The following is a 113,608-nucleotide window of genomic DNA, read 5'->3' as shown; positions in this document are numbered from 1 at the left end:
ATTTTGACTAGAAACTGAATTCTAGAAACTAGAATTCTGGGATTTGCCTCCAGAGTTCTCAGCAGTCTTAAAGGCAAATCCTTGGTTTCTTGTGATCACACACAGGTTTAAATTACTATACACACTGTATAGTATGTGTGTGACAGTACTTGTGCACTCACCAACCAGACAGGACGTGTGTCTCCACTGGGATGTGTGATGGCCTTTTGTGCCTTTATGAACTCTTCAAAACAGCAGCCAGATGCTGGGATTGCTCAACTAAGGCTGAAATCCACCGATCAGACACTCATCGCTCTCTCCCAGATCCCTCCGGTTCCTGACAGCACTACACTTACAAAATCCTCAGCCATGGTCTGCAATATTTCAAACAATCTGTGGTCTGCCTGTCTGACTTCACTTGACTTAGATCCATTTCTAAAGTGTGAACTTTCTGTGGTAGAACCTGTATTGATATGATCCAATTACACAGTGACTGGGTTGAGTATTTTCTACATGAGGGGGCCTTCTCCACGAGGGGCATCTGCAGTCACCTGATCAGGAATTATTCTGAGTTTATGGGGCCCACATGTCTCAGTCCAGATCAAGATGGAGCTGTTAATCAGAGTGATTCAGAGTAAGCGATCACAGAACATCTTCTAATTAAATAACGATTATGACTTTAGCATGTGATGGAATTAGATGTTCTTTAATATTTAGGGACTGAAATTGAGCATATTGATGGTACAAGTTAATAATTTGAATAATACATAATTAGAGTATATGTATTGCTAATTTTAGCTACTAATCTATCAAAATCTTGTCTATAGATTCTCCATGGTTCTGCAGGAAGCTCCCTGGAAGCCAGACCTGTTGCCTGTCCACAAACCCTGGTGTATTTCTGGTCTGTCTGTGAACTCTGGTCTGGACCCGCTGAGTTCCAGTGATGAAGTGGAATCAGTGTTCTCCCAGTGGTTTTCCCAGTCTGGTGTGGGGAGAACTTGACTGACCTCAGGCCCATGAACTGATGAACTGAACATGAACATGAACAGGAGTCAGACCTTATCACCAGAATCAGACCTGGACCTCAGATTCCTGCAGCTGGTTCAACATCTGGAGGAAAGACTCAAAGCAGAAGAGTGGAGGCTGTTAGAGCTGAACGTTGATGAACACAGAGTCAAAAATCATATTACACTGTCACATGTGGATCCAATGTAAGTGGAAATTTAAAGGGCATGTTTTGATCATAAAACCAAGGTTCTGTGTTTTAGAATGACATTATCTGTTTTTTGAAACACTAGAATCTTTAGAGATAATCAAGAGGGTTTAAATATTTATATGAACATATTTTCATAACCTCATTCCATTTTGTTCATCACTGTAATTCAGATGAACAGTTTCTGATGAAAACGACTACATTAAACTCAAACTGTGATGCTGCTCAGCTTCACATGGCTGAGAGGAAACAGAAAATATGTAGAGCGTTAATGTTAAACAATTCCTGGCTGCGGGCGGCAACGCGGACCTGCTCTAAAATATTTAAATTGAATCTGGAACAGAGCCACGGGTGCTTGTTTTAAAATCGGTGGCTGCCCTGCAGGTTTATGTGAGCTACCATCTTCCCCCAGCTTCAGGTCAAATGTTTCCCAAAATGTAAAACTGGATGTAAATTGGACATATTTGAGCACTTAAAGGCGGCGAGGCTCAGCGAAATCCTGCCTGCAGGGCTGAATGTGCATGTGAGAGTCATCAGTCATCGCCTGTGACTAGCACCACCTGCTCGCTGGGGACCACAGTGTGGAGGCGGTCTGTGATTAGCGCCCCATGCTAACTGCTGTGACAGAGGGGCCCGTTCAGAGGATGGGGATGGGGATGGGGGGGTTTGTCCTGCCAGGCGACAGGACTGATTAGAGTAGATTAATAGTAGTTAATATCATCAGGGACTTTCCAGTGTGTCACCAGAGAACAGACACTCATTAATAAGTGCTTTTAATTACCGTCATTAGCCTGGGTTTGTCCTCTTCTAAACAGCTCAGTTTGTTTCCCAGGACCTTCGTCTCTGTGACAGAACCGTCCCCGAGCAGCATGAGGACAGACGTGTGGTTAGAAATAGAGTTCAGTGAGATTCCAACTAACACAATCAGACACTGTCAGCTGACGCTTCTGAAACCATTCAGTAATGTTTCTGTCCTCGCCCAGAAACTCAAACACAGACCTTCACATCACAGACTTCTCAACTGCCTGCCTCTGAAAAACTTTTAAAAAGCTCCAGCTTTGCACTACAGGTGTGAGTAGCACCAGACAAAGGAGGCAGACAGTCCACCAGGGACCTGCTGGGTGAACTGGCTGGTTTCACATGATGTCTCATATTTGTGTTTCTGTTTCAACACAAAGTTTCAGCTTTCAGTCAAATTTTCCAGCTGCTTATTTCCACAGAATCACCTCGGCTCAGACTGAATCTGCGTCCCTGTCAGTCTGCAGACGCCCGGCTCTGGCCTCACAGCCTCTGGGGGTGCAGGGATCCTGTGTGGCTCACAGAAACCCGGAGCAGCAGTCTTTGTTCTTTCAGCCCCCTGTTGCTCATATAAGTTGACAGCTGCTGGGTAATAAGTGTTTAAATGAGATAATTAACGAGCGCTGTCAAAGCAGCACAGTCAGCTCTATTAGGGCGGAGAGTCGTCCCTCCTCCTCCTGTTAACACTGATCCTCATCACACACACTCTGCCTCACTGATGGGACTTGAAAGTCTAAAAGGAATCAACAGTTGAATGTTCATCATGGGCCGTCACAGAGTCGGAGGGCGTTGCGGGGGTGGGGTGCTGAAGAAGTGAAGTACACCTCATGAAAGAAGAAAGAAGTTCCATTTTCACATGGCACAAAAGTTCATTTGTCTCAGGTGTAGAAACGACCGATTGATCATCAGCCCAACTGTGCAAAGTCTTTTTTTAAGTATTGATGTTAGATACGAGCTTCAACACATCTCTTACCATGAAACTGGATCCATCACATTTTGAATAACATCCTGGCCACATGAAGCCTCTGCTTAGAGCTGTGAGCAGCGATTGCTTCTTCAGTTCAGAGATTTCACATGATGAAGGTGTTTAAATGTACATGTGATTCAGTTATTGACAGAGATCAGTAAAAACAAATGCCTGATGATAATAAGACATGTTCAGAGGTCACCTGTTAATGTGACATTCACCTCATAAATCAGGACACATCTGTCTCTCTTAACAATAAAAGCTTTTATTCATGGTGCTGATGCTGGTGATCCCTGGTGTTAGTTGGTACTGGGTAAAAACAGCTGCTCACATTTGGCATCATTTGGAGTTTATGTGTCCACCTGATGAATCTCAGGACAACATTCAGTTTTTTTTGTTTTTTTAGTTCTGATTTCATCTCCACCAAATAAGTTAGTGGACAGAAACTCAGAGCTGCTGTTGGCCAAAAATACACAAAAAGTTTATTTTTAATAATATATTTCAGCATCTTTTAACTGAAACAGTTTAAACTTAAAAAAGTAACATGACCACCATGGCACATGATGAGGGGTGAGTCCTCTTAGAGACACACTGCTCTATACTTTTTATTTACTTGCCGTATGTGTTCTTCTTTTTCTTTAATCACCATCATCTTGTGTGGTTTGTGTTCTCACTGTAGCAGCGGGGCAGCAGAGATACTACAGAGGCTCCTGAGGGGCCCCCGTGGCCCCCTGCTGGGAACCACTTGGACCAGGACAACGCCTTTGGTCATGCTTCCAAATGTTTCCATTGATGGGCAAGAAACGTGCTGGACGGCGTTCCCAAAAGAGGATCCTCCTCCCCACCACAGACGGAGCCAAAACTCAGTCAGGCTTGGACTCGTGGTGGGGTGGGGGTGGGGGTGGGGGACGAGCTGTTGGCAGGATAGTGTCTCATGTTGTGAGAGTGATCCGGCCATGGCGGTATGAGTGTGAATTATTGAAGGATTAGTAACGATGATGATGGTGGTGGCCGAGCGTTAGTGCCTTCCCCTCCTGCTGTGGAGAGACAGAAAGAAGCTTCTGTCCAGCTTGGACTGTGAAGACGATGCAGTCATATCATAGTTGGTGCTGACTGTTTTTACTCAACATCTTCAGACTTAAATAAACCTCCAGGCTTTTCACCAGATAACAGCATTATCTAATTCATTATACCACAGAATGATTCGGTGAGTGGACAGGATCATTGGCTGCCTCCTGAGACACAAGCCTCATTTTGGCACCAGATTTTAATTTAGCTTCTGTCTCTTAATGAAAACATTTACTGGTTTTAGTTTCAAAGGTTCATTTGTTTTCAAAAGGTTCTTCTTCTTATTTAGTTTCATCTTGAAAAAAAAAGGTAAAAATTTTGTTTGTTGTTTATTAATCAGCAGCCCTGTCATGCACTGAATTGCACTTCCCCACTGTACTGATTTACCTGCTGCCTCACTCAGTCACGTCACTCTTTTCGATCAGTGCCGTGACTCCCTGCTGACCACACACACACACAGCAGAGGAGACAAATGGACAGATGCACTGGGAGCACTGGGAGCTCCACCAAGGTTCCTGTAGAAGAGCCCAGTGAAGCAGCTGTTCACTGTATCAGCAGTGAGGAAGCTGAGTCTTACACAGGTGAGTATAAACCTCCTCCATGCTATGCTAGGCTAACCACATCCTGACTCCAGATAAACACAAAGACATGAGATTCTCACTCTCACAACGTGTCCCAAAAACAAAAATTTATATCATAATTCACAGCCACTGCTTCAAACCAAACCAAGACAAGAAGCTTCACATGATTTTTCACATCACTGAATCATCAACAGTCCACAGCCACATTAAAATCACTTCATCAGAAGAGAAGTGTCAGCTCTGTCCCCTGTTGTGTGTTTGTCTTCAGAGCCTGGTTTGGGTCCAGACAGCAGGTCACAGTCTCATCTCAGCTGCAGGGTCAGACCCTCAGTCTGTCTCAGTCTGGACCTGAACAATGTGATGGTGAGATAAAAGCAGAGAACAGAGTCTTTCTCCTGCAGACAGTTCCCAGTCACTGCTGATGTTCTCCAGCAGGTCTGAGTGAATGGGAGGTGCTGGGAAGATGGCTGACCCTCAGCCCCGTGTCCAGGGGGGAGGGTTTTGTGTGTGGTTGGCACTCATCCCTTCACAGTGGCTTCATTCAGATCCTTTCACTTCACACAAGTGTTGTGTAGATTTAATTTTGCTCGTATGTTTGCGGCTTCATCACCTCACAAAAATAAATTCATGTGTAACTGAGGGAAACACACAAACATTCAACACACAAATCAGTAGGTTCAATATACTGAACGTATCTGCACAACGTTTCCATCCATCATCTTATAACTGATTTTCACTTCAGCAATGTCTCTGTACTCAGATGCATGTGTTCATTTGTCCATACATGTCCATATGTTCCAGATTTGTGTGTGTGTGTGTGAGTGTGTGTGTGTGTTTACATGCGATCCACCTCACCAGCAGATCAATAAAAAATGGTGAATGAATAAATGAAAGGTGTTTTGGGCCGTTTAAGCTGAGTTGCCTATTCAAGTGACAACAGCAACCAGCCTCTCTGGCAACATCTGGACCCCCGTCCCTCGCCCATCCCTCCCCCCTCATGTATGTATAATAGATGTGTTGGCTCTCTGAAGGGCCGGTGTGTCAAGAGGCCTCAGGTGAGAGCAGTCAGCTCTGCAGGTTTGGATCCTCACAGTGTTTCTGTGGCTGAGTGAAACCTCACAGCTCTGGTTTTAAATGTTTCAGGCTCTTTACCTGACATGGTTCCTCCTTCCTTTGGTGTGTTACAAATCCTTTTCTAGCTCCACTGAAGCGAAATCTTAGTGCTCCAACATTATGTACTGTGATGTTTCAGCCAATTAGTGTTCTTCCAGCTTTGTGTCAACAGTCTGTGTTTGTGTCGTTCCTGTCCAGATACATAATTTCATTTCATAATTTCATGTCCAGTGTGAACAGGAGAACACACAGAAACTAATAACATAACATCATTAACAGCATTTCAACCAGAGAAGACTTTAATTCAAGTTTAGTTTTTCTTCTTATCTGTTTTATAGATCAGATCCAGGGACCCATAAAAAGGACGTCAGTGTTCATGATAAAATGACAGACTTTATAAACAATCTTCATAAACAATAAAAACTTCAGCAGAACATGGAGGTTGTGGCTCCTCCCACAGGTTCTTATGATGCTCTCAGCCTCCGATGGTCATCATCATCTGAGTCCTGTCAGATGTTTATGGCCCACGTCCATAAGGAAATGGTTTTCCTAGTTTGGTGAGGAAGAACTTTTCTGCCCATGGCCATGTCCTCAAACTTTTGTCCATTTAGTGTGTGATTATTAAAATGATTTGTGAATGAAAATAAAAATCCCAGAGGGTTCTTTGATAAGGCTCAGCTGTAGAGTGTTTTTACGGTCTCCTCCTGTGGTCTGTTTAGGGCTTACGCCACCTTATTACCGACCAATCAAGAGCTATAAACAGAAGTCACATGGACTGACAGAAATCCCATTCATTCATTCACAGTTTTAGTGACCTGTCACCTGCATCATGACCGAGCCTCTGGAGTCAAACACATCACTTTCATTACTTCACTTCCTGCCTCTGACTAATTACCTTTATATACAAGTTGATTCTTGATCGGTTCAGTGTCTGTACTCTGACATTTGTGTTCTGCAGAGGTCGTGCTGAGGTGGAACAAAAGTTCAGGACTTTGATCAGGATTCAGGTTCTGCTTCCACCTGTTGGAAGATGTAGAAACACTTTGAGGTTTGGAAAAAATGGAGGTTTAGGTCAGAACACTTAGAATCAAGCTGTCTGAAACTCCAGAAGATTAATTAATTCATAAAGAGTCAGGTGAAGATTTTGCAGAGACATTTATTATAAACATTAACTTGCTATGACAAAGATGTGAAGCCATTATGTTTGAATATTATTCTTAGGAGACATAGAATCTCAGTGGATCTGGTCTTTGTCTTTTTTGTGTTTGTTTCCAGCATTATTTTTTTGTGTGCCTGAGCTGGTGAAATATGTTTGTTCTTATTATTTTTAGATCTTATATCTTTGTTGTGTTTCTGCTTTTTAGACTTTAAATCAAATGTTCAGGTTCAGTCGTTTGCAGTTCAGGATTATTTGAACTTCTCCGAGCCACAAACCTGTCCATTGCAGTCCTTTGCATTGTAATATAGTTATGATTGTAATAACATGTATTCATGTATGATTGTGGATCTGTGTGTGTTTACCAGCCTGCAGCAGCATGAGCTGATCTCAGACCTGCCTCTGTCTGTTTCACATGTTTCTGCAGAGCTGAGCTGCTGTGTCTCATGACAGTTTATTCAGCGTACCTCCAAAATGATTTCACATTCGTCCAGCAGTTGTTTGTGGGTTTTTTTTTAGGGTCCAGATTAAAGCGCCTCGGGCTGATCTGTGACCTAAATCCACCAGAGACCATGAAACCAGGATCAACTGATGGTTAATAATCGCTGAGTGTAAACAATGAACGTGGCTGGATTTGTATAAAATTTAACTAACAAATGAAAGCGAGGCTCCGACATCAGTCATGCATGTTAAACAGTGTATGTGTGTGTGTGTGTGTTTCATGTTGGAGCAGTGGCCGTGGTCCCTGGCTATTCAGAGGATTTTCATTGTTATCTAAGGCTCCACCAGCAGGGGGAGCTCTGCCTATAATGGTGCAGGACACACACACACACTCACATGCACACGCACACACACACATACACACTTATACAAGTTTTTCCCTTTGTGGTTTGATGCAGCAGCTAAAACATTCAGAAAATTGCAATTTTTCTTTTTATTCCATAAATCTGATCATCTCAGAAACATCAGTTGTCACAGTGCAAACATTTATTCATAATTTAGTTGCATGACCTTAATGTGGAAGAAAAAACCTCACTCACCTTGTCCAGACTGTCCTGGCCAAGAAGCAATAGCACACAATTAACACAAGACAGCAAAACACAAAAAGGTGCCACAAAATCAGAAATTAGTTAAAATAATAAAATAATAAAAAATTAAAATAAAAAATAAAATCATGAATAAAATTTCTGATACAATCATATAAAAGATTTCACCCTAGAAGCAAATCTATCAGCACCTTTTAAAACACTACATGATCTGAGTGCAGCATATTAAAATACCTACACATGGGTAGATGGAAGACAAATCATGAATCAGTAAAAAAGAATTTTAACTGAAACCAAATCCACAAAATCAACAACAACATTAATGAGGAGCAGCACTGCTCAGCAACGAGCCATTTACGGTCATTTATTCAGGAGCAGCCACATGACGCTGACACTCACTTCTACAAAACTCTCAAAAATATTCTCTTTTCACATCAGAGTAAAACCAAAAGTCAAAAAGACCTTAAACCACCATCAGGAGCAGGAGTTCAACAGCTTCTCTACAGAGACACAAAGAACTTGATAAGATGCAGAATTTTCAGTGATGGAGCTTGAACACAAAAATCTTATGTGCTGACAAGGCAAACAACAATAAATCAAAATATACATCATTACAAATAAAATAAAACAGCAGATAGAAGAGAAATAGGGAAAAACTAAATAGCAGCTGCTCAATAGGTTAATTCCATAAAATGCATTGAAATTAAATTGTGTGCAGTTTCTGTGCTTCCATATTTTTAAAGGTCATAACTGGATGTGATGCAGAATAAAATCTCTCCATTAACTCTGTGTCTTCTTCCACTGAATCAGTCTCAGAACGAGTTGCCTTCTTTCATTTAAACAAACTTTAAGAGAGGTTTTAATTCCAAATGATAAATGAAATTTAAAATGACAAAGTTTCATGTGAGTTTAAAGGTTAAATGATGAACTTCTCCTCAGAATAAACAACAAAGAACCTCCCTGCTCGGCTCGGGGTCATGAAGCTGCTGTGTTTCTGATGAACAGTCCACCAGTAATTGATTAAATTAACAACCACATTAACATAATCAAGTGTTTTTATACTCTCCTCTGTAGGCAAGCGAGGCCCAGAGCTAATCCCCTCCCTCTCTCTTTCTTTCTCTTTCTCTGTGCCTGGTATCCATCCATCCGTCCGTCCATCAGTCAGGCCGTCCGCCCTGTCAGTCTCCATCAGTCTCCGTGGCGACGGGATGCTGGTGGTAACCCGCGGTGATGGGAGGCTACTCTAATATGTAAAGCAGGCCGTCTGGACGCAGGCCGAGCTGTCAGCCGTCCCGGCTGCCTGTAGCTGCGAGGGAGGCCGCCGCTCGGGTCGACCCAAATCTATGCTAATTTGACATTTCCAAACTCATTTGCATATGTACACATCAAAGTTTTTTTTCCTTCCTGTAATCGCTCCTGTTCTAACCTCCTTCCTCCTGCTGCTGGTCACTTTAAAGACATGCACACATGTAAACAAAGGAACAACACAACAGGATGTAAACTCTGATTTATTAGCAGATGAAAGAAACTGAGCCTAATCATTAACATCAAATCACTGCTGGTTTTAATATGAAACATCATCATCACGTCTGGTGCAAAGTGACACAGGAAAACTTTTCTGTCATTTTAAACCAAAGGAAACTGGGAGCTCAGCTGTGATGTCTTTTATCCAACAGAGTAAATAATATACAACAGTCATTTTACAGAATTTGACCAATTAACTGTTTCATTGCTGGATGTTTGTAAATCAGTCAGATCTGTAGAAAAGCAGATTAAAATGCTCTGAAATGATAATGCTGATGCTTCTGAACACTTTTGTTTGGTGGGTGCCACAGTTTTACATCATTTCTTTAAAAGGACCTAATATTTACGTACAATTTCTCAAGCAGCTTCCTCGGAAGAACGATATGGTTTGATGTAAAGAAAATGGAAAAAAAGAAAGAGAAAATCCTCTACAGATCAACAGCTGCGTCTAGATTAGAAAAAAAATTAATAAATGAATAAATGTTCTAAATTAAGGTCCTCATGAGACCAGAGAGGGAGAGACCCTGCTGGTAAATTTCCATGTTAAACCTCATCCTCATTGCTGTGGGTCTGAGCTCAGTAACTGGTCGATGCTTCAGGGCTTTCTCTGTTGGAATAATAATAATAATAATAATAATAATAATGATGGAATAATCTGCAATATCACCTAAAAATCTAAACTCATGTGTGTGTAAATTCAGACCAGTAATCTGCCTGTGATTTCTTACACTCAGCTTATTCACTCTTTATTCATTGATTCTGTTTCTTATATTTTTGATCTTTGTTTGCTGCTGTAAAAGACCACATGTGCTCAGCTAAATTACCAAGTATAAATAAAAAAATATACACTTACTAAATTATTAGAAATGACACATTCACATTCATTTTTTGTGTAATTTTCAATTTTTCAATTCAAAAACATAAACGTCAGTTTACTATAATCTATAAAATACAATATATAGTTTACAGTATGTGTTATATATTAGACTAAAGAATTCTACGTAACAACATGACAGAGAGAAAGAATTTAAACCTATGGCATAAAGGAATTCAAATGTGACAGAAACCAATTAGAAGAAGCTTCCACACATCATCAAATTTAAAATCACTGGAAAATTAATTCATGAATAAATTCTATTTATTTAACATCAAATTCTGCCTGTGAAACTGAACATTACACTTAAACACAGCTGAGATTTACAGTGTGACAACAGGAAAAGGTAAAATCTGTTTCTTGAAAACATAAGAGCTGTTTGACACACATACACACACATACACACACACACACACACACACACACACACACACACACACACACACACACATCTGTTCGTCTCTCCTGTTTTGCAGCAGCTCTGACACGAAGCCGTCTGTGGTCACATCCGTCTGGTGGTGGCTGATGACAGGGCAGTAACATCTCCGGGCGAGGACACCTCCTCCTACCCAGAAGGCCTTGCTGCCGGGAGCGAGGAGGCTCCCCCACCTGCGTGAGGCAGAGGGAGAGCCCGGCACAGCTGTAGATGGAGGAGGTAGTGTCTCCGTCAGATCGGCCTCACGACATTCACCGAAAACACAGTGGCTCTGTTCACCTCACTGCTCTGAGCACACAGTCTCCTGTGCAGACTGAAGGAAGAAAGTCTTCTCTGTGTAACAGTGTCTTTATTGAAGCAGAGAGCGATTTGAACGTGAGCTGAAAACGTCCTGATATTTCCTTTAACCTCTGCTGTGATGTGCTGGAACATAGTGGACAGCTCTGCATAATGAACGCGCAGTAAACAGTCGGGGCTTTGGTTTTAATCCTGTGTGCTCGTGTTTGACCTCAGCACGCAGCAGCTCCCATTACAAACACCACCACAGCTCTGTCGTCCCTCCTGTTTGACATTCAGAGGTTTATTCAGCTGCAAGACGCCTCGAGGTGACCACCCCACACACACACACACACACTCTGTACGCTAACACTCATGATCAGGGCACAGAGTGGACAGAGGCTCATGCAGGGGAACAGTGAATGAGGAAACCCTGAACTGCCTGATGAACAAAACGCTCACGCTGTGTTTCTGTGGATCTTTGGGTTTAATTAACTACAGGTGTGAATGTAGAGTCACTGTGATGACCCACTGCACTTGTTTTCTTTTGTTTTGTTTTTGTTTTTTGTATGTAGGTTAAACTTGGCGAACCCCCCCTGTCTAAATTTAGAAAGGGGGGATGAATTTCCATCAGATAATTTGGCATCAGTCTGAGGTCACGACACCTGATTAACCTGCTGATCAACACTCTGGCTGTTGGACGGTCAGATTTTCAGTCAGTCCAAAATCTGAGCAGTTTCCAAACATTGAAACACTGAAACCAACAATCGAAGATAAATGAGTCTCTTACTCTGCTGGACAGTAACGTCTCTCTGGGGTGTCCAGGTGTATTCAGGCTGAGCACAGACGCACATTCACTCCTGGTGCCACAAAATAAGGCAAATACACATCTGTGGAAGGTGAAAAGACGTGAAATTGACTGAAAATGTTTTGCAGATAATGTTTCGTCACCTTTTTCAAGGTGTCTAAATGATTGTACTTTGAAGTGTTTTTTCCAGTCGTGTAAACGTCCCGTGTTTGAGTTTTCTTTTCTGTCATGAGCCTGAATGTGCTCAACATGGAGCCACACTGATGATTTCACAGTAACAGCACAGAATCACTGGGGATGTAAATGTGACGCTGTGCAGCCGCTGTGTTTTACCAGCCAAACTGTCATCATGTGACGTTTTCACACCCTAAAGATCCTGCACGCACACACACACACACGCGCGCGCACGCGCGCACGCACACACACACACACACACACACGCTGGCGCTGTGCTGCTGTTCGCGGCTGCAGAGCGTCTGGGGAGAAGTGGTGGACGGACGGGTCACCCAGCACGGTTGGCAGCTCGGCTACGGCCTTGGCTCGGCTTGCCACCGTCGTCTGCATGCACTCATGGTGTTGGCAGGTCACACTCAACCCCCCCACCCTCCAACACACACACACACACACACACACACACACACATAAATAAACACACATCTACATAGGCCTTGTATAATCCTCCACCCCACCGCCTCCTCCTGGCTGCAGATTACACACCTACATGCTAGATGGGAGGTGAGGGGTGGATGATGGGCGGGGGGGTTGATGGGGATGGGGAATGCCCCAACTCCCCCAACACCACACACACACACACACACACACACACACACACACACACACACACACACACACACACACACACAGTCCTGATGTCAGCTGGCTGTGAAAGGCGGAGGCTGACCGCTCGCTGTGATTAAGCACCAACTGGGCTCCGGCCAGCGGACTGGAGCCTCGCCATGCTGCCCGTCCTGCTCCTGCACCAGCCAACAGCCTCCTCCTCCACCTCCTTCATCTCTTCCTCCTCCTCCTCTCTGAGGACATGTGCACTCTCAGCTGGATGAATGTGAAAGCTCATCTCTTCTTCTCTGTTTCAGTCGAACATGTTAAACTAAGCATATTTAACACCCAGCAAACAGAGGTTTTGGAAACATTGTTGGTTGATTCTGAAAATGTTGGAGCTGCTTCAACATAAAGTCAGTTTCTGCACAGTGGAAGATAATTCTCTGCTTTCCTAACACAAAGGAATCTGAAATGCATCTTCTCTGTTTTGGAGGTCCTGGAAGTTTTGTTTTGTCTGTTACCTTCTTGAAAAACTCTCACTTGTCTGTAACCAGAGCCTTGAACGTGGCCACCAAATGTGCACATGTGACATGGAAACACTGATCCAAGCACTGATTTGTCAAACAGCTGCAGTATGAAAACACAGGCTTAGTGCTGGACAGCAGGAGAATGAATTCATTTCTCTGTTCCCTCCATCATCCTTCCTTTTCTTTGTAAAGTCTGCAAACATCATTTAGTAAGAACATTCACTTCACTGACTGATAAGGTACTAACATCAGGTAAAGGTCATAACATTAGGCTTCTGTCATGACTGAGCTGGGACTTGAACCCAAATGCATGACTCAGCGACAAAGTACAAAGAAAACAGTTTTTATTCAGAAAGTAACAACTGAAAATCACTCTAAGAGGCAAGGGGTCAATGTAAGAACAGGAAATGAAAAATCACTCCTTTGAGGACAAAAGGCAAACGTGCTAAACAAAGTAACAAAGAAAATCTAACAACGAGAACAGTAGTTAAGACTTTGATAAAATAACAACAAAAATACACAGCCTGACTTGACGAGGGCAAGGTAAACATGGACAAGGGCTGGTTCACTGACAACACGACAAGACTAACTGGCACAGGACAAGGGGAAATGCAGACTATATATACACACAACAGGTAAGGGGAAACAGGTGGAAACAATTAGGGCAGGGAAGGCAATTACAACGGCGGGAAACAAGACAAAGACAGGAAGTATAACAAGACAAGATACACTAGGGCAATGATTTCAAACTAAAACAAGAACCCACAAGACAATATAGACACCAGACACTTGACATAAATTTACAGACTATGACAGCTTCTTGTGATTGAACCAATTGGGAGTGTGTGTGTCTTGGTGGAGGTATTTTCTTAATGACCATCTGTCAACCACCATCTTTCCCAAACCTTAAAAGCAAACTCACAAAACACACTACATTACCCACAAAGCAACAAAACCTCTGACAGCTGGGTGGGAGACTGGGGTGTACTATGTCCACACCTGGAGACAGTGGAAGTTTATTACCTAAACCCAACAACAGGTGAACCTCAGTCTCTGGTGTCAAACTCTTTAACATCCAAACATCCACCCAAACCAAATGCCTCCAAGGTCTGTGCACAACCATAACATCAACAACCTCTTGGTGGGAAAAACCACTGACAGTGAACACAACTCACCAAAATCCTGTGTTTCCTGTTGAGTGGTGTTTAGACAACACTTTTTAGACGACATGACAAGACTCGTTGATTTTGTTGTTTAGGTTTGAAGACAACCTGATCCAAATATCTCTTTCAGCATCAGCTGAGGCCCAGGGCTTCCCTCTGTCAACCAGTGGCTCAGGTCGACCTGAGCCACTGGTCTAATATTCAATCAATATGTGATCAATCAGACTGCATCATCAGATCAGAGGTGGATGACACCGACTGGTCTAATAAAAGTCAGAAATCAGGCGTGTGGATAGAGAAAGATGGCTTCCTGTTCAAAGCAGAAACACTGTGGACGAGGGCTGGGTTCCAAAGATAGAAAACACACACACACACACACTCCCAGCAGGACAGGACAGGATTCTGGCTGATGATGCATGAACTCCGGACTGCAGCCAACTCCTCTCCAGCCTCAGCGGGCTAATCTGAAGCTACTGCTCGCCTGCTGCTTCACTGAGCGCGCTCCATGGGGTACACGCCATCCAGCCCACCGCCGCTCCACCTCGCCTGGCCTGTGGCCTCCGGCCCATCCCTCCATCCATCCATCCATCCATCCACCCATTCATCCATCCATCTATCCCTCCATCGGGCCGGGCTGGGTCAGCCTGCCACCTCCAACACACATGATGGCGTGGTTTCAGCAGGACCCCCGGGGGAGTACGGAGATGTCACGTCAGAAGAGTTTAGAGGAGTTTGTGGTGAGGCGGCACTGACGCTCACAAAAGATGGATAAATAAATGATTCTGAGGAGGTGACACACGTTGAAGAGAGAGGACAGCTGCTGTTTGACAGCACAAAATTCAAATTCAGTCAGAGGATAAACGCTGCATCTTCTCCTTTTTAAGTTGGTCCTCAAATACGCAGGTGCTGCAAGAGAGCAATTTAGTCACAGTATCTTTTTTTTTTAGGATGATTATATTTTCTTCTACAAAATAAATCATATACAGGGCCCTGTTCTTCAAAGGTGGCTTAACTAATTCAGGTTAACATGCTGTTATCAGGCTAACAGAAGCCTAAAATAATCCTGCTTGACTCTTTGTGAGCAGTTTGATTCATTTCTTGGACCTCAGTGAATCTATCCTGAGAAACAGTGCACAGCTGAACCAAAGTGAGAAAAAACAAAATGTAGCACAAAGCACTGCTTCTCAGATGCTTACTTGAAATTTTCAAGTGTCTTCATGTCTTCATAAGAGTGTTCAAAAGCACACCTGGCTAAAAGCTTCGACCACATGGCAAAAAGTTTGACTGAGTGAAGCAGGCTGTGATGATTCGGTCTTTACAGGTTGATTTTCATAGATGAGGCTGAAACCAATGACAAAGGAAATGAATCTCAAACTGATGGAGGAGTTGGAAAATGATGTAAGTAATGTTTTAAAAAATCGTATATGAGACATTTTACATAGCAATAACATCAGTTCACAGCTGACACAGAGTCTGAAGACGTAAAGATGGCAGCAGGCCGTAAATTCAAAGTCCAGAATTTAAAACATCTGTGCAGCTGTGTGACAGACAGCTCTGACCTCTGTCTGTCAGCAGGTTTTCCTGAAACGTTTGTGAAACATTTCCATGAAGTTCACTGAACAGATTAACTTTGGTCTGAGGATCTGCTGATCAGATTTTTTCATGCTGATTATCTGAGAATTCACTGTTAAATGATCAGATCAGATCCTGAGCGTTTTTTTCAGCCTTGGTGACAGAAACGATGCATTCGGGTGTCACAGCAGGTTGAGGCATGTTTTCTCTCTGATTACTTCACTTCGTAGTTTTGTCCAGTGGAAATGTAATGACTCTGAAGCAGGAGCCCTTCAGTCAGATCAGATTCAGAGCTTTGGCCTCTCAGATGGTATCAGCAGGTATCACAGGCCTGCAGCTACAACCCAAAACCAATTTAATATCGTGTGCGTTTGGTTGTGTGCCCAGGTTATGTTGCCATGTGGCCTCTGTACATGTTGGTGATATTGAAAGCCGACTGCCAAGGGCCCCCCAGAGGCTCCTGTTCATTCACTGTCTCTCGCTAACGGCCCCCATTCATATATTAATCAGATCCACTGACTTCATCATTGTTTACAGGCTGATGAAGGGGTTGTGTGCGGATGAAGTTGGTGAGTCGATGATGAGGGATAAAAGGTCAAAGGTCATGAGTCAGTAATAGAGGAGGAGGAGAGGCCGTTTGTCCTCGCGGCACTGAATGCACCGTCGAGCCGCTTCCTCATTTCATGTGGAAAAACCAACTAATTACGTGGAAATATGATAATGTATAACGCTGGGGGAGCCGCCCGCCCAGCCCTACTCATTACCCAGATTCCCCTGCTCCTTCCTTCAGCCTCTCTCACCCTCCCTCTCCTGGTATTTCTCCCAGGGAGTCTCGCCCTTTCACGACTGGAGAAACATTAGCGGGCGGTTTGTCCGGTTTGTTTTGCATCAAAACGACGCCTCATTTGCATAATCTGAGGATGAGCTCCTCCCTACTCATCGCTGCCAGGGAAGGTCAGACCCCCTCCAAACTCCCCCCTCAGCTTCCCCCCATCTTCCTCAGGAGGTGATACCCCCCCACACACACACCACCTCCTCCTCCCCTTCTTTCTTCCCTCTCTTCATCTTCTCGTTCATCCAGTCGTCTGTTTTCTCCTTGAGTCCGGCCTCACCTGATACTGCCGGCTAGGCTTCAGGCCAGTGTATGTGTGTGTTTATCTGTGTGTATATGTGTGTGTCTTATCAGTCAGTCAGTGGTTCTGACATATTAAAGCTGACAGGTTCCCAGTGTGACTCTCAACCTCCACTGGTCACCAGTGTGACTCTATAATGGGACTAATGGGCCTCAGAGAAGATCAAGCTCTGCACAACACTATTGTATGACACTACAATAGACACACACCACCACTAAGACACAGTCAGTGTTTTTCTACACACACACACCCTATTCCTCTTTTTTCTGTGTGTTTATTAGTTGTGTTGTGTTGTTGCATCACTGAGCCACCAGGGCCGATCCTGGGCATGTGCCACATTATAAGACAGGTGATGATGCAGTTAGTCAGGATACTTCACACACACACCCGACCATGAACGTGTGAACGTGACGAAACCTGTTTTTTGTTTTTCTATACACAGGAAGTGGAAACCTGCACTTTGCATGTGTGATAATAATGTGAAACACTCAGAGTTATTGTTGCCGTTTCCTCCCAGTGTTTCACATTCAGTGACATATGGACCACACAGACACTGAGCAGGCAGTAATGATGGAGGAATATTCAGCGTTTCACTGTGAATCTCTTAATAAAGACGTCCTCCTCTCTCAGTTCCTCTCCCCGGGAAGGAGGACGCCGCCTGTGGACTCAGCTCCAGCTCTTCATGGGCCGGTGCTACCAAGCTGAACCGTTGCCACGAAGCTGGCAGCAGCCCGCACCGATTCTCTTGCCAACATGCCGCCGGTGGCAAGGCTTCAGTCGACGGCTCCAAACCCGAGCTGCTTTAATCTCTCACTTTATTTGTGGCTCTGCAGAAACCCTCAGCTCCGACTGGAGGGGTGTCGGCTGCTTACCTGATAATTACTGAACTCCAGAAAACTGTCTTTCAAAGCAGAGCTCACTTTCCCGGCCAACAGAGCAGTTAGAAGGTGTCAGCCGCAGGAAGGCCTGCAGTCCTGTTCCCTCCGACACACACAGCTCCACCTCTGCAGATTCAACACCCAGAGAATCCATCACTACGTGATCACGAGGACAAACTGTTCACCAAGTTCATGGCCGACAAAGTAACTCAGTCGAAAGCAGAATTCTTCTTCTTGTTTCTTTCCTGCCTCCACTCGTCAGTACGGACTGTTCCAGGATTTAATTATGGGTCAGTGAGGAAGGGAAATTAATTTCAGGCAGTGGAGGAGTCACGGCGTCAGGCTGACAGGGGCCTCAGGGCCGAGGAGGTGGGCGTGAGGCCAAACGCCATGGCAAAGTCTAAAGCCACCACGCAAAGGGTAGCAGTCAGAAGTGATCAGAGAGCGCCGGATGGCTGACTGGAAGTCAGTCAGAGCTGCAGCGACGTTTCTGGCACTGAAGCCTCCAAATAAACCTAAATCCAGTCTGACAGACACGCTTCAACTTCTGCACAACTTTCTTGATCTGGCCTCTTACTGCCGAGGTCACAGCTGGGAAATGTGGATTTAAAAATCAAAAAACCTTTTCTTTTCTTTCTTTTTATGAGTTCAACATTTTTTAATAATCCCTACAAAACTATTTTCATGTTCAAAGTCACACTGAAGCTGTTTCCAGTCCTTTCAAGTATGAAACACGTGTTTGTGTGTGACTGTCACAGAATTAATAGATAAAAACTGTAAAGCTTTCATAAAATTAGGAAACGTTCCAAGCTGTAATAAAGCAAAACAGTTTAAAACTGGTGAAGTTAATGGATGCAAATATTAAAATGAAGCCATTCAATCAGATTGAAATTTTATTTTCAGTTTGTGTGCACATGATGTATAACTAAATATTTCCAGGTATTAAACATGCATAGTCACTGCCAAAGTAAAAATCAAAGTTGAAATGAAAACTCATATTCATATTCAATGTTCCCTGAAGCATAAGACTGGCACAATGATAATATTGTTCTATGCAGATTATTAAGGCCTTTAAAACAAATACATGATTTGTGATTTTCAGGTGTATGAATAATATTAGTGTATAGAGTATAGGAGTAAAATGAAACTGTATGTGAGACTGTGAAGTGGATCACTGCTGAGGTTTGTACATCGATCATCCATTAGTCATCAGTCACAGTTCAGTTGAGATCAGAGACGTAACTGATGGCAACAGTTGGATCGAGGCAGAAAATAAGACGACAGCCGAGTTCATCATGGCTCAACACATTCCCGATTGTCCTCGGCGTTGACCGGATCAAGACTGACGGCTCCCTGGCCTCAGCCAATCAGCTGGGAGAGACACGTTTATTTCTGTCATTTTAATATTAGAGTTTTAGTGCCACGCTTCTTACTCCATCATTACTCAGGTTAGAACTTTACCATTTCCTCAGTGGTTGATAAGCAAAGTGAATCAACAGAGAGAAGAGAAATGATGGGAGGGAAAACAGATTTCCTTCCTCCTGGATGGTTTTCCCAGCAATCAGATCAGACCCTCCACAGACCGGGCTGCTCTCTGTGCTTTTCTGACAAACATGTGTTCAAGTGCTCAGACTGTGAGGAGACTCTGAGTCCTGATCTGAAACACCAGCAAGAGATTCAGGCTGAAAACAACAGTAGTAGCAGCAAGAACAGAAAGGAAGAAATTCTTACCGAACTTTAGCCTCATGTTGATCTGCCCACATCTCACAACGACTGGTCACATTCCCTGGAAACTGTGTGTGGACAATGATCTTCATGACCTCTGACCTTTCCTCTAGAGCTACCATCAGAACAAAATTCACGAGAAATATAAAAATCTACAATTTACCAAAGACCTTTTCCATTTTAGATAAATTTAACTAACGTCATGTTATCGTGTTATCCGTTAAACAGCTCCTCCCCACTACAGCACACTTCATTCATCATGTTTCCAGCTTTTTTGCCGTCATCAAGACACAGCCCAGTGAAGACACGAGATGGGAGTCCACAGATTTGTCTACATGGACACAAATTTTTCCATTTTTAATGTGTCCAGTGTTTGCAGGTTTCAGATGGAGCTCAGCTTTGTCCCAAGCTTAATGCTGTGAAGCACTTTTCTGTTGTTGGTATCAGAGACTGTTGAATCTCAAGAATCGGGAAAACGTTTTTCTCGTACTGGTGGTACTTCCATTAAACTGCTTTTTTTTTTTGCCCCTACATCACCTGCAGAAGCAATCCACTGTGTGTGTCTGTGTCTGTACATCTATCTTTGTGAGGACCCATTTTTCAGGTTAGAATCAGGGTTATGTTAGGGTTAGGCATTCGGTTGAGATAATGAAGGTTAGGTTAGGGTAAGGGGCTAGGGAATGCATTATGTCAATGAGGGTCTTCACAAAAATATACGTGTGTGTGTGTGTGTTGGTTGGTTAAGAAAGGTGAACAGGTCAGCTCTGCTCTACTGCTTTCACTCAGCTGTGAACAGCAGCTCTGTGGGGGGAGACCTGGGTTTGTGTGTCTGCAGGAACTTAATGAGGGCAACAGACTGTAAGGATCGTTTTGGACCAACAACAGCACCGTGGCAAAAATGAAGGCTTCCTTGTTTAATTCAGTGAATTTCGCCAGAGGATTATAAAGTTAGTTGTTGGACAGCGTATTTTTTTTTCTTTTGATAGAGCATCTTCCCCCTCTCTCTGGTCTTTGTGTTCAGCTAGGCTAAACACATCCTGGACGCACCTCTGTACAGGACCACAACCTGAAATATCTGGCTCTGGATAAAGAAGCTTTAAATGTTTATTTAAAGGGTAAGTTCATCCAAATTACAGGGGAAAAAACTTGTTTCTGTCCGGTAGGGTGAGAGGTGACATGTGTCCTGTTGTGACTTACAATCACCATTTGCCTTTTCATTAACAGTAACTGTGTATTTTCTTGTTTTCTTAAGTTTATTTACCACAACTGGATCGTTCCCTAATCTTAACCATCCGATCCAACAAACAAAAATATGTGACATCTAACCATCTATCCAGGTTGCCATGCACCAGAAAATCTGTCACCATCCCACAGTCCATGTGTTTGTCTTTATGTGTGCAGTCAGAACACTGCAGGACTACAACACAGAAACCTGTAAATCACAGGTACAGCCCTTTGATGTGTAAAGACGAAAAAACAAGTAAAAGGTGGATTTTTATCTGTAGCTGTTTCAGAGAGAGAGAGAGAGAGAGAGAGAGAAATAAAGGGGCAGAGAGACGGGGGGCTGTAAAAATAAAAGTCCTGGAAACCCCAGCACACATTTCCTGTCTGCTCTCTCTCTTCCTCCCTCTCTCTCTTTCCCTGGTTTTGGCTTTAGGACTCATCCAGTCGAGGAAACTCGCTCGCCCTTTGTTCTCCCTGTCTAACACTTTACTCCCTCTCTTTACCCCTCTCTCTCTCTCTCTCTCTCTCTATGTTGTTGGATGCCAGACGTCTTGGGGTGAGGGCGAGCTGTTGAATGGGGGGTGGTGGCAAACAGCGAGTGTGAAGTGTGTGACAGCATTCCTCTTCCTCTGAGCGTGAGCAGAAACTGAAGAAGACAGAGAAGAACATAGAAGCTCCAACAACTGGAGGTAGGTGCCAAACAACTTCACACACTTTCACACACACACACACACACACACACACACTTGGTTGTTGCTCTCTTGTGCCAACACACACACTTCCATCAGGCCTCGAACAGAAAAAAAACAGACTGGAGGAAAATGAGGGAATTTCTTTCCTTTCATTTTCCCCATTCTTCTGTCTTTTTGGTTTCTTCCTAATTTAAAACATGCACACGCTTGTAAACACACATTCATGGAAGTGTGTCTCTTAAGTTTTATAGGCGGAGGATTAGAGCAGCAGGAGTTCAGTGGAAACTTTCTCTGCAGTGTTTTGTTGCAGAGTGTTTAGCTCCTGCAGGTCTGCAGCTGCTACCTGCTGCACTGCAACACAGGACCACTGCAAACCTGCATCTGAACGCACTGTATACACAGATAAACTCACTGTGTGAACATCTCAGCTCATAATTAAATATTTAGACTCACAGTATGGACAGTTAAAATTTCCATAGGGTATAAAAGTATGAGTATAGATAGACAAACTTACGTACAAAGTTAAACCCATGAATAGTTAAACTAATGAGAAATAGTTTTGTTGCAGAGTTTAGCTCCTGCAGGTCTGCAGCTGATACCTGCTTCAGCTCGCTGCATACATGTACGTACGTAAGTACAGATAAACTTACAGCTAACACTTGTGGCGAGGGGCACTAAGGGGAGGATTGAAATCACAGACAACACCACCTGGGACTCGCACCCCAGGAAATTCCTAGCATAAACTTCTTAGTAATTGTACAAGGCACACAGGTACATTACTGAGGCAGAGACATGAGTTAAAAGATTTATAAATGTATTTAATAATCACAAAAAAAAACCCCAAAAAGACTGGAACTGATGAGAACTGCTGAAAAAGAAAGAAGGAAAGGTAAAAAGAATACCGGCAACTGAATGAAATAGTTAAAATGCATTTTATTATATTTTATATACTGAAAACAATATATTTAATATTTTAAAATTCAAGTTAAAAACACTAGGCAGAGGCCACATGCAGAGAGGCAGACTACACAAAGGAGTGCCAGGAGTGCTACCACTACTCACCCTTGGTGCAGCAAATCAAACTCATGGCAACCTCACAGCAAATGGTGCAGTCTACAGTGTCCCTGTGTATTAACGCACATGCAATCCAGTGAAGGGCCCTCACCACATGTGCCTAACCTCTCCACAGTTGCACTCCACCTAGAAAGAAAAGAATCTCAAAAAAAATTAAGTCACAAGCAAATGAACAATGATGGTAAAGCAAATATAACCCAATAAACAATAATCAGCCAAGCAAAAATACAAAATAACCCAGTTGGCCAGGAGCAAATTCAAACAAAAGAAATCAATAAGAAAATAACTAAAGGAACTGAAGCCTAAACTCAAGGCAAAAGTCAAAAACAAAAGGTCAAACTAAATCTACCAGCCAAAACTAAATGTAAAAGATAAATCTAAACAAGTAGACAAAGGTTAAACTAAGGTCCAACAAAGGCAAACTAAGGGGTGAACTAAGGGGCAAACAAAGGGGCAACTAAAGACGACTAAGGGGCAAACGAAGGGGCAAAACAGCAATAATGCAGGTGAACCACAGGATGATAAAAACTATTATCAAACCCCTCACAAGCAATGCAGCACCTGGACAGCCACAGCAGGGACAGAGAAGGAGGCAAAGAGAGACAAAACATCACAGGTGTCTTATATAACTTGTTCCTGATTAGGAGGAGTTAGGAGGGACTGGCTCAAGGCTGCACTCAGCAGCTCCACCTAGAGTAGGGGAGGATTCCCCACCTCACAAACGTCCATTCTGTGTGAAAACTGTAAAAACACTTTTAATGCTGCTAATCTGAAGTTTTCTCACAACATTTGTCTGCGGGGTGTACAAATGTTCTTTCTCCCCTCTGATTTGCTATCGTTCTCTCACATAATCATGTCCTGCTCATCTCCACTTCCCATCCATCTTGTATGGCAATATGCAAAGCATCCAGGGCACTGCATGCAGACGTACTTGTTTTTCGTGTGCATGCAGCATCATGGCATCTGTTGGCATTTTTTGCTTTGGTGCACAAGCATCCATTGTGTTGGTTGATATGAAACTATATAACAATAAAGCCCATGCATATACAAGAGAACGGCTTTTGAATATCTGTCCACTGTAGTCACCACTATGCATGAAATGGTTAAATCCATGTTTGTTTGCTGCTGGTGAGCTCAGTACCTCTGAGAGTAGCAGCAGCAGCATGAGCAGTTGTTGTAGCTTCAGTTGAATATGTAACTGTTAACTGTAGTAGGAGCTGTATTAGCACTGTTATTAGTATTCTGTGTTTTGGTGGACAGTTTTAGTGTCTTGAGTTGCTTCACTGTTTAATTCATGGAAATACTTGGTATGTTTGGAATGAAAATAATCCAGTTAAAACTCTTTAAGTCTGGGCACAGTTAAAAGCTAAAGACAGCCCCGAGTCCAGAAACCATCAGCGTCAGTGTTCAAAGGCCTGCGTGGGTCCGACTGTGGTCAGATCTGAAGTTAATTATCATTTTTCATTCAGAGCTGTGTCAGTTCGCCTCAGAGCTGCAGTATGTGTTTCCCATTCAGCAGCAGTGAGTCACTTCCAGCCATTGCAGCAGCTGGTGGATCATTTAACAGGCGTCCTGCTTCAGGTCTGAGTCCAGTCCCGTCCAACATTCAGTCATTTCTGCAGAGGCAAGGCAGCGGTCCACAGGATGTCCAGGTGAGAGTCGAATAAATTCCTCATAGAGAAATGGCAGGGGAGTGAAATTTGAAGCGGAGGTATTTTTCTTCTGTTATCTGTCTGGAGACTCTAACAAGAAAATAAAACTGAGCTAAAACTTTCCTTTTCTATGTAAAATTTGAACAAGACTAAGAGTGTTCAGCCATGCCAGCACTTCTTTTGGAGGCAGACATATTCATACTCTGGGGAACACAGAATCCTGAAAAAAAAAAAGAATTTAAGGCCGAACTGCAACAATTAATCAATTAACTTGTTGTCAGAAAGTACCTCCATGAAGACATTGATTTGAAGATGATGACATGCTGAGAGCTGCTCTAGGCCACTGGAAAAACTATCTGCAACTTCAATCAGTTCAGTTTTAGTTTTTGGGTTTGCACCTCCAACTGGCCTCTTCTCCATGACAATGGTGTCCGACGCTCGTGGCTATCGTAGCATGTAGCATCAAAATGACAGATAAACTATGATTTCTCAGAACTGTTGCTGAAATGATTGAAATTGTCCGCCATAAAATAAACCTTTAAAGTTTTTACATTATCAAACAAACTGAAATAGGAGTACAGAATGCAGCCAATCACACTGAGCAACTTTACATTGTGTTTACTTTGTACATTTAATCGACCTGGACTCAGATATCATTGTATGAAAATGTGCTGGGAGCATTTTAATGCATATGATGATTCATTTCTTGACTTGTGTGACAAACAGAAATTGTTATAAAGCCAAAAGAAATAGATCAAACCCTGCATACTTCCTCACCTCTGCATACTTGGCCAGTCACTGTGTGAAGTGAGTGTGCATGTTGATTGGTCAGTTTTGGAAAATTACAGAAGTTCAGACACAACCGACACACACAGTATCAATGTAGGAGAGGTGTTGGGGGAGGGGCTTTGAAGCAGTGTGTTCAAAAAGCTATTGGAACTGAAGTGAGGAAGCAGAGATCTTCTTAAAAAAGACAAATTCAAGGAAAATTGAAGTCCTGAACAGAATTTTATCAAGGTTTCCAAAAGTTTTGTGGATTTTCTGTGACTCTCTGTAACAACAGAAGCGTCACAGTGAGGTTAAAGCACATCCAGCTAATGAACCAACGCTCGTCTGGCTGAATGGGAAGTGACACACTGGCTCCAGTTGGTGCCCTGCTTTGATCCTGGAAACACCCCCCCCCCCCCCCCCCCTCCACCCATCCCATGCCACTTCCAGCACCTCTGTGGGGTCACGCAGATTAACCTCTTGTTTCCTGCAGTGGGCTTTAGTTTGAAGTGAAATGGAGGGTGAAAGTGTTTTCCGGCTAAGAAGCAGGGGAAGAAGCCAGCTAGCTGCATGCTGGGAGTTTTTTTTTTTTTTTAGGGGTTTGGAGGATTTAGAGGAGATTTGGTGTTGGCTAAAAGTGGAGGAATGAACTTAAAGGTGAGTAAATTGGCTGTTAAAAAATCTGGTTTAGGGATAAATTTTTGGGTTGGAGAAGGTTTGGAGCTGTTTGAGATTTTGTGTTGTAAGTATTTATGACATGATAAACTCAGGGCAAACCTCTGTGTTGGGAAGGGTCAAAGGTTAATTTGATTTGTAAAGAGAGCATTACCTTTTTTTGTTTCAACTTAAAGCTCCACTAATCTGTACTTTTTATGTCAAAGGGTGAAATGAATAATGTGAAAGGACTCGTCTGTAAACTCAAATCCATAGAGAACTGACACCAGCTCTGCAGCTGTTTTCCCTCAAACAAGCTCTGATAAAGCCACTGTCCACTACCTCAGAAACACAGAGACAGTTACAGATTTTAACTTTGTACAGATTTAGGTCATTAGTTTGTGTCTTTTTGCAGTGGTTTTTGTCTTTTTGTGGTTATTTTTAGTCATTTTGTATCTCTGTTAACATTTGTCAACACTTCATCCATGGCTTCATGAGAGGAAGATGAAAATAGCATAGACACACTTTGCTTTTACATGTAAAAATTTGTTTCAGATTAAGTGTGGATGTATCCTCCATGTTGTTTGTTCTTCACCACATTAATTGAAACTCGTCTCCTCTGCAGGCTGCAGTGACTCTGGAGAAAAGATGAGGGCTGAGGCAGACTGACAGGAAAACACTGAGACCTTCGTCCTCAGATCAGCTTTTCTCACCTGAACCTGTGAAACAGCAGGCCCTCGCTGGTCCTAAAATGGCTGCTGTCACCGTGTTGTTGCTGCTGGCAGTGACCGTCGTCTGTAGCGGGAATCTGGTTGTGGTAAATTCGGGCGTGGAGGTCGCCAGGGGTCGCTCCGTGTTCATCACAGAGAAGGAGCTGAAGATCAACGTGGATCCGAGCGCTGACTGTAAGGTGGAGGTGGTGATGAATGAACCCGTCACTCAGAGAGTGGGGAGGCTGACTCCACAGGTGAGGACACACTTGCTGTAGTGGCAGCCTTTATGTCCATCACAGTGTTAGAGTGTTTCCACAGTCAGCTGACAGATAATCAGAACCAGTACAGCTTTGTTCTGTGTTGTTTGCAGGTGTTTGACTGCAGCTTCCTAGAGGACGAGGTAAAGTACGTCCACAATGGCAGTCCTCTGCTGGATGAGGACACAGTGATGCTCAGAGTCTACAGGTCAGTCAGCAGCAGTGATACGAGCAGTGGCAGCATTAGCACAGTGGTGTGGAACAGGGGTAATAGTAGATCTAGGTGTCATTTAAACAGTGATCATGTGAGTTGAAGCTCAGGTTTGGATATTGATCTCCACATTTGATTTTCAATCAGAAAGTCCTGATTTAATTAAATGTAATTCAGTTACATTAGATAAAAACCAGCAGTGAATACATAAATATGAAGGATCTTAGCAGAAGTTATATGGTTTGCTTCTTAATGGAGGATGGCAGTTGATAATTTCACTACTTCCAGTGGAGAAACTGAGTATTTGAAATAATAAAAGATAAACTTCTAACAATGAAACTTAAATTGTTCCTAAAGAGTCTAACATGCTGTTTGGTGTCTGTGTGGAGGTTCACATCCTCAGACACACTGGTGGAGACGGTGGTTCTGATGGTGAGGGTAGTGGACTCGGGGTCCGGGGTGGTGGAGCTGGGCAGCGCTCCTCTGGTGGTTCCTCAGTTCTACGGTTTATCCAACACGATCAACAGCTCTGTGCTCCGCATCACCACCACAGCAGATCTGGTCTGCACCATCAGACTGATGAGCACCGACACTAACGTCCCCGCTCTGGGTCAGCTGGTGAGGGAGGAGGACTCCACACAGAGGAAGGGTGCGTCACATCTGGACACATCACACATTCTTACACAGTCGCAGTTCAGGTCAACACTTCAGCCTTTGTTCTAAATTAGTGCTCAGACATATCAAACCACAGGTAACCATAGCAACAGAACTGACGCTTCAGGCTGTTTTTTCACCTTTCAGGTTAAAGTAAGCTACACTAACCATGTGTCTACAAACACACTTGGAACATGGAGGATGAAGCTCCATTAAGCATTAACCATTAAGTAAGAAATAAAAAATCTAATACAATAAAAACATTTATGAGAAAAATAAAATTACAGTTAAATGAAAAAAAAAATCAAATTGAAAATAAAAAAGAAAACAAAATATATATTTAATATAAACAATTTAAAAATAAAAACTACAAAAATAAATACACATTAATGAAAAACTATAAATATGTAATAATACAAAATAAGATAGAACATTTTAAAAAGTAAAAGCCTTTGTATGTGCTGGATCTTGTACACATGCACCACCTGAAACTGCTGGTGTCTGTGAACCACTCGACTCATCTTTAGGCAGAGAGACAGTGGCGCTCTGTCCGGGAAACAAACCCTGTCTTCACAACACCCACGAGGTTCGCTTCCTCAAAACCAGCTGCCAGGACTTCCTGAACTCGGGTCTGAAGTACCAGCACCTCAGCCCTCCATCACCAGAAATTGACTACATCCCCATCAGGGTGGAGCTGAGGGAGCAGACCACCAGAGCCCTGCTGGAGGTATGGGAAACATCCAGAAATGAAACTGGAAGAAACAAAATTATTCTCCTTAAAGAGAGATAAAGATTGAAATCAGTGTTTCTGCACTGTGACATCCACTGTAGGAAACAGTGTGTTGGAGAACAACCTTCAGAGCAGACATGTAGTAATGCTTCTCAGAAGTGCTTTCATTGAACAAAGTTGATAAACTGCAGATTCTGTCATATCCAAATCAGATGTGGATGTTTTCCAGGCGAGATTAGCATCTCTGACACTGAGAGGTGTATTGGCAGTCAGAAGGTGACATCCCACCTCCATGTACTTTTCTCAGCTCTGTGGATGTGGAAGGATGTGGAGCAGAAGGTTCTGCAGGAGTTTAAAAGGCTTCAAAAATCCAAATGTTAAAACCATTTCTTTCTCTGCTTGTTAGCACATGGAAAGTGTGTCTTTCTTACAAAGACCGGTCATTAACACATCTGATTGTATATTCTGAGGCATCGCTTGCTTACTCTTCGACACCACATATGACAGCAGAAATAGTGGCAGTATGTGTTGATTTCTATGTGCTATATGTTGTGTTAAAATGTAGCCTACGTGTCCCAAAAGAGATGCAGATTTATACAAATTGGGAAAAAAAGAAAAAGGAAAGCTGTGTAGAAGGGAGAAGTACTCTTTGGGAAAAACACAGCAACTTTATCTTTTTATCTTTTCTTTCCTGTCCCTGTACCCTGCTCCCAGACAGAGGCAGTATGGTTGCCGGTTTTGATCCACGGTGCTATGCAGAACCAGCCCCCCAAGGCCGCCTTCATGGCCTCCTTCATCCTGGAGGTGGACCAGTTCATCCTCACGCCTTTCACCACTGCAGCCCTGGATGCCAAAGACCATGAGACGTTGCAGGAGAGGCTGGTTTTCAACGTGACTGTTCCGCCCGCCGAGGGCTACATCACACACCTGGACGACCACACCAAGCCTATCGGGTCCTTCACCTGGCTGGACCTCCACGAGATGAAAGTGGCCTACCAGCCGCCTAACAGCAGCCAGTCACACCGCAGAAACTATGAGGTACTGGAGAAAACATATGTAGCTACTTTTGTGGCTCTGAATTAAGACAAAACGAAAACTCGAGCTAAATGAATAACATATATTAAAAAACATTTTGTACCAAATTTAGATATCATTCACAAAATAAATCAGAGTGATGACGGCGTTTGACTGCACGAGTCCAAACTGAATAAACCAAACCAAACTGCAGCTGCTCAAATACACAACAGAACTAATTTAAGCTGTTTGTGGAGACTGTGAAGGGTCACATGAAGGCTAACCACCTTCAATGATGTGTGAACTCTCCCAAGGCAGAACAACGTGTTTTTATTGTTCTTCTAAAAACTTCTTTCTAAACTCAACAGTTACCATTTACAAACCCTTATACATGATCAACAATGACATTTTCAGCCATGTATCTTCTATCTGTCCCTGTATCCTCTGTAAGGTGGAGTTCCAGGCTATAGATGGTTCTTATATGACCAGCCCACCCATCATGGTCCACATCTCCATCAGGGCTGCCGAAACAAACGCACCCAGAGTCTCCTGGAACATGGGTGCGTAAAATTATAAAGAGATGTGGTGGCTGATAGCTATGTAAACCACAGCATGTTACAGTTTGGAGATTTTATTCAAGTTTTTAAGTTTTACCTCCGGTGTCTCAGGTCTGGACCTGTTGGAGGGTCAGTCCAGACCAATCACCTGGGAGGAGCTGCAGATAGTCGACAATGACAACATCGATGCTGTCTACCTGGTGGCTGTGGATGGACCTCTACACGGTCGTCTCAGTGTCAGAGGTGAGGGGTCTCTGGGTCACTAAGATGTTCAGCATAGATGAAACACATAGGGGACTGTGCTTTAATTAACTCTAATTTGTAGTGAATGGGTTATAGGTTAAATACCTGCTGGATGTTCAGCCATTTGTATTAAGGTAGTAAGTGTTGTGGCTATAGGAATTATTTTTGATCAGTTCAACTGAAAGGATAGCATTTTCAATTCAAGTTTTCTTACTATACAAAATTCAGCAAATGACATGATGCCCTTTTGCACGCTCTCAAACTGATCCTCTCTCTTTATACCTCGGTCCTTAAATCCTGTGCTGGTATTCTGACACGCACACTGCCCTGGGAATTCCCAGAGAACATCGTCTGGCCTTTTCCGCCCTTTTTCCTCCATGTGTTTCCCGTCCATCAGGGACTGTGGTGTGGCTGGGGAAGCATATGTCTCATGGCCCTGCATGTGTTTCCTAATCAGGTGTAAAATGGGGCCGCGGCCACTTCGCCAGGGGCCGTGGCAGCGCCGAGGCTGCTGCTGCCTCCCTCTCCATCCACGTCTGTCCCTTCCAGCCCAGCGCGTAGGGAAACGTCCTCTTTGTCTCAAATGGGGAGTGGGACTGAGCAGATTGAAGGGACTTATGCCATTTCATGCCGCCGTGCACAGGGAGCAGATGCACTGTCCCCAAACAGGTTTTCATGCTACCAGCTAGGAGGAGGCAGTGAAAGGGGGGCAGGGTGAGGTGGCATGAGTGCAGGGGCCCGAGGGGGTCCAGGCAGGGAGTTAACCTTTCATGGCTGCTTTAGATGTATAGAAACAGGACAGCGTGTTTTGGACTGATTCTCTGGCTCGTTTGGTCAGATTTGTTGCTTGACGAGCTGAGATTCAACCTGATCTCTCTAATTTACAGGGCCTGTAAATGCACCTCGCAGTGGGCCAGACTTTCTCCTGCTACCATAACAAACCATAACAAACAGCGTACCAGTGATGTGATGAACATTCACATTAAAACATTACATTTTTCAGCCTCAGTTTGATAATTTAAAGGCTTTGAGAGGCCTGAGGAGGGTAAAGTATCCAGTGTTTCACAAAAAAATAAGGTTCTGAATACGTAAACATAATTTTGTTTTATTAGATTTGTCCTGGGATCCCTGTCTTGGAAACCTTTAACATCGTTCAACAATGATCTCTGCTGTCTGAAAATTTCTACAGCGACACTCGAGCCGGATATGTTTAGCCCGCGAACATATAGGGATGATGGGAAATGGTGTTTGTTGAAGGCCACTAAAACATCCATTAGGTTTTCAAAAATCTTTTTAATTGTAATTGGATGTAATTCAGTGTAATTTTGTCTGGAGTCTGAAAATATGTGGCATTGTTCCACAAATTACTGAATTGATGAACTAATTTTCAAAGCAATAGTAGATTATTTTTCTATCAGTCAACAAATGAATTAACCATCTGGCTGTTTCAGCTCTGTTTCACAGCACAGCACAGTCAGTATACTAGTTGGATGGTTGTGGAAACTTTTGTCCCACTAGGCAGGTTTCCACCCTCCTCCTCCGTTTGGACTCTTGTTTATCTGACACTCTTGCTAAGAAACAGCAAAGCTGACAAAAGTTTGGCTCTGCTCTGCGCACATGTACAGTCTGGGAGGAGGAGGATGCTGCTGACCGTCGATGCTGCGACTCGGGGGCTGTGACGCTGCAGCGTGGGGACACTCACTGCAGGCTCCGTCCAACGCCTTCAGCCAAATGGATGGCTGCCTGTCCTGCCACACACTCCCTCTCTCTCTGTAACACACACACACACACATACACAGAGTCCTCCCAGCCCATTTTTCCCTTTATGGGCCTGTTGCCCAACGCCACCTTTGGGCCTAATTACCAAGTTGTTTCCATCACTTGGACCAGTAGCCGGTTCCCCTCGGTAAAGTTGCTAATGAGGTTCGGGCTCGCGACCGCTCGTCTCTCAATCTGTCTGCTGACCTTGCCCTTCTGTCTCTCTGGCACGCGCAGGGAGACAGGAAGCCCCCATCCTGGCAACCGGGCGGCCACCGGGAAGGACGCCATGTTTTACCCCACCGGTGTTCGCAGCACAAACCCCAGCCGGCGCCTCACGGTGCCTTCAGGCGCTAAGAGAAACTTGTTATTTCCAAGTGACAATGGGAGAAAAAACGGTGCATGTGTTGGAGACGGTAATTGAATCAAAGTGCGAAGCTTTGGCTGGAAACTGAGCCATCCGCCGACAACAACACATGTCCGCCAGTAGGCCGCCAGTCATGTGACACTCTGCTGTTAACGTTAGCATGTTGTATGGCGTGAGGAAGGCCAGCCAGCAGCAGAGACCTGACAGATGGACACGGCCTACATTTCATTAATGTAGGACAGGGAAGTTTTTCATATTTAGTCCAACTCTTCATCCTAACAAACATCAACGAGTTCAGACTCTTCAGTTTGTACTTGAAGCCTTTCACAATAAAATATTTAAAAAATTATTATCCTTGGGAGGTAGAGCTGCAAGGACTGCATATATATTTTTTAAATGTTAAGAGATATTTCTTTATATTTATATTTCATTTGGCATAAATGAAACATAAATTGCAAAATGATATTTTTTATTTACTGATTTCATTGAAATGTTAGGTTTGTTTTGGTTGAAATCAGTATCATGACAGATCATGAGATATAGATACTGCAAACATTTGCAAAATCACATTAATGCTTCATGTAATAGTTTCTGTTCCACTGTCCAATTTTATTTTAAACCTTCTGATTTAACTCAAATATGAATCAAATAAGTCTAAAGTCTAAGTTTTTTTTTTTATCTTTTAATTAAATAATTGAAGTGAATTTCTTAAATATATCTACGTCAGAATAAAGTGTACTCTACTGAAAGCATCAGACTTAAACACAGCTTGTGAAATTGAGAGATGTAGACCTGGTGGAGCACCTGGTTTTTCATCTGAAACATATTTTAAGTGTAGTTTGAGAATGTTTTTAACTTAAGTTTAACTTAACTTAAATTCACAGTCTTTTCTTGTGTCTCATGTTCACTGACTTTTTGTTTAACTTTGAGTTATTATTATAACCATATTAAAGAGACCATGAAGAACACATCACACATGACTGTGATTCAGGAAAATGGTGGATTTTTTTTCTTGCTCACTCACAGGTTTTGTGTTGATGCAGCCTCTGGGTTGTAAATATTGACGGTCTGATGTCCGAACATGCAGGAGCCTCATTTGGTCTCAGTCAGCTCATGTTCTCCGCTAAGTTTTCCAACTTCTGTATCTTGTGTTTCCCAGGCGGGAAGGCGTTCATGTTCCGTGTGCGGGACCTGAGGGAAGGGGTGGTCGTCTACCATCACTCTGACAGCGACACCACCCGGGACCACATCGTCTTCCGCATCAGCGACGGCCGTCACAGCATACGCCACAAGTTCCCCATCAACATCCTGCCTAAGGACGACTCTCCGCCTTTCCTTATCAACAACGTGGCGGTGGAGGTGCAGGAGGGAGGGTCTGTGAGGCTGGAGGAGTATATGCTGTTCGCCTCCGACCTGGACTCCAGCGATGACTACATCCTCTACCAGATAGTCTCCTCCCCTCGGGCCGGGCAGCTGGTCAGGAAGACCTCCACTCAGGAGACAGGTGGGGGTGCCCCTGATTTAGTTTGACTAGGGAAATAGAAAAACACACTATAAGCACAAAGATAAAATATTTATATAAGGTTAGAAGGAGCTGGGTGTGGTTTGTTGTGGAGGTCAAAGACCATGACTGTGGACATTATATCAGGTTTTACAGTTTATTTCCTTTTTTATAGCTATGTTTAAGAAATGTCTTTCTGTCCGTAATTTGTCCATAAACAAGTACTCTGCTCTTTAAATTGTATATGTAAGACCTTAAAAACCTTGGGGCCTTTCTGTGGCCCCACTGTTATTTTAACAAATCAGGTAATAGTCCACTGTGCCTGCTCTTCAGTGCTGTACAGTTGTAGCAGGTTATCAAGTGTATTTGTTGCAGACTGAAGTTTTGTGATGATGCTCTTCATCAGCAGCAGCAGCTTCACCTGCTGTGTTGCTCTCCATGCAGGCGTTCCAGTGGACAGTTTCCTGCAGAGAGATCTGATCCAGGGTCAGATCTACTACCAGCACTCAGGAGAGGAGCAGTTTGAGGACTCCTTCGACTTCACGCTGTCTGACAGCCACCAGCCGCCCAACCTCTCCCAGACATATGTGAGTTAAAGCAATATAATACTTTTGGAAAGCAGCGAAGTCCTGCAGCAGACATCTCCCTCTCAGCAGGATTTCTTTTCTCCTCCTCCCCGTGTTTACAGACCGTGGTGGTCCATGTTTTCCCGGTGAACGACCAGCTGCCGGTGGAGGTTTCGGGTAGCGTTCGCTCTCTGACAGTGAAGGAGACAGAGGTGGTTTACATCACTCAGTCTCAGCTCCACTTCACAGACAGAGAACATCCAGGCACTGATCTGACCTACGTCATCACGCAGCCCTGCTTCAGCCCACTCCATCCTGGGTAAGGACAGGGCAGAGTCCAGGACCTGTTCAGCTTAGCACAGAACTGTCGGATGTAAAACTTTGCTTTGTGGGCTGTGGAGGAACATTTACTGACTCTGAAATGAAACTGAACTTCCTTTTTATTTCTCTTATTTTCAGGCTGATGGACGCAGGACGTGTGTTCTACACAGACACCACCAACGCCATGAAGAAAGACCACATGGTGCCGGTGTTGAAGTCCTTCACTCAGGTTTGTAGTACACAAAACTGTTTAACTGTGGTTCTTTAGTTGGTTCCTTTTAAAACGTTTGCTGTGAAAAGGTGTTTTCCTTTGCAAAACAGTTAAAAAATACATTAACAGTAAACTGCTCCTGACACATTAAAGTATCAGTAATAACAATCCAGTGATCCGAGCCTCACGTGTTGGGCCTTTCTGGGTGGGACCTGTCCTGTGTCTTGAAGCTGTTTTAAAAGTTAGGTCACTGTCTCCATCCTCCTCCTCCCAGCATGCAGTGAACCACATGAAAGTGGCCTTTATGCCTCCTGTGGAGGACATTGGCCCAGTGCCGCTGTTCGTCCAGTTCGTCTTCTCCGTCAGCGACCACCACGGTGGCACCGTCTCCGGCCTTGTCTTCAACATCACTGTCACCCCTGTGGACAACCAGGCACCAGAGGTCAGAGGTCAACACAGACTTAACTTCTTTTTGATATTTAAGTTGATGATAGAGTATCACAGATGGATCTTATACACTTTTAATAATTATTACATCAGACAGATGTAATAATTATTAATAATTCCGTCAGAGCCAACATTACATGAATTTTATTTAATTTTATTCTAGTTCATTTTGTGAAAGTAATATTATTGTGAGGACGTATCTGTGTGAAACCCTGTCCAATGTGACGTCCACATTGTCGTCCACGTTTTCATGTCAACTAAGTGAACAGTGTGAAGTTAAGAGCCTGACATTTGAAGATCCAGATTTTGATCCCTGTTGTGGATCCTCAGGCCTTCACCAACCTGCTGCGGGTGGAGGAGGGTGGATGGGCCTTTATGACAGAGGAGCACCTCCTGGTCCAGGATCGGGACAGCCGGGAGGAAGCTCTGAGGGTGGAGGTTCAGAGGACGGCACGTCACGGTCGACTGGAGCTACAGGGCCAAACACTGCTGCAGGGAGACATGTTCACCCTGCAGGACCTGAGAGGACTTCGACTCAGGTCAGACCCAGTGGGTGTGGGTTGGTGCTTCTGTCCTTCTTAGGACCTGTTTGAATTCTAAGCCTTGGCTCAAGGACTTTAGTTTGATTCCTCAAGACCTGCTTTTAGGGTTTATGTTTAGGTGAAGACGTAGGTTTAGGTGAGGGTTTAGGTTCAGCTGAGGATGTAGGTTTAGGGTTATGGAATTGATGAGAACTGCTGAAAAAGAAAGAAGGAAAGGTGAAAAGAATACCGGCAACTGAATGAAATAGTTAAAATGTACTTTTATTACATTTTATATACTAAAAAAAAAAAGGAGGAAAGCCTCAACAATCGAGTTAAAATATACAATATATTTAAGATTTTAAAATTCAAGTTAAAAACACTAGGCAGAGGCCACATGCAGAGAGGCAGACTACACAAAGGAGTGCCAGGAGTGCTACCACTACTCACCCTTGGTGCAGCAAATCAAACTCAGGGCAACCTCACAGCAAATGGTGCAGTCTACAGTGTCCCTGTGTATTAACGCACATGCAACTCAGTGAAGGGCCCTCACCACAGGTGCCTAACCTCTCCACAGTTGCACTCCGCCTAGAAAGAAAAGAATCTCAAAAAATTAAGTCACAAGCAAATGAACAATGATGGTAAAGCAAATATAACCCAATAAACAATAATCAGCCAAGCAAAAATACAAAATAACCCAGTTGGCCAGGAGCAAATTCAAACAAAAGAAATCAATAAGAAAATAACTAAAGGAACTGAAGCCTAAACTCAAGGCAAAAGTCAAAAACAAAAGGTCAAACTAAATCTACCAGCCCAAACTAAATGTAAAAGATAAATCTAAACAGGTAGACAAAGGTTAAACTAAGGTCCAACAAAGGCAAACTAAGGGGTGAACTAAGGGGCAAACAAAGGGGCAACTAAAGACGACTAAGGGGCAAACAAAGGGGCAACTAAAGACGACTAAGGGGCAAACAAAGGGGCAAAACAGCAATAGTGCAGGTGAACCTAAAAGAAAGGGGAAGAAACACTATTAACCAAGTTCACACTGCTTATTTAAAAAGTATTTAAAAAAAGAACAGTCACAGGCCAACTCACCACAGGATGATAAAAACTATTATCAAACCCCTCACAAGCAATGCAGCACCTGGACAGCCACAGCAGGGACAGAGCAGGAGGCAAAGAGAGAGACAAAAGATCACAGGTGTCTTATATAACTTGTTCCTGATTAGGAGGAGTTAGGAGGGACTGGCTCAAGGCTGCACTCAGCAGCTCCACCTAGAGTAGGGGAGGATTCCCCACCACATAGTAATGAAGGTTAAAGGGGCTAATCTGAAATCTGAACCTGCCATGAACAGAAAATCCTGTAGAAAATCCTGTAGGAACTATAGGGTCCAGTGTGCAACTGAAGATTATTTTTATTATGAACATCCAGTTTAATCCATTTCACCTTAGAGCTGATTCCAGCTCCAGTTTAGATTTTTTTTTTCAGTTTAGCCCCTCTTAATACAGAATAACTCACAGCTCTGTGCAACAATAATGTGATCAACATAAAGCGATCGGTGGGTACAGCTACATGGAGACCAAACATGATCAAAGCTGTGTGAATATTACAGAGGGCTAACACTAATGAGATGGTGACATCCTTCAGCTTCATGATTACACACTGCAGACATGTAAACGTTGACCCACACAAACAGTTTCCTCTGTAAGCTGTTAGTCAGCACCTTCTTTGATCAGAGTCACTGATCCAGCAGCTGAAGCCACAGAGACATGAACTGAAACACATTCAGTCAGTGCCTCTTTAAATGTGGCTCTTTGAGTTCAGTTGGTTCCTGTTAGGACAGTTTATTTCAGATTTTTTTCTCTTTTGAAACTTTTGGTCTGAGTGTTCTGGTGCTTCCATCTGACACAGCCTCAGTTTACTTTAACAGACCTGAAGAAATCAGTTCCAGTTGTTCTTTTCCAAACACATTTATTGTTTTTGATTAATTTTCTTTATTATTTCGTTTTTATTCCACATGTACATCAGTCTTGTTTGTTTTAATATTTAAATTTGTACTAACCTGTACGAAAGTTACTACACAAATAAAGTTGATTTGATCGATTATGTTGCAGGTACATCCATGATGATTCTGAGACCACTGAGGATGAAGTCGCTCTGAGGGTGACCGACGGTCTGAATTCAGCTGATGTGGTCTTGCCAATACAGGTGAGTTTCCTGCTGACAAAACACACAGGAAATCCTCAGTCAGCAACAGCTTGTGTGACCTGCAGTATTTCTACTTCAGTTTATCTGACATCCAGCATTTGAAGAGCACACAAAGAATTTCAAGGCTTTCATGAAAATTTACCTTTTCTGCACCTTTGACCACGATTTTAAAACCTTTCTTGGGGTTACTTTTGTATAACTGGTCACTATAACCAGGTCGTACTGACCTGCATCCTGACCGGTCAGGATGCCTCTGAAAATCTTTCTTTTGCTGACCAACAGTTGTTCTAGTTTCTGTAGCTTCTCCATGAGCTCACGGCATCAGAACGTGGTCTGTGAATACATGATGAGTGACGGGAACCCTGTGCCTCCCCCTCTGTCCTCAGATCCTGCCAATGAACGATGAGCCTCCCCAGCTGGGTGGAGGTTTGCGGGGGGAGCTTAGCTGTGAGGAGGGGAGTCGGGTCCAGGTGACAGTGGACTACCTGTCGGCTACGGACCGGGACAGCGATGACTCCAGACTGACCTACATGTTGGCCCGGAGTCCAGGTAGAGGGGAGCTGCAGAGAGCTGGACTGACTGTGGACAAGTTCTCCCAGCAGGACCTGCTCCAGGGACACATCTACTATGTCCACACAGGTGAGGAGCATCATCCCAGCCCATGTTGCGTTCATGGCCTGGACAGGTAGAACTCCTCTTCTGTATGATGTTGTAGTCATTGTTTGTATTTAATAAATCAAGACTCGTTTCCAAGCAGCTCTTCATCAGACATCTTGGTGTCTCACAGGAGACAGAAACAAATCCTGTTGTTTTTTAACTCTCTTTTTTTTTCGTGGTCAGGAGGAGAGATTGGACCTGAGCCGGTGTTTGACACCATCACCCTCATCATCTCTGACGGCGAAGCTGGAGGAACTGAGATCTGTTGCCACGGAGATGCCCTACCCCCGCCAGTCCCCCTCCATGGTACACTTCCTGTGTACGACCTCAACATCACCGTTCTTCCTGTCAACAACAAAGTCCCCACCATCACTCTGGGTAAGATGCCTCTTTGTTCACTCTGAGCAGGTAATGCAACATGTGGTCATATGTTAAAGGGACATTTCACCTCTGGACAATCTGCTTCTTATAAAGCTCTGAGTCTATTTGACTCAGAAAAAGACAAATCTTATTTGTTGCTGCTGTAAACAGTAAAATTATATTATCTGTAAAATGTCAGGACAGTCTGGAGACGTTCTCCACCTCTACACTGAGAGTGGGCTTGTTGTGACAGTGGATTATGCTGCAGGAGGCTGTTCACTCCCACTGACACACTCTGGTTAATCCAGTCATCCATATCCTGCTGTGAGTCACTGAAAAAAAATGTGATGTAATCATAAATTAGGCCACATGGTCCCTGCTGGTTTTCCATCAGACTTTTATACTTTGGAAATGTGACCGTTTAAAGGACACTTTTAAAAACTTGATGCCCTCACATGTTTACAGTTTTGGTCATTATTTCCACTGGGTATGAAAACTCTGTCCTCACCAGTAACTAAAACATGACTGCTCCTTTAATTAGAGCTGCAAACTTGTCACCTTTTAGCTAAATGAACAATATGGACCCACATGTAGGGGGGTGAGTGTGTGTTTCCACGCTCCATCTGGGCAAATCACAGATCTGCACCTGATGCAGGATGCGTTTGTGATGCAAACTGTTTACAGCTGCTGTTACGTGAAATGTTCTGTTGAACTGAGCCGCAGAACGTTAGCTCAAATCCAAGGCCTAGTTTGAAATCGGGTTCATGTTCTAACATATGTGACAGCATAGGACGAGCATCAAAAAACCCACACCTGCTACTTGTTAGATGCAGTTTTTCTCACATGTCTTCAAACACATTAATTCCACACAAACACTTGTTCTGTCAGTGTGGAGTGTCTGTTCTTGCTGCCATCCAGTCCAGAAAGAAACAACAAGCGCCTGAAACCTTTCTACATGCCTAAAGACTGGAAAATGATCAGGGCTGCAGCTTCTGGACGTTGATTACAAAATCTTAGACAAAGATTTTCCAGAGCTTTCAAAACCATGAAGATAAGTAAGATTTAGAGATAAATGGACCTCACACATGACAGCACTCTACAAGAAAGCACAGCAGTGTGGAGTAGGAGGTACTTTCACCTTTTTCACCCATTTGAATTTGGAGCTTTATTAAAGTAAAAGACATTTTCCACCTCAGCTGCAGCATGAACGGAAAACGTCTCAATAAGAATCCAAAGGGAAAATGACAGAGATAAATACTGCAGCTCCCCTCTGTGTGTGTGTGTGTCTGTTTTGTGTTCTTGTTGATGCCAACACCTCGTGGTCTTCACCGTTGACAATCCTCTTAATGCAGCAGAGCAGCTCTGACCCCGACGACATGCCGTCACCTATCAGTCCAACACACACTCTGCGCTGGGAGGGGTGAGGGAGGGGGCAGCATAACATACACAACATGTAACACACACAAACACACACTCACGCTGTCTCTCCTGGGGAGGGTGATAGTTCTCACCGGAGTCTGAGCCAAGAAGAGGGATTGGAGGAGCTCAGTGGTTATCAATGGAGACCAGTGACCACTGGGACACACACTGGGATGACTGAGAAATGGTGTGTGTGTTTGTGTGTATATGTATGTGTGTGTAAATGGGGGGGTGGGGGGTTGATCATTGTGGCAGGTTTTTGTTTACACACTGCAAAAAATCTCAGTCTTATGTCCTTTTGTCTCCTCCTACATTCAAAACATCTTAATTTCCTATAAGCAACTCAACAACCAAAACTGGGCCCTTGCTTTCATTATTTTTATGTAATAAAAGTACAAAATTATATTACTTAAAGTACAAAAGTAAATAATGTATGTTACTGTGCTATAATTAATGATGCTTCCATTGGGTCTCTTCATCTAGAATAACACATCTGAATTTATGTGTTGATTATATTTTGTTTTACTGTGAATCTACAAAGTAACTAAAGTTATCAAATAATTTCAGAAAGCACATTAGCAGAAGTGTAAAGGAGCAAAAAAAAAAAAATGGAAATGCTGAAGTAAAGTCAAAGTTTCCTTCTCAGTTAAATTAAATCAGTTTTGATCAAATTAACACAACCCAATTGCCACACAGTGAACCTGTGGCCTGTTGGAGCAGTCAGCCAGTTTCTTCTTTCTATAAATTTCCTAAAACCAGTTAAAGTGCAAACAAGTGGGACTATTTCACATTTTAAAGCAAAGTCTCAGCAAAGTTTATGTTGTGTTAAAGTTTATGTTGTATTAATGTAAGTTAACAGTTTTTTTGCAGTGTGTGTTTGTTGTCACCGTCTAATTGTTTGCACATTGCATTGTGGATGATTTCTGGCATGCGTGCACGTGTGCGTGTTGTTCTTAGCGTGTCAGCTGGGCTAACGAGGTTGGCACTGATGTGTTTTAAGTGAAATCTGCCTATTGTCTCCTGGTATTAGGTGAGATTATCATTTTCCTGTGTGTGTGTGTGTGTGTGTGTTTGTTCCTCAGGAGACTGTGGACAGCGGACAATGAACATCTTTACAAAACAAAAGAGAAAAGAAGCGCATCCCTCCTTCACAATAGCTGACGTGTACTAGCTGTCTCTCTAGCCGGATTACTGCAGCGCTACCAGCGGCAGGATAACTCTCTAATCCTGCCAGCATATCTCACCATTCATTCAACACCGCCAAACAGGGCAGGGTTTTGGGGTTTGTGTTAGGGAGTTGGGGGGGTGTATGTGGTGTGTCTTGGTCTAATTAATTAGCAGTGAATAAAGATGCAGAGTAAGAGCATTAGCGCGGCGAAACAAGAGGATTCCAGCTTTACCTTGTTTCTTGTTTTGGAGGGACGCTGGTTTATCAGTGAGATCCAGGACTGTCCGTCATTAATGCTCACACAATGTATATATACACATACACTGAGTACGTAAACATGGATTTTGGCAGTATGGATGCAGCTAAGAGGTGTTTGTGTTTGTTAATTAACCGGAGTGTGAAGGAAGATGAGGGGGTGATGGATTCATTAGCAGCTGAAAAAGAGATGGAGGGATGGACAAATAGTTGGATGGACAGATGGATAGGCTGATAGATGGTTGGATGGATGTGTGAATGAACAGAAACTAGAGAGGACGTGGACACCTGCAGAAAAGTACTTTTGGTACGCTGGGTTTGGCAGTACCGGAAAACACTGGGTGTTTCTCCACATTATCAAATAATTTCAGGCCATGAAATCTGATTTCAACCTGTTTCCACCACAAATCAACTCTTCTTCTTGACTCTAACACAGCAACTGGCTGTATTCTGTCTTCTTTCAGGATACTGATACTCTAGAGAAGTGCTTCTTCACCTTTTATGAGCAGGACATTATGAGGATGAAAATACTTTGCATTTATTTTTATGCTCATTTGGTGTTCTTTATGAACTGGGCTTTGAGGACAACAGCTACTCTAAAGCCATGTTTATTCTATTTCCTGTTTGGAAAGATCAGAAGTTGCTGCTTCCTGCTGTTGGTCCATGTGCCACTAAAACAGCTCTAACCCATGAGACATGGACTTAAGAGGGGAGTAGCCACTGTCAGCAGGTCCTCACTGTCAAACCGCATCTGTTGTCTGGATGATGATGTGGACCTTGTCAAAGTTGCTCAGATCTTTATACTGCACACTTCTCCCGTATCCATGACAACGAGAAGCGTTGGTTTAGTGGCACCATGTCAGTGGATTTCTGGGTAATGAAGCTGCCATTTGCAAAGTATCATCATGAAGTTTACATTGTCACTGAGCTGCTTGTATCTTGATCCAGGTGAGTCCCTGTTGGTGGTGGATGAGGGCTCCTCAGCCTGTTTGTGTGGCGGGGTCCTGGGAGCCTCAGACCCTGACAGCCCCCCTGACCAGCTGACCTTTCACCTGGAGACTCCGCCTCTGCACGGCTTTCTGGAAAACACGCTGCCAACGCCTGGGTCTGAGAAGAGCAACGCAGGAATCCAAGTCGGTCTGTGTGTGTGTATGTGTGTGTGTGTGTGTGTGTTTGTTTAAGATACACCTGACATGACCCTGGAATTCTTCTTTTCCCAGAATCCTTCAGCCTCATTCACCTGACCTCTGGCTTCATCAACTACGTCCAATCAGAGCACAAAGGGGCGGAACCAACTGTCGACCAGCTGTCCGTTAGTGTGAGTGACGGGCTGCACCGCTCTGCCCCCATCCCCTTCTACATCATCATCAATCCCACCAATGACGAGACGCCTTCTCTACTGCTCGCCAACTTCACCGTACGTACACCCGAGGACTAACTTCCCATTTCTGTCCGATTAGTGGTGAATGTCTCAGAAATCTGAGATGTCTCCATTTGCCTCCATCCAGCAGCTTAGTTTTGTGGTGTGTAAGAATCCTAATGACCTCATGGGGACGCTGGCACAGTTGTACAGTTGCTGTTGTTGTCCTCGAGCAGGTGAAGGAGGGCGGGATCAGGGAGCTGACTCCGTCCATTCTGAACGGTTTGGACCTGGACGCCCCTCCGGACCTCCTCACCTTCACGGTGCTGCAGCCACCGGCACACGGTCGCCTGATCAACGGCATCTATGGCACAGAGATGAGCCGTTACAAAGAGATGGGGGCTGACCTCCTGCAGAGGAGCCTCCCCGTCACCTCCTTCACCCTGCAGGAGCTCCGGCAAGGTGCGAGAGAAACCAACAAGTTGAAAGCTGTATCCACAAATAACAAAATTCTGTTTGTATGGTACAGCTCTGTAAACACCATCTGAGCTGATTCTCCAAGGTACAAAAAAAGTTTGATTTCATAATAATAATAATAAAGAAAATATTTATTGATAGAGAATTTTTCCAAACAAAGTAACAGCAGTGAAGAGAGGCTGGAACAGGAGTCATATGATCATCAGGTATCTGTTAAAAGAAGAGCAGCTGGAAGTGTGAGATAGTTTTAGGGCTTTAGATGATGAATATGATTAATAACAGTAACCAGATGACACAAAAACATGTTTTACTTTCTCGAGATCAGGTATATATGTTGTTTGTGTTGCTTTATTTTTACTGTGCAAACACATAAAATACTGAACGGAACAAATGGGTAGGTGAACAGAACAAATTACACATCACTCTGAACTGCTCCTCTTCCTCCTCACCGCCAAATATCCCTGCCCTCCCTTTCACCTGCCCTCCTTCTCCCTGTCTCTCCATTTGCCGCCCTCCCTCCCCCACAGGCATGAAGATCGTGTACATGCACGATGACACAGAAACCCTGAAGGACGCCGTGGCTCTGCAGCTGACAGATGGCGTCCACACAGTCCAGGGGACAGCTCAGGTCACTGTGATGCCGGTCAACGACGAGAAGCCACGACTGCTCAAGTACACGCATGCACCCACACACATGCACACATACACATGCACCCACACACATGCACGCACAAACACACACACACACACACACACACACACACACACACAGATGTGAATTTGTGAGAGATGAAATGAGGATTTAGTGCTTAATGCTTGTTAATGTCACATTTGAGGAAATGTGTGACCGTGTGAGGTTTTGGGTCAGGGTCAGTGGAGTCTTTTGAAGACCTTGTTATGTTCATAGACTGATATAATGTGACTGTTGACATATTAAGTATAACTGGATAAAAAAGACGTCAAGACAAATGACCAGTTTCAGTTATGAAGTCTCAGTGGTACAGTTTTATTCTCTTATTTGCACCTATTTATGGTCCAAAATGTCATAACAATGAAACAGTTTAGCCAATAATTATCACTTTAGAAAACAAACAACAGTGTTGTTAACTTTGGAATATAAAGAAATTTAAAGCGTAAGTCTGGAGATGTTCTATATTTTCATCATGTGCAGAACCAAACACTGATCATCTCCTCTGAGCCACAGAATATTCACTGCAGCGCTAAATGTGGATTAATCCACAGCTGAAAATAGTCCCCAACAAAGTCGCAGTTTCCTCCTGTTTGTTTGATAAAAACCACAGTGAGCAGCTGCTTTATTAAAACACTGACCCTCATTCAGTCTTAATGAAGATTCAGTCTTCACAAACACCGTTGTTTTTGATCTTTTCATGGGATCTGTTGACCATAATAATAATATAGAATAAAACCAGAATTATTCACTGCTTGTGTAATAAAGATATGGTTTGTCATGGTAAACCCCTTGATGAGTTAAAGATGTTTAGAGAAATTGTCCTTGAATGGCGTCAAACCTCTCGATTAACGGTTTAATTTGTACTTGGATGCTGATTCGCTCTGACATAAATCAACAGGAATGAAGTATAATTAGTGAAACTGTCCGATGCTGCTGAGAAATCCAGAGCAGAGAGACTCACCAGGAGGAGACAAGGTCGGGGAGTCAACATGGGACAGTGGGGGGAGGAGAGGGGGATAACCTGTGTGTGCACATGTGGTCGGTCGTTTGCATGAGTGGGTGGTTACAGAGGAAATCTGTGACCCCCTCCTCCACCCCCACCCATAATATTTTCATTTGAACGAATGATTGGGAATTTGCATCCTTGACTGAGTTCCCTGTGCCGTCCCATCATTGTGCCCCCACAGCTCCCCCCGCGCTGTCCCCAGATCAGTTGTTGGTGTGCGTGGGTGCGTTGGCACAGGCCGAACTGGTACTGTAAAGGGCACCGAGGCAGAAGTAACACGGAGACTTGGCAGATGCCGGCCTCCTTGTTTTTGCGTTCCTGCAGGATGGACGTGGCAGCTTCTCTCCTGCGTGGATTTTAGTTCCGAGTGAGGAAGCAGCCAGACGGTATCTGATGTTCAACCCCCCACCCCACCCCCCCATCCCAACATCCCCACCTCTACCACCACCACCCCAGATCTCCATGATCCTGCTGGAAAAACCTGTTCTCACACAAACTTTCAGCTTCCTCCCGCCTTGTTCACAGTAAAAGTATCTGCAGGTTGTGCTTGTCACATCATTTTCAGATCCTATATGGACAAAATAACAGTGAATGAAGTGACATTGTGAATGGAGTCAGCTCGTTGTTTATCCGTTTACTGTTTCATAGGGTCGTGTTCGGCAGCAGCGGCTGTTTTCAGTGAAACAGCTGTAAAAAAAAAAACAGTTCTGCTTGTACAGTGGACATTTTATAATCACTGTGTCTTCTTCTTTGGTGTTTCAGAAATGCTGGGTTGGAGGTGGACTCTGGTGAGCAAAGGGTGATTTCCAGTGTGGCTCTGGAGGCCGAGGACGTGGACACTGCCGCAAACCAGGTGTTCTACTTCATCAATGCTACACCACGATTTGGAAAACTGCTACTCAAGGTGAGGAAACAACCCTGTGTGTGTGTGTGTTTGTCTATGGCCCTCACCTCTTCACAGGACTAAGGTAGGGCCCCATGATTTCCGCGATCACGGAATCACGGACGGAATCGCAGAATTGGCCGAATTTGACATAATTTGAGTGCAATGCTGTTTTCGCGTGTTTTCGTGTTAGCGCCTGCACTGAGTGAAGGATTTTGACCTGTGTGACTCATCTGCAGACGGAGTCGAGTTGGACCGAGCTGTTGTCCGGTCAGAACTTCACTCAGGACGACGTGGAGATGAACCGTCTGTGGTACAAACACAACATCGCCGCCGCCACCTCTGCCTTCAAAGGCCACGACAGCTTCCGGTTCACCCTGAGCGACCTGGACAACGAGTCTCCAGCTCAGACCTTCTTCATCTCCATCCACACTGTGCTGAAAGGTCAGAGGTCATCTCAGTGGTAACAGATGGTTATTGTTATGGTTTACAGAGAAGAAGAAAAGTGCAGTCGATTAGACTGACACTCTATAGAAGGGGTGTCCAAACTGTTCCACAAAGGGCCGTGTGGCTGCAGGTTTTTGTTCCAACCAATCAAGAGCACACAGTTTGACCAATCAACTGTCTGAAGACTGAGATCAGTTGATTAAATGAGTCAAGTCTGGTGTGCTGCTGCTGTGGGTGCAGTGGAGCTAAATGCTAACATGCTAAAGTTAAGGTGATAACGTTTACCACGTCCTCCATCTTAGTTTAGCTCGTCAAGATCCAAGTATTATATTAATTACTGCTAAAGTTCAGCTGAGGCTGCACATCAGATGAGACGATGAATCCATGTTTCCAATCAAACAACCAACGAGGAGTGATTTTTAGGCCATATATTGTCGAATCAAAAAGCCTGAAGTCCTGAAACCTGAGATTTAACTTACAAGGTTTTCACTTGACAGCAACAGTAAAGGACTCACACACAAACAAATGCCCATGTGCACAACACACACACACACACACTGACTCTGCACCTTCACACACCTCCTCCCTCTGTGGTCCCGGTGGCTGGCCATTGGTCATACATTATTGAGGTGTCCCCCCCTCCCCCTCCAGCTCGCCATGCCAGCTTTGCCAGTCGGGTGAACACAGTGCTGCGAGGCCTCGGCCCTTCTGGCTCCGGGCCCTCTGATCCTGGAGGAGCCGAGGTGAGAAACACCGACCTCCTCAGCCGGTGAATAATTAACAGAGGGCTGGTGGAGCAGCTGTGGAGGGGCGTCGGCTCATCTCCTCTGGGTGCTCCTGGCTCCTCTGGGTGCTCCTCCTCCTCCTCCTCCTCCAACACTACTCCAAAAAAAAAAACCTGACACTTTGGCCTTTTTCTTTTTTTTAGTTGAAATTGAATTTAAATCTGTTCTGTTTGCTTCAGTTCTCTTTTTACTCTATTTCATGTTTCCCAGATGGAGGCTATAATCCAGAATAATTTATTATATAAAATGACCTTCATTTTTTCCTAATCTTTATTTTCTCTCATAAATGTTCTTTTATTGAACCCACCCACAGTTTCACACCTTAGCTCTGTAGTCCTCGTGTTGTGTTGGGTTCGGGCTGTACTGATGTCTAAAACTTAAAATCTCTCTCTCTTGTTCTCTGTCTTTGTCAATCAGCATCTGAGTAGACACAGCCCACAATGCCCACTTGTCCAGTCTGTTGCAGTCGTGTTCAGACACGAGTGAGCACTAACAGACTCAAATTTGCCCGTGGCGTCCATATTTTTACAGCGGAATAGCAGAATAAATTCTGCTTCAACCCTTCAGAAACCTTTAACTTTCCTTTGACCTTTTGCCCCTCGCTGCCTCCAGGTGACATAGTGCTGCTGAGCAAGGCAGTGCATCTGAGGGAGGGGCAGCGGGTCGTCCTGAACACCGACGTCCTGCTGGCGTCAGACTCAGCGAGTCGTCCGGAGGAGCTGATCTACACGGTGTCAGTCCCACCTCGACGCGGCCTCGTCCACGCCGTCCAGCAGCCCGGAGTCCCGCTGACCAGCTTCACGCAGCTGGACGTTGCCGCACACCGAGTGTGTTACACGCATGACAACAGCCACGAAGCCGAGTCCGACTCCTTCAGGTGAGAACACACAGATGGAAAAGTTTGGGCCTTTAAGCAGAGTAAAATAAATAAAGGGAGATGTAAAGTTCAAATAATATATGGATGAACTGAATATTAATAATTGTCCTGCCATTTTGGCCAAATTAAGAAAAACATCTGGTTAAATAAAGTGATAATAAATATGATAATATAAAGACCCATTGTACTAAAATTGTTATCTAAAGAGAAACTTCGTCTGAAAACCAAACCCCAACAGCTGTGCTGTTTGACTTTGGCCCTCTCAGTTAAGTGAAGCTATTTTGCAGCACAGCATGAAATCTGCAAACATCAGGAGAATAAATGGCAAATTATCTGCCTACATATTGTGAGAAGAGGATATTTCTGTCAGTGCCGCGCCCCGAAAAAAGTATCACACTCAACATTTGGCCGACGAAAGAAATCTGGGCACCGAGACGAGAGAGGGAGAAAAACCGTGAGCGTCAGGAGACGAGAGGCTTTTTCTGCTGCAGTGTGTTTATCTGCTTTTCCAGCCAATTTGGCATCGGCAGGGTTTTTAAGGGGGGAGGAGGAAGGGAGGAGGGGGGAGCGTGTTGGTGTGTGTGTGACCTGGAGTGTGTGCAGACCCTGGGTTTGTCACCCAGACCTCTGCTGCCCCAACCTGCTGGCTATCTGGCTCCGAAAGGCCAGTCAGATCACAGCCAAGACTGAAAGACTGAGAGACCGACAGAGAGAGAGAGAGGGACAACCAGCCAATCAGAAGGGCAGGAAGACGGCCTGCCCGAGAGACGAGCGTAAAGGGAGGCAAACAGAAACACACCTCAGACAGAGTTGTCTCTCCTCCTCAGGGCTGAGGTTCAGTAGCATTTTGCTGAATCCAAATCCAGTTTAAATCCACTTATCAAATCTGAGTCTCATCAAATCTCGTTTAGCGTCTCTTTGATTATTTGTCAGTGACTGAAGTTGTGCATAAAGTTTGAGTTCAGATCTGTGATCAGCTGTTGTTGCCAGAAGGCAGATATCCTGCATTTTTTCATGGCAGCTTCTTAACGAATCAACACTGATGTACCTGGTCCTGATGCTGAAGCTCCTGATCCATAACTCTGAGCTTAACGAGCTCCAGATATTGATTTGATATTGATTAAAAAGTTGAACTGGTACTCTCTTGCAGTCAGCAAGTTCCCATCAGCTGAGTATTTGTTCGTGTGTGTCAGCAGCTCTGACTCTTGTGGACACTGTCAGAGGACACTGCTGCGCAAACAGATGTCCTATGATCAAACCTTGTATCAGGCCCATCATGTACACTCACTGTACCTGTGTGATGAAGCCCTCTGTCAGTTTTTCTTATTCATGGTGAATTTTTAACATTTTCCTTTCTTTGTATTTTCTTTATATGGTTGTGAACGTAGTATTGCTGATGTTGTGGTTAATTAATTATTAGACTTGAATGTCCACGCGGCAGTAGCACAAAATCTGCAACGATTATTTGATTAATCAATAAGACTATTGGCAGGAAATAAATCAGCAGAAATTTTGACTGAATAATTGTTTTAGTTATTTTTTTCAAGCAAAAATTCCAACATTTAATGGTTCAGTATCTGAAACGCTCCACAAGCACTTCCACTGGGTCTATTTATTTGCTTCCTCTGGTCAACGGAGGAGCGTCCGAGCTGACCAGAGGTGAAGAACTGTTGGTGTTTGATGAATCTTTGTTCTACATGAGTGAAAAAAGGATGAAATTGTTTGATGTGTGTGTTGTATTAGGACATTAGGCTGTCATACTGACTCAGGTGTGTCCACATTTGAAGAACACACCTGGGCATCACTTATTCGTGTGTGTGTGTGTGTGTGTGTGTGTTCCCGTGACAGCAGATGATGAATGGGCATTATTAGGAGAATAACAACAGCGTTGGCACAGTGGTGGCCAGAGAGCCGGCCACAGACGGACGTCCCTGGGCAAATATGGCCGACACTGGAGCCAGATGTTACACCAGGACCTGCCTCTGAGTGTGTGTGTGTGTGGTGGCCGGTGCACTGAGGCCTGGGGCAGTTTGTCAGCTGCAGGGCTGCAGGGCTGAGAGGCAGATTGTGTTGGCAGGACGCTGAGAGGAGGACAAAATACACACATGTACAAACACACACACACACAGCTTGTTTTCAGGTCCAGTGCACTGTCAGTTGTCACCATTGTGTGTGAGTGTGTTGATGATCTGGTGAACACACACTAACCAAAGCTTCAGATGGAAACAGGTCTTTATGTGAGTGATTGATGACTGGAGCTGTGATCAGTGTTACTCAAGGAAAAGTCCTGAGATTTAATTAACTAAACAACACCTGGAGACACAGACTGTTCTTTTATCCCCTCTTCCTCCACTGCTTTGAAAAAAATGTGGGGAGATTGTAGGGCTCCAAATAACACTTTTTTTCATTACTGATTAATCTGCAGATTATTTTGATTAATTGTTTTGTCTACAAAACTCCAGAAAATTTGGAATAATTTGAAGTGATGTCTTTAGATGCTTTCTTTTGTCTGAAATTCAGTTTACTGTCACATGTAACGAAGAAAATCATCTTGTAGAATCAGCTTGACCTGTTTCTCACTAAAATCAGTTTTGTCTTTACAGTTTTGTCGTCACCAACGGCGTCTCATCCCGCAGCGGCACCCTCCACTTCACCATTGAACATGACGACCGCATCCCCCCTACCCTCAACCACAACGCTGGCCTCCAGCTGCAGGATGGAGCTACAGAGACCATCGGCCCCGACCAGCTGCAGCTCACCGACCCGGACACCGCCGCAGCCAACCTGAGCTACATCATCACACAGACACCACGCTATGGTAAACTGCTGCTGAGAGGAGTCCCACTGATGCCTCCGCTGAAGTTCACCCAGAAGGATGTGGATGAGCTAAACCTGGCTTACCGACACGACCCGGGCAGCCCGGCGGAGATCGACAGGTTCTACTTCCTGCCAACTGACGGAAACAACCGAGGATACCTGGAGTTTGGACAGCTGAGAGAGGAGCCTGCTGTGTTTAACATACAGGTGAGCTGCACACACACAGATCACACATCATACTGAATGTCTTCAGCACTGTGAACTGAGCGGATGAAAGCTCTGCAGGATGTGGAAGTAAATCCCATCTGAATGATGCAAAAGGAACATTTCTCCAGTTAAAGGGTTGATGTGACTCACACAGAGATGTTAACTTGAATCAGATTTATTTACACCTGGCACTAAAATACATATCTGAATCTGTTAAAAAGTGCAGGTGTAGATGCAAATATAAGGCCCTGGGATCAGAGAGTGATTGAATCTCAGGCAGGTGGAAATGCATCTCACAGAGTGAGACCACAAATCCAGATTCATCAGACCAGGTTACTTTTTTCACCTTCAGTTCACCTGAAGAAGCCTTTGGGACGAAAGGTGAAACATCTTCAAGAACCTGAAGAAAGTCCAGCTGCCTTTGTATTTTCATGGGATGTTCTTTTTTGATGAAAATCAAAATATAGACAGATAAAAATCCACCTAACAAAATCGAAACGTCACCTGACTCTGTCCCCTCCAGCAAGCTTAAGCAAGTACAGCTAAAACTAAAAGTAGCAGCAGTAGCTGGCGAGTCTTTACTCTCCTGTTCATGACAGGTCGCCCACTTCCACCTAACTTATTTACACCTGGTTTTTAAACCAAGCATATACATAAAGACCCAGGGATCAGATTTGATCAACCAGGTAACTTATCCAGACAGATCATGTGTTAAAACGTGAGGTGTGAGAGCATTCCACTGACTACCAGCCAGAGTCCAGGAGCTGAAGCCTGTGGTCGGGTCAGTGAGCTCTGTGTGCTCCCATCCAGCCCCTGGTGGCTGCTGTTGGTGAAGCTGCTGTCGACTCTCAGGTGCACGACTGAAGTACACAGATAAATATTTGAAGAAGAGAGCAGCAGGTGAGCCAAGACCACCCCCTCCCACCCTCACCCCCCATCGCATGTTACCTGCTCTTTCACACACACACACACACACACACACACACACACACACACACACACACACACACACACACAGCCAGCCAGGTGGCTAACACACTGGCTGGACCAACTGCTCTGAGACTATGAAGGAATGGAGACTGTTTGTGATTGGACGATGTGTGTGTGTGTCTGTGTGTGCACATGATACGTACAGTGTGAGTATTTTACTTTGTGTGTGTGTGTGTGTGTGTGTGTGTGTGTGTGTGTGTGTGGAGGGATTTTGGTGTAATGTATGTGTAAAATCATTATGTGTGTGTGTGTGTGTGTGTGTGTGTGTATTCAAAGGCTTCATGAATATTTAACACACACAAACTCAAACTGTTTTTATCACAAAAATTTAGAGAAAATCCTTTTTTTCTAACCTCTAACACTCAAATAGCACTACTGTAGGAATGAATGGATGAGTTTTAAAATTTGGATAAAATTTAACAAACCTTTAGACGATTTTTATTTGTGTTAAATGTGTTATTATATATGTTACTATTCAAATATTTTTAATATATGTTAATTTAGATCTGCAACATTTATTTTCATTATCAGGGATTTTCTCAATTATTTTAATAATCAATTGTTTGATCTATTCTTCTGTAAAATATCAGAAAACATCCAAACCCATGGATATTCACTTTTATACTGATAATATGAATCAATGTTTGACTATCTGTTAATCGATTTTCTACGTTTTAGTAATAATTGAAGGACCGATTTGATTAGAGGTAAACAAGCCACCAGTCAAAAAGAAATTTCTTCAGTGAGAAATGAACAAGAATTAACTACATTAAATCAAAAACTGCTGAAAATCAGCTTAACTCAAAGACAGTGGAGGAAGGAAAATTTTCAGCTGGTTCAAGAGCCGTGATCAGTTTCTCAGTCACTGTTCTGTTCGTAGATCGAGTCTAATGATCACATGACAGGAGCGACATCCAGTGGCAGGAAGGCTCAACTGCACTTTCTACTGCTGGATTCTAAACTTTCTTTTTTTATTGACCTTCCACTGGGAGCTTTCTCCTTTGCTTGCAGGTTGTAGACAAAATAACAGGAACGCCAGTACAGAGGTGTAAAGTACATGAGTATTTACATGTTTGGAGACTTTCTGCTTCTTCAACATCAAACATCGGAAAAGTGTTGAGAAATATGTTTTTATTACTATACCACATTTATCTGACAGCCAGACACAGCTGTAACTTTGTAGGTCATGTTGAACATGTAACTTGACATTAGCTCCAGTAATGCTGAGTAAATTCAGAATTCACAAATTTATCTTTCATCACAGAATTTACTGCTGTGTAGCTGCACAACGCATTTTGAGAATATGGTGAATATGGTGCAGTATACAGTGATTTCAGACATCAGCCAAGAGTCTGTGGACTGCAGTCGAGTTTCATGTTAGTCTGTCCTGTAACTGTTGAGATATTTCAGTCTTGGCTCTTAGCGTGGCTAAAAACACACACCAGAAATTCATTTTGTTTCTGTTGCTCTTATCTTTCTGCCAGATTTCACTATATATTATGATTTGGTTTAAATGTTTAGTCACATCTAAACTTCACTCTGCGTGATCCTTCACTCAGATTCTCAGTCTTCCTCTGTTCTTTCTGCTGTGTTCAGGTGGATTTGGTGGACAGGATGCCTCCCAGTCTGACCACCAGACAGAGTCCCAGCACCGTGGTGGATCTGGGCGGCCAGCGTTACGGCATCTTCATCACCAGCAAACACCTGCAGGCCTCCGACCCCGACAGCCCCACAGACGAGCTGGAGTTCTCCATCACCAGACCTCCACACTTCGGCTACCTGGAGAATGCACTCACAGGTGGGCTGCCTGTTCCGTCCAATAGTTTAAAGGTCCAGTAATCCAGTCCTCACAAAGCAAGAGACCCACAGTTCTAATTTACTCAGAAAGAGGGAACTCATCCGGTCCACAGCCATGAAGAGGCTTGTGTTTGTAGTGTGGGTCAGCACTGTGGTCAGGTGGACCGAAACTCTGTCATCTTGTCCTACCAGGAGCCTACATCAAAGGTCGTTTCACCCAGCGGGACTTGGACCAGCGTGCTGTGGTGTTCGCCCTCCCAGCCGACATGGAGGTGACGGCCGACAGCTTCCAGTTCCGCGTCACAGATCCGGCAGGAAACACAATGCTGCCTGAAATGTAGGTTTGTAGAAGCAAAGGACCAGACTGACCCAACACTGCTGACCTGACAACTCCATATAAATCACATGCAGGTGAACCCACCTAGGGGGTTCGGTTTTTGACATAAATTGCGACCCTCCATTCAACTCTCCTCCTCCTTTGCCCCCAGTGAAGTGCCTCACTGAAAAACCTCTGAAAACCTCTGCTCCCTCATAATCCACAAAAACACTGTCAACAGTTTTCAAAAGAAACATTTTTTACCAAGAGACACATCCATACAAACAGCATGAGCGTGTATGTGGCGTGTATGCAGTGTACAGTACTTAAAGGAGTCAATGTCTCTTGCAGACTGGAACTGTCGTGGTCTCGGGTGGAGTTATCTGCAACCTGCTACAGAACCTGTGAGACAGCAGGGACTCTTCAGATCCAGATCCAGCGAAGCGGGAGGAGCATTGACCCAGCCTACGTTGCTATCCAGGTACCGCGGTGACACCTCCACGCTGCAGGATAAGTGTCTGTCTGTGATCTTTAGTTCATGAGTCCGTGCTCAGTGTTTGTTGTATGACCTTGTTTGTACAGGTGGAGGAAGGATCCGCCAAACCCGGCAGAGATTTCACTCACAGCACAGCCAGTCTGATCCAGTTTGACCCAGGTCTGACTCAGGATTCTGTTCTGTTCTGATCTGTTCAGGTCTACTCTGCTTTCTTTAAGCTGAACACTGTCTGCTGTCTGGGTCATTTAAACGCTGTGATGGACCTGGGACTGTCCTTTTGGATTTTGGATCAGTTCAGTATGTTACAGCTCTGGCTGCTCCTGCTCTCCATACAGCAGGATGGGCCTGATCATTTTCATCCTGTCTCTCTGTCTCCTGTTTGATTCCAGGAGTTAATTTGAAAACGTGGAACATTCACCTGATAGATGACGGTCTGGAGGAAAACCACGAGACATTTACTGTCACTCTAAAAAACCCGAAGAACGCCGTCCTGGGACAGAGGACCTCTGCTAGTGTTGAGATCATTGACCCCAGAGGAGGTGAAAAACTGTCCACGATAATAAGTTAGAAGAATAATCATCGGCCTTCATAAGGACTTTTTTCTCCAAATATTTTGAGTAAAAATATTATTGAAAAAGATGAAAACATCCACACACTTATCCCCTTTGTCACAGACAAAGCTCAGATAATAACAGAGAGATGTGTCTGGGTCTTTTGGGCTCTTTCGTTGCTGTTTTTGCATCTGGCACCAAACTGTGCCCTCATTCTCGTCTGTCAGGAAGGTGTGACCCAGAGGACCTGGTAGAGAAGGACAAGAAGCAACTCCCCCCACCTCCTCGCCTCCCTGACCCTCCCAGACCTGAGGAGGAAGACACCGTCACCGACATTGAGGCCGAGCTGCTTTGGGAGAACCAGCCTCATCCTCCCAGAGGAGACGTCCCAAACCGCCGGCCCTATCTGGACTACGGGGAGGGGGAACCACAGGACCAGGCAGCCCCCAGCTACAGCAACATCCACTACCACAGCAGGCAGCTCCCAAGGACAAGCACTGGGAACACTGGGAGTACAGGACACAGAGTGAGACATGGAGGACTAAAGGTAAGAGTCGGCAGTCAATCACAGGGCTGATACACAAAGACAGACAATGCACACACTCACACCAAGGGGCAATGTAGCGTAGCCAGTTAACCTAATGTGCAGGTTTTTCGGATTGTGGGAGGAAGCCAGCACACCTGGAGAGAACCCACGCAGGCACAGGCCAGTTTGGGGCTGGAGCCTCGCTCACAAATTTAGCACTTTAGTCTTCATGCTGAATTATTTTAAATATACTTAAAATAGTTATTTTCCTGTATAAAGTGGATATTTTAGTAACTGTCCTGTAAATTTGCCTGAGTGTCTGAACCTTGTGCTTGTGTTCAGGTCCATCTGTCAGGACAGAGGAAGCCTGAGGACAAAGTCTGGACTGTAAGATTTACTGTCTGTTCATCCACAGAACACACACGCACACACAACACACTGTGTTAATACCCCCGTCCTCCTTCAGTTCCACAGTCTGACTCCTCTCCGACTGGAGGAGCTGACACCGGGTGATGCTGGGTGGAGCTGGTCACCTCACAGTCACCACCAGCAGGAGTTTCGAGTCGAAGATGCTCCTCAGATGGATCATTCAGCACAGAGACACTACCCAGAGCTACATCAGCACAAGGTCCACACACACACACACACACACACACACACACACACACACACACACACACACACACACACACACACACACACACACACACACACACTGATTTTTTCAGTTCATTTCACTATGAAAATCTGTCCTGTATCAGTAACAACTATTTTTACTCCCCCAAAAAACAGAAAAAAAAGTCAACAACCTGTGTGTTTCATTTCTTTAGGATGTCTCAGTGATATCACAACCTCTTTCAGAAAAGACCTTAGAACAAATTACACAAGACAGTTGATCACACACAGCAGTTAAAACAGTTAGTGTAACATGTAGTTTTGAAAACCACTTTGCTTTCACTTCAGCTCGTCAACTAAAACAGAAGAAAGAAGAAGAGGTGTCAACATTTTCCTCTTGTTCAGTTGTTTCACTGTGAACACAGATCTTAATGAAGACTGTGGCTCAGGACTTAGACCATGTCCTTCACCACAGTCTTTCTTACTGCTCCGACTGTCCGCATGTTGAAGTGTCCTTGAGAAAGACAGAGAAGCCTGAAGTGTGTGTGTGTGTGTGTGTGTGTGTGAGAAAGGTTCTTTGGATAAAGAACATTGTAGAGACTTCGCAGTCCTAAGAGTCGCTGAGAGACAGAAGGATGGGCCCTATTGTCTGACGCGCTACAAAAAAATCCACTGAGACTTCGAACCTAAATTTAACAGTTTATTAACAAACAAAAGATGATCAACTCATGATAATGTGCTCCAAAATATAACCAAAATTAATCTCAGTGATCAAAGAAAATTAGCGGTCAACAAAAAATACGGCGTCCCACCCGCTCTCTCTCTCTCTCTCTCTCAAAAAAAAACCAACAGGTGATATCAACTAATATACATGCCCATAATCATGTGACCCACTAACCCCCCAATCAACATGATCACATAAACAATATCCTAATAAACAAAAAAAAAAACCAAACAAACAATATGCCTTAACCTTACTACTAATAGAAAAAATACATAATACATTCATGGCTCCTACATACCAGCCCCTAATTATTAGGTCATCATACATAATAATTATCCACATTTATATTAATAGGAGACATGATTCGCTAAAAGTTCAATACTCAAAGTCCACAATTCACATTTAGTCGTCTTTCTTCTTCTGTCATAAGTCAGCAAAATCAAATGTCTCTGACAGTTACAGTCCTTTTTAGCCATCATTCTGTGGCATGTATGTCAGTCAAAATAAAATTCAAGATGGAAATCAAAGTATCACTGTGTAGCAGCCACTGCTCCTCCAGCTTCAGCTTCCTGTAGTAGGCAGATCTTTGTTATTGGTCGGTCAAGGCAACTGCTCTTTGTTTTAATCCGGACCTGACGCACAAATCCTCTTCTGTCTGGAAAAGTTGGTAGAACTCTCCCCCTGATCCAGGAATTTCAAGGTGCTGTGTTGTTCAAAACACTGAATCCTGAAGATCCATGTGTAACTCTGTCCTCCACAAGACATCAAGGCGACTTGCCATGGTGGCAGCGATGAGCTCCATTCGAGGGATTGTCACAGACTTGAGCGGAGCCACCCTGGCCTTCCCCATGACAAAAGCACTATGCACCTGTGAATGTGCATTATGCGACAGCAGATAAGTCACTACTCCGTAGCCATCTTCACTTGCATCGCAGAATTGGTGCAGCTGTGCCCTTGTTGTTTCTCCAAAGTCTGAGGGCTTCAGACATCTCATGACTTTAAAGTCCTGCAAGCGACACAGTTCAATCAGCCAACTCATCCACCTTTCAGCCACTGAATCAGGTATGATGTCATCCCAGCCAAGAGCTCTCCTGCATAGATCCCTAAGTATTTTCTTAGCTGACAACACAAAAGGGCTCAGGATTCCAAGAGGATCATAGATGGAGCTAACAGTTGAGAGAATTCCTTTCCTGGTGAGTGGTCTGTCCTTGATCACAATCTTGAACCTGAAGGCGTCGGACTGAATACACCATTCCAACCCTATCGCAGTCATGCAATACCTGCTTATCCATTTTGTAAGCTGGAAGCCACCTTTTGCACAGATGGAGACAAGGTCATGATAGAGAGATACTGCCTTTTCCTCCGAAGCCACTGACACCAAACAGTCATCAACGTAAAAGCAATGAAGAACCATGTCCACCACCTCTTGACTGAACTGTCTTTTGTTATCTTCTGCACATTTCCTGAGTGCAAAATTGGCACAGCTGGGAGAGGAAGTTGCCCCAAAGATATGCACCAACATCCTGAAGTCAGTGAGATCTTGATTTAAATCGCCATTAGGCCACCAGAGAAACCTCAATCGATCTGCATCTCCTGCTGGTACTTTAACCTGGTGAAACATAGATTCAACATCTGCCATGATCACCACTGGTTAGATCTGGTCAGGTCCTTGTAGAAGCTTAGCATTGCCTCCTCTTCAGGTATGAAGCACGCTGCTCAACAATTTTGCTGTTGTTTGGCATGTTGAGGTCCATGTTCCTTAATGGCAAACTAATCTGGTAATGACCATTCACAATCTTTGCTGAGTTTGTGACCAGTTCCATAAACTTTTGATCTTCTCTTGAGCCGAAACAGACACCCCTTTCTCTTAAGAAGCCTATCTTCTGTTTGTGGGTTCTTTTCCCCAACTGGGGGCACGAATCCAAAGTGTGTCCTCCTCCACAGCAAAGACATGTCCTCCTGGCTTTATTTGCTGGCTGAATTTGCTCCTTTCTTTTAATCCCTGGTTGTGTCTTGTTCTCCATAGAAGCCACAGTGGTGGCAAAACTTGTTCCTTTGGCTCCAGAACGAGATTGTGGTTTGAATTTGTTCATAGATAGATAGATGTATTTACATGCCTTTATTAGTTGTCACTGAGGGTGCATCCTGTATGTTCCCAAAGACTTGATCGGTTAAAATTCTCACTTGACTTTCAATAAAATCGGTGATGTCACTGAATGTAGCTCTCTGGTTGTGTCTCTCTTGCAGTTGACAGGCTACAGTTCTCCATTTGTCTCTGAACTTGTGAGGCAATTTCCTTATAATGGTAAGCATGTTGGAAGGCAGATCAAGCTCATGCAGATATTCAACTCCTTCCATGGCATTAGAACAGCCTCTAAGGACAAGGCTGTAGTCCTGGAGAGCCTTTATGTCTTCTGTTTTAATAGCAGGCCATGAAAGAGCCCTTTCCATGTATGCAGAAGCAACTTTCTGTGCATTTCCAAAGTGTTCACATAACAAGGCTTTAGCTTTGACATAGCCTCTTTCTGGGTCAAAGTGTTGGCAACTTCTCACCAGTTCCTTAGGGTGACCCCTAGTGAACTGTTCCAGGAAATAGAGTCTGTCACTACAGTTCTCTGTATTTCTCTCCACACCATTCTCAAAAGCTTTCATAAAAGCATGATATGTTAATGGATCCCCACCAAAACTAGGATTTCTCTTTTTGGTAATAATGAGAAGCATTGCTGTTGCATTAAGAATGATGTTATTTCATTTTGCTTTCTCATGATTTCCAGCATATTGTTTTGATTGTCATCTGTTGATCCAAATCCTGCATTCAAAGTGTACCCATATTGAGTTTCTGTCATCATTTGCCTGGTGATTCACTGAATGATGTTTGGGTTCCTTAACTTACACAGGCTCATACTGAGTGAATGAAGGTGCAGTTTTCTCTGGATGCAAGCAGTCATGTTTAGCTTCCCTTTGTTTCTCTGGCATTTGTGGAATAAAGGAATTTGCATTAGCATTGAGAGCTTTTGGTTTTCCTTTTCCCAAATACGAGTTCATTCCATCTGAACACCTTGTGGAAGGATGCTCTGAGACCTTAACACATTTAATTTTGCCATGTGTGCTGCAATGTCTTCATCCATTTGAAGCTGCTCCTTTTTCCTTTTCAGACATTCCTCCTGTTCCTCCAGTTCATGTTTATCTTTTAGCAGTTTCTGTCTTGCCATTAATGCTGCCAAGTCAGCCTCGGCCTTCAGACGTGCAGAAGAAGCAGTAGAAACAGCAAACTTTCTTCTAGTAGACGAGTTTTTGCTTCCCACATTTGACACACTGTCATTTGGTTTTACGTCATCTTGCATGTCCTCTGTGCTGAGTATTGATGCAGCCTGAATTGGAACTTGAGGTTCATCCTCTGTTGGGCATTGAAGCACTTCCTCATTTATTGCAGCTGAATCAGATTGAGGTGGGTTGAGGATGTTATGTTGTTGTGATTCCCCTGATTCACTCAGCCAGTTCATAACATCTTCTTTAAATGTGTCGCTGTATTTCATGATGCTGGAAAACCATTCATTTTGTCTGTTTTGTTCATCCTCCATGAGCAAAGGAATCAAAACATGTGACACAGTAGCATTTTCACAAAGTTGTTTTAATTTTTCAAAATGGGACTGAACATGTTTAACATTTTCCTTTGTTTTCATAAGAGACTTCATTTCTGGTATGAGTGCTTTCATTTTATTCACAATGATTTTGCGTTTCGATTTTATTTGCCCAGGCTTTGGCTGTGAGTTTGCTTTGTCTTTTCCCACACTCCATTTCAACAGGATTTAATTCACTCATTTTCCTTGATTTCATTTTGATTGTTTCTCAGCTTATGCATTTAAAACACATCCATTTCACAACTTGCAACATCAGCACACAACCACAGACAAAAGCTAAATTTATCCAACACAGATCATCCACCTTGAACGCAGCAGCGGAGCAACATCAACTTCGGAGACAGAGCGCTGATTTACATTTACAGCTCGAAGATAATTTCAGCATCGGAATACAATCCAATCCTCCATCAACCAGACAATCGTTCCCAATGAACAATCAGCAGTTAATATACAAGCCGCGATCCTTCCATCAACCAGACAATCGTTCCCAATGAACAATCAGCAGTCAACATACAGGCCGCAATCCCTCCATTAATACACGGCCTCCACGCGCACATCCACAGGTGAGCTCACCTGGCAGTATTTCGCTTTGACAGCGGCTCCTTAAACTTCACTTTCACAACCAGCGCCTACCTCCATACTTTGTCTCCGATGTCTGCATTTCATCCTCTTCCTCTTTTCGTCCTGTTGATTTCGGCTCCGTTGCTCCGTCAGATGTTTATGATTGTGACTGAGATTAAAGCCTTTTTTGTTGACAAAATGCAGCGACTTCTCAGTCCTAAGAGTCGCTGAGAGACAGAAGGATGGGCCCTACTGTCTGACGCGCTACCTAAAAAATCTTCGAACCTAAATTTAACAGTTTATTAACAAAAAAAAGATGATCAAATCATGATAACGTGCTCCAAAATATAACCAAAAATAATCTCAGTGATCAAAGAAAATTAGCGGTCAACAAAAAATACGGCGTCCCACCCGCTCTCTCTCTCTCTCTCAAACAAAAAAACCCAACAGGTGATATCAACTAATATACACGCCCATAATCATGTGACCCACTAACCCCCCAGTCAACATGATCACATAAACAATATCCTAATAAACAAACAAACAAACAATATCCCTTAACCTTACTACTAATAGAAAAATTACATAATACATTCATGGCTCCTACAAACATATACATGCAGACTGTTAAAACTTCTTTCAGGTGCTGGATATCTGTGAGTTGCTGTGCACAGCTTCTTGTCTTGCACTGAAATGTGGTTGAAATGTGATTTTACTCTCCTGCTTGTCTCAGACCGGGAAGTCTGTCAGCAGCTCATGTCCTGACGGCTGGACTCACTACAGGAGACGCTGTTACATCCTCAGCTGGTCTGTGGCCAGCTGGGCCAGCGCAGAGAGAACCTGCTCACTGCTGTAAACACACACACACACACACACACACACACACACAGTTATTTTTGTTTTATTGTGACTTCATCCCTAAGCTGAAAGGATAAAAAAAGGCAGCAATAATGAAAATTTAAAATGTATTCATTACAGCTGATTGTTTTTTATACAATCATAAAATAATATGGTCAAACTAGTAAACTGTAAGACTGACTCTATAAATGACTTCAGGTACCTGCTTGTGTTTAAGTAAGTTTTACTTTTAGTTGTTGTGGCAAACACACCTTTAGATGTGTGTTTGACTCCGATGCTAACATTTGTTCTTCAAACACATGGTGTCAGGTATAACAGCAGCCTGACCAGTGTGCGGTCCAGAAGAGACATGACCTGGCTGTGGAAGTTTGCAGGGAAGAAGCCATTTTGGATCGGTGAGTGACTGCTTTCATCACAGCACGCTGAAGGCCTGAGTGACAGATCCAACATGCAGCAATGCATATAAAAGCTGTGCTTAAGCATATTTCAGCCCAGCATGTTTCAGTTCAGTAGGTTTTAGGAGAATTGAGAATACTGAACAGGCCTCACGTTATTCTGTGACTAGTATTAATAAAGGCTTTAAAAGGATTAAATTTTGCTAACCCTTCTCCACGTTCTTTAGGTCTGTCTGGAGGTCCAGGTCGCTGGATGTGGTCTGACGGTCGGTCAGTGACCTTCTCCAAACTGAGGGGGGCGCTGCCAGACCACAGTGGGTCTAACGACAGCTTAGACTGTGTGCTGGTTGAAAACCCCAAAAGCTGGATTTCCACAAGCTGCTCTGCTGAAATTCAGCATACATTCATCTGTTCATCGGCGGCTCACAGTCACTGAGAGACATTCAGCACATTCACTGCTATCAGCCCCAAAATAAGGAGCCGTGGGAACTGTCTTTAAGTCATATTTAATGTTATGATGCTGCTCTGTACATTAGTTTTCATATTTTTGTCATATTAAAGATGGCTGCGCAAACCAAAATATAAATCAGTCTATAAATCAGGACTTTGAACAAATTTTACATCAGTTTCAAATGAAGTTTTTTGCCAGTGATACAAAGGCTAATGATTTTATCTTATGAATTAATGTTGGTGTTTCAAAACTCATTCAGAGGATCTTTCAAAGTCACAATGTACAGAATCATCTGTAGAGTTTCAGTCTGCAGGATAGCGTTTGTTAAGATCATTTAATCCAATGGAGCAGAAATGGCTGGAGAGGCTGGGACTATTTCTGCTTTTTATAATTTCCCTTCACTTATGGCTTAACTTACCTTAATGTCCTGCCCCTGTTACATTTTTCAGCTGGAAGCTTTTCTGAGCTGACAAGCTTGGAGCTGAAGCTCAGTTGGCCAAGTTTCTAGGTTTAAAATGGAAAGCCTACTGTATGCACCATATATTTCCAGTGAACAACTCCAGCCGTGTGCATCAGATGGTGTTATGTGTCTATCAGAAGTCTATTTGTAGGAGTCAGAGTCAAGCTGCATCTTTCTAAAACAGGTCTGACTTCCTGTCAAACAGCAGAGGACAGACTAACATAACTGATACAAATAAGTGATTGAAGCCTGCTCTGATTCTAGTGGTAAAGATCAAACCCTGATTTAAAAGCTCAGCAGGTACAAACAGTTGGAATACATAATTATCATACTGGCTTCTACAGCACACAAGTGTTTTTCCAGGTTTCTAGCTGTTAGTGTAAATACCTCCAAGAGACCACTTCCACCCTGCTGAGTAAGACCTGATGGTCCGAACTTCATGTTAACTAATTGAGTAACAGGTGGTGCTTTTGTTGTGAATCCTCCATTCAATTGAGAAGTGAACCTAAGCAGCTTGTTAGTTGAGAAACAGTCAGCAGTTTAGTGATTATTGGTTCTGTATGGTTTTAATATTTGCCAAATGAAAACTTTACATCATATTTGGATTATATGCATTCATATCAAATAAGATGATTTACTCTTCATCCTACCAGTGACTTTCTCTTTTAATTGATTTGAACTGACTCCGGAACAACACATCTGCTGTTTTGTCGTAATGAATCAGCAGAAAACAAACATTCAGCTTCTTCTACTTGTTGGAGCGTTATTGGTAAGTATTAATTATTTCAGGCATAGCCTACATTTTGTGATTGCTTTGTTCTGAAGACATGGTACTGCGCCGAGGAATATTTATTTAACTAATTAACTATTAAGGCTGCAGTAACTACTGTAATACGAGGCACCAAAACATGAGTTAAAGAAACAGTTGATACGGTGCCGCTCTCAGCGCGGTTCCCAAATCTACAACAACGTTTTACGGCAGCTGTTTTGTTATGAATACAGCTAAATATTTGCTACTACTACTAACACGCATGTAGAAGCATTGTTTGTAAGCGATTCATTCAGCTTTAATATTTGTAAATGCCGTTTTGCTGTAGACAGTGCACTGAGCATTATTTAATTAACTTACTACGTTAGACCAAAATGCAATGAGGCCACCTGTTTTCACTCTCATGTGCTGATGTGATTTGATTTTTTTAAGGTTAGACAGCTGGGTCTAACCTTCACCTTCTTCTCTAAACCAGCTCAGCCAATGCAAGTTTTCAGTGAGTGTGTCCTTTGGGCCCAGTCTGGGAGGTTTAAGTTTTCTCAGAATTACTTTACATCTTTGACTGTGATGGAAATGAAGGGACTATAAGCAGACCTTTCTTTGTCTGTATGGAAATCTGTTGTTTTCATATCACAGGAGATGAACAAAGGTTCTCCAGCACTGTGGAGATTGCTCTGTCTATGTGAGACTATGAAAACATGAAACCTGGTAAACAGGCTGCTCAGTTTTAGGTGTTTGTTGTGTGGTAGCTGCCCTGCAGGTGAGCTGGACTGTAACTGGATGGAGGAGTGATGTCTTATCTTTGTGGGTCAGGTGTATTGCAGAAACAAATCATTAACAATACTGAGCGTAAGCAATATAAATAGGGGGAGAATGAAGCAGAAATGAAGATCAGTTGGCTTTCATCAAGACGTGTTTACATACCTAAAATGTAATTTCCAGTTAACCTTTACCTGCCAGTTAATCTGTCTAAAGCCATCAGCAAAACATTCAAATAAAGCAACACAATGGTGTAAGCGTAAAGCAGTTTAGCCTTTAATACCAATAATACTCAAAAGTATCACCATACTAAGCCAGTAGCATGAAAGCATCATGATGCACATGTTAAATAACAGTAATAACAGTATAAATAGTAGAGTACAAAAGCTAAGAAGGTAGTCAGGCTCACTTCTGTCTTGCCCTGTTTGACCTTTTGTGATTTCACTGTGTTGCCAGGTCTTTTACAAGTAATTGTGAACATGGTGTTTCCATAAACAGTGGAAGTGATAACCTAAGCTATAAAAATACAGATGTAACTTCTAAGTTGTGTTCCTTCGTATTGAAAACCATTTAGCGGAACAAACCTGATCTAAACTGACAACAGTAGAGAAGAGAATGTGGAAGAGATTACTCACAAATCTTTACAAACAGTTAGTACCACATGTTTCTAAACTGTACAAGACATTTGCCATTTTTAGTCCAATAAAGTTACTGGGAGATAAATTCCAGTCTGCAGAGAATTTCTCTGAACATCAAGCTTCTACTCCCTGTCAGGTAAATAAAATCCAACTGCCACTGTGGATAAACAAAACAACAAAAACCTCTTCAGAAAGAGAATAATAAATGTCAAAAAAAAGATGAAATGATAAAAAGAACATAAGTACACATGTATGTACAGTATGTGTGTGTGACAGGATTGGTGTTTACTTCTGCAGTCTCTTTTTGCTTTTCATTTGATTGTGTTTTAGCTATAGACATGATATAGATATATAGACATGTTATAATCAAACAAAAAATACAAAATTCAAAGAGATCAGTGATTCTATTACTGAAATTCAGGTTCCTTGATCTCCTTGTCTTTAAGAAAACAGTTTATTTATTTACTATTATCATCTTTGCATTTGCAGGTAACTAAATAGGAGGCTGGTCAACATTTCATTGTCCGTGGTGTGGTGTCACTGCAAAATTGTTTGTCTGCAACAGGACTTTAAAGACTAAACAATACCTTCTTCTTCTTACAAAAAAATACATGAAAATATAGAAAAAGGATATAAAAACATATGCATATATATAAATCAAATATATAAATACATACACAGCTCCTGTGTCAGTCTCTTGCTTTTATTAGGTGTGTTTAAAATTCCTTCACAGTGACTCACTGGCTGGTACACATATTTTTCATGCTGTTGATTTCTCAGTGTTTGTAACTACCCTAGTTTTCATACTGAATATCATAAGCTAGGGGTCCATCAATAGCAAAACCAAGGTAGAAGGAAACCTTTTCAGTGCTGAAGCCACTTCCTATGGCTGCAAGAAGAGCTGGGCGCACAGGGATTTTCAGTTTTCCATAACTGGCAAACACCTTTCCTTGCTCAATGGTTCCACTGACTCGAAGAAGACGGTTGATAATTGCTTTGTCCTTAAATATGTTTCCGTTCCGCCAAAGTTGTGCCAAATCATCACGGCGCATGTGTTTGAAGTTCTCATCTAGTTGAGGTTTAGAAACCAGCCTCCTGAGTCCCTCTTCTTTCCCCAAGTAGAGGTGGGCGACTGTGCTTCTGTTTCGAAACAATAAGATGAAGCGCTTGGGCGATGAGTTTCGAATTGCTCTCACATATGTCCCAATTTCTGTGTTCTCCTGACCAGGACTTGGCCAGAGTAACAGCAGAGCCAGGTAGTATGGGTCTGGGAAGGGGTACCTGAGTCCTACATCTTGAAGAGTTTTCAAAAGGAGATCAGAGAGGAAGCTGCAGCTCTTCACGTGTTTGGATTTTGGTTTCAGAAGGTAAAGAACTATGTTTGACAAGATGTAATTGATTGTTTCCTTGGTCTTTTGTTTTTTGTTGATAAACTGCTGCTGCTGTTGCACAAATGCGTAGCATTCTGTGATCCTCTCGATTTCTTCGGCAGGTTTGTCCAAATGCTGAAGAATCCCAGTGAATGTATCTGCCTGTTTCTCTTCAAGAAACAATCTTCGTTCTTCAATATCGATTTTCAGATTGAGATTAGGATTGTTCTGTCGTTCTTTTTTTATATCCTCTGGTGTTCTGCAAAAAAGAGTTACATACTTTTTAAAATGACTACAGATGGTACAATAATTCTTTGAGTCAAATTCTGAATTGTTCCCTTTTATATAGGTGAAGTAGCAATCAAGAAGTTCAAAGGTTTCTTTTACTTCAGTTTTCAGATTGAGGAGAAACTGCTCATGTTCTCTGATGATCTCCACGTATCTGTTGTTGATCTCATTGTCCTCTTTATACACGTTGGTGATGGGCATTGCTTTTTGCAGAAAACTCTGCAGGTACTTCTTCTTCATTGGATCACTTTCCTCAAAGAATGGCAGTCTGCTCAGTATCTCAAAGATCAGGAAAGCAATTTCCAGCACGCCCACGTAGCCGTAGACAGTATAAGACTTTCTGGGATAGTCCTCTGACTCATCATCAGCTGCTTCCTCGTCAGGTTCGTCCTCTGTATTTGCCAGTTCCTGAGCCCTTTTAAATGCTCTGATAGCATTATCAGCTATTCTGATGTTTGTGTTTAAGTCTTCTGGATTGAGCGATGTCTCTTGCTTTTCTCTGTGGATGTTTGATTTCAAGTTGTATTTGTTTACTTGCCCAATTGTGTCGAATGTGTATGGATTTTCTTTGATGTTCTTGGCCTTTTTAGCCCATTTCAGAGCTTCTGAGTAGTCACTCTCATTGATGTACAAATATCTTGCCAGTGCCTGAGGAATGGATGCACTCTTTACGAACCTCGATGACGCTTTTACAAAGATTTCTTGGACAGTTTGTCTCTCTTGTTTTTGGATTTTGTATATGAGAGGAGAAAATGTTTCTCTCTCATCTCCAACTTTCTTGCGTTGCCTTTGAATCAGCATTTGTTTAATTGAGGGCATGAATCCGTGTTTGACAACTCCAACACTGAAGAACAGATCACAGTGAAGAATCTCCATAGTGATATCGCTGACTTTTAAATAGTAGCTCCTCTCCAGCTCTTCCAGACACGCAGATGCTATGGATTGATGAAGGATTCGGATTCCTTTGTATCCCCCGCATTCTTCAACTGTGTCTATGATGAGAAAGTTTGAATATGGTGTCATTTCCTCCAGTATGCTGTCCTCTTGCCAGTGAATCATTTTTATCTCCAAAAAATCCTTACAGAGAGTGAGAGAGATTTCAGACTTTGACACATATGTGTTCAGTAAGGCTAGAAAAGCAAACAGTTTGGCTTTCTTTGTGCTGAAGTCAAACTTATCCAGTGTGTTTCGAGCAAGGTCAAATATGTATTTTTTGTCAAAATTGCTCTTCATGATCATGAAGCTGTAAAAGTTTTCAGGTTTTTCGTGGGTTACTTTGAGCTCATTAAGCTTCTTTTCAAACTCTGTCTTTTCTTCCTGTGTCAGTTGAGCAGTTATGTATTGGCTTTGTGTTGGATTGTGCTGTTTGTACTGTGTCTTTGGGCTATGGGACCGAACACAGTTGAGGATGATGACTTTGCAGTTTTGTGTATCATCCATGTGTATGTTAGAGAAGTTCTCTTCTGCAGCTTTACTTATGCAGTAAACAAGATCATGAGGATTCTCTGTTTCTTTTGAATCATCAACTAACAGCAAAACTGGAGATGGTTTCTCACTTTCAAGCTTCATTAGTTTGATAACCTGAATGGCAACTTCTGGTTTTGGATGTGTGTTGTCTTTCAGGACAGCACATCTGAACTCTTGGCGGAGATCCCACATCACATGCTTTGCTAATGTGGTACCACCACATCCTGGATCGTGGAAGAGATTGAGCAGAACACACATGTTTTTTGAATCTCTCAACTGAGACTTGATCATCTTCTTCACATTTTCATACTTGTCCCGCTTGACAAATGGCTTCTCTTTGTCCTTGTCACAGAAGTAGAAGTTCCACCATTTGACTTTGCCACCCCGGTAGAATTCCTTCTCAACTTCTTTTTTTAAGTCTCCATTGTTTTCATCACAGGTGTTTTCACACTGATTCAGACACAGAATATCCAGAGCAGTCATGAAATCTTCATCCTTCTGTTTCAAGACAACAGCACTGGAACCAGAAGAGGGAAGCAGCCTCCCAGAGGAATGATTGAATGGTCCCAGTGCCATGATAGTACCATTCACCTCACTGAGGGATAGTTCGTAAATGGATAAATGCTCGATGTCAAAGTCACACTTCTCTTGTATCAGCTCTCTCCATTTCAGATATGTTCTCTGAGATTCACAGATGGTGATGATGCTCCCCTCCTCAATGTGTTTAATGAAAGACTTATAGGTGTCAAAGATCGGATCTTTCTCAGTGTCTACAGGTGAAAGTAGAAGGAAGAGGATGAGTCTCCTGCCATGGACAAGAACCTCAGGGTTGCAAATGAATGAAACCAGCTGTTCTACATCTCTGCAAGATTTCCTCAGCCAGTTCCTGTAGTCTAAATTCTTGTTTGAGTCGTTGTCAAGATCGTGTCTGCCATTACAGAAAACCCAGCTAGTCTGTTTATAGAGGTTCAGGTTCTTTATCACCGAGTCAGTCTGTCCTTGATACTGTGAAGGAGTATGGAGATTGGCCATTCTTAACTCTCTGTAGGAGAGACACAGTCCACCTGGAACAGCAGAGTCGGGGTCAAAGTCTAACACAGAGAACAGTTTCAGTTTACTCAGAAACTGTAGATACTGCACTTGTTCTGGTCTGCTCCTGTTCACAACAACAATGAATCTGTCATAGTTTTCCAGTGAATTTCCCCCACAGGTTAACAAATCCTTCAGTTTGTCACCCTGGTTTGTTTCTTTCTTCAGAGCTCCTTTGGAAAGACCCTGCTGCTTCAGCTGACCTGGAAGAACAATGACATAAGAGCATTATTAAGGAAACAAACACATATTTCTGTCAAACTTTAATGGTTTGGGCTGGTGATGGTGTATATTTTAATCACTGTCAGCAAATCCCATTAACAAAACCATCTAAAAACTATTCTATCCTGTCTCAGCTGTAGCTTAATACAGTTTCTGCTTGAGTATTTCAAAAGCAGCAGGATGGTGTGTGTGTGTGTGGGACTGAGTTAGAGTAAATGCTAAAGAGCAGTGCAGATTATCAGCAGAATGCTAACTATAAAATAGAATGCACAACTTCACTGTCTTAAACCATCTTTATAGTTATTGTCTTACCCATGTTCTTTTCCAACTGAGAAGCAAGCTGACACTGATTGATTTCTTTCAGAATATCTATGGTCGCCTGTAAAACGCTGTCCTTTCCATAGTGGTCTGTCATTAACTTTGCAGTGTCCATGGTGTCCTTGCCCTCCAATTTGCCCCGAGGAATAGGTCTCTGCATGGATTGTGTTTGTTCTTGTAAGTAGAAATGAAACCTTTTCAGGTCGTCTTTTACAAGGTTGTCTAGCGTTTTCTGGATCTCCACAGTGATCATGGGTATTTCTAGGAGGGTCGTGGTCTGCAGGAAGAAACAAATAGTTAGTGTAAACTTTACTGTTTAATCACTGTTAGGCCTTTATGTATTGTCAAAGTGCACTAACGTTTTGTTGTTGACATGCTGGACACAATTATGCATAATGTGCAAAATAACATAGCAATGTTACCACAGAACCGTGTGGCTCTGGCTGTGGACTGTCCTCCCTCTCTGAAGCTTTCCTGTTGGACAGCTGAGCCTTTGCAGATTCATTTCCCTCCATTTCTTCTGTTTTTGATTGGGTTTTGTCAGATGACTCTGGTTGTTTGGTGTCTTTGGCCTGAGCCAGACTCTGTCCAACCTGAACAGGTTTTGGAGCTTCTCTCCGGCCTGTGCTGGTGTGAGGGGTTGGAGTCAGTGTTGGTTCTGGTTTCTTGTTCAACTGACGGAGTTCTGCCAAAATCTTCACAGCAGGACCACTTTTTATATCCAGATCCAGAAAATCCTGTTTGCTGAAGCAAACGAGGCAGTCTCCAGACACATCTTCGTCTAGGAGCTGTTCTGTGTATTTACCATACATCTTAAGATGCTGCAGTAACCACTGGTTCACCTGCTCCTTTGTCCATTTTTCCACATATCCTGGGAACTGTGCCTTGTGATGTGATCCTTCTTTAAGTCTTTGGAGGAAAGATGTGATTTTGACAGCAGGACCATGTTTTATTCCCAGGTCCAACATGTCTTTCTTTTCGAAGAGAACTAAATATTCCCCCGACACTTCTTCTTCAGTGAATATGTCGGCCCAGCTCTGATGAACTTTGACCTGTGACAGTAACCACTGGTGGACGGCTGCTGTCGTCCATTTTTCAATCAGAGGTGGCAGCTCAGGTGTTGACTGGCTCATTTTTAAACACTAAGGGTGGAACAGTAAAAAAAGAATTAGAGTATGACAGAAAAAGTAGGAAAATAAGACCTTAAAACATGTCAGTGTCAAGAAAAAGTGACAGTAATTACTACGAGAAACTCACTTCCTCATCCTCAGATTAACACACTGGGTTTTGTTTGACCTCATTTTCAGTCAAACAAAACCGAAACACAACCACATTTTTTCTGCCACGCTCTCTCAGGTCTCTCCCAGCAAAAACAAAAGAGATAGTGCTGCTCCCAAACCAGCAGGTACACTGGGTTAAAAATCAAAGACTACACCCATGGGTGGCAGCTCACAGGGTTAACCCCTCCTTAACATGATCCACACTGTCTTACATTTCTGAATCCAGCTCTAACTACCTCAAAACACAGCATTGTCACTGGCGTGTTGTGCTTAGGATACACAATATCAAGGCTGAAGCCAGTCACACTTTATTTAATTTGTGCAAATTGTTATGAACAAGAAATGATTCACGCACTATGACCTGTCATAAGTGACGGATGGTCAGTGATATGACATGTAGGTCAAACACAGTTACAGGAGCCATCTGGGAAATGTTTATTTGTTTGTTAGATACTACTCTGAGGTCTGTACAGTAAACATACAGCCTGCAGTCAGTTAGCCAGACATACAACAGACAGCCTGTACTCTATCTCTGTACTTCAGCTTTGCCTGTACCAAAGTTGACATGTATCAAGAACAAGCTGTGGTTTACTGGAGATTGTGTGCTGAACCTGTATGGTTTGTTTATCCAGTGCTAAGAAAATTGGCTGGTTGCTTGGCAACCTCGTGTGACGACAATACTTCTTGGCATTAAAGCATTAACTATGCATTTTTCCAAAATGTTGAACTGTTCCTTTAAATGTCATCACAGGGGCAGCTGCCCATAAAAATGTAGTTCATCCACAGGTAAAACCAGATGAACATAGCATGACTCACATAGCACTTCATCACTGCATAATAACTGTTACTGCTGTTCAAAGTGAAAGAAACAGTGCATTTCTTTCAGATATGCTCAGTTTAATGTTTCATCTGCTTCCTGATATGAAGCTTTGCTCTTCCAGAGCTTTCATCAGAGTAATAATTCAGTCAGCCTCGTTAAGGTTACAGCTACAGGGGATGAATATGTTCAGCATTGTGTTTGGTGTAATGGTTAAGCGTGAATCAATACACAGAGGTTGTAATAGTTAGTAGTGTTTACCACAGACACAGCAGCATCCTGTCATAATAACCTGTATCTCAGTCTTACCTGTGCCCAGCAGCTCGTTCATGTGTTCACTGTGAGAATGATCTGTTTCAGAGCCAGGACTCGGCCAGGTCCAGAACACCGCAGGATTTCTCACCCACCTAAAGAATCGGACACTTCCTCATCAGACCCTGTCTCGGCTCTTGACTGTCTCCTCTGGAACATGGGAAGTCTGATGTTGCTCTTAATAGAGCTAAAGCTTCACATACATCATTTCACAGGAGTTAACGCAGAGATAAGTCCAATAAAACCACAGCTACGACGTCTGAACTGTTGTGACTCATCAGATTCGCTGCTCTCTGTACAAGAGACGAGACTCAAACAATAAAACCACACCCACCACAGCTGAAAGTCAGTCAGGCTGAAACATTTCCTTAGCAGAGCTTAACAATCTCTGATCTCTCCACTCATCATTTATAGTTTTCATTATAGTGTTTTTTTCTCCTGTGGCTCTAACTATGTTAGTGTGGGTGCACACTGCAAACAATTTCAGTGTTTATGACTAGAAAGCATTTTCTTTGGTTTACTTTAATCAGTTCATGGTTGAAGCGTCAGCAGATGATGCCTGAAAACAGAATGTGTGTGTTTAATAGTGTTTCATTAAAACACCTGCCATTTATTTCAAAATGTGTTTTTAAATGTATGATTTTGACTGTTCTATTGACTGACTATGTTCTTTGTTGTTCAGCTGTTCACGATTTGTTTTTGTTTACAGAAACCAAACCCAGGTGAGGTTAATGTCATTAGATGAAAGAATCAACCAATCAGATGTGGCAGAGACTGTCGATGGGCGGAGCTTAGAAGGTGAAGCCAGTTGCTCTTTGGAGTCACATGACAGGAAGTACAGAACTTGTCAAATTAAACAGACTGGACAGTGACGTTGTTTCCCACCACCTGCTGCTGTTTTGTTACTTCAGTGATGGAGGTGGAGATGGATCAGATTCAAGCCAGGTTCAGTGGGACGTGGTTCACCTGTGAAGGAAGAGACGGCGGGCTTCATTTGTAAAGGTGAGTCTCACACACCTGCTGTGTGTATGTTTTGCTCTTGTGCAGCTTGTGGTTGTGTGTGTGGTTAGTGAGGAAGCAGTAGTGTTGCTGTTGACTGAAAACCGTGTTTCCAGACGTGAAGAACTGTGAGATTGTTGTGCAGATGAGGATGTTTTGATTTGAACTGAGGATCATTGGAAAAGCTTGATTTCGGAGCCACAGACCTGAGTTTGAGAACTGATACAGAACTAAAATACAACACAGGACTATGTTCAGGTTTCAGGAGCTTTAAACAGTCAGTTGATCAATCAATCTTAGTCTGTGTACAGATAAGAACTGATAATGAAATAATAACCTGATCATTCATCAAAAAAAAAACAAAAAACAAAAAACCCAAATCTTGTTCCATCGTTTTTAATCCGTCATGTCTTTGGGTTTTTTGACTGTTGATCAGCAAAACAAACGGTTTGAAAAACTGACCATTTACAGACAAAGCAATGAATCTACTCACCACAACTGAAACGTGTAGTTATAAAAAAAACTGATGAAGTAACTTATAAACATTCAAATTTACATGATCAAGCACCGAACCTTGGGGGACCGAGCCTTCGCCGCTGCCGCCCCAACCCTCTGGAACTCTCTCCCTCAGCAAATCAGAAACTCAGACTCATTACCGACCTTCAAATCTCAGCTCAAAACCCACCTGTTTCTTCTGGCATTCCCCTGAAACATGTCATCTCTCCACCATTTGTCACTTCTGTTAACGTTTTCATTTGTTGTTTACTGCTTTTTTCCATTGTCCAGTGTCTTTGAGCACCCGGAAAAGCGCTATACAAATTTGATGTATTATTATTATTATGATAATAAATAAAATGTGTTATTAAATCATATAGTTTGATTTAATTTCATAAACTTTTTAAATGATGGTCAAATATTGTAAAATGGAAAAATAATGAAACCTTTTATATGTTGTATGCTTATTTCCTTTAATCCTGATATTAAGTGACAGGCTTTTTTAAAAGTGAAGCAGCTGATGTAAAAACCACAGAGCTCTGAGAGAAGCTCTCATTCATTCATTCCACCAGACATTCTGTCAAACGAGACAAGGAAAAGCATCAAATCCTCAAATCTGAGAAGCTGGAGTCAAATTATTAATTTACTATTAAAAATAGCTGCCCATTCATTTTCTGTTGATCAACTGATTAACGCATAAAGTATAAACTGCTTTATGATACAGAGATTAATACTCAGACCAGTTAAAATGATATGAATGTGAGTTTTCACCAGTTTTCATGTGGTTTAATCTGCAGATTATTTTCTCAACAAAACGATTAAACGTCAGAAAACAATGAAAATTTCTCGTTGTAGTTTCACAGCCTGAGGTGATGTTTGTACAGATCAATGTCTAAAACCCAAAGACACTGAGTTTAAGACTGTGATATGGCTGAAATGTCTTGAAAAAGCCAGTAAGGCGACCTTGAGTTAAGACTGCATTGTGGAATAGTTATCATTCAACTAGACTGAGTTTGAGATGTCTTAAACAGGCCACCGTACAGAGAAAAGTCCCTTTAGATTTAAGCAACATCCTGACCTCCTGACCTTTCCTCTGGCGCCACCCTCAGGACACAGTTTGTTTTTTTCCATTCAGCCATGTTGTTTACTTGATGAAGTGTAATTCTCTATTTGCTGTGTGTAAATTATGGACAAAATAACTGAACAACCATGAAGCCAGAGACAAGTCGCTTTAAAAAAACATTATTCATCATTTAAAGACAGAATAAACAAACAAAGCTCTCAACGCAACATTACATATTTAATTTTTAATCGTCATTGAGCTGCAAATGTAATGAATTAAAAATGTCTAATTGTTTTGGTGGCACAGTCCAGCCTCCACAGGCCAATGCAGCACAATCTGAGACACAACACGTCACAGCTCTGTGTCACTGGCCACCACATACTGTTAAAGTCTATACATTTATTAATCCTTACACATCATCCATTAACAAAACATTACAGTGTGAACATGTATATGTAAACTCAGACAGTGAATTCAAACACACAGCTGTGGTGTCGTCAGTGACACTGGCTGAAGTGACATTAAAACAATAGACTTAATCTTCAGACTTGATCTTAAACCAGAGCCCTGAGTCATCGCGCTGCATTCACTTCACCTGGGAAAAATCCAATCACTTCACAGTTAAAAACAACAGAGGAAGATTCCTCTCTGTCAGACTTGTTAACGGCCTTCAGGTTTCTGTGGATGTACTTTTCTGTTGTGCTCAGCTGTTTCACAGTAACACAGATTAACACCTGTGATCACAGTGTAGTGAGACTGTCGCTCTGTCGTTAGCTTTGCTGCACTTAGAATTGTGTGGTCTCTTCTCAGATTCCAGCCTCTCCAGTGTGAAGGTTTGTTGTTTCTTTGTTTCGCATGATTGTTCATTTGAGGTTGTCGGGTTTTGGACTGAAGGAATCACCTGGACCTGGTTTTATACCTTCCCTAAACCTGTGGTTTAGCCTGTTGTTGCGTTCCCCATGTGTTCAGTTTAAATGAAAGACCTGGTTTCATTCAGGTCAGAGCGAGGATCCTTGATATACTGGCTAGATTATTGATACAGTAGTACATTACTGTTTTTGGGACCTAAAGGTCTGATATGAACGTTTGAATTAAAAGACCAGAAAAGATAAAGCACACACTGTAAAGCTGAAATGATTAAGACACTGATTAGTTGAAACTATTTTGATAATGAATAGTTGAAGAAAACATGACATTATGAGTCGTCAGTTCAGGCTCTGGATAACTGTGATGGAAGTTTACAGCTGTTTTCTGACATTTTACTGGCCAAACCACTGAGAAAGTCATCATTAGACTGATACTAAGAAATTTATGATCCTTTGTTCTGTTGAATCTCAGGGTAATTTGCTCATACATCTGGTTTAGCTGCAGGAATCAGGTCCAGCTCAGCTCACAGCTGCAGTTTAGTCTGTTAGATGCTGTGTGGCTCAGTGACAGCAACAGTGTCTTTTATGTATCTAAAGTTCATGTATTTTTATTTCATGCTCGACTGTTTTTCCTGGTGTTGCCAGAATTTTTCCCAAGCTAAAAATCCCATGTTTCACCTGTAAAATGAGGAACAGGATTTTCTGTCAGTCATCTCTGAAAACCGTGAACACGCTTTATGAGGAAGAAGCTCAGATTTACAGTTTTCCCCAGGAAGTGAATGCAGCATTAAATAAAATAACTAACGCCTCTGAAACATCCCTCAGTTTCTGTCCATCTTATCAGAGTCCTCTTTGATCAAACAGTGCGATTATGGATGCTAGCCGTTGCCATGGTTACCTTATAATCGCTGACACGGAGAGAGGAAAGGAGGAGGTGTTTTGTTGAGCTTGCTGTTGGTCTGCAGGGGGAGCGGCCTAGCTGAGGATTTTGTGGTAGGGGTGAAGGGGGAGGGAGGAGGTGAACGCTCTGATGTTGGTGATGAGCGCGGTGTCCTGGAGGGACGGCGATGAGACTGACAGGAAGGTCAGCTCGCTGACTTCGCCATAGGCCGAGGAGGGGGGGCTGTCGGGGTCGCAGACGACACTCTGCTCCGAGGGGTCGTTCTCCTCCACCCCAAAGCCAACCACCTGAGCAGAAACACAAAACAGGTTCCACTTTTCACATTTTGTTTTTTTGTTTTTGTTTTTTTTTTACAGCTATCATACAAGTTTGTTTTTTTATTTGTATGTTTTTCTGATCAGAGATGTCACACACACACACACACACACACACACACACACACTTACATGTACACTGAGCTTCCTGCTGCTGCTGTGTCTGTGCTCCAGGAACCAGGAGACCAGCTCCTCCTGAGTGAAGCGCTTCAGAGCCTCGATCTGCAACAGAGACCACCGCAGGTTAGAACCACAGACCTGGACCAGAAGCACAGACCAGAGACCTGCAGCCAGCAGCCCCTTCTACAGTTTTTATGAGTCCAAACTTGCTTTGAGTGGAGATTTAAACATCATTAATTCATGACCAGTTGCACTACTTTTACATTTAGATGAGTTGTTTCTTAATATTTAAACAGTTACACAGGCGAGAGGACAGACTGAGAACACATGCTCACTGTTCTCTGTCCATCATTGATGGCAGAGGCTTTAGAATTCATCAGGGTTATAACCTGCTGGCTGAGTCTGTGAACCACTTCCTGATTTTACCTGACAGAAATTCTGAGGCTCAAGATCTAAAGTTTCTCAGGTCTAAAATTGCAGAGTAAAACAGAAATAAATAGTATCTGTAAATATTTTCGGCTTGATTGCCAGAGGTTGTGGTAAAATACTCCCAGTTTGCAGGTTCCTGATTGTGATAGATGACGTGGAGCTAACTACACACACAACGTGCTGGGCGTCATCCTTTAGGAAACAGTCCGTACTTTATTAGCTTGCGTCCTAGCGTTGCCAGCTGCATATCCAAGACAACCTGAATCTCTGACACCTGCGTCTCATTGTAAAAGCTCAGGCTGTTAGCGACAGCCAGGAGTCTGTGAGGTGGTTAACATAAATGAGTGAAGTCAGCTTTATGAATATTTAGAACTCTAACATTACTTTTTATTTATGAGCACTTGAGCTACTGACTTAAAAATATCAATGCAGTTCCATCAAAAAAAAAAAAAAAAAAAAAAAAAAAAAAAAAAAAAAAATATATATATATATATATATATATATATATATATATATATATATATATATATATATATATATGTGTGTGTATATATATATACACACACACACACACACACACACACACACACACACATATATACATATATATAAATAAAACATTTAAATTATATTTTAATTACAGTAAATTATTCTATCTATTTATATAAATAGATAAAACTAGTGGTGTGTTACACATGTAACACGGTTAAGAAAGAACTGATGAGTGTGTCTCACCTCTTTATTGAGCCTGTCGAAGACGTACTGCTGCGTGACGACCTCAAACCAGTTGCGGTCCACTTCCTCTCCCAGGTGAGCGTCCTCGCACTCCTTCAGCTTGATGAGAGCCGTCACTTGGGTCCTGAAGGCCTCCTCGCTCAGACCCGACAAACGCTCACCGAAACTGACCAGGAACTCCTCGATCTTTGCCTCGACGAACTCCGTGCTACGAGGAGAGGAAGACACTGAACGGCTCAGCTGTGTGTAAAAAGCTTCTGTGGAGCTCCACGGTCACAAACGTCATCTCACCTGAATTTGGTGGCCTGTGTTTCCACGGTGACAGAGAACCCCAGCACGCCTGAGGTGTTCCTGCAGGTTGGGTACACCTGGTACCTGGAGGTCATGGGATCAGAGAAGGGCTTGTTGTTTTGGACCGTTTAAAGGGACAGTGCACATAACTGACCTGTTCCCTCAGTATCAACAAACAACACTCACCCCAGAGTCTCCTTCGTCCTGAGGAAGTCGAAGCACGGCTCCTCCATGTGCATCTGTGACGACGGACAGAAGTCAGAGATCAACAGGAACATGAGATTTACAGGAGCAGCCACAGTAATGTAAAAGAGATGTGCTCACTTTCAGAACAAGATCTCTTCTTTTGGTTTATTTAACTCAACAGTACAAAAGTAAAATTGTAAAATGTTAAGTTTCTCTGCTTAAAAAAAACTTGATTTCTAACTTGCAAGTGTTTTTTATTATTATTTATTTTTAGAAATGCTGTTTACTGTAACATTACCATATTCACATCCTCAGATATCCTAATGCAGAGCCTTAATGCTGCTCTGCTAACCTACAAGCCCCCAGATGTTCAAAGTCTCTCCCAGTGTCTTATGTTGAGGACACATCAGCATTTTGTTGCAGTAAACGTGTGAACACTCACCACCATCAGCTCCATCAGGGCGTGCTCTCTGAGATTCTTCAGCCCCGACTGAAACAGACAGGTTCACAAGTTAAACACAACACTTTTTTCTTCTACACAGACAGATTTCAGGTCTTATTAGCTCAAGTTATTTCTTCAACAGGAAACAAACTCAGTTCATTTCAGTGCTCAGTTCATTTTACTGGTGTTATGACAGAAGCTGAACCAGTTTGAATGTTTTTTTTTTAGAAACCTGATGGATGGTGAGTAAATCTCCTCAGGACAGAATGAAGAGGACATGTAGATGTGAGATCTGTGCTCTCGCCTGTGCTTCCTACCTGATAGTAGACGGTGACCTCGGAGTTGGCGTCTCCCTTGTTGAGAGATTTGACTTTACAGAGGTGATTTTTCTGAGGCAGCTCCACCACCCGGAACAGGACAGGGACCTCTGCAGACAGAGGCTGGAACTGCAGCTTACTGCACACAGAGGAGAAGGCGGGACTGTCAACATCACATTCACACACCAGTCTGAACTGGAACCAGTTTGGCCGTGTGATGGTGGAGGACTCAGCGGCTGATTAAGGCAGAATGATTCGCCTGTAGCTCGGTCAGGTTCAGCTAACTGGCTGCATGTTCTCAGTCTGTCCTAACAATGTTACATCAGTGCAACACATGGTTTGTTTCCTCTGGTAAATAATAATAAATGATAAAAACAGGTTTGAGTGGTCTTTGCCTTCAAATATAGGAAATATAGGAACTTTTTTCTGTTTTATCACTCACTGTGTAAAGGATCCAACATTTAAGAAGCTTAAAAAAACAGTTACATTTTGAAGCATTTCAGTGAGTGAATGTTCATTCTAAACCTAATTTTTGAATAAAATGTCCAACCTCCTGCACCAAACACAGGGAAAGACTGAATGAAGCAGGTACTCACTCGATGAAGTACTGCAGGAACTCCTTGGACTCCTGTCACAGGAAACAAACACACATCATGTCAGAGCAGTTTGTGTCTGTGCACCAGATGCACATGAACATTCACTGTTTGTTTGTGTGTCTGTTGTTTGTGCACTGAATCAACATGACTGTCGACTGTCGTAAAGCTTATTGTGCACTTTAATAATAGATTTGTCTTGTGTCTGACCAACACGTCTACCAGCTGAAACCTACAAAGACCAGACAAACCACATGCAAAGATGGTTTCCACCAAACTTCACCATCAACTTTACCACTTTCCTGTATTAAAAACAAGCATGGACGACAGCCATCAGCTCCTTCTGCTTAAACGCAGAGACATCTGAAAAATATGAAAAATATAAAAAGGCCAAAAAAAAAAAAAAAAAGTCTGGCTGAGATCCTCCATCCTTCAGCTGTACACTGTTCATTTCACTCTGTGAACCAGATCTGACATGACTGGGGCAGACCTGGTCTAACCTGATCACTCAACCCCCCGATCACAGTCCTATGAGTTCTGGCCTAAGTGCAGATCAACAGTTACAGTTCAAACCAGTTATAGTTTTCAACAGGAGAAAAAAACTGAAACCAAAAATGTCAACCTCATGATGCTCATTTGCTCTGAGATGCACTGTGAGCTGTAAGGTCTTATACAGACAGGTGTGTGGCCTTCCTAATCAGGTCCAATCAGTGTAATCAAACACAGCTGGACTCCAATGAAGGTGTAGATCAAGGATGATCAGAAGAAATGGACAGCACCTGAGTTAAATATATGAGGGTCACAGCAAAGGGTCTGAATACTTATGGCCGTGTGATATTTCAGTTTTTCTTTTTTAATAAATCTGCAAACATTTCTCTGTCAATATGGGGAGCTGTGTGTACATTAATGAGGGAAAAAAATGAACTTAAATAATTTTAGCAAATGGCTGCAATTTAACAAAGACTGAAAAATTTAAGGGGGTCTGAATACTTTCCGTACCCACTGTACTCTGAACTTTGTGTTGTGTTGATTTTCTTTGTGCAGTATCTTTTTTTTTTTTAAGTATTTGTTTGTTTTCTCACCGTGCTGGTGAAGTTTCCCTGAACCAGCCCCTCGGTGTACAGCTCTGCCTTCAGCCCGCTGACGAAGGTCATGAGGTCATCCACGGTCAGACCCTTCATGACAGCCTGATACTTCTGAATGACCGACCAGCGACAGTGCTCCAGGATCAGCAGACGAACATCCCTACACAGAGAGGGAGGGACACACCGTATCATATAAGACCACATCTGCTTCTGGACATTAGGTTTTATAAAGTGGGGTTGTCTTATATTCAAGGACTGAACAGTCACATGTTGACATCAGATACTCTCTGTTTTTCAGGGGGTTTGTACCGCACTATTTGTTTGGTTTTGATCGTTGTTTCATCTAACTGCTGTAAAGAAAGTGAATAAGCACATTAACAATGATGCTGAACTACTCCTTTAACAAAACATGGAACAAAACTGCAGAAACGTCTGAGGCAAACAAAGCCTCAGTCTGCAGAGATGAGCCTGAGCGTGAGCAGGCTGAGAGACGTACTTGCCCAGTCGCTCGGGTTTGATGAGGATGTTGAAGTAGGTTTTCTTCAGCTGCTCTGAGAACATGGTGAAGACGCCCGGCTCAGCGCTGAAGTCTGCCAGGTGATCCACGATCAGCCTCAACAGCAGCTGAAACCAGAGAGGAAGGAAGTGACTGTGACTCTGAGCTGCAACGATGGCATTTCAAAGCAGTTCTTTAGTGCTCAATTCTGCAGTTTTTCATTTTTAGAATCCCCTGTGTGATTTGTATTCTTCAAACATTAAAGCTGACGAGTCAGTGGCAAACGACTGATCCCTCTTTACAAACTGTTTCACCTTCACTAATTATCTGCCCTAATCAATATGTCAGCAGTGAGCCGACAGCAGCCGATCAATCAGCTGTGCCTTCAGGCCCCCTCGGTGCGTCTCCTCACCGGCAGCTTGTGGTTGAAGCCTTTCAGTCGGATCACCAGTCCGTGCTCTCCGGCCACCAGTTTGTACTCGAGCTGAGCCACGTCGGCCTCGTAGGCCGGCTCTGCCAGGTTGTGAGCCAAGATGTTGACGAAGAGGTCAAACAGAACCAGACTGGAGGAGGAAGAACACGGTTAAACACACCAGCAGAGTGTGTGTGTCCTGTTCGTTTGTACAGGTTCGTCACTGCACGGTCAGACGAGTGTAACGACTGTTCACTGTGATTAATCTGTTCATCCATTAAATGACTCTGAGGTGCAGACTGACTGATAATGGAAATCTGGTTAGCTGCAGCCTTAGATTAATGTAACTGGTCTTTAATCTGTATTTAACCTTTATTTAAATCCGATCCATTAACAGCCGTACATTAAGTCTTTACACTGAGTGAGTTATCAGTTATACTGCACATATCCTAACTACACTCACTCCCACTGCCCACAACATATCAGTTTACAGTCCCACCTATGTATTCATTTATCTTTTATTTATATCTACGGCTTGTGTTTGCACTGGCTGGATTTCTGTTGCACTGGTATTTCCTGGAGTCTGAAGCTGAATCCTTTTTGTGTGTCAGTGCTCTCTTACTTCTCAGGGCTCTTCTGAATCATGGGGGAGATCAAGTTGAAACGAATGTAGGCTGAAACACACAAAAAGAAACGTTTCATTCACATTTATCAAATAAGTCACAATTTGAAGTAGATACTGGTTTAAAAGAAAATGCTGGTCTTGGTGAAAATGCTTTTTTTTGTTAAGAGCAGAGCAGGAAACAAGCAGTTGTCCTTTGGGGGGAGGTGTAATGATTTGAATTGTCCACCAGATGGAGCTGCTTGACCTGCAGAGGCCTGAGTCGGCTCAGAGCAGAGGGCAGCAGAGACAAGCTTCCTGTATAATTGATTCTGACAGTGGGAGCTCGTCAGGTTTTGGTTTGTAGTGGTGTGTGTACACAGTTTTTTGTTTTGTTGTGTAGCGGCTGAGTTCTCTGAACAGCTGAGGATGAGGCAGTTTGGTTTATTTGTCACTCCATCATCATCTGATGAGGACTGACAAGAAACTTTATTGACTGTGTGATGTACCACAGCATCCTGGATAATGGATGCGATGTTTACACACATGAACACACACCCAGGATACTGGCTGTTTTCCTTGAAAGGGTCCAGGTGTACTGTGATGGATTTACCTTCAAATGACTACTAATTATTAGCTTGTTATAACAAACCACCAGTGATGAAAGGAAATACAGGAGGAGCAAACCACTTGTTCTAGTGCTCAGACTGCTGGTGTAGCATCTAACATGTCCTCAGCCAGTCAAACAGCACATGGCTGACCTGATGACTGTGCTCACCTTTGGGGATCTTGAACTTGTTGTCCTTCTTGTACCACAGGCAGCCTCGCTCACTGCTGACTATCCTGACAGGAAACTCAGTGTCAGGACAGTCTGACGTTTTCAGGGTGAAATCCGTTGCTGCGGCAGAAAAAAAAAAGGAAAACAAAAGATCAAATGTGTGGATCAAACACCTGGACACTCCCCTGTCAACAGCTTGCACATATACGCCCACTGATGGCAGGAGGTGGGTTTCATCATCATCACGCTCTGACGTAAACCTGACGCCTGAACTTCTGCCTTCTGGTTTGGATAAAACATATTATTCCACTGGTCCAGTGTGTCTGTACTGACCGATGAACTTGTTCTCAGCAGGAAGGTGGAGGTCAGGGTTCACTTTGAAGTCTCCTGCCCAGCGCTGAGCCCACTCCTCTGGGATACCTGACCAGAGAGACCAGAGAAACACACTCACCTTTAATGACAGAAGTTAGTCAGCTTTTAAAAAACAAACATACGTGTCGCCCTGTCTAATGATACACCACTCCACGGTCCACCACTGCAGCTACTCAACTAATACACTGGGTTTCCGACCATCTTAAGGACTAGCTTTTAGACCATAAACCATAATAGTAATGAACACACGCACACACCTGATGAGGTGGTATGCAGGTGCTCTACTCAGACCACAGCTGTGTTTAGGTTCTTTAATTCACTTTGTGATATAGGGAAGGTTCATGTTGTCTCACCATTATGTAGCAGACAACTACTGTCTAATCACCTTTTAGAGTGTGTGTGCGTACACTTGTATGAGGACCAGTGTGTGTTTCAGACGGTGAGAGTGACGGCATTTTGGCCGACTTTCAAAGCACTGTTTGAGTGTTAGGTTCAGGTTAGAATCAGGTTCAGAGAAAGTGTGTGTGTGTGTGTGTGTCGTACCCTCCATGTTGTAGCAGGTACCAAACCACTTCTCTCTGAGTGGACAGTGACCTTCGTTTTCTGGTGACAGCAGCATCAGGTTTGCTCTGTCTGGAGTCAGAAGGGACAGAGCAGCACTGATCACCTGCACAAACACACACACACACACACACACCACACACAGAGTTATTTTTAGAGGTGACAGTGAGACAGTTAAATCTCTCTTGCTTTCTAATACAGCCATAATATGTGTCAGAGGTCAGGCTGATTTGAATCCTGGTTTCAAGATCTCCAGTCAGATTATTGTTTTATCATCAAACCACAGACTGATTCTGGATCAGCTCCTTCCTCCTACTCTTGACATAAATGACTCACAACAGTTTACAGCCAGAAGGAGACACTTCTGAGTCATCTTCATGTTCTTGTTTCATCACTGACAGGAGTAGAGTCATAACAGTGAAGTGCATATTTTTAAAACAGGATTCACAGATTCATAGGATTAGTAACAGAAACTCACTTTTCTGTTTCACTGTGAAATATTTTGAGGACACCACACAGAGCATGAATCTCCATTCAGAATTCAGACACTCAAAAGACACGGTGGAAGCATCCGAGTTCTCCTGGATCAGATCTGGGTTTCTGGTCCTGGTTACCTGTGGGTCGTACTCAAACATGAGCTGGTCCCCGGTCAGGAAGTCCTCTTTAGGAAACAGCTGCATGTTCTCACAGATGTTCTCTACGAACTCGATGGGATCCGTCTGTCAGTCCACAGAAAAACAGAGACCAGGACAGACAGGTCAACACAGGTCATAGGTGGAGCGAGGCACTAACACTGCCATTAGAGGTTCAATTCCCTCACAGTCTGTTTTAAGCTGCTGGCTCTAAGATGAATCTGTTTTATGCCTGGTGGTGCTCTTATGTTCTGCATGTTCTTACGTCCTGTGTTAATTCACTGTGGACTGCATAGGACAGAGGACACAGGACAGAGGACAGAAAGTACATCTTGATCTTGACAAACCAGTGATGAAAGCTTCAGTCTGAGGCTGTATTATGTTGTTATTAGTGAAAATAATTATAAAAATAAACATGTTTTAGGATCACTCACGTAATAATTCTCTAATTTGGATTTAAATAAAAACTCATTAATTGTTCAGAATTTTTCTTATTAATTAATGAAAGCAAGCAGTGGAAAACACAGAAGTTTTCTTGCCAAGAAACATCACCAAGATTCTGTATTTGATCTTTTTTTTGTTTCTGTTTAAATCTAATTAACTGTTAATTGAGAAAAAACATTACTGAAAAGCAAATCAATCAACATTTTAATCAAATTTCTAACTCAAAACAGCGTAACATGGAGGAGACGTCCATGCTAAACACACACACACACAGGATTATTAATGACTGACAGATTATGTTTGTATCCTGAGGACTCACCTCATTTAATTTAAACTCATTATTTCTGTCCTTCTTGTCATTATTACTGTCGCTTTAACGATCACAACTGATGAATCAGTTCTCTGGAAAATTGTGTTTCATCATCGCAGAGATGAAGCAGATTAATTTTAGTGTTTGCACACAACAGCCTCTGATTGTTGATCACCTGCTGGCAGAACTGTGTCACTGTGTGGCTGTAAACACGTTAATTCATCCACAGAGGTTTTTACAGTGTGTGTCTGTCTGTGGGTGTGTGTGTGTCTGTGGGTGTGTGTGTCTGTGTGTGTGTGTGTGTATCTGTGCTGCAGTACCTGCTCCTGATAGTGGAACTCGTTGGCTTCTATCTTCTGAATTTCCTCATAGATCCTGAAAGTAAGTTTGTCCAAATATAAAGTTTAACATTCAAACAGGGATAAAACGTACAAAGGTCAGTGTGTCTGCATGTACATTCATAGCCCACCTAGAAACTGGATTTTCAAAATAAATGCACTACAGTGACATCTGGACATAAATACATGTTCACACAGCAGGAGAACCACAGCATTATAGTTATAGAGAAACAAAGTGTGAAGTTCAGACGGACACAGGCATCGATCTTTTCTCTGCTAGAAACGTGGAAATGATGAAATGATGTCCTGACACTGACTGCCTGACTATATAAAACTCCCACACTCTGTGGGTTTTTACACAGTGTTTGTACAGAAGAAGGAGTGGTGCAATCTTAATTAGAAAATAAGGGGTGTTTCTGTGGAGCCTGACCTCTGCTGGGGGCCCAGAGTCTGGAGCATCTTCAGGTACTGGAACACAAAATCTACCACCTGCACAGAGAAAAATAAAAAATAATGACGTGTGCAATTTATCTGACGCATTTAGAAAAAAAAACACAACAGCACTAAGGGCCAACAGATGTTCCCTACAAAAACATTTCCCCTAAGGATGAATCCAATCAGAAAATCTCATCTTTAGATAATGTAGAAAATCACTGATCCAATCAGGAGACATTAAAAACTACTTACAGTTTATTACAACTAAGGCCCGTTTTAGGAACAGAGCACCACATTAGCTCAAGTTATTTCAAAGACAAAACAAAGATAAAATGTAAAATTACAATAGTGTTGGAAGTAAATTTTCAGAACCTGTTTTTACTAACAAGCTACAGAATTTAATGGAGACTTAGTGCATTTTGCATCATGTATCTATCATTTAGTTCACAGCAGCAACTAATAATTTTTTCATGATCAATGAAGCTGTAGATTATTTTCTTGATTAACCAGTTAATCATTTAAGTCAATCCAGTTAATCAAGTCCAATTTCATGTCAGTTCATAACAATATAAACCAGAGAAAAGCAGCACATCTTCATCAGTGAGTAGCTGAAAGCTGTCACCTCTGTGCATCTGTGCCTGACCACTAACTGTTACAGCTCTAAGTTTATACAAAAGCAATTTAGTTTAAAGCAGTTTAAAGTGTGTCTGATTTCACACTACCTCTGCCAATGCATGTCATTTTTGACGTACATGTGAGTGTGTGAGTGTGTGTGTGTGTGTATGTGTGTGTGTGTGTTGACCTGGTAGAAGTTCTGGTAGCCCTGGTCGGTGAGGGTGATGGAGATGGAGAAGATGGAGTAGGTGGTGTTTTGATCAAAGCCCGTTTCACTGTTTCCTCCAAACAGAGCCAGAGCCCAGCACCTGAAAATACACACACACACACACACACACACAGTATGACTCTCACACTTATTTACCACTGGTTTGTAACTCAGTTAATGTGTTGAAGACTCACTTCTTCCTGAGCAGAGACAGGATGCTGCCGGTTCCTTCGTGTCCGATCAGCCAGGAGATGTAGTGAAGAGGTTTCACTCTGACAGAAAACACAAACACACACTCAGTCGAGCCTGATCTGACAGAGGTGAGGCTTCAGTGCAGGTAGAAACAGCCTAATCAAAGAAATCCAAAGAAAGATTTCACTGTTCGTGTAGATTTTCTGCTCAGGTAGGTGTTTCTTAAATACAGACACTCTACTTCATTAGGAACACCTGTACACCTGGTTAGTCAACCAGCCAATCACGAGGCAGCAGTGAGATGTACAAACTCCTGCAGATACAGGTCAGGAGCTTCAGTTAATGTTCACATCGAACATCAGAATGAAAAAATCTGATCTAAGTGACTCTGCACAGAGTCCGAAACAAAAACCATCCGGTTTATTTTTTCTGTCGGTCAAGAAGTGAAACAGGCTCAGCAGCAGGAATCCATGTGTGTCCATGCTGTGCACACTATTCACATAACAATCCAACAATGCAATGTGTCACATCTCAAAGATGCAAAAATAAGTAAATGTAATGTAAATGAGTTCATATAAAGCTCTGTTTTCTGTGACACTGCAACAGTTCCACTGTCAACTATTGTCACATGTTATGTTATGTCATGTTAACAATGTAAATTCATAAATACTGTGTTTGTGTGTAATTGCTCATAAAGCCCAGCTGATCTGGTTAAAGTGTGACAGCAGTCGTGTTTCAGCAGGTTTAACATCAGAGTCAGTGAGTAACATTATTATTGAATCAAACATGCAGACTCAAACTCACCTGTAGTGTTTCCCCTGTGGTGGTACGGCCCAGCTGATGGTCAGAGCATGAACCTTCCTCACAGGGACCACTGAAACACACACACACACACACACATACGCACACACACACACACAGTTATTCAATGTTGTTCATCCTTCACAGCCTAAATACATTCAACTACAACAGAAACTATTAGATAAACTAACAATGGCAATACAGATCCTTTACATTTTTTTTTTTTAAACTGTGACCAAGATACATACAGATCAGGACACTCTGCATTAAAAAAAAAAAAAAAAAAAAAACATTGTCAGTGGACAAACTGCACTGTCTCTACATCCTAGTTACTTGTTACCAATCAGCCGACAGATTCACAGGTACTGATAAATCTGTGATAAGCTGATCGCAGGCTACGTATCAGCCTGGGTGATTCATCTGTCAAGTTTTAACTACTATTACTACTACTCATAATAATAACAATAACAATAACAATAATAATGATTGCAACAAAGATTATTATAATAACTAGACTCAGAATATTCATAACAACAACAGGATCTGACCTCTGTAGAGTTTGTTGAAGGCTGGTGTGTCAAACGGCTGCTGAAGGTCAGAGAAGTCAGGTCGAGGTTCACCACTGACACAAACAAAACAACAAACAAACAAAACATGTTACAACTAAAAACTGTTTTGTTTTTTGTTTTTTTACTCGATTCAGTCTTCAGTCACCTGTAGCGCTGTTGTTATTTCTCGACAGCTTGTATACTTGATTCATGCTGACAGGAACTGGTATGAGGTGTGTGTCGATAAACATCCGTCAGACTGACACTGAAATGTTGCTGCACATTTCAAACCGACAAACACTGACACCAAACATCCAGTGGCTTTAAACCACACTTGTAACTACACTGACACAGATTACACTGTGGTTTAAACATGAAGAACTTAAGAGTCCTGTGTTACTGTGCAAGCACAATCAGGTTTACTTTAACCAATCCCATAATCACACTGACTGAGTGAGTAAGCGTCTGCGTGTTTGTTTTGGTGTCTTAAGTTGTCTTACTTGTTGGGAACTTTGATGAAGATCTCTCTCACCCACTGCTCCAGAGTGTCCAGGGTTTCTACGAAATACAAACACTGTGAGCTGCTTTTAGCGAAGCAGCAGAAAGTCTCAGGGTCAGCCGTGCTTTAAGTCAAATCCTAAGGTTACCACATTATCATAATCATATTACCATCCAGCAGTTGTTAACATGCAAGCTCTGTTCCTGGGGTGACAATTATTATATTTCATTATCCATTATTTCCCTATTTTACAGTCAAAACCTGAAGATATTGCAGAAAGACAGTTTCATCAACAACAGAAACAAGCTACACTAAAAAACAAAACACACAAAAAAACCAATGTTAAGATGAGGGAGGCATCTTTAAAAAGCTCTGGTTCACTCTGTACCTTTGGACTGAACAGCGAGGGTCATGTAATGAGCAGAGTAATATCTCCTCCAGAAGTCTCTGAGCCGCTGGTACGTGTTGATCTGATTCTCTTTGGGCTCGTGTTTTAATGTCTGAGCGTTACCTGACGGGAACAACAAGACGTCCATTAAATACCACAGATAATCTCCTCTGCAGATGTTCAACTGTGACGAAACATAAAACATGAAGACACTGTGCCTGCAAGGTCCTTCAAAATAGATTTAAGAACTTACTAAAACATTTACAAAACCATTTAAAATGAAAAATCATCAGCTGGAGGAGCAGCATAAAAACATGTATGGTTAAAAGTGACTCACAAGGCATCACAACTTGTATTTGCAACTGTATTCAAGACTATTTAAAGACCTGATATTAAATACTATGGTTGAGACCTTTCTTGTGCAGTATGGGTGTCTGTTTCTTTCTAAGATAGAAAAGTATGTTTCAGGAAAACAGTAAAACATTTTTAGGTCAGGGGAAAGGCTTTGGTTTTGTGGTGACCTCCTATGTAAACACACAGTTGTTTTTTTTTCTTTGGGTGTGTGCTTGATGTTCTTACCCCAGCAGAATTTGCTCATAGGGTGTCCAGGTTTCGCCAGGCTTCCAAACAGCATCTCCTTACGATGCGAGTCAGACGGCCTCGCTAGCTGGTACTCTGATCATACGGAGACCGGAAATTATAAAAGAAAAGCCATGACATGAGGCAAATGAAAAGAAGAGAGAATTAATTAGGTTAAACAGAAACAAAGTGTGACTGTAGCTGAACAACCTGGTGGGTAGATTATACCAGAAACATGTTTTAAAGAAGCGTCTCAGGGCAGAAACAGTGTGATGTGGTGTGTGGTTTGACTCACCGCTGTCCACAGCCTCCACCTCTCTGTCGATGGCGTCCTCAATCATCAGAGGACAGATGAAGAACTGAGCCCACCTGAAACACACAAACACAGGAACAGTGGTGTCTGTGCTTTTCCATCCATTTTCGATAATAATGAAAAATCATCCTTAGCTGCAGCCTCTCAATAAAAACAGCTGCACTATAAAACTGGAACATAAAAGAAAATGAAGCAGTCATTTGACAACAGGCCTAGAAAGAATGATTTCACTCTGCACAGCTAAAAAACACATTCAAACAACCAAACAACCAAAAAGAAGTTACTGAAGACAATCACACTTTATGAAGAAGAACTGAGCAAACTTTTATCCCTGATAAAGACAAAGGTAAGTGACTGCTTATGTTAATTAACCAGGCGTTCAGACTTGGAGACTTATCACAGAAATAACAACATAAACTGTAAAATCCTTTATGTTACAAATTTATAAGGAACGTATGTTCGTACCCATTTTATTGGTCAATTCAGCATCTTTCAGATTGATGTTTCATTGTGTTGTGGTAATGGTTTATTTAGTAACTTTCTTGCTGAATGACCCTGTGTGTTTTTTTTGCGACTGAGGTGACAGTGGACAGGGCAGCTCCTATGTTTGAACAGGGCCAACTTGGCCTCACAAAACATGGCAGCCTGGGGTAACCATAACTGTACCTTACTGTTACTGTTCAAGCCCTGATACTAGAGCCAAGTTTAGCTCAGCTCAGCTCAGCTCTGTGCTGGTGAGAAGAAAAAACACACAGCAGCTTTGTTTTTTTTTCCTCCCACAGAGGAAAGATTTTAGAAGCTGGTTTATCTCTTAAAAACCACAATGAATCAGTTGACCTTCATTCATCATGCCGACCACTCCAGCTGATGTAACTGACATAACCACATGAATTCACCCGCACAACAAACTGCAGACATCTCCTCAGCAGTCATGTGAGCTCATCTTTCTAATGCACTGACTGATGGTCTAAAAAAAGCAACGGTAAAAACATGGCTGCTCAGGGTGCATCAGTTTTTCTGTTGGAGAGCGCCTGAGCGCTCATTGTGATCTTTAATGAACCGGTTGACCTCCCATCAGAGAGCCAGATGGTCCACAAAGAGCTGCCATGAACTCACACAGAGGACACTGGCCTTCACGACAGGGGGATGCCTGAAAACTCATGTTCTGACAAGAAATGTCTGAGTACTGGCCTATAGTTCACCGTCAGTCACATACTACAGCGCTTAAACAGGCTTTGTAAAAATTTTGCTGCTTGTTTGAACAGTACAACCTCTGAGAATTAGAACTGAACCAGCAGAGAAACAAAAGAATGAGGGGATGGAAAGCTCACAGAGTTTGTGGTTTCTGGATCTGATCTCACCTGTCGAGCGCGTCTCTGAAATACTTCCTCTGCACGTCGAACTGAAAAATGGTTCTCTCACAGTCGGTGGAGGCGTTGTCACTTCCACCATGCTTCTTCAAGAAAGCATCAAAGCCATTCTCTGCTGGGTATTTCTCACTGCCCATGAACACCACTGAACACCAGGGAGACAGAAATATGAAATGAAAAAGAAATTAGTAGAAGAAATAAATAGCTTGAAACGCAGAACATGATTTTCTCAGGTTAAATGCACCACCTGAAAAGAGAACAACATTTCTGGCTGGAATAAAAACTGTCAGTCAGGGTGCAGATTTAAAACTGCAAGTTGGCTGCAAATGTCAGATCAGAAGGTCAGTATCCAGCCACTTCTGTAACTTACTGAAATCAATAATCCAGCAGTCACAGCCAGTTCACATCTTGACTGTTCAGCAGAGAGGAGCCAGGGTTTAAACTTCTCTCTCAGCTCTTTTTCCATCTTTCTCACGACTATTTATGTCGATTCTAAAGTGACTGAGTACAACAGGATTAATGTCTTCGTTTATCCCCATATTTAAACAATAATCAAGGGCCGTCGTTCTCATACTTCAGACTTTTAAATACCCCGACCCATAGCCTCTGTTCAGCCTCGACTCTCTTCTGCTGGACTCACTGTGTTCCAGGAAGTGTGCGAGGCCGGGCAGGTCGTCTGGGTCACTGAAGCTCCCCACACTGATGCACAGAGCAGCTGCCGCCTGCAAACACAGAAACACACACACACACACACACTTGAATTCACTCATTCATCACCAAATCCACAAGACCACCGTGGTGTTATTGAGAGGAATTTGTAGTTATTCATAAGCTAATTATTTGTGGGCTCTTCCACTATATCTTTAAAAATATCTCCCAAATATATAGTTTCATTTTTAAAAAGGCTCAATAATTTCCTAAAACAGCTGGACACTGTAGTTCTCATGAAAGGTTATTCAGTGAATTTGTTGGGGAATATTTTCAGTATCAGGGACAGAGGGACAGTGTGTGTGTGCCAAAACAGACTACTCTGATGTGTTTTCATTCTCCTCTTTGGCACAGAGGAGTAAGATTTATCAGGCTGTAGATAGATACACACACAGTACTTGTGAGTAAGAGACACTCATTGTCGGTTTGAGTCTGCACATTTGATAACAAGACAAAGAATTTGGTATCACCAGACAAAAACCGCCGCCAGAGTTAAAACTTTCATATAAGCTGAGCGAAAACAAAATTGAACTTAAATATTAATAAATAAAAATCAGTGTGGTCACGGACATTTAGAGGGAAACAAAGCCTCATCACTACCACACACCTCTAAAGCCAATTACTTTTGAGAAAAGACTCTTCACATTTCCCACCTGCTTCTCAGAGTTCCCTCTCTTCTTCTTCCCTGCGTTCTCCTCGTCCAGCTCATCGAAGTCGCTGTCCTGCTCTTCCTCTTCCTCGTCCTCCTCGTCCTCCTCCGATCCCTCACCAGAATCACCTTCATCTTCACCTTCCTCCTCTGCCTCCTCGTCCCCGTCCTCATTTTCCCCCTTGCCCTCTCCGTTTTCACTGCCTCCTTTCCCATCAGCCCCGCTGAAGTCAGAGATGAGGAGAGCTCGGAGGCCATTACTCAGTTCAATGTATCTGCAGATAGAGGAGAGGACCAGCACCAATATTATCTCCGGGAGTTACACTCGCTGTTATTAATCAGTGAGTGAGTCCTAGTAAATATAATCAGTATCATTTATCCAGTGAAAACACCAAACATTCTCTGGTTCCAGATTTTCACGTCAGGATTTTCTACTTTTCTCTTTATGAGATTTTCAGAACAAAGAGCAGTGAGTGAATGTAGTTGACAGAAAATGAATTTGCTCAAAATCTAATAATAAATAGATAAATACAATCATTTTTATTAAGTAGAAATTCCAAACATTTGCTGACTGGTCTGTGTCAGTGAAAAAGTTCTCATTAATACACATAACTAACTCGAACAGTTGGGAGCTACTTTTAGCCTCAGGATGTGTTGTGAACACAGCCCCTGACATTTCCCTTGGCTCTGTGACTGACATCTTAACCAGACACTTTCGTCTCCCACCTGTATTTCTTTGGGTCACTGGGTGATTTGATGATCTCTGTGTCTCCCTTGTCTTCAGCAGCGACCCCTCCGCCTCCATCTTCAGCAGCCACCTGGGCCTTAGCATCCGCTGACGGCGGTGGTGGCTCGCCCTGGTCTGGAGCAGATACCTGTCCTGGCACACAGCCGCCGCTCACCGACTTGTTGGTCTGAGGCATTCTCACAGAGTCCTCTGGAGTGACAGTGCTAGACATGAAGAAAAACATGCACGTACATGTGTATAGATAAGTGGTGTAGATCACACAGTCATGTCATAATTCAGCACAAGCATGTCCAACAATGTGAATTATTAGTAAGCTATATGGCCAGAAGTATGTGGACACTCCTGGGCCGCCTCCTGTGAAGCGAAGTCTTTTGCCCCCATCATTCAGGGATATTCTTAACAACAGTGTTCCTCCAACTTTTTGTCAACAGCTTGTGTTTGTGCCACCGGGCACAAAGTCAGGTCCCTGAAGAAATGGTTTTCCCAGGCCCAGTCCTGACCGCAACCATATCCAGCACCTCTGTAATGAGCTGGAACACCACCTGTGAGCCCAAATCAGCCCACATCAGTGCTGGACCTCACTAATGCTCTAATTTCTCTGAATAGGGGCAACTTTCTGAAGCTGAAACAAGGAGTCGATAATCTATTAGTTGACTGACAGAGAATTAATCACCAGCTATTTTGATAACTGATTGTTTCAATTATTCAATGATGTGAGGATTTGCTGCTTTTCTCAGTTTTATATCACTGTACATTGAACATTTAAATGTCTTTTAATGTGCCTATGGACAGATGAGTACTGTTTTATATCCCTGATAAATGTTAACTTACGTGAACATCCTGTCGCAGCAATTAACTGCTGCGATGTTCGAGTCTTCACATACTTTTGACCACAAAGAACATCAGTTCTTGTGTATTGGTCGAGAAACACAGGGTGAACTGATTTTCAGAAATTAAATGTTAAAATTGTAATTGCCTTGACTACATGTATACCGAATTCAAGAGCGTCCCCTGCTATATCCCCTATCTCGAGTGATATTTTCATCGTGTATTATTTTGCCGGTAAGAGAGGCAGAATGAAAATATAAGGTTTTTTTTTAATGCAGTTTGGTGGCACAGTCTTGCTAGGCGAGAGAGCTGCATGGGACGTTCGGTGGGATGTACTTAACGTCAGCGAGCAGAACATTAGTAAATCTTAAACGAATTTAACTGTTAGCTTAGCTATCAGGAAATGCCTGAAAACTGGAAGGCTAACTGGTGGATCTAACGTCAATAAGTCACAAATAACGTTGCTGCAAATGCTGTAACTTTAAAGATAGACAGTAGCGAAGCTAGACCGCTTAACCGATGGGTAAATTAGTTAACCTCGTTAGCCGTATATTAGCTTTCAGTAGGCTAATCCTGTTGATAAGAATGACACAACACCCTCTGCTGAACAGCGAGTTTTCAGCGCCACTGGCCGAAGTACGAGTCGTTTTATTTGCTCTGCAGCTGCCCAGCAAAATGTTAATTAAGACCCATGAAACTCCATTTGGTTTGTTAAGTTTTTTTGTTAAATGCTCACCTTTGTTTCTGTGGGTTTAATGCCGATGAAGTTTCAAGTGTCAGTCTCAGTGCCGCATCGCATCCTAGCATGAAACACATAGCCAAAACATAGCTTGTGATTCGCTGAGAGCAAATCAATCACAGACAAACGGGGCGTCTGATTGGTCGAATCTGAGACGATTGAAAAACAGAAATAGGACAAGTATTGATGTTGTACTTCTTTAATTGACGAGATAAATTTAAATTGCAGATAAATAAATACCGTATTTCTAGTGGCACCGGCTTGATTTAACGTCGTAATCAAATGTCTAACCACAAACAGGAATAAATAAATGAATAAAATCTTTAAAGCATGCAAAGATTGAAGACTGAAATGCATTTAAACTCGCCAAGAGTCAAGAAACGTCTAACGGACTAAGTGCTTTGCAGCGTCAGCTTTGATGGATCTTCACGTTTGTCTTTTCACTGGAAGAATATTTATACACTGTCAACGGAGAATCAAATAACAAATTTACGTATTCATGTATTCAGAAACATGTTAAAGGATAAGAGAGACCGTTGGTATAATGAACCTTGATGCCTTTTTTCTTTCAGAAATTCAGTGTATCTTGCATTTTTTCCCACCATATGAGCAACCACAAGAGATCCTTGTGACTGCTTCCTGCAGAGAAATAACAGCCTTAATAGATGTTTTTCTTGTCTTTTATTAACAAAGTTTTTTTTTTTTTTCACATATTCCTTCAAACCTTTTTCCTCCCATTTTGTTTGTTTGGTTGTACATGCCTTTGGTTTTTTGTTTGTAATCTTTTTACGCTGTTTCAAATGCTTCTTCAATCCTGTTTTTTAAAAGTGGTGGTAGTAGACAATGTTTGGGGCATATTTATTTGAAAAACTAATAAAAATCTTACACAGTGTCACAGAGAAACAAAAAAATCAGACAAATGAGTAAAGTTATGATTAAAGATTGTGATTTTTATTATACTAAATTGCATCTATAATATACAAACATTCACAATATTTTGTACAATCACTTTGTGCTTCTCCCCCATATAGGAGTGAACTGTAAGACAACAAGTTTACATAAACTGTCTATATAATTTGTCCATGGTATACACAGCATAAAAATAAATTCATACTCAACACCATTATAGTTTCTAATTCTATCATTTACAAATTCACTTAAAAAATAATCATATGAAGACAATGTCAATATTATTGTATGTTTTTTATCAATATGAAGACACATGGTGGGGAGTCACACACAAAAACGTGCGCTGTGGTAGCTATATAACAATTTGGCAGGATATTGTTTTTTCTATCTTTGTAATAGTTAATAATAAATGCACATTTTTTTCTTCACATCTTCCCTTTTTCTTGAAGTCTTTCTTGTACACAGGTACTGAATCTCAGCTGACATGACTTTATCAAAATATCACACTTCGGTCAAAGATACTATACACAAACACAAAAACCCTCACAACTGAACACGCAATAAATATCATGATAACCATATGCAACAATAGAACGTATTGGCTCTAATATCACACGCACACACACGCACACACACACTCACATTCATGTAGGAAACACTGCGAACATGACGGCTACGTGACTACACCTGCTAAAGGGGAGGGAGAGAACCATGTGCTCTTCACTCATCAGCTCTGCTCACATGTGCAGTGTGAGTATAAAACACCCTCAGTATGGCGTTGGATTGTGTCGGCCAGTGCAAAAGCTATAAGCCACCATGAAGCAGGGCTGCAGCGCTCAGTGGCAGTCTGGGCCTCTGTGTCTCTGGCAGACTACAGGGCCTGATCTGGGTCTTGGACCTGATTAGTCTTTAGTCTTTTGTGCTTTTCTTGGGTCCAGTTTAGTTTTTGAGCTTTGAGAAGTTGGTTATTTACTCCTGGCAAACCTTGTATGGAAGTTTGCTAATGACACAAAAGCACAAAAGAAAGGAACAACAAAACAAATTTTAGTGTCAGGGTCTGAGAATGTGCACCCTGCTGCCTCCAAGTTAGTTAGTAGTTTAAATGAACCTCACAGCTGTGTGGGCCTTTCCCACTGATCCTCATACATGTACATGTATGAAATAAAGAACATACACTGCCAAAACTCCCCTGTTCTGATCTGAGTTCTGATTTTTGTAACACAAGCATAGCACAGGACCTCATTCAGCCAATCTGCAGAGCACAACCACATAAATACCTTATGTGGTTGTACTTTGTACTTACAGCAGACATTTTTACACTTCCTGTCAGATAGATGCACACATGTATGGTCTGAGACACCGTGATGATCCCTGCAGCTGCCTCAGCAGAAGACAAACAGACTGTTCCATATGAAATAAAGAACTGAAGAACTGATTATACCAAGTGTGAGAAATTTAAACCAACGTGGAGTTAAACAGCATCGGGTGAGCTCCTGCTCTCTGCATAACATCAGGCGACTGCCCAGCCGGTCCCACATAATTTTACATTCTAAGACTTGAACTGTGAAAAGGAGATGAGCTCATCAGCCAGATATAGACAAAACACAGATAGTGACAAACAGATGGAGGAAAGTGTAAGTGTGATCTGCCCTGTGTAGATTTACAGACATGAATTTCTTTTGTGCACTCAAGATAAGTTTGTCATTAATAAACTTCCATGGCTTCAAGTCCTGACATGAAGTTTCCTGATGCAGGAAATGTCGAGCGTCGCTCACAGATCACAAACTCCTTCTCAGAGCCAGTTTGATTTATACCAACGTGCATTACACTGAGTCACCAAAGAAGAAAAACTGTGACTTCTATGTTGCGTATTTATGACTTAGCATCTCATGATTACACCATCCGTATCTTTAATGTTACCAGACAACTATCGTATAATTACAAGATCTTTATCTCATAATTCTGAGACAATCTTGTAAATATGAAAAACTTTTCTGATATTAAGTCTTGAAGATGCAGAAGTCATAATTCCCTTTTTTTTCTTTGGTAAATGCAACGTGCTTCTGTAGATTTCTGTGTAATTTGTTAAACTATTATATTCATGTCTGCAGCTGGTACTGGTTGGGTCAAATTTTGTTTTGGGCCTTTAAAAGACCCTAGTGTTAGCATCTGTTTAGGAGTTTCCACTGTTAAAGTCTGTTAATGACAGTGCAACAAGTGCTGTTATTATTATTGTTGTTGTATTGTTGTTCTAGTACATGTACTGATTTGTCTCATAAGTCGACCTGATACCTGCACTATCTACAGGAACCCTGTTAAAACATCACACGAGGCACTCTCACGTCAGGTTTGTGGACCTGTGTCAGTGTGGGACTCGACCCCCTCTCCTGTTTAGTCTTTATCTCAAATGATTTTGGCTGCAGCCCTGCCTGGGAGTTGTGCATTGGTGGTGCAGCCCTAAAGCATCTTTCAAGCCAAAAACAGCACTAAGTAAGGCCAGTAACAGTAAGAGGGCTATAGGCATATTGTATTAGAGTGGACCTAACTATTACTAGCTATCTGAGAAGCAGCCTAGCTGATGTTCCGGCAGATGACTGTGTGAACGACTGTGACCTGTAAACTTGTGAACATAAGCAGCTGTGGTGGTGTGAGTTGTTTTGTTGTGCTACACTTCGAGGAGAGGCAGTGCTGTGCTTAGCTGTGGACCCTGCTTCCAGCTCCTTCCGACAGCCAACTCCAACAAAATGTAAATTTGGCATGTTCGACAAAAAAGATGACCAAACGAGACGCCACATTCGGCTAAGACTGGGGCAGTGTGTGCAAGATTGCCAGAAGAACGTCTCACACTTTTCAGACAACCATAATTACTGTTGTTTTTCATGTGCAATTCAACACTGTCACATAATCAGAGGCCTATTTTTTAAATTCTTTGTCTGGAACCTCAAACTGTATGGTCAGCGCAACACATGCCAGCAACATATGACGCAAGTCAAAGCATCTGCACCAGTTATTTTGCTGTAAATTGTGAATAACATCACTGTCCACCTCCTCTCTCCCTGGATTTTCATCTGTTCTGATGTTTTTTTCTTTACTGATTTTTTTTCAGTCTCACCTTTTTCCTCCTTTAGTACATTAGACTTTTTTAGTGTCTTGATCTTTGTGTAAACGAACAATGTACCTATGGGCCTTGATCTCCTCCTCATACCACATCTAATAACCCTGTTTAACCAGCCTGGACATCGCTAACTAACTGGGCTCCAGTCACAGGTATCACGCCAGTATTTCCTCACAGACAAATAAACAACAATGGTTTTAGAAACTTGTCAAACATGCCAAATTTGATTTTGTTTGGAGTGCACTGCCGCCCTTACTCCTCCGTCTATGTAAGGGCCAACGTCAGAGACTTGGAGGGACGTAGAGGGAATAAAACTGACTCTACTAATGTTGGTTAGCAGAAACTGCAGTAGGTGTAGTGATTATTGACTGCTCACAAACATGGACTGAAGCAGAGAGAGTGTCTTGAGGAATGTTACAATAGTTAATCTGTTTTTTTTGTTGTTTTGTTTTGTTTTTTCTTTTTCTCAAGAGTTAAGGGGGCGGGGTGGACGAGGCGACAGCAGAGGGGAGATGGGTGATGGGCGATCAGCAGCACTTCTGAGGTAGCTGGGCGGGCTTGTCGGTCAGTCTGGTGGTCTTGGAGCCGGGAGCCGTCGGCACCTCCACGTCCACACGCTCTGACATCTTCACACAGATGATGTCCACCAGACGCTCGAAGACCTGCCGCACGTTGATGTTCTCCTTAGCACTCGCCTCGTAGTACTCGAAGCCTGCAGGAGGAAACAGGTTGTAACGTTACATTCACTGAAGTACTGTACTTTGTAAAGATGGAAATATTTTATTGCTCTACATTTATTCATTTGCTGTACTGTAGTTCATTTTTTCCCCCAAAATTTTCCATTCAAGACACATTATGAGCTTATGCGCTGTTTTAGACTAAACTAAACCACAGGATTTAGCAGAGCTACAAAGATCAGTTGATTCATTAGTTAGTTGATGGACAAAAAAAGAATTTCTTTCTTCAGCACAAAAAGATCTCTTCTTGTGAAATACTGGATCGTTTTACCTTTTCAGAACTGTAAAATTATTCAAAATGAAATAAGGGAGAAGGGAAAAATCCAGATTTTTTAGGAGGTGTCAAACCTATGTCAGGGGGTCACATATAGACATCTCTTTGTTTAAAAGGCACATAAGCCAAAAAGCTGTGGCCTAAACATTCACATTGCTCTCTTTCGGCTTTTAAATACTTATGCTGGGTGTGGTTTCATCTATTTGAGCATCTCACAGTGTGTTTACTGTGTTCAGACTCTTCTTCCCACTTCACAAACAACCTGCTGAGACTTTTTCTGGCCCAGATGTTTGAATGTGACACAGATGCAGGCTGGATAAAAGATGCCTGATATCCCAGAGTAGATCAGTCACTTTGTGTTTGGTTTTTTCATGGTAAAAATGAAATTTCATCATTTCATAATCTTGTAGCTGCTTGTGAAACTCTTTTATAATAGCACCGTGTTTGAGCACAGTCTCATCTCAAAATTATTTGGCTAACCTGGTGTGTAACTGCTGTCAGAGCAAACTCTTTTCTCTGTGCAGCCCGAGGCGTTTACATTTATTCGAGTCTGATAAAAGTGAAAAAATAGCTCCGAGCAGTGGAGCTAAAACCACTATTGTGCATTTGTAATTAAAGGCCCTGAGCAATGAGCAATACACTCATAGTATTTAGGTACACACACCCTGAGGTGAAGTCATGCTCTCCTGGAGTAACTGGTTAAGACAAGTTCAGCGTTTTTTTCTCACGGTACAACTGAACACATAATAAACAAAACATGAATAAAACATATAATCAACAAATAAATCATGATGTATTATTATAAATCAAGCTACATGGCAGGACCTAAATCTGTGGTCTGGTTCAATTATCCAGGAGACTCCTGTGAGACTCCTCACACCTCTAAGGAGGGTAACATGAACACCCCTCTGGTAGCATGGTAGGTGTCAGAGTTCTGTTAGCATCTGAAACCTGAGCTGAAGAATATTTTCTGTGGTCTTTATCATCTGTAACCAGAGCTTCAGAGTGTTTTCTCTAGTATTTATTTACCACCTGAAATCCAGGCTAGAGAGTATTTAGCCTCACTCAAGTAGCAGCGTCTCACCTAACTGGTCGGCGAGGTGTTTTCCTTTCTCCGGAGGTACGACTCTCTCCTCGTCCATGTCACACTTGTTGCCCACCATGATCACCTGAGCGTTATCCCATGAGTACGTCTTAATCTGAGTGGCCCTGCAAACACACACACACACACACACACACACACACACACACACACACACACACACACACACACACACACACACACACACACACACACACACACACACACACACACACACACAGGCAGCAGCATAAATCATCAGCCGTGTCTGACTTGAATCTTCTGGTTTCTGTCATGTCGAACACAAGCTCCTGTCCAATCACATACCAGTCTTGGACGGCGTTGAAGGACTCCTCGTTGGTGATGTCATACATGAGGATGAAGCCCATGGCGCCACGGTAGTAGGCCGTGGTGATGGTGCGGTATCGCTCCTGACCTGCCGTGTCCTGGAAACAGAAACAAGCGGACAGTCACAGAACTGCTTTACTCAGGAACTAAACTCAGAACTGAACTTTATGAAGCTGGAGGATACTGGACGAGCGTCTTCTTCAGGCTGAAATTACCTGACAGGAAACACGACAGACTGAAGATTCAGAACCTTGAAATTAGTTGAATTTAGTTCATAAAAGCCTGGCTCCAGGAGTGGAGCTGTGGAACATGACCTAAAACACATGGGTTCACCCTCTAGAGACAAACAACCGAGCATCTGATGGTGGTGGCTCTAGTGCTCAACAAATCCATTTCCTACCTGCCCGTTAGATTTTGATATTTCTTGTGTTAAAGTGGAAATTTTCTGGCAATGGTGGAGAACTACAATATTTACATTAAGATCAGGAGCAGTTTCATCTGCACTGGAGTGGAGTCAACTTTGATTTGCTTGTAGCCCGAGAATATCCATTTTTCTGGCATATTTAAAACCAGACTGTTCGATACGGCAAATGATTCAAGTGCACTGAAATAAACAGGAAGACTACAACAGATCAGACCATGAATTGTGTGCAGTAACCACTGATCTTTTAACTCTGCGTTTTTGTGTTTTTAAAGCAACAATTCTCTAAAACAAAAGCCAGGACAAAGAAACAAATATCACATCTATGAATATAAAAATGATATATTTATACACAGATGTATACGCATGCAAGCTGATGATTATAACAGACAATAACACACGAGAAGTTAAAGATACAGGAGAAAGACGTGAAAAAAGGCACACCACATCATCAATCACTCAACACACTCACACACACACACACACACACACACACACCTGTTCTCACCTCACAATAACACACAGCGATGTGCTGAAGTTGTGACTTCACACTGATGTTCACAGAAACTGGCTTTACCACCTTTCAGCCTTTCACCATCGTCAGTGTGTGGTCTGTTCAGTAGTCGGCTGCTGAACCAAACATCTGGTTGGTTTTTAACACAGTGACAGTGTGTGTTATTTAGCCCAACGTTCAAAAGAGCCACGAGATAAATCTGGGTGGTTATGAGGTGATGAGACGCCACAGCACCACACACAAGTTTGCAATGCAAACAGAATTTTACAACTTTACAAAGCCATGCTGCCGCTGCTTTATCTTTCATCATGAACATGAGAGGGTGAACTGCAGAAATAATCCACTCATGTTACAGAGATTACAGACCTGTTCAAAGGGCTGCGGACTCTGAGTCCAGCTCTGCCTCCTACAAATGACTTTACAACAAAACTGCAACTGCAAATATGTTTTGTGGGAAACATGATCTCCAGCTGTGGATGATCAGAAGCAATGTATTTTTTTGAATGAATGAAGAAACATTTATCGACAGCAGCAGAGTGTCATTGCCTCATAGTCTGGTTTGTGGTTTGTTCTCCCCGCAACAGATGCAGTTAACAACATTGTATGTCAGCTGTTTGCAGACAAAGCAACAGATGCAGATTCTTGAAAAAAAAATGTTTTATGTGCAAATTCACAATGAGTGGAAAAGCTAGTTGGAAATGTAATGACATAATAAAAACAAAGGGCATTTTAGAATTTTGTGCAGCTAATCAGTAATCAACACGTCTGCTGCTGCCAGAATATCTCTGTCTTTAATCTCTCAGGGACCAAACTGCCCGACTTGTTTCAGCCTCATCTCCTCTACGAATCCCAACCATTTTATCTGAAGCAGCGATCGATCCGCAATAGGCGCAGACCGCCGCTCGACTGCAACAAACCAGCTGAGCCTCAATGTGACTTTCACACCAATCCACAGAGACTCCTACACTGTCAGCCGCCATCCTCCATCATCATACCACTACAGCTGGTCTGGGTACAGTCATTCTTCTAAATTTAGCTCTTTTGTGCTTTGCTTCCTCTGCACTCATTCACCAATCCCTGGCTTTTTCTTTCGAATTTCTTCAGGGATACGGCGACTGCTTCTCTGCATTTAATTAATTGAGATTTGATGTGGAGCATGATTATATGTGTGTGTGTGTCTGTGAGACAGAGAGAGAGAGAGCCACAGTAGCCACAGACATTAATCATGGAGAGCGATAAGCAGAGCCTCGGGCAGTGAGCTGAAAGCAGAGAAATGTGTGTTTGATTGCCACAGAGCAAGACGTCACTGCACATGCCCAAAAGCATGTGGACATTACACCCATATGTGTCAGGGTAACGTGATTTCGACACCATGTTCATCAGTGTGCTGCTCTAACAGCCTCCACTCCTCCGGTTTCAGTCTCTCCTGCAGATGCTGAACCAGCTGCAGGGATCTGATCCCATTCAGACACATCAGAGCATCCATGAGGTCCCGCTCTGGTGCTGATGGTGCTGATGAGGTCTGACTCTCAGTCGTTTTCAGTTCATCTCAGAGGTGTTGGGTGGGGCTGAGGTCAGGACTCTGTGATGAAACAGACTGAGACAGGGATGTCCACATACTTTGGGGAAATATACACCAAATCATTTGATGTTCAAAGCACTGCATTGGGACAAATCTAAAACATCAATAACTCATTTTGAGAGAAGCAGATATTTTCTACCTGCTGATCTTCTGTATTGATCGTTCTGACCGGAAAGTCTCATGTTCATCCATCCAAGACACACCTGAAATAACTCCTCACACTTTCTCCCCCATTTAAGATAAAGCCAGACCACATATCTTCACCCATAGGTTTTCTTTCTTCGCTCTTCCTGTACAGTGGCCCTGAGAGCTCAAGGCACTGTAGCTTAAAAACAAACATCTTCAACAATTTAAGAACAAATGTGCAGCATTTACAAAAAGTGCTGCAATGAGAGAAAACAAAACCAAATACTGAAAACATTTGCTGTTTTTGCAGCTCATTTCTGTTTGCTGCTTCTTTTTCAGTATTTATTTAAATATCTGTGAATTGAGCTCTGAAAGGTTGAAACACTTATCTGAAGGTTTTCTGTCCACTGTCTAAGATTAATAAATGTCTGCTGCTGTGATAGTAACAGCTGAACAGCTTATCATTTTCACACAGATAAAACAAAAATTGTTTCATTAGCATTCAACAACTACACCTCCCACAGCCCTGTCTCCTAAAACACACTGTTCTTAACAACTTAATTGCCACAGTAAATATGTTGATCCTGAACATATCAGTAACATGTTCACAGCCATGCACCTGCAGTGACTCCAGCACCAATAAACTGGTTCTGGTTCTGGTTCTGTTCAGACTCTCACAGCACCTGGTTCAGGTCAGGGAAAGATCCTGGTCTGGTTTATACAGAAACAGTTCAACCTGTGTATTTACGTTTACCCTGAACCACAAAGCATTTTGGAACAAAATGCTTTTATTCTTTAAATCACAGACTGGACCGTGGATGTAAATCTGGTCTCCGGTGGGACAGTCCTGAACTCTGTGCATCATCCATCCACCTCAACCACCGCCTGGAGACTCTGCTGCCATCAATAATCTATCTTCATTCATTCAAAAATGCATTGCCTCTGATCATCATCCAGCTGTACTCTCTAAGACACAGGGCTGACTCCCATGAGGCTTTGATAACATGTCCATCCCTAATCCAAAAACAAACATGGAGTCTCTTTCATTCAGATCTTCCATATATTTGTGTCATTGTTTATGTGTGTGTTGTGTCTATTTTTACTCTGTGCTTTCAGTTTAAATCAATCGTCTCTGATTAGCTCTACTTATGGCACTGTCCCCCCACCCCCATCCATATTAACACACACACCTCCTCAACCCCCCGCCCCCAGGCTCCTCTGTCCCCCGCTGGGTCTCAACCTCTTCGCCCCAAGAGGTCTCTTTAATTGCCACTGAAGACAGCACTGTGTGTGTGTGTACGTGTGTGTGTGTGTGTGTGTGTGTGTGTGTGTGTGTGTGTGTGTCAGTGTCGGTGAGAGAGTGAGTGAGCGTGAAGAGCTGCTGCCATGGCAACAACATCACCACTGATGATACAAGCTGTAGCCCAGAAGTCTGTGTCTGGGCTCTTTTCTTTTCCTCTCAGCAGCTTGTTGTTGACTGAGAGCAGAACATCATGTTACACTGCAACATGTTACGTTGTGTTACAGTATGTTATATTGTGATGTGTTGTTACATTGTGTTACAGTATGTTGTGTTATGATATGCTGTGTTACAGAATAATTATTAGACCATTTGTTATAACATTTTGCCATTATATGGTCAAATAGTTATAATTATACAAAATGTTATGTTATGGGTACGTTACAGTATTTTACATGTGTTACAATGTGTTATTTTACGTATAATTATATATAACGTTATATATTATATAACCACATGTTACGTTATATTCTATTGTGTTATGTTATAATACATAACAGTATATTACATTAACGTTAAGCTACGCCACAGTGAATTATGCTACAAGATTGTTAGATTACAGTATAATTAGGAGAAAATAAGTGTGTTATAGTACCATTAGGTTACAGTTTACAATGTTCCGATATGTTAAACCCATACACTTCTATGTAATCCATCTGCACACCAGCAGCTTCTTGATGTTATTGTAAAATGGCAGACTCATGCAAATCGCACTTCCATTGGTTTCCGCTAGCATTTGGCTAAGGGGTTAAACCCAAGCCATCAGTTATGTCGAGACTCTGAAATCATTCTCTCATTCACTGCTCCCCACATTATAAATTCTCAGCAGTTTTCTCTGCAGTGATCAGCAAATTGAGATTTTGGGAGGTCATGAAGCATCGGTACTGACAGGTGTAGTGCTGTGTAACTGCAAGACCAACACAGACCCATCCATCCTCACCCAGATCTGCAGCTTGATCCTCTTGTCATTGCGATACACCGTCTTCACCTTGAAATCAATGCCCACGGTGCTGACGAAGGAGTTGCTGAAGGAGTCGTCGGCATAGCGGAACAGGAAGGAGGTTTTCCCAACGCTGCTGTTACCAATAATCAGCAGCTTGAACATGTAGTCAAAGTTCTGGTCTGAGCCATCCCGCTGGCCAAAACGCTGGTCTGCCTTCGCCATCTGAAGGTTTGGGTTGGAGAGAGAGGATAAAGAAAACACAGTCAGCAAGATGATAACCCATCTGAACTGGGGAGGAAGACACGTCCACCACAAAGCTTTAAAGTTGCTGTCTGTGTTGCTAAAATGTAAAATGAGTTTTGAGTTGACTTCAGAGAGTCTACAGCCATGCAGTAGCAACTAGCCCTGAAAACAATGTTTTGTGACTGTTTTATGACTTTGCAGATCGTCATCTACTGCAGGTTGTCTTCGATTGTTACCATGCACTCAAGCTTCCGCTTTTGTGCCCTGGGTTTTGTCTCGCAGGCCAAACACAGGCTGCCTTAAACATCTGTGTTACTGGTGACACAAATGGTTAGGGCAGGAACAGAACAACTGTTCTTGGTCGCTGGGTAGATTAGGGGATTGACTCTTGCTTCCTTCTAGGGGCTCTGAACCCTAGATACCTCCTGACTGGGGTCTGCACTGGAGGTTAGCAGGCCTGAGGCTAGCAGACTGGGGTTCAGGCTGCAGATTAGCTGACTCAGAAGATGGGTCAAAATCAGAGGCAGTCAGAAACAGGCAAATTCACAGGCAGGAATCTAAAGTCCAATAAACAGGCAAAAGGTAAAAAATGCAGGCAGGCAAAAACAAGGAACCAAGACAAGAAGCACACGGTAACATGACATAATGTTCTAGCAAGGAACAAAGGAAGGGAACTGATGTAGTGCCGGGTTGATCAAGGGAATGAGTTGCAGGTGGGGAGAGCTCAGATGACCGCAGGGCTGGTAAGAAGTGGGAACAGGTGAGTGGATGGGTGGAGCAGTCAGGTGATGTGGAAAGGGAAAGTCTGACATGTGGACATGTGGTGGACAGCTGGGTAAGGCAGGTCTGGGGAGATGAAGGATGAAAGGAAGAACATGGCCTGGGAGAAGTGAGCAGGGGCTAGAGAAAGGGGATGAGCGACAGACTATGGTGGTCAGATTGGTGGAGCTTGATGGGGCTGGAAACAACCTGACAGGAACCTGCAGACATGAATGAGGGCTGAAAAAACCCACCCTGCTCTGCATCCTATAAAAAAGTCAGATTTTGAGTGAACAATCAATAATAATAATAATGATAATAATAATAATTTTCTAATAAAAAGATGCCACAGTTGATCATTAGTCAAGGCTAAGGTAACTAAAGAAAGTTTTGCTGAGACACGGACTGACTCTCTGTGACTCTTTCAGGCTTTGTATGTGATATTATTTGAAATACTGAGACCTATCCCTGTCTCAGTGAAACTAATATTCATTTGTGTTGGTGCCTTATATAACAATAACATTAAAGAGTGAATGCTGTGTTATATTTGAGGTAAAGTCAAATGTATTTAAAAGTACTCTATCTCTGTTTCACTTTCTGTTTGTCAAACCGTGACCCACTGTAACCCCAAACTGTGACTCCCATTCTCTGAGAGAATTCTCTGACTTCGTGCTGCGATCAAGCTATTTCAAAACCTGTCGGATGAGCTGAAAACTGCACAAATCTGCTCCTCTTTGTTCCTGACATTTCAGAAGTTTTTACCCGACTGTGACGATGAGTCGCAGCCAAATATGATTCAGCACAAACAGCCAACATACCCACAGTGTGCTCGACAAAGACACAGAGCAAACAAACATTTCCGGTTAGACTTCACTGGAGTCAAATGAAGTCAAATAAAAGCTGGATCTGCCTCTGGTCGACACTCAGACAGGTAGAGGTTGGTGTGAAGGGTTAGTGTGTGAAGACTGAATCAATGCGAGCAGCACATGAGTCAGCGCTGAAGAACCTGCTGGGTTCAATCTAGCGTGGATGGCTGTGTCAGTGGAGACTCATCCGCTATGTCAAGGACCGGGGGAGGAAAAAAATGACTTCAAAATACATGTGAAATTATAATTCTACCTGTAGGGAACACTCAAATGACATCCCCCAACTGTGGATTTGTATGCACTCTTTTCATTTGAGACCATTAGGTAGAAAATAACCTGTATGTACGAGTCATTTTTGAGATGTTTTTCTCAGTACAGTCAGTTCATGCACTCAAATGGAATAAAGTCTGCTGCAGATCTGTCTCTCTAGAGCTGCTGCTTCCTATTCAATACTTGTCATGTTATCTATTGTTTATGAGACAGAAGAGCCTGTGTCCCCATCTCACTAATCTTAACCAAGTTTTGATTTTTTTTAACACATTCACAATGGAGAACTGTCAAGATGGAGTACACGGACAAAAAATGCAGCTTGTTGACTAAAATTACTGGATTTTTCAATGTGAATGCACAGTGGAAATGAGAAATGTCAAGATTTCACTTGTAGTTGTGAACAGATAATTATCAGTTTCTGTGTATCTCTGGAGCCTTTTAGCCTTGTTTAGCTTCTAGTTTCTGTTTTGCAGCACATTTCCTGACTGGTTTCTCTCGTCTCAGCTGTTTCCGTCAAACATACTCTCATGATCCACTGCCCACTTCCTGCTGAGCAGCAAACAGCAGACTCAGCCAGAGAGCAGCTGGTGAACATGGTGGAGCAATTAGCAGCTGGTAGAGACCAAACACAGAGCTAAAAAAGAGGGATACTGCAGCATTAAACAAATTACATGCAGCTACAACAGCTTCAGGGACATCTGGACATCATTTCTAAATACAACATGCTAAACCATGAGGAGTTTGTGCATATATTACCTGCCAAAATAATACATTATTAAATTAGTTCATAATGTAAACTTTACAGTAATGTTATAAAGGAAAGGTTACAAGTTAACCAGCTGGTTATGTAGACGCTAAAATATAAATAGGGATAGAATATGAACAAAATAAGATCAATGAATCAACTGATTGTTCCAGCTCTGCTAAGCACAGTTATTGGTTTGTTTATTTCATAAAATATCTGCAGCCAAACACCAACTTTGTGCCATATTGGAGTTTAATACCTCACATATATAATCACACCATGTGCATTTCGGGGTATTTAAACCATTCTACCACATGCACGTGATATTGAGCCTTGAGGCCTTGACAAAGGTCTATAATATTACAGATTTACTGAGACACCATGGGATTATTTTTTCAAATCACCACTTGCTCATAACGACCTTCACTAACGATGACATGGGGCGATCATATCATCACAATATTATGATCGACGACAGTGAATTATCTTACAGCGATGATAAAAAAGCACCATAAAAAATCACATTATGGCCTCTGGCCCTGTGTTATAAAGAGAGGAATAGAAATAAAGATATGATAATACTATAGAGACACTATAGCAGATGTGAAAACTTTACTGAAACAAGGGCAGAATAAAGACCACAGAAAGCCACAGGCACAACGACTACACAATCTCTTCTCCGCAGGCTCACTATGAAGCAGTAGGGAAACTATGTAATATGGAAGGAAATCACAGTTATAATAATAATATATAATAAATATTAAATACCACTGAAATATTCTTCATTAAAAAACATCTATCTGAATTTATGTGGTGTGAACTGTCTTCTTGGAAATCCCATGTAAGGAACTTCATGTTACTCATTTTTAGGGATTAACAATTCTCACAGAATACATTTACTTATAATCTACCCAGCAACCAAGACCACTTCTTCTGTTCCTGCCCTAACCATTTGTTTCACCAGTTGTAACACAGATGTTTAAGGCACCCTGCATTTGGCCTGCAAGACAAAACTGAAATGTCTAAATAGTCTTTAAATGGATTGCCAGGGAATTTTTTGCAGACATTCACGTTTCCCAGATGATGAATCTTCCTGACTTTGGCTAGTCTCTGACTTGTTTCCAGCACCGCCATGAGGTCAAAATTTCAATTTTCCAATACTGTGGTTTATGACCAATTGCCTAAAAAAACTACAAACATTAAAGATCCAAGTCTGCAAAACTTTAAAGTCACTGGGGACTTCACATATGAGACAGAAGAAAGAAACGTTAGAACCGGTAGAAAGTTTACTTGTAGTTCATGGTGCAAAATAACACAATAACAACACAAAAATTAGAAAGATAGGATGTTAGCTTTACCATGTCCAAGCAGAGCTTCACTGAGCTGCAAACATGGCTGTGGACTCTTGTTTATAGTAGTTTGGTCATAATTATAAAAATACAATTATATTACAATTATAAAAAACAAAATTATAAAAAACACTGAAAGTGAATTATCCTCCAGAGTCAAAAGAACCATAATAAATCCACCTTAAACTCAGACCCAGAACACACACAGAGCCAGAGATCCAGCTCACATCCTGCCACAATAACATAACCTGATGGTGAATAACATTATCAACATTACTACACATCCTAATGACACAAAAACACACTGACCCTGTGAGAACAGAGGAGCTTATTATGGGATCTGGACGTTACAGGACTAGATTTCATGATTAGAGAACACAGACATCCAGTATAATGGGACCTCCATGGAGCACACACACATTCCTACAGGGAGGTGAAGTATTCACAAACTACGGCAGATTAAGATGAATCATGAGCCACAGAAACGCTGCACCAGTGGGATTATTATGGGATCTGATCGTTGTGCTTTATTGGGTTTTATGATTTTAAAAAATATGACGCCTATCAGAAAAGGGTCAATATACTTACTGTTAATATAGAATCTAAGGGAGGTGGTGCAGAAAATTAACAGCCAACCATCAGGCCAACAGATTAGGAACCCTGCAGGTGTTTGATGTGTGATAAGGAATTTGATTTGGGTCATTAATGGAGACTGGAATATGTAATAAACCAAACCCTTAATAGGAAGATTACAGAGATACACTGGCTCCACTGTCGCACAGACTCAGGTGTGATCGACGTTTCTGGATTCAGATCAGCCAACATCATCACATCTGTTTGTCTGACTGTGTGTGTGTGTGTGTGTGTGTGTGTGTGTGTGTGTGTGTGTGTGTGTGTGTGTGTGTGTGTGTGTGTGTGTTCATTACACCGGTGTTAAACGGTATTGTGGTGTCACCGCCGGTCATCTGTGTTTTCTGTCTGACTGTGTCTTACCTCTGCTGGGCGGATCTGAAGCTCTCTCTCTGCTCTGCAGCTGATGGAGAAAGCTCGCTCGGTGTCCGGGCTCCAAAAAAATAACAGTAATAAAACAAAAAAATGTATCTACAATAGCAACAGTAAGGTTTCCGATCTGATCCACCGACCGTCTGATCAGGAAAACAGGGGCAGCGACTGCGTCGTCTGCAGTGAGCAGAGCGGAAATTTTCCTCCCGAAATGAGGTGAAACTGCCTGGAAAACGTCTCTTTTCCACGGTGCCGCACGCAGCTTCTTTACGCACGGCTTTACGCAGACATCCTGTGAGGTGGAGCGAAGCGATGGGAATATTTGCCAAGGCGTCTGCTGCCTGTCACCTCCTCCCCCCTAAAAATAACCACCACCGGCTTCTCTGTGAATGAACAGCGTTTTATTTTTTCGTTGTTCAGGCTGGTTGCAGGCGGATCCTCCGCCCTATCACACGGCAGATCTCTGCAGACGCGCAGCAGCAGAAGCGGCAGTCAGTCACTCGCTATGACTCATAACTGAGGCGGTGAGGCGTGTAATTACTTC

The 113,608-nt window shown here is 42.7% G+C and overlaps 4 protein-coding genes across 7 annotated transcripts; 1 reads left to right on the top strand and 3 right to left on the bottom strand.

Moving 5' to 3' along the window:
* Positions 1 to 21,416: 21,416 nt before the first annotated feature.
* Positions 21,417 to 63,420, top strand: frem1b (Fras1 related extracellular matrix 1b). 3 transcript variants are annotated; one of them, XM_041040370.1, is made up of 36 exons: positions 21,417 to 21,530; positions 26,307 to 26,648; positions 26,765 to 26,859; positions 27,252 to 27,511; positions 28,044 to 28,243; positions 28,961 to 29,284; positions 29,712 to 29,820; positions 29,929 to 30,060; positions 33,345 to 33,689; positions 34,131 to 34,273; positions 34,375 to 34,571; positions 34,712 to 34,802; positions 35,059 to 35,226; positions 35,562 to 35,770; positions 37,868 to 37,961; positions 38,348 to 38,600; positions 38,802 to 38,996; positions 42,769 to 42,957; positions 43,041 to 43,237; positions 43,417 to 43,642; positions 44,185 to 44,329; positions 46,117 to 46,258; positions 46,477 to 46,681; positions 48,082 to 48,346; positions 50,950 to 51,370; positions 53,957 to 54,158; positions 54,350 to 54,494; positions 54,825 to 54,954; positions 55,056 to 55,128; positions 55,359 to 55,508; positions 55,748 to 56,067; positions 56,389 to 56,433; positions 56,513 to 56,674; positions 62,321 to 62,439; positions 62,755 to 62,840; positions 63,068 to 63,420. In XM_041040370.1, exons 2-36 carry the CDS (start codon positions 26,433 to 26,435, stop codon positions 63,274 to 63,276), a joined length of 6,462 nt encoding a protein of 2,153 aa, XP_040896304.1. In that variant the 5' UTR covers positions 21,417 to 21,530; positions 26,307 to 26,432; the 3' UTR covers positions 63,277 to 63,420. The 3 variants fall into 3 exon arrangements, with proteins under 3 accessions (XP_040896304.1, XP_040896303.1, XP_040896305.1); XM_041040369.1 differs by lacking the exon at positions 21,417 to 21,530 and adding an exon at positions 24,142 to 24,259; XM_041040371.1 differs by lacking the exons at positions 21,417 to 21,530; positions 56,389 to 56,433 and adding an exon at positions 24,142 to 24,259.
* A 3,190-nt stretch (positions 63,421 to 66,610) lies between these two features.
* On the bottom strand, positions 66,611 to 73,344 carry LOC121183331 (sterile alpha motif domain-containing protein 9-like). 2 transcript variants are annotated; one of them, XM_041040367.1, is made up of 4 exons: positions 73,078 to 73,344; positions 71,094 to 71,813; positions 70,666 to 70,948; positions 66,611 to 70,334 (listed from the first exon to the last, which is right to left on the bottom strand). In XM_041040367.1, exons 2-4 carry the CDS (start codon positions 71,802 to 71,804, stop codon positions 66,712 to 66,714), a joined length of 4,617 nt encoding a protein of 1,538 aa, XP_040896301.1. In that variant the 5' UTR covers positions 71,805 to 71,813; positions 73,078 to 73,344; the 3' UTR covers positions 66,611 to 66,711. The 2 variants fall into 2 exon arrangements, with proteins under 2 accessions (XP_040896301.1, XP_040896302.1); XM_041040368.1 differs by having other exon boundaries at positions 73,176 to 73,344.
* A 2,456-nt stretch (positions 73,345 to 75,800) lies between these two features.
* Positions 75,801 to 96,548, bottom strand: nrd1b (nardilysin b (N-arginine dibasic convertase)). The gene is made up of 31 exons (XM_041040258.1): positions 96,478 to 96,548; positions 94,892 to 95,116; positions 94,170 to 94,440; positions 93,449 to 93,530; positions 92,800 to 92,953; positions 91,421 to 91,494; positions 91,126 to 91,221; positions 90,547 to 90,669; positions 90,160 to 90,217; positions 89,660 to 89,733; positions 89,115 to 89,184; positions 88,313 to 88,390; positions 88,098 to 88,218; positions 87,291 to 87,349; positions 86,843 to 86,897; positions 85,751 to 85,855; positions 85,119 to 85,242; positions 84,537 to 84,623; positions 84,204 to 84,323; positions 83,447 to 83,498; positions 82,825 to 82,975; positions 82,413 to 82,540; positions 81,914 to 82,076; positions 80,835 to 80,866; positions 80,239 to 80,377; positions 79,922 to 79,969; positions 79,480 to 79,532; positions 79,294 to 79,377; positions 79,003 to 79,210; positions 77,851 to 77,940; positions 75,801 to 77,691 (listed from the first exon to the last, which is right to left on the bottom strand). The coding sequence occupies exons 1-31, from the start codon at positions 96,546 to 96,548 to the stop codon at positions 77,479 to 77,481; spliced, it is 3,408 nt and encodes a 1,135-aa protein (XP_040896192.1). The 3' UTR covers positions 75,801 to 77,478.
* Positions 96,549 to 101,031: 4,483 nt separating this feature from the next.
* rab3b (RAB3B, member RAS oncogene family) lies at positions 101,032 to 113,318 on the bottom strand. Its single transcript, XM_041040193.1, has 5 exons — positions 113,056 to 113,318; positions 107,828 to 108,052; positions 102,924 to 103,042; positions 102,600 to 102,724; positions 101,032 to 101,216 (listed from the first exon to the last, which is right to left on the bottom strand). Exons 2-5 carry the CDS (start codon positions 108,050 to 108,052, stop codon positions 101,032 to 101,034), a joined length of 654 nt encoding a protein of 217 aa, XP_040896127.1. The 5' UTR covers positions 113,056 to 113,318.
* Between the last annotated feature and the right edge of the window lie 290 nt (positions 113,319 to 113,608).

Source organism: Toxotes jaculatrix, chromosome 6 (assembly GCF_017976425.1).
Source record: "Toxotes jaculatrix isolate fToxJac2 chromosome 6, fToxJac2.pri, whole genome shotgun sequence".
Classification (NCBI taxonomy): Eukaryota; Metazoa; Chordata; class Actinopteri; family Toxotidae; genus Toxotes; species Toxotes jaculatrix.
This window is presented reverse-complemented; position numbering and strand designations above follow the sequence as displayed.

What these genes read in the sequence shown, in the direction of transcription:
- LOC121183331 (XM_041040367.1), bottom strand. Translation starts at nt 71,804, where the DNA reads ATGAGCCAGTCAACACCTGAGCTGCCACCTCTGATTGAAAAATGGACG. An exon ending in CAGAGCCACACGGTTCTGTG is followed by an intron (nt 70,949 to 71,093) that starts GTAACATTGCTA and finishes TTCTTCCTGCAG; the next exon opens with ACCACGACCCTCCTAGAAAT. An exon ending in TCAGTTGGAAAAGAACATGG is followed by an intron (nt 70,335 to 70,665) that starts GTAAGACAATAA and finishes TTGTTCTTCCAG; the next exon opens with GTCAGCTGAAGCAGCAGGGT.
- frem1b (XM_041040370.1), top strand. Translation starts at nt 26,433, where the DNA reads ATGGCTGCTGTCACCGTGTTGTTGCTGCTGGCAGTGACCGTCGTCTGT. An exon ending in CTGAGAGGACTTCGACTCAG is followed by an intron (nt 35,771 to 37,867) that starts GTCAGACCCAGT and finishes ATTATGTTGCAG; the next exon opens with GTACATCCATGATGATTCTG. An exon ending in ATGTGGTCTTGCCAATACAG is followed by an intron (nt 37,962 to 38,347) that starts GTGAGTTTCCTG and finishes CTCTGTCCTCAG; the next exon opens with ATCCTGCCAATGAACGATGA.
- nrd1b (XM_041040258.1), bottom strand. Translation starts at nt 96,548, where the DNA reads ATGCTAGGATGCGATGCGGCACTGAGACTGACACTTGAAACTTCATCG. An exon ending in ACACAGGCCACCAAATTCAG is followed by an intron (nt 79,211 to 79,293) that starts GTGAGATGACGT and finishes CTCTCCTCGTAG; the next exon opens with CACGGAGTTCGTCGAGGCAA. An exon ending in TCGACAGGCTCAATAAAGAG is followed by an intron (nt 77,941 to 79,002) that starts GTGAGACACACT and finishes TCTCTGTTGCAG; the next exon opens with ATCGAGGCTCTGAAGCGCTT.
- rab3b (XM_041040193.1), bottom strand. Translation starts at nt 108,052, where the DNA reads ATGGCGAAGGCAGACCAGCGTTTTGGCCAGCGGGATGGCTCAGACCAG. An exon ending in TTCAACGCCGTCCAAGACTG is followed by an intron (nt 102,725 to 102,923) that starts GTATGTGATTGG and finishes GTGTGTTTGCAG; the next exon opens with GGCCACTCAGATTAAGACGT. An exon ending in ACACCTCGCCGACCAGTTAG is followed by an intron (nt 101,217 to 102,599) that starts GTGAGACGCTGC and finishes TTCCTCCTGCAG; the next exon opens with GCTTCGAGTACTACGAGGCG.